This window comes from Cydia amplana, chromosome 9, assembly GCF_948474715.1.
Source record: "Cydia amplana chromosome 9, ilCydAmpl1.1, whole genome shotgun sequence".
Classification (NCBI taxonomy): domain Eukaryota; kingdom Metazoa; phylum Arthropoda; class Insecta; order Lepidoptera; family Tortricidae; genus Cydia; species Cydia amplana.
Window position 1 is genome coordinate 9,522,268 of NC_086077.1, and position 138,704 is coordinate 9,660,971.

At 37.3% G+C, this 138,704-nt stretch overlaps 5 protein-coding genes across 11 annotated transcripts; 3 read left to right on the forward strand and 2 right to left on the reverse strand.

Moving 5' to 3' along the window:
* Positions 1–5,460: 5,460 nt before the first annotated feature.
* LOC134650831 (tissue factor pathway inhibitor-like) lies at positions 5,461–8,440 on the forward strand. Its single transcript, XM_063505764.1, has 5 exons — positions 5,461–5,656; positions 6,531–6,627; positions 6,875–6,990; positions 7,822–7,912; positions 8,206–8,440. Exons 1-5 carry the CDS (start codon positions 5,461–5,463, stop codon positions 8,438–8,440), a joined length of 735 nt encoding a protein of 244 aa, XP_063361834.1.
* Positions 8,441–19,068: 10,628 nt separating this feature from the next.
* On the reverse strand, positions 19,069–26,890 carry LOC134651086 (ubiquitin carboxyl-terminal hydrolase 7-like). 7 transcript variants are annotated; one of them, XM_063506074.1, is made up of 11 exons: positions 26,777–26,890; positions 26,612–26,688; positions 25,563–25,882; positions 25,252–25,415; positions 24,551–24,810; positions 23,764–23,938; positions 22,406–22,598; positions 22,108–22,261; positions 21,670–21,803; positions 19,485–19,591; positions 19,069–19,405 (listed from the first exon to the last, which is right to left on the reverse strand). In XM_063506074.1, the coding sequence occupies exons 2-11, from the start codon at positions 26,675–26,677 to the stop codon at positions 19,266–19,268; spliced, it is 1,713 nt and encodes a 570-aa protein (XP_063362144.1). In that variant the 5' UTR covers positions 26,678–26,688; positions 26,777–26,890; the 3' UTR covers positions 19,069–19,265. The 7 variants fall into 7 exon arrangements, with proteins under 7 accessions (XP_063362144.1, XP_063362145.1, XP_063362141.1 ...); XM_063506075.1 differs by having other exon boundaries at positions 19,069–19,298; positions 19,495–19,591; positions 26,576–26,688; XM_063506071.1 differs by having other exon boundaries at positions 26,576–26,688.
* An 18,567-nt stretch (positions 26,891–45,457) lies between these two features.
* On the forward strand, positions 45,458–96,132 carry LOC134650832 (uncharacterized). Its single transcript, XM_063505765.1, has 48 exons — positions 45,458–45,537; positions 46,265–46,427; positions 47,737–47,986; positions 48,404–48,507; positions 48,797–48,972; positions 49,403–49,472; positions 54,020–54,151; positions 55,398–55,608; positions 56,094–56,272; positions 57,844–57,921; positions 60,976–61,083; positions 61,376–61,517; positions 61,606–61,748; positions 62,043–62,219; positions 62,818–63,045; positions 64,346–64,447; positions 64,803–64,964; positions 65,810–65,911; positions 66,001–66,092; positions 66,519–66,636; positions 67,261–67,380; positions 68,224–68,322; positions 68,901–69,008; positions 70,464–70,559; positions 71,164–71,252; positions 72,338–72,484; positions 74,307–74,313; positions 74,927–75,094; positions 75,763–75,822; positions 75,952–76,180; positions 76,625–76,678; positions 77,172–77,323; positions 77,505–77,624; positions 79,829–80,044; positions 80,150–80,224; positions 80,305–80,497; positions 81,125–81,217; positions 82,026–82,162; positions 83,229–83,381; positions 84,048–84,181; positions 85,344–85,467; positions 86,082–86,206; positions 93,478–93,655; positions 93,861–93,948; positions 94,223–94,287; positions 94,368–94,527; positions 94,927–95,123; positions 96,012–96,132. The coding sequence occupies exons 1-48, from the start codon at positions 45,497–45,499 to the stop codon at positions 96,126–96,128; spliced, it is 6,282 nt and encodes a 2,093-aa protein (XP_063361835.1). The 5' UTR covers positions 45,458–45,496; the 3' UTR covers positions 96,129–96,132.
* On the reverse strand, positions 89,476–90,827 carry LOC134651087 (uncharacterized). The gene has a single exon (XM_063506079.1). It carries the CDS (start codon positions 90,763–90,765, stop codon positions 89,608–89,610), a length of 1,158 nt encoding a protein of 385 aa, XP_063362149.1. The 5' UTR covers positions 90,766–90,827; the 3' UTR covers positions 89,476–89,607.
* An 18,200-nt stretch (positions 96,133–114,332) lies between the features above and the next one.
* On the forward strand, positions 114,333–115,766 carry LOC134650763 (uncharacterized). Its single transcript, XM_063505698.1, has one exon. The coding sequence runs from the start codon at positions 114,558–114,560 to the stop codon at positions 115,764–115,766; it is 1,209 nt and encodes a 402-aa protein (XP_063361768.1). The 5' UTR covers positions 114,333–114,557.
* The last annotated feature ends 22,938 nt before the right edge of the window (positions 115,767–138,704 follow it).

Below are 138,704 nucleotides of genomic sequence, written 5' to 3' on the forward strand. Positions count from 1 at the left end.
AGCGTAGACAGTATCGAACTTGGTAAGTGAATGTCGGTTATGTTCAAAGTATCTCAGTTTGGTATTGCCTTTTAGCATTTCCAGTGTCGAAAATCGTGTTTGGCCTCCCCCAATACTTAGAATGTCGAATAAACTACTTTATTTATACTTAAGCACGGACCGGTCGGTCGGTCGCACGTTGCAGGACGAGCGGGGGCGACAACTGACCGGCCGGTAGCATTTTTGGTGATTCGACTCGAGCTCAGCATTTCTACAGAGTATACAGCATTATTTAGATACGAGTTTGTACTATGGAGATATATTATAACGATGTTTAAGGGTATTATTATATGTATATAGTCAAATGTGCCTGTGTGTGGTCGCTTTTCGGTATACGTGGCCTATAGTCGTCTGCGACAAGCCGGCGACACGCATTTTATTTACGAATTCTCAGTGGTAAGATGTAGATGTTCCTTATCTCTGGGTGACCGTCCACCAAAGCAGAGTATTAAAGATGTAGTGAACAATCCTTTGCCATCGTATATTCTCAGAAACATTCGTATTTGTCATGTTACTTCAGTCAACCGCAGTACTTTTTGTACTGAGACTGACTAAAATAGCATAACACGTTCGTGCGTTTCCGTGAAAATACGATGGTAAAGGATTATTCACTACATCTTTACACAGTACCTATTTGAATTGAATGGGGGAGGCACCTGTCAATTTTAGCGTCTATGGCATTGTCGAATTCCCACATAAAAAGGAACCATCGTCGAGTGCGTATCTACAATTAGCTTTTACCGGCCTCTCCCATTCAACGTGGGTTGTTATTATTATCATTCAATATAAAATGCTTCATATGGCAAGAATAAAATCATGAAATGTATGCAATAATCAATTTTAGTGAAAAAAATAATTCGCAATATCAATGAAATAATAAGAAGTATTAGTATGGAATGTATAATTTTAGTAGGAAATTTGGAAAATATTGCCTAGGCAAGGCAGATATGTGGTCTAGATAAAGGTCTAAAGTATTAAAGTGGCATTAACGGTAGCTTGGGTAAATATTTTATACCATATTTTAGATCCAATTGAGTTTACTAGTGCCAAACTGCATTAGGTAATAAAAGTTCTGTTAAGAATGTAATAAAGATGAATTTGGGATTTGCTTTGTTTGGTAGACGGTCACCCATAGTCGCGCTTGATCCGCATACTTTAATAACATAGACTAAAATAATATTGTTATTTTTTACTGTCTGTAATACTTAGTTATTATATTACGTCATTTTATCATATTGTGTTGAATCTTGACCATTGAATGCTCTTGTTTATAGGTAATCCTAATAAAATTTCACTATAGTTATTTTTTTCTATTAGCATCATCGAATCAAATTTAATCCCCATTGTGATAAAATAGCAACTATTAGTGAGGCTTGTACATAATAGCTCCTGCACATACCTCGAGGACCGGTAGGTTTCAGCTTTTTTCTAACTTAAAAAAACTAACGATATGTGAGTTCTTATGTAACCTGTTTTATAGAAAATATTGAAGTGTGGATAGAATAAAATGTGTTGATTGTCGAATCACCAAAAGGCGGCGCCGGTGCCGGCGCGGCCGCTGCACCTAAGTAACTAGCACCACATTGTTAAGGCTGAAAGCCGCTCAGAACATCCGAACGTGTATAATGTTACTATTTAATTTTTAACTAATTTTTTGCCGGAAATAATAGTGGCAAATGGGATTATAGTTTCATAGTTGATTCACTATTGAGACCCGTCTGTAGGAGTCGGACCTCGAGCAGAGTTCCAAGACAACTTACCTACAAACTATTGGAGGGAGTTCCAATGTTTGTTATGTTGGATGTGAATGTTACACTGAATATAATCCTATATTTGTTTACACTTGTTTGTTTTTAAATTGAATACCTTTTTATAAAGATGTTAACCTTTTGAATGATACTGGATCAATAGTCAATGTTAGTTGATATGCGATTGTGGTTTTGATACAGTATCCGATATATCGAAGGGGCCAAGATGTTCAAAATATCTGTACATACAAAGCCTCTATAGTCTAAACTGAAGTTAAAGTGCATGTTCAGATATTTTTGAACAACTTGGCCGATCCGATATATCAGATGGTGACTGTTCATACAATCATGTTAGCGTCCAAAAGGTTAACAAATAAAATCCTCGCCAGATTAGCACTCCAAAATTGACTGTATAATTTTGTACCTACGAATACGATTCGAAAGGTTAAGTTCTAGTACAGTGGTGGGCAAAGTACGGCCCGCGGGCTAGCTCCGGCCCGCGAATGGATTTTATCCGGCCCGCCGCCGGTCCTATGAAATAATTAATATATGACATTGGCCCACGATTCAAAAATAAATCGCAAATTAAAATAAATTTTGGCTACAATTCTGGCCCTCCACTTAAATTTCCTAAACTTTCTGGCCCCCTATGAAGAAAGTTTGCCCACCACTGTTCTAGTAGTTCGTTTGAGTGTGAGCATTGGGAATACACGGCCTAGTGATCCGTTTTCCACACAAACATACCTACGATTGGCTGGACGACAGATGGGACTAAATATTGTTGGCGGACAGACATACGGGCTCGGGCACAGCACTCCATAGATTACATTTAATTGAACGTGTGCCTTGTGTTCGCGCCAACCAAAGCGATAGAACGCAAAGCATGTAGCAACTGTAGCATTGTGCGCGTAGCTAGGTAGTCAATGCTTTTCATGAGGTAGGTATACCTATACACACAAGAGCAATGGCAAACGGTTTGTATATAAAAATCCATACAAAGATAAGTACCCATCTTTATACTTTTTTGTGAAGTTGAAACGCACACATTTATGATGGACCGATCCATGGCTCTTAAAATGGTGTTCAAGCTGTGATTATTGTCTGAATGGTCTACCTTGATAAGAGCCTTCTTTCACTGCATATTTCAATAGGTACTTATAGCGTTATTGTTATTCATAAACGCGGTACAACCCCTATTAGCAATTAATCGTTTGTCTTACTATGCGATTTTGACTTATCTTTGCATTTGTAAGAAAGGGATAAAACATGTAAAGTTTCATGATAAGGATTCTACGAGCATTTCCTAATTTTATCATACGTAATAAGAGCTACCTACCTACTAACCAAGACGTTTAAGTAATCTACTCTATCTTATTAGCTTATTCATTAGTGTAATGAGAGTAAAAGTAAGACTTGGAAGCAATTTCCGACCATAATTGATCTAATCGCCGGCGGCGGGTAGCTGGTAATTCGTTTTCTGGAGACAGGCGATTTACCAGGCCGATGTAGTAAATAAGGGTATAAGATTTGCAAAAATAACTAAACAACGATTGGAGTGACAATCTGGAAATGATGGACACTGGATTAGATACAGAAATAATATAAACATGGTATACATATAATTTTAAAAACATTTTTTGTAATATTTAGATTTTTTCAGGCGATAACTTTCAAAATGGTGACAGGCCAAGCAATAATAAAGTATAGAGGGATATGCTTGGAACACAATTTTTGACTCCGTAACCACACCTCGGACACTGGCGATCAAATGCCTAAGCTCTTGTAGGTGAACGCGTACCATGCTTGTGTGAGTGAGATAAGACATTGTAGGGTAACTGTGAGGTAACCGAGAGCGGGTGGGCGGCACTTTCAACGGGAGGCAGGGAGTGTCAATACTGTACGCTAGTACTCTTTATTATACTGTGCCGTAACTGAACGCGACCAAAAACGTAGTGACACTATAGAAACATTAGGACCAATAAATAATAGTTATTTTCGCCACACCAGCTCGTAAAGGTACTCTTTATTCTTGAAAAACTGATAAGGATTACATTTTATTCACAATAGTGTAAAGTACCTTATCTGATGCAAATTGAAGATAAAAAATATTTGACGTAAAGGCTTTACGTTTACGTTAAATATTCTTCAATTTACGCGCTTAATTTCCGAATAGCGAGAATACCCGGTTCGTTAATCTATGTTAATCCTTCTGACCGTGCAAAGGATTCACGTGTCTAACTTGATTTGGCCCATCGCAGTCGGCACAGTTTATCAGTGTCGGCGCCCCGAGAATGCGCCGCGGCCGCTCAATGGCGAGTCGTTAGCTATAATCCGATTCGGGCATTCGAGTATTCATCGCACGATCACAAGGAACACAGGTCAGTAGATCAACACCTTCGTAGAAGCGAAATATCGCTATTATCGCTTACTCTTATACCTATCTTGACGCATTTTTTGCATCTAAAAGGTTGGTATTTGCAAATCAAATACTGTATTTTTATTGAGCGCCTAAGTGTCGCTATGTAATCCTAGGAATTTCTGGGTGACTACATTAGTATCCCATCTTCATCAGGGAATTTGTAACCTAATTTTGTACCTAATAAGGTATTCAAAAGTGACGCTGGTAAGTTTTATATTAAGTACCTACTTAATATAAAACTTACCAGCGTCACTTTTTAACTACCTAGTTATAATTGTTATAAATTCAATTTAATAATTTTTAGTCGCCTTACATTTGAATTGTGTTATCAGTACCTATTGGTTTTTGGTGTTAACACTTTAAGTAAATACACGCTGGATACAAACGGACCTTCTGTACCTTTAACACTGCTGTCCGGGCTTTCGGCATTTCCCCATCGCCCTAGTGCTGCAGAGCCCAGGAATTCGAATGCAAATGGAAAATGCCATTAGATCAGCAAACAGTTGCGATCAAACGTTGCATTGTGCACACACAAATCATTATAGCATACCGCCACATTGTCGGTCCGGTGTACAAAGTTTAATCACCATTGTACTACAAACACAGAGGTAAGAGCAATGAAAGCGGGTTAGTTTGTATAGATTTTTTTAAATAGAGTGGTCCGTTTTGCATTGTTCTCAAGAAGATATTGATTGTTAGCGAGAGTGTTAGCGAGCCAATCATATTAGAGCTCGACGTACCTACTGGTTCAGCAATCGATGTGTAGGTACGTATTGTATAGTATGACAAACAAACAAGCAAAAAAGTGAGAGCGATCGGAGAACACTCAGGTGTTCTGAAGATGAGAAGACAAGAAAATAATAACAATTCTTCTTGGAGTTTTTAGAAGTTTCTTGGGGGGTTTCGCGTCGTTCGCTGCGATTGTATGGGGGTGGAGGTAAAGGAACCTCTGTTGGCAGTCGGATACATTTCAGTAGACGCAAAATATCTTAGTTTCTGTATGTAATTTAAAATATCACTCGATGCAGATACTTACCGACGAACATAGCTAAAATCAATTTCAGCATGTAACGCTAACCTTACTAAGTTTTATTTACGTCTTGAGAGAACTATAAAAATGTTATGGGGATATAATTCGGTCCACATTTGATTGTATTCGCCAGTCCAGTATAGATATCGATAAGCATGCATTTTCGCCGTTGTTTCGTCGTATTGGGAATGGTTGTTCGTTTGCTTGACGGGAATATGATCACAATGGTTTCTCAATCAGAGGCAACTTCGGACAACACGACACCATCAGTAGACGTAGAACTGACCATGGCTTCAAAGAGAGAAGCGACTTCGGCGCGGCCTACAACATTGATGAGGAGAATAGATGTACGAAAATCAGATTATAATGTAGAACAGTATACTACGGATATATTTCAAAGAAGTGCACGGAAATCCTTTAGTGAGTATATGGGCTAATATTTAAGATGCTCTCTTAGCAGACGCAGCGAAGAGCAATTGGAAGCCATTGTTATATTTATTATGTGAAAGTACTTAATATCTGGGGGTAAGGCCCGGCCGTGCCCCCGCTAAAAGGCGACACAAAGGCAAAAGGCAGTTAGATTTTCCAGGAGGCGGAACGGAAGGTCCTATGGGTACCTACTTACATAGGTAGGTACAGGTCGATTCACAAGAGCGCACTAATGGAATGAATGAGTGATTGAAAATATCAATGACTGTAGGTATCACATTATCCAATAAAATCGTAGCTCTGACTGTAGGTATACCATTTAGGTATACCTACAGGTACAGGTAGGTGTTATTTAGACAATGAAAGTTTCGTTCATTCCATTCAATTCGTGCCAGCTATCGTGAATCGACCTATAGTTTGTCAAAGGACTGTCCCATTTCAAACGTAGATAGAAAGAATCATACTAGCTTTGTCTTTCACACTAAAAAAAAAGGAAAAAAAAAAGAAAAGGATAAGTATAGTGTTTTGTGTTCTTATTTACTGCCAATTTGGTTTGACCAGCTATACCTACTACACTATACCTAACCACTGACCTAACCGCAGGGACCTAAAAGTAGGGTAGTCCTTATTTCGTCGAAGTTATATTTTTCTACGGGGCACCCGATTAATGTAAAATCTACCACTAAAAAAACAATGTATTTTTTTCAGAATTTGTAAATAGGTACTACACTTTATGCGGGGTGCCCCGTAGAAAAATATAACTTCGACGAAATAAGGACTACCCTACCGTACAGTATAACGTGATGTAGTGCTTACTTGCATACCTATGCATAAATTTCTGTCAGTCTTTATCTGTAAATTTTAGGCCACACAAGAAGCGGACGCTTCGATCAAATGTGGAAATGGGATTATTGGTGTATGCTGCAACCGGAAACTGGAGACTGCGGAAACAACATAACAAAGTAGGTATTAGTTGAGATCAGTGGAGAGGCAGAGAAGTGTTACCTCAGAAAAAAGACAATAAAAAATAGAAACAAAAAAATTTAAGTAGCTTCCTAATGATCCAATTAGGGTTTGCAATCCGGATCCGAAATGTATGAAATTATCCAGATCTGGATCCGGATCCGCGGATCTTCCATACATTTCAGATCCGTCGTGCAAACCCTAGATCCAATAATGGGCAAGCATTACCACGCATTACATTCGCAGACACTATTACAACACGCAACTGGATCAGTGTTTACCGCATGTGTTCTCTGGATGCAGCACTAAGAACAATAAGAACCAATTCGAGTCTATCGAGGAGTGCTCCAACCATTGTAAAGGTAGGCATTAATGGGAATTGATTGCCTCAGTAATCTCGGCCATACAAAAGTTTAGAGGCCTTAGGAATTTTGTGCTTAAAAGAGCCAGAGGAATATTTTGACAAAGACATTTTGTTAAAAAAAATCGACGTGCAGTAGTACTATCAGAATACCACACCTCACCACATACCAGGCGGTCTAGGTACGCACGGTGGGGCAAGGTGGGGCAGCTGCCCCACCCTGCTGTCTGACCCGAAGCTCAAAGTACAGTCAGCAAAAGAGGGAGTTACACGATATATTTACAGCCCTACATACAAAATATCAAGCAGTTTTTCACTAAGTTGACTGTACTACCACCCTTAAAACGATAAAATTTAATAGTAAGCGCGTTGATTGACATCGTGTGAACATGTTCACGCCGCGTGGACACGATTATTGTGCGGATGAGCTGTGATATTGACGGCCACGCCTGCCCATTTTCTGCACTAGAGCATTTTACGTTCCAAGTACGATTTTATGAATTGTTTTACGATAAGCAACTGAAATTTGGGTTGAAATGGATTTATTATACAATTTCCATTCTGATATTTAACTCCCCATTCCATAAATAACGGTACTTTTGACTAAATTGTTAATTGAAAGTACCCTCAAGATTTACTATAGAATTTTATACTTGTTTAAAAAAAACACATGCATTTTACTTTCCTCGTATTCGAAATGAAAAGTAGAGTGTTTAACTCGGGCACCATTTCAGTCTCGGACTATTGGCGCTCTCACTGCGTTCGAGCACCAAACTACCTCGGCAAAGATGAGTGCCTTTCATCCCTTGGTTAACAATCTACTATTCCATAGGAACTGCACTCATGCCGGCGAGCCTCCCGGCTAACATAGATATTTGTAAGCTTCAGCCAGAATCTGGGCGATGTCTGGGTAATTTCACAATGTAAGTAAAATTAAACTTTTCTCTTCCGCATATTTAATATTGATATTAAATTTAATAAGTAGACTTAGACCACATAATAAGAAATGTTAGACTAAGAAAAGAAGTAACGTAAAAAAAATTGTATCCTCTACCTACATATCTACTAAAATTCTTTTGTAGGTATTTTCAAAGTAGAAAATGAATAGGTTCCAAAAACTATTTCAAATAAAAACGAAATGGTTTTTCTTAAAAGGTAGGTACCTATTTAAATACAAAATCGGCAAACACCTTTCTAACCTTGACTAACGTTTCAGGTTCTATTACGATGTAAACGAAAAGCAGTGCAAATCGTTCGTGTATGGGGGTTGTGCCGGCAACAAGAACAAGTTCGTAAGAGAACTGCTGTGTCTTGACCGATGTCGGCAGAAACGGGACGAGCCGAACGGGACACAGGTTCCACAGGACAACGAACAAGAGGAGAACCCACAGGACGACGACGAAGAACAGGTGGATGAAGACACGGACAGGAACACGCGTCCACCATCGTAACTATCTACTCACGTTCAGTGGTAATCAGCGGGCTCAGCACGGTTCCATTTTTATCGACTATCACTATGCCCGTCACTTTCGCACTTACATACTTGTTAGAACGTGACAGGCATGGTGACAAACGATAAAAATGCGACCGTGCTACTAGGGCTGGTCTATTTATTGATGATAGGTAGAGTACCTAGAGTATATAGCACTGAAGTTTGTTCCGCGTATGAGATTACTTTTTATCACGTTACAGTACCTGTAAATGTAGTAGTTTTATATGATCGATATTAAACTTTGGTGACATTTTAAACCTGTTCATCTTAAGCAGTGAATCCTACTCTTCGCTGACGACGTCTTTGTATAACTATAGTACCTATACTTAATTTAATATTATTTATATTCCGTTTTCTAAGTGTAGGTAGTCTGAATGGACGGAAGTCAATCACTAACAACAATACGGGCGAAATCGGAACAATCACAAAGCTATTCAATACCCTTAGCGGGTTTAAATAGCTATAATAGTTGGGTGTTCAGCGGTTCTCGAAGTTTCCATTCAGGGTAATCGTTTCTAATGGAAACATTACTCCTCGGGGAGGCTTCATTAAGTGTAACTCCTAACGGATGGCCCTGATAACATTCAGCACCCTCTTTGCAGAATTTGAATTTATAAAGGACTTAGTCTTTTAAGTCCCAACTAGCCAATCTATGTGCTATAAAAGTTGAAAGGACGATTTTATTTTCGCTTTTGATGCCATAAAAGAGTTCAAAAAATAAATTGTGGTACCTATCAGGTAACACTTTATATTATTATCTAATTCTAATTACATGTTTCTAGCAAGCAAAAACGACTGCTAACTTTTGATTAGTTACTTAACAACTAAAGTTTATACAATTAATCTATATATATAAATGCAAGTGTCCTGACTGACTGACTGATTCATCAACGCACAGCCGAAACTACAAAAGCTAGAAAGTTGAATTTTGCACACCAGGTTGCATTTATAAAGTGTACAAGAGATAAGAAGCGATTTTGAAAAATTCAACCCCTAAGGGGGTTAAAAAGGGGATGAAAGGTTGTATGGGGTACAAGTTTTATTTTGAGCTAGGAATTTAAAAGTTCGTAAAAAGATATATTATTAAAATACAAGAATACTGATTTCAGCGTTTTGGAAAATTCATCCCCTAAGGTGGAGAAAAAGGGGTTGAAAGATTGTATGGAAATTAAAAAAAATTTCGAGCGCAGGACTTGAAACTTTGTATATGGGGATATTATTATAAGACAGGAAAAGTAATTTCAGCGTTTTTGAAAATTCATCCCCTAACAGGGTTAAAAAGGGGTTGAAAGTTTGAATCCATTACAAATGCTTTGAAACTTCTTAGAAAGGCATAATAGCCGATTAGAAAAAAAAAGTTATTGCAAGGTTTTCGGGAATTCAACCCCTAAGGGGGTTAAAAAGGGGATGAAAGTTCGTCTTGGGGTGCAAATTTTATTTTAAGCTAGGAGTTCGAAACTTTGCAAAAAGGTATTAAATTAAAATACAAGAAAACTAATTTCAGCGTTTTTGAAAATTCATCTCCTAAGGTGGTGAAAAAAAGGGTTGAAAGTTTGTATGGATATCAAACATTTTTTCGAGCGCGGGACTTGAATCTTTGTATTTGGGGATATTATTAAAAGACAGGAAAAGTAATTTCAGCGTTTTTAAAAATTCATCCCTTAAATGGGTTAAAAAAGGGTTGAAAATTTGTATGGAGATTTTTGAGTGCGGGACTTGAATCTTTGTATGAAGGCATATTATTAGAATACAAGAAAAGTAATTTCAGCGTTTTTCAAAATTCATCTCTCAAGGTGGTGAAAAAGAGGTTGAAACTTTGTATGGAGAACAAACAGTTTTGTGAGTGCGGGGCTTGAATCTTTGTACAAAAGCATATTATTAAAATACAAGAAAAGCAATTTCAGCCTTTTTGAAAGTTTATCTCACAAGGTGGTGAAAAAGAGGTTGAAACTTTGTATGGAGAACAAACATTTTTGTGAGTGCGGGGCTTGAATCTTTGTACAAAAGCATATTATTAGAATACAAGAAAAGTAATTTCAGCGTTTTATATAAATAATCCTATAAAAGGGTTAAAAAGGGGTTGAAAGTTTGTATGGGGTTCAAATTTTATTTTAAGCTAGGAACTTGAAACTTCGTATTTAATTAAAAGAGAAGAAAACTAATTTCAGCGTTTTTGAAAATTCATCTCTCAAGGTGGTGAAAAAGGGGTTGAAAATTTGTATGGAGATCAAACATTTTTGTGAGTGCGGTGCGGGTCATGAGTTAAAAGGGTTAAAAAGGGGTTGAAAGTTTGTATGGGGTTCAAATTTAGCCAGGAACTTGAAACTTCGTAAAAATGTATTTTATTAAAAGAGAAGAAAACTCATTTCAGCGTTTTTGAAAATTCATCCCTCAATGTGGTGAAAAAGGGTTGAAAGTATGCATCGGGCGCGATTTTTTTTTAATAGTGGAGTTGAAAATCTTCTAAGGGCCACGCAAGAGGGATTCTATCGAGAATTTTTTTTTTCAGTTAGGGAGCTTGAAACTTCATGAGTAGTTTGTGACAGACAAATTTCATGCTTTGTATAATTATTAACAGTCCCTACTGCTATCTTCTTTAGGTGGTCGCCGACATCCGTTAGGGCATGGTAATTAAAGAAGAAGAAGAAGACTACTATATTTTGCCGCATTAATGCTCTATGCTCATGTAGAATATATTACCACCAACATACAAATCCACGCGGACGAAGTCGCTGGCAACAGCTAGTGTAACATAAGTACCTATAAAAACCTGTCTTACCTAGTTGGACTTGGAAGACACAACTTGATTCTTTTGGAATAGAAGTTATTACCTTCCAGGGTCCAATTATCATTATGAAAGGTTCTCATTTCGTGGGAGGGAAGACCGAACTGGGGTCCTATTCGGAATGATTATCTATATATATAAATGCAAGTGTCCTGACTGACTGACTGACTGACTGACTGACTGACTAATTCATCAACGCAGAGCCGAAACTACAAAAGCTAGAAAGTTGAAATTTGCACACTAGGTTGAATTTATAAAGTATACAAGAGATAAGAAGCGATTTTGAAAAATTCAACCCCTAAGGGGGTTAAAAAGGGGATGAAATGTTGTATGGGGTGCAAGTTTTATTTTAAGCTAGGAATTTGAAACTTTGTAAAAATGTACTATATTAAAAAACAAGAAAACTAATTTCTGCGTTTTCGAAAATTCATCCCCCAAGGTGGTGAAAAAGGGGTTGAAAGTTTGTATGGAGATCAAATAATTTTGTGAGTGTTGGACTTGAAACTTTGTATATGGGGATATTATTATAAGACGGGAAAAGTAATTTCAGCGTTTTTGAAAATTCATCCCCTAACAGGGTTAAAAAGGGGTTGAAAGTTTGAATCCATTACAAATGCTTTGAAACTTCTTAGAAAGACATAATAGCCGATGACAAAAAAAAGGAATTGCGACGTTTTAGGTAAGTCAACCCCTAAGGGGGTAAAAAGGGGATGAAACTTTGTCCTGGGGTGCAAATTTTATTTTAAGCTAGGACCTTGAAACTTCGTAAAAAGGTATTAAATTAAAAAACAAGAAAATTAATTTCTGCGTTTTCGAAAATTCATCCCCCAAGGTGGTGAAAAAGGGGTTGAAAGTTTGTATGGAGATCAAATATTTTTGTGAGTGTTGGACTTGAAACTTTGTATATGGGGATATTATTATAAGACAGGAAAAGTAATTTCAGCGTTTTTGAAAATTCATCCCCCAAGGTGGTGAAAAAGGGGTTGAAAGTTTGTATGGAGATCAAATATTTTTATGAGTGTTGGACTTGAAACTTTGTATATGGGGATATTATTATAAGACGGGAAAAGTAATTTCAGCGTTTTTGAAAATTCATCCCCTAACAGGGTTAAAAAGGGGTTGAAAGTTTGAATCCATTACAAATGCTTTGAAACTTCTTAGAAAGACATAATAGCCGATGACAAAAAACAGGAATTGCGACGTTTTAGGTAATTCAACCCCTAAGGGGGTAAAAAAGGGGATGAAACTTTGTCCTGGGGTGCAAATTTTATTTTAAGCTAGGACCTTAAAATTTCGTAAAAAGGTATTAAATTAAAAAAAAACAAGAAAACTAATTTCAGCGTTTTTAAAACTTCATCCCCCGAGGTGGTAAAAATGGGGTTGAAATTTTGTACGGAGATCAGATATTTTTGAGAGTGCGGGACTTGAATCTTTGTATTTGAGGATATTATTTGAAGACAGGAAAGGTTATTTGTTATTTCAGCGTTTTGTAAAATTCATCCCCTCATTTAAAAGGGAGTTGAAAGTTTGTATGGAGTTCAAATTTTATTTTAAGTTAAGAACTTGAAACTTCGTAAAAATATATGTTATTAAAATACAAGAAAACGAATTTCAGCGTTTTTGAATTATCATCTCCTAAGGTGGTAAAAAGGGGGGTTGAAAGTTTGTATGGATATCAAACATTTTTTCGAACGCGGGACTTGAATCTTTGTATTTCGGGATATTATTAAAATACAGGAAAAATAATTTCAGCGTTTTGTAAAATTCATCCCCCAACAGGGTTAAAAAGGGGTTGAAATGCTTTGAAACTTCTTTGAAAGGCATAATAGCCGATTCCAAAAAAAAGTAATTGCTACGTTTTTGGAAATTCAACCCCTAAGGGGGATAAAAAGAGGATGAAACTTCGTCTTAGGGTGCAAATTTTATTTTAAACTAGGAACTTGAAACTTTGCAAAAAGGTATTAAATTAAGATACAAGAAAACTAATTTCAGCGTTTTTGAAAATTCATCCCCTAAGGTGGTGAAAAAGGGGTTGGAAGTTTGTATGGATATCAAACATTTTTTCGAATGCGCGACTTGAATCTTTCTATTTGGGGATATTATTAGAAGACAGGAAAAGTTATTTTAGCGTTTTGTAAAATTCATCCCCTAACAGGGTTAAAACAGGGTGAAAGTTTGTATAGGGTTCAAATTTTATTTAAAGCTACAAACTTGAAACTTCGTAAAAATGTATTTTGTCAAAAGAGAAGAAAACTAATTTCAGAGATTTTGATAATTCATCCCCCGAGGTGGTGAAAAAGGGGTTGAAAATTTGTTTGGAGGCCAAACATTTTTTTGAGTGCGGGACTTGAATCGTTGTATAAAGGCATATTATTAGAATACAAGAAAAATAATTTCAGCTTTTAAAAAATCATCCCCTAAAATGATTAAAAAGGGGTTGAAAGTTTGTATAGGGTTCAAATTTTATTTAAAGCTAGGAACTTCAAACTTCGTAAATAGGTAGTTAGGTAGTAGGTTTTATTAAATAGAGGACATGAAAATCTTCTAAGGGGGTTTAGAGGGATTATAACGAGGACAATTTTATTCAGTTAGGGGCTTGAAACTTCGTAGGTTGTGAAAGTCTCATGCGTTGTATAATATTAATAATTAACAAATGATTAACCGTCCTACCGCAATCTCTTGCTGCACAATGTTCTAAGCTAATGTAGAATATATAACCACCAATATACAAATCCACGCGTACGAAGTCGCGGGCTACAGCTAGTACTGTATAATTATATTGGAACCAGATAATGGTGTCGCTGGAACTTGGTGAACATCCTTTTATAATGATACTAACGGTTGCCCGGGAGTTCGCACGCGTGGATTTGTATGTTGGTTATTGTATATTCTACACGAGTATAAAACATTGTGCAGCAAAATTTCACACCAACCAGGCCAGTGCCAGCCACTTGACTTCTTCACTTCAGCGTAAGTTCGTTTCAAGAAGTAACGTTGGGGACATCTCATTTCCCCGTAGCGGGGTAAAGTTAGGTCAATTAATAATTCTTAAACAAGAAGTGGATAGTAATTACTAATGCAAGTTGGTGCAATGCAATAAAGTTTTGAATTAATCGGGCAACTTTATTTAGCCAAAGACAAAACAGTCTTGCATAGCGGCGTAGCTTGCGTAAAACTTAGATAATTATGCTCGTTCTGAGGCATGAAATCCGTAAAAAGCCGTGCTAAGGCTAGACAGCGTGGAAAGTTTAACTTTTCCGACTACAGCTTTAATGATAGGTTTGTTAGCCGGCTGAATTCAAATAATAAAGAGTGGCTGGAGATCGGCACTAATTAATCCAGAAGCTGTACTATTAATTAGGAAGAGTTTTTCGTCGTCCGCCGGATTACGCCGTCGGGACTCCCGGTAATTGCCGTCCGGAGAGACTTACCGTTTTTTTATATTTCAAAATCCGAGGTCTAGTTTTATTTGCATATTGTTCTAGCTATAACTAACGCTCCAGCTTTGAACTCGAGATCCAACGATATTCGGGAGTTTCGGGACGGATGAGCGGGATGAGTTTGTAGTGGATAGGAAGTACTTTTATGTTTGTGTTATGACTAAATAAAAAGCAAACTAGAATTTTTAATTATGATACCTATACGACTGTGACTGTGTGATAAGTGGCTACGGGTAAATCACCCGCCGAACTATACATTTTTACTATTGAATGTTTAGTAGGAACGAACTAAGTATAGGTAAGTATATTAAAATAAACGCAAGACAGGCCTAATTTACCGAAACGGGAATAAGAACTTAACTACTCTAAGATTTAAATTTAATGTAAGAAATATTCTGAACTAAATAACCTTTGCTTTCTATAGGTACACGATTTGTTGGCTCAGGACCGCTTCGGCCTCAGTTTCATTTCGGCAACTTCTTAAGTAGTTCTCATTCGCATTTGGTCTACTGTTCCGATTCGCCAGCATTCCTATATCGTCACTTTCTTATCTCGCCCGCTTTCTTACGTGGGCCACTGTAGTAACTTGGTTATATTCCTAATTAGACTACAGTGCCGATTCGTCAACACTCCTAATTCGTCCATAGTGCTTACTCGTCAACATTCCTATTTAGACCACAGTGCCAACTCGTCAACTACATAGTGTTTGTGTGCCACGATGTACGTACAGGTCAGGTGTAGAATCGGTTGATCTCAACCTGAAAAACTCTTGTGTTTCAGCTTGATAAGCTTCCTCTACAAATCCAAGTAGTATTGATTGGCTATATTCGTTGTCCATCTCTGAAAAAAAAAACACTTGTAACTACCTATTTATCTGTCTTTCTTAGATACCTATTGAGCTAGAAAAAATATTTTATTTGAATAAAATGTGTGCTGCTTCTGACAGTTTAAGTGACAATCAGTATTAATTCTACATTCTCAATTCAAATAAAAGAACGCGGACGAGTTGGCACTTTGGTCGAAATAGGAACGTAGACAAAAATGGTATATTGACGATATCAGATATTGGACGAGTTGGCACTATGGTCAAAATAGGAATTTAGACAAAATGGGGTATTGACGATATCAGAAAGTAGGCAAGTTAGGAAGGTGACGATTTAGGAATTGTAGGCTGACGACATGGCACTGTGGACGATTTATGGAGATGACGAAATGAAACTGAGGCCGAAGCGGTCCTGAGCCGATTTGTTCAACTGACATTCAACTGGCTTACGAAGAACGTAATAATCCGCGAACTGTCTTCAAATAAGACATAAAAAGTGAAAAGAAATGAAAAATGTCCAACTCACTCAAGTAACGTCGTTATTTTTGATTTGACTCCCCGTGATTGGATTAGCCTGATTGATGCGTCATCCTGGGCTATATCCTTCGCTTTCCATGCGTACCACTACAAGAGAACCAGTATAATTGTGTCGTTGAGGTCCATAACAACTATACACAATCGGAGACCGAGTTTATACTGGTTTTCCTATGATGCATGATGTACTCTGTGGCCGATGGGAACCGCCTAGCCGTTTCATTACTGGGACAAAAAGGCCGAAGACAGAGGCGGCGCATTTGTAACCATCGCCTATGATTTACTTTGTCTATTTGTTTGGAAAAGGGATGGCTGCAAATATCTAACACGTGAGATATTGAGAATTCAATCCATTCATTGAAAATTTATCTGTGGGTAGTAGGTACCTATACATTAGCAAATTAGATACATATAATATGTATGAAAAAGATAGTACCTACAAAATGTATAGGCGCTGGTAGCTAAAAGTGGTTTCAAAAATAGCGCCGGTTGCCGAGTAAGTAAATTACTTTAGTGTTTACGTAACCAGACCAAATTACCATAATGGACCATTTATTGGTACGGAACCGGATTCAAATTCTCGGTCTCCAGTTTGAAACTTTCACGTCCGAGCTCGGCTAATAAAATAATTTAGCTGCCAAGGATAATATACGGCGTGCATCCATTGCACCCAGATTCGCAGTCAATTGCAATCGTCCCGGCCACTGTATTAAATGGTAGCGGTTTGTCGCTGAAATGAACCGACGATAAATAAGCTGGTTTGATATTTTGTGCGCGGACACCGGATAGCGCCTAATTTATCACGTGTCAAGCCGATTTATGGCTCTAGTATGAACGTCGCTGTTTAAAATTCTAGCTTAACTAGCTGAAAACAGTATCGCTGTTCAAGTATAGTTTTTAATTAGCGTTAGGTTGAACGTTACGTAATAGTTAAGTTTAAGATTTAACAATATTAATATATTTTCTCTTAAACGCATGAATAAAAAATCAAAACGGGGTATTACGGCTGGAACTTTATAATAAATTACAAAGAGATGTCATGATGAGCCGAAACTATTAGTTTTTGTAAGCGAAAACTTCGATGATAAAGTACTTACTAATACGAGTAAGTTATTAGTAATTACAATAAATTTACGCCCTCGAACGATAATATCTAATATAGGTATCTATCTTGTTAAAACTAATCAAAGCAAAGCCAGAAATTAGCTGCTGTAAATCTTACTCAAAGGTGATATTAACATGCCTTCTAGTAAAGTAGAGGTATCTACCTAATATTCCAGACGAGACGGTTTAATAATAATACGAATAATTCATCAAAGGACCTCTCAGAAGTTAGGACTTAGGTTGTTATACTAATTAAGCACGACTGGCCTATTGCAACGATTTAGATTATTAATGGTATTATGAATGACCTACCTACCTATGTGAAGTTTGTATATATACACATTTTGTTTTAGATTTAAAGAATACTTCGTCCGGCCAACCTCATATAGGCATATAAAAGGCACCAATAATTTACTAAACCCTTAGTAAGTTTCCGCAGAGAATGCATGCATTGCATGCACGTTATCTTAAATCTTATCTGCAATTATTAGCAAGCTACCTCACCTCACTCTGTTCGTGCCCCATCCAATCTCCGTATGAACTGTTCATAACCTGTCGCCCAGGGAAGCTCTCTGACGTCTGAGCATCACACGTCTTGTTTGTGCGTTTTAAAATTCATAACAAGCGGCGGGTACAATTAAGACTGCTCTAAACAATGCATTCCCACGGGGCCACAGACACTGATGGGTAGCAAGAATGGCGGAGGTTTTACCAGACTCCGAGGTTGCAGTCTGATAATAAGGTTAGATACTGTGATTATGACTCGCGTCAGGTATTTGCAGGGAATATTAGCCTTTATCTACTTAGGTTCAATCTATTATTAACCCTGTACTGACAGAGGTCGTATTATAGCTTTCAATTGTTTTATCTGTATGTTGTAATGTACGTACATAGTTAATAAATATAAATAAATCAGTTGCTGGATTAAATCGACGCATTTCATTACATGTTGGCAGCGGTGCTTACTGTGTACCTGACATATATACTGTGTCTGTCTCTCCGTCTGTGTCCGAAGTAAAATCGCGTGCGACTTACGCATGAATCGCTTCAGTATCACCACAAATACATAAATAGTCTGCTCGTAGGTATAAATATTAGGGACGAACGAAGATATTTAAATGCCGTATAACGTTAGCAAATATGATAGAGTATTAAAGTGGGCTGAATAGGTCGTGTGGAAGGGACAGATGGCTTTTCCATCAAGGGTCTGCCAGCATACGTGACAAGCATTGATGTTTTGTGCCCATTCTATTCACTTTCATGCGTGTGTGTATCCAGCATTAGGTATGCCAAACGACGCTTATGATTGTTTAGGATTCTCGAGATGATCTATTGACAAATGAAAATGTACCCAGCATCTATGACCCAGATGGAGATTTACTAAACCTGGCTTGATCTGATTGAATGTGAGTGATTGATATTGATTGTATAAGAAAACTTAGTAGAAGATAATATTATACCTATCTAAATTAGGTTAGTCTAGTTAGTTTTAAGAACAGATCTGCTACAAGACTGCGTGTCTAATATCAAAAGTGCGATCAAAATCGGAATGATGAACGGTCATAGAAAGTATTGAATTAAGAAATAATTATACAGTGATTGCGTAAATTAGTTGCCTTTATGTTGGTTGTTAGAACGTTGTCGTATTTTACAGTTCGGTGACGTTTTTTCATTTGTAGTTTGTAGTTTGCCTCTTTCGCACTCAAGAAATGTTATATTTTGTGATGGCTTCGCTTTGGCACAAGCACCTCAATTATCTTTAAGCGTGAGTTGGCATGAGCGACATTGTAGATTCTGTGAACCAATCTGATACCTGATACCAACAGAGATGTCATTATCATTAGTTAATTTTATGCGGTAGTGGGTTAGATTTATACCTAAATACTAAAAATACGTAAATAATTGTGCAACAAATTTTATTAACAACAATACAAAAATATGTAGTAACAACAGACACGGTAAATAACAGATACATTTATAATAACCTACATTCAAATTTTACAAGTTTGGTAGACTGCACAGTTTAAGCAAATATTCTGGGTATTGTAAACTTTTATAAAATATAGGTTTGCTATAATTAAAAGACTCGGCGACTCCACTATCTGCCTTTATACTTTGAGCCAGCTAGGGCCTGCAAAGTGAAGAACTGTTTTAGTGCGTTGAAAATCCTCGCGTAGTACTTTGCTGAACTGACTGAGGTGTCAGATTTGATTTTTCTGCATTTTACTTTTCTGCCGCCTGAAAGCGTAAAGCTTAATGCTTATCCGTTCGAAAAAAAAGAAAAATAATGGATTGCAAGCGGTAAATCGATATTTACATGTTCTTACCATCTCGTATCGCATCTCGTCGTTGATTCGCTCGCACAGATCGGCCGGGATGTCGGTCTCGGAGACGTCTTGGAGCACGTATTTCAGCTGGGACGTCCTGAAGACAAGAGATCTACGTGGATTATTGACTCTCGAGACAATCAAGTGGGTGAATTATTGCATTGTTCATATACCTATTGGGATTCAAGTACAAACGTATTGGTTAGCGTTCACGCCAGAGTAAATAAAGAAGGCTGCCAACCCCCATACAACGCCGCGAGAACCGTCAATGACGAGATGACGTTAAATATTTTTTTATTTACGTATAAGTCTATTTATGCTAAAAAATACCCATTTTTTAAAGTTCATTTATAAAAGTTATCAATATAAATGTCACCTATCACAGTGTCGGTAAAAGTTAAAAGCTGTAACGTCGTATGAGCTACTCGAAATGTTATAGCCGTTCTGCTTTGAGCAGTGGACGCTGGGCGTACGCAGCGCATTAGTTAAGTCCACAGATCTCTTACTTTTCAGATGGAGTACGTTTCGGATTTTGAAATAGACATCTATAAGATATCTTTTAGTCATCACTAAGATACGATAACGATATGTTTAAGATCTAACCTGTCAAATTTGACATTTGCGCGATTCTGGAGATACTCTTGAACGATTTCCACAAGATATGGCTTAGAGATCTAATTCACATCTATTAGATATCTAACTCTATCTAACGTAAAAGTGACATTGGTTGCCCGAATTGCGCTGCAAAAGAGAACTAGTTGAAATCTAAACTATAACGTATCTAGAATAGATCTAGTACGTGTCGTCTCTTGTGAATATCTTGAAGTTCGAATACGGCAGTATGACAGCCGAATCTCTCGCACTCTATTGGCCTTGCATATTCGAGTTATAGAAACAACGCAGATAACGAAATTTCTATTTCCGATGTTCGCTGTAGGCTCTCCTGTTTCCTGAACTCAATGAAATAGCACATTATCAATAGGTTAAAGTTGTAAATATAGTCTGTGAGTTAGGATACAACTGAACTGTGTAAGTGTGTAGGGTGGTTAGTTAACGTCGAACTAAGTAGAGTCTGTGCGGAAAGAGAAGAGTCGTGGAATGTATGGGGCCCAATACATTCCACGACTCTTCTCTTTCCGCACAGACTCTAGGGTGGTAAACGGGCGTCCGTTTAGCGCAGTGGTTCCTAACCTGGGCGATTACCCCCACGGGGGTAAAACTGGTATTTTACGGGGGTAATAAGCTAATCTAATATAACAATACAACAAACGTACACGTTTTATTTTTTATTAAGTACCATTGGGAGGAGGGGTAAAATCAGGTTCCCTAGTTAGTCATAGGGGTGACCGGACTGAAAAGGCTAGGAGCCACTGGTTTAGCGTAAATGCTTATATATAAGTAATGCAGTGTGTGAGCGCGGGTAGTCTATGGTTCAATCAGACCGGTCATCAATCATACCCGTTATCACGGTTATATACGATTGCCAATCGACGGACAATTTTTATAAGTAATAAATGGGAATAAAATGAGATGGGCTGTGATTTCAGAGTTTCGTTCAGTGGAAAAATCCAGACAAATACAATATATGTACACCTACTAGTTATTCGCTGGTCAATAGAGTAATTGAATCAACTAAGTACCTTATTGTTTTTTGGTAACGTTTAGATATCTACAGATATAAGTTGTACCTATATAGTCGGTCTCGCCAGCATGGTATTCGATCTGTCATTTTCCTTTCCTTTCTCAAGGCGGTCGATGTCCGAAAAATACTCTATGTTCACCCAGTACTACCCCCCGGGCTAAATGTGGAGTGAGTTCAGGTTCTCTGAACGCAGCTTAATGATCACTGAGCGGACGGCCGTGCGTGTCCGGGATCGCGGATAAAGAAGAAACGCTTTCCTTTCCACATAGATTTTCGTACACCCATACATACATTTTTTTTTTTTCGTATGGCTTTTTGTGTTACTCTACTTCAGAGATTTACAGTTTTTAAGTACTGTACCGCTTCTATTGTTAAGGTGGTCAGATCTTCAACTTGCCCTTGGTATTTGGTTAGAGGACAGTCAAATACCGTGTGGTGTACGGTCTGCTCGGCTGCTCCACACGGACATACATAGGTTTTGAGGATGAACAATGTATGGATTACTCTAACTTGTTGTAGATACTATACTGAACTGTATGTAGATGAGCATGTAGGCGCTGGTAGCGCGGCGAGCGAGATGCGGCGCGTCTTCTTTGCCCCCGAAGTTGTACTCGATGGCTTCCCGCTTGGTACAGCGGGACACCACGTCGTCGTCAAATTTGCACCACTGAAAAACAAAACCATGTTTAGGTACCTAATAGAGTTTCACTATTAATTATGAATACTTACAGCAATCAGCAATAGCAATTTTCTTGATATTTTCAAATTTCTTATAAAAATATTTTTGCGCTGAAATTCAAATTTACTGCGTACGAAAGATGCATTGTGCTCTTTGTTAAGCGGTATAATATGCTTGTTTTTGAAGTTAACTCAGAACGGAAAAATAAATACCTAAACCTAGTCGGCCGGCGTCTCGTTTGTCTATCGACTTCAAACCTTACAGCTATAGACATAAGGTTCAGTTGACGTACCTTGCCGTCGCCCTTAGGGTTGATGAACACGACGTAGTGTCCGCCGTGGTTGTCGCCCGAGTGCACGAGCACGGCGTGCAGCGTGTAATGCGCCGGAGACGGCGGGGTCTCCTGCAGGTACGGGTCCAAGTTGATCTCCTCGTAGAAATCGAACCTGTAAACAAAAGACAAAATGTGGTGACGTTAAAATTACTTTTATTTTTTTTATTATTTGTTCGCTAGGTTGGCAAATCCTCTCCCTCTACGCTCATGCTAGTAACATATTTTTTAGTCTCTGCATAGGTATTGTAGGTAATACCTATCATTGAACTTGACGGAAGCGTCCGTAAGCGGGTCGTACTGGAAGCGCATGAGGTGCAGATGCAGCACGGGGGGAAACACGTCGAAACGCACCCCCTTCTCCGCCTCCTGCAGCCCGTGCTCGCCCGCGTCGTACTTGTTGTCACCCTCGAGGAGTTCCGTGCTGATGTAGTCTTTGAACGACTCGTAGACTGGAAAAAGTCAGCAAATTATAGGTAATCCTGCGTAATTTAGGACATATAGTTTGTCAAAGGACTGTCTCATTTCAAACATATAAGAGAATCATGCCATATTTGTCTTACACTAGTATTAGCACCCAAAAGAAACTATATATTACATTCTACAATATTTACACTTTCAGTGCTCCGTAGCTGGCCAGGGGGCCTAACCAAGATGACAATCGTTTGCGCTACGACAACGAAACGCCATCTGCCTCTCTATTGCACTAATATGGAAGAGTTATAGAGAGACATAAAGCGTTTCGAAGTCGTAGCGTAAACGATTGTCATCTTGGTTAGGCCCCCAGATCACCGATCATCGTTTAGCTACCTTCTATATATATATATTAGAAAAGTAGTGCCGTAGCAATAGGGATAGAGCTACGGATCGAATGTACACCGATAGTGGCGGGAAAGTAGTTTACCCAGGATGTTGTCTAAGACAACAGTCAGTAAGCAAAGTTTGCCTTTGGGACTTGAAAACTTTTAACAAACACGCCCACTCGACTAAGCACTAGCTAAACTATTCTGCTAAGCAGGTCAGTGGCATTTGCTTCTACGAAAAAAATGTCGAAGTTAAAATTTAGGAGTAACAGGACACACCGCGTGACCGGACACAAAAGTGAAATAAAAATCAATCATTTTAGGAATAAATTTCATGTCATAATAACTATGTAATAAAACACTTAAATACTACCTACAAAACTAAACTAACATTAAAATAAACTTTCCTAAAAAATAAACAACAATAGAAATAACAAACATAAAAAAAACATACAACCGAATTGATAACCTTCTCCTTTTAGATTTGGAAGTCGATTAAAAACCCCACCTATGAAAGGTCCCCCAAGTCTGTGCCCTGCGGAAGGGTGCCCATCAGGCTGGCTACATTACCCCGCTGGATGGCTATGCCTATTCGTTGACCTAGGAATGAGCAAGCCCTAGGGTCACGCGAGGTCTCAAGTAATTCACAATCATTTTATTTTACATCAGTTAAATACAATTATATTAATAACATATTAATTATAAATCTAATTCAGTCCACTTGACCGACGGAAACCAATAACATTAAAAGTTCTTAACTTAGGGTAGTTAACATTTATAAACTTTTCTCAAGATTACATTTCATGAAACTTACTGTTGCTCTTCCCCTTAACGCAAAGTTGAATATCGTAGAAACTTTCGACGCGCGTGCTTGTGCAGTTGACGTTTTTGCATTTGATAAAAGACGTCATTTTTCCTTCAAATAATTTCGGTACGGTTCCCTCTACTACTGTCGTTTTCATCTTATTTTCTAACTTATCTAGTAATACCTGAAATTATAAACTGCTTTAACTTGTTACGTTTTTTCGAGTTTATAGTAAATCAAAATTTTGCGAGGTTAGTGTAAGGCCTGAGTGGATGCTCGAAACGGAGCGTTCGGCGGGGCGTGCAGCGTGGCGTAGAGCTCCCAAGGGATTTGAGCAGCGTGCACTAAGGCCGCTCCTATACGTTTGCATTTGTTTAACATGCACGCCGCACGCCGCGCCCCGCTGTACGCCCAACTCGAGCGTCCACTCAGGCCTTACACAGGCATTCACTTCTGGTTGGTAAGAGTAGTGCATATTTTTGTCGGACAAATCGTACCATGTAGATACATAGGTACTACGTTGGGTCTCAAAATGCCGCACTTACTCAATTTCTAGCTTAACCTCGTGCCGCCCAATGTACATTAGGATGTACACTCAGTTTCGATGGAATGTCGACCTTAATTAAAAACAAAGTAGGTAGCATTTCATTTGTCTCGTAAAATTTTCGAACAAATGAAATTCAACTCAACCTAATTGAAAATACAACAAGATTCTAACTTCCTTGGCTATAATTTTATATGGTGAGCGGCACGAGGTTAAAACTGAAACTGGAAATCGGAGGATACATTTACATACCCGAAGAAATTCTTGGACATCATGTTGCATAAATGAGTCTAGCGTTTCCCAACCGAAACTTTTGGTTAGTTTCTTCGTCGCAACAGGTTTATCAGAAAACTGCAGGTCGTAGAACACTCGTTGAAGAGCGAATGCCACAGAACTGGAACTGTCATCTCCCGTCGTCGGGATTTGGTATACGGCCTTACGAAGGACATTCGTGAAGAAAAGGGTTTGCAACAATGAATTCATGTAACAGGTAGCGCCTTGGTTTTTCAGTCCTGGAAAATAATATGTTTCTAGTAAAATGAATGTCCCACAGTTGGTCGCCAATCGTAAATTTAATTTTAACCGGTGTTGAGTATTGAGTACGATTTATTTTATGTTAGATGGTGCAAATTATACGAGCTCTTCTCTTCAGTAGATAACTACATACGAGAAAATACTATATATTATGAAAATATTGCATTAATGCACCTTCTCGCGCAGTGTACTGGGTGGTAGATTCTCTTTCTCAAACTCTTTAAAATCTGCTAATTCTAGAGACACACCGTAGTTTATTCGGCCAAAATTTGGCAAGGAATAATTTTCAAGGTATGTATGATGAATCTCAGAAAGGAGTGAATATTGGGTAAGTGATGTGATAGGGTGCTATGACGATGGCGGCAACAATGGTAGGTTAATATAATATTTACCAAAGTATCCGGCATGTAATTTCTTACCAATGTAGCCGGTATGTTTTTTGGAGTCCCATGACACGCCGTGAGGTGCTTCGGCGATCACGTGGGCTTCTATTGTAATGGAGTCGTCTTTGACGAAGCCGTTGTCGGGGTTCAGTAAATCTTTCCATGAAATGAAATGTCCAAAACCCCAATCATCTTCTTTGCTGTCAAATTTATTTCGATTTGATGTTAAAGTATACGCTTACAATTTATTTAAAATATCGACGATATATCACCCATAGATACAATAGGAGGAAACGGTGAGACACGAGTGTTTTTCATATTTCGTCAGAACTATACAATAATCTTACCAGTGATACATGTGATGCAGTTTTCTACACAGATGTTCCTTGTCAGGCTTGTGTGTAAGCAGCTTCAGCTCTCCGAGTCCATAGCACGACCACCCCGGCGCGTCGCTCTCTCCATTGCACTGGAGAAACACTCCCAGCGCTTTCTGCTGCTGCCGTTCCGGAGTCGTGGTCTGACGCACCATGGCGAGGATCTTCCACGGAAGACATCTCACGATGCATGGTGGGGATAGTACTTGTTCCTTAAGCTGACTGATGTTGTTAATGGTGTAGCGAAATGTGGCTTCTGACCTGGCTACGTCTTCATCTTCTACAGTTATTTTCTGTGAAATATGGATAGTACCTGTGTTATTAATTACATTTTCATCCAAACTTTGATAAAAGATGATGGCGGGTGTGTGAAGATGTGTTCTGCACCCAATATAGAAAATCCGCTAGCGCTGCGTTTTTTTGCATACGTGGTGGTTAAAAAAATATATTTAAAACATATTTAATGTTGTGAATAAAAAGTGATGCAGATATGTATTTGTAGGCTCCTTGGGCGGTCGGTGGTTGGGTCCAACTATATGGCGCTGCACGGTCTTCCTCTGTCTTTGGTACAGTTACTAGAGTTGTGCCGTTGCCGAGAACGTTCTCGGTTCTGTATGGAAGACGTCAATCGACAATTCATCCATAGTCAGTCGTTCTCGAGAACAGTAGGTACAGCTCAATTATTTTTGTTCTAAATATAATCAGGCGTGTCTCACTCCGCGATTTCGTCGCTTTGCTACAGGTAGCTAAAAGTACATCCGTTTGGCCCCAATTTTGGGGAAAGCCACAAGCCGCGCGTGGCGCTATCGCCACCTAGCGGCCATATCTGTGCTGATCGTAACAGACGCGTTTTGTTAGAGAGTGAGTCTTCTGTACTTAGTACTATTATTTATTCTGTGATATAACGTGAATATTTGAAGCGTAATAGAGCACAAACTGCAGTGTAAGTAGTTTGCAGAGATATTGGATTTTAATGAAACTAATACCATGTTGGCCTCTAGATCCGATTCCAGGTCCTGTACTTGCTCGACTGGAGCAGTCGATAATGCTTCGGCCGCAGCATTTTCTGCACTGCCTGTCCCAATCATCTCAGGCACTGCTACAAACAACTCGTCAATTTAACAAATTATGTAATTATATTAAACACATATCTCGACTAAAAGCAAATGCAACGACTAATTAGTTACCTTATTTTAAAGGGTAAAACATGTTTGTGTTATCAAAATATAAATACAAATTTTGTGATTTTTTAACTGATGACAAATGTCACCATATGAAAGTTACGTCAAGTGAACTGTTCCGCATTTAAACCAGTAAAAAACAAATAGTAGCAAAACCTTCATTCAAGGCATTTATAGAGTAGGTAAACCAACCTCAAATCGACTATGCTCGTTCTATTACTTGGAGGATATAATCAAACGGAGACGCCATGTCTGTAATTTTCTGTACAAAACAGTCTGCCGATTTTTGCGGGGGAGGGGAACGTCAAATGTATGCGTAACGTAAAAATAGCCATGTCAGATAAACGTCAGTCCATACATTGTGTATGACCGTTGGCCGCCTATTTTCGACAGAGAGGAAAGCCTGTTAATGGCTACTCCGTTTAGTTGTATCCTCCAAGTTCTATTAAGTACTAGAGTCTGTGCGGAAAGAGAAGAGTCGTGGAATGTATGGGGCCCAAGACATTCCACGACTCTTTTCTTTCCGCACAGACTCTATAATCTGTGGTTCTTTCTTTTCTAAGTTCATGTTCATGACATATAAATTCTCTTCTCTTCTCTATTCTTGCTTTTCTCTTTTCTTACTTCTGTAAATTTCCTTTCCCTTTCGTCCTTGGTGGTGACATGGCCCTTCCGGCCACGTCACCAATCTTCTCCCAACAAAAGCAGTCGCTGGTCACAATGTCGACCAAACTGTGTACTAATTAAAAAAAAAGACATAAATTGTTTATCTGTCACAAGTTTTAGTGTAGGTATCATAAGCAGGCATCGGAGTTTTTGTCGCATGGTAAGACTAATAGCAAGCTATGGAGTCGACATTTGCCATAAATGTAAACTCTTATTCATACTCATACTCATGTTTAACTTTATGTAATATGAGAACAGAATACTAAATAGTTACTACGTATATGAGTTTAATTTATTAAACCTCATTTGTTGCAATAGAGCCGAAAGTGAATGGAACTGTCACCTAAGAAAATAACCTTCCGCAATTAAGAAAGTTATGAATTAATTCTATCACTACTGTCATTGATTAGTTGTTTACTTGAAATATATTTTACGTTTCAACATGTGTCCGTCTATACTTTCATACTTATTTAAACGAGAAATTGGAAAGATTAATCAGATGTGCGATTTGGACGAATCAATTTTATCAGCGGTCAGTACCTACATGACATTAGGTCTTTCGCAGCGATGTAGTTTGTATAGTTGTATGTTAAAATAGTTGAAGTTATGAATTCATAATGTAAGTAAGAAATATTTTTTTATATAATTCGACTAAGATAATATACACGACCGACCGCTCTAAAGGCATTTTAAGATAAATTAAATAAATGAGTATGAGTATGAATAAGAGTTTACATTTATGGCAAATGTCGACTCCATAGCTTGCTATTAGTCTTACCATGCGACAAAAACTCCGATGCCTGATCATAAGTATCAGTATTTAAATAAAATGTTAAGAAATAATAAAATTAACCGCATTAAAAAAAAGCGGCCAAGTGCGAGTCGGACTCGCCCATGAAGGGTTCCGTATTTAGGCGATTTATGACGTATAAAAAAAAACTACTTACTAGATCTCCTTCAAACCAATTTTCGGTGGAAGTTTACATGGTAATGTACATCATATATTTTTTTTAGTTTTATCATTCTCTTATTTTAGAAGTTACAGGGGGGGGACACACATTTTACCACTTTGGAAGTGTCTCTCGCGCAAACTATTCAGTTTAGAAAAAAATGATATTAGAAACCTCAATATCATTTTTGAAGACCTATCCATAGATACCCCACACGTATGGGTTTGATGAAAAAAAAATTTTTGAGTTTCAGTTCGAAGTATGGAGAACCCCAAAAATTTATTGTTTTTTTTCTATTTTTGTGTGAAAATCTTAATGCGGTTCACAGAATACATCTACTTACCAAGTTTCAACAGTATAGTTCTTATAGTTTCGGAGAAAAGTGGCTGTGACATACGGACGGACAGACAGACGGACAGACGGACAGACAGACAGACAGACATGACGAATCTATAAGGGTTCCGTTTTTTGCCATTTGGCTACGGAACCCTAAAAATGGCTATGGGTACATACAGCGGACGAGGCTGCAAGGCCTGCACGGAGTGCACGGTGTCCGAGGATTTTGGACTGTTTGCTCGCCTGACTTCATTCATTAAGTACAATGTTGCAGTTTTGTTGCAATAGTCGATAATATACCTACCAGAAATCCTTTTATGTTTCAAGATTTAAATTAGGTACAATGAGCTTCTCCGGAGATCTTTAGGCTGATCTTGACATACGACTTAATCTAATCAATGTTCTGATGAAGATGATTCTTAGATACAAAATAATCCCTAATATTATCTAACAGAATTTAAACTAGCTTATGACAGTGTGTTTATTTTTCGAAAACTTAGTACTCTTTGTTTTGTAGATTAATTGCGAGCTAAATTTATAATCCAAAAACGATGTTAATTAGAGTGTCTCTATAAAATTTAATTACAGGGATATCCGCGTCAATCTGTCAATCTCGGAATAATGGCGGGCGGGGAAGATTTAATTAAATCTCTCCGGCGCAGCCTAGCCCCAATTATGAAGCAAGGATGTCAGCCCAGTATACGTGAGTACATGCATCACTTGCTAAGTTAATTTAGGTCATCCGTTTTGCAACGTCTTTGCATGCATTTTATTTGCTTCGCGTCAAATTAGTAGGTACGGTTTTACAAACTTTGGAATTTACATACTACATTGGTACATCTTCGTCAGCTTCTATAGCTACATACCTACGCATGGCATTGGCCTCACATTGTATAGGGATTGGGGCTATTTCCCACGCTAGCATAATGTGAATTGTGGGCTTCGCACACACCTTTACAGTTTTTTTTTCACAGATGATTGTAGCTTTCCTATGTATTACTTGCCAAATTTTATAGTTCTAGGTCAACAGAAAGTACCCTACAAATTTTGATTCCCTGAGAGTTATACGTTTTTATGGCATAAACAAACAGCCGTATCTTTTTATTACATTAACTTAGAAGTTTGATTTTTCCTAGCTTCAAGGGAGACACAGACACTGTACGGAGTACATGGTTAATTTCAACTCTATACCTCCACGCGTTCTAGAGATGTGTCTTGACAGTCAAACAGATAGACAACAAAGTGATCTTATGAGGGTTCCGTTTTATAACCGACGAAAAAAACGGAGAAGGTTCTCAAGTCGACGCGTAAAGTAGTTCTTTTTTTTTGTATGACCACGCATAACTTTTTACAGTTGGCCCCGAAGATGGTCTCATATAAATTTGGAAAATAAAATCCAACCTTAAGGGTAGGAAAATAGGGGATGATTGATTTTTCACTCACCGATTGTAACGTATGACGCATAACTTTTTACAGAGTAGTCCGATTTTTTTTCATTCATGTGTCGCGCTCTTAACAATGCGTTAAAACTAAAAATGAAAAATTAAAAACTTTTTACAAAAAAAATAAAACCGACTTTCTTTTTGAAGTCTATGCGTTACCAACTGATATGTTTGAAGTCGGTGCCAAGCCAAGTAGTAACAATACCAGTCAAAAATGGGAGTAGCCATAAAGCTGATTATTTTGACTGGTATTGTTACTACTTGGCTTGGCACCGACTTCAAACATATCAGTTGGTAACGCATAGACTTCAAAAAGGATAATATCTTATTTCATCCTTTTTGAAGTCGGTTTGATTTTTTTTTGTAAAAAGTTTTTATTCCTTTGAAGTACGAAATGCTAAAAAACTATTGGTACAGTCACCTGCAATAATACTTTACACAACGAAAAAATATCTGATCTTATTTGTTACCATACCAGGAACCATATTAGGAGCGTGTCACATATTTTTGCGGCCTTCGAAAAGATTTCAATTTCAAAGGTGAACTGAACTTTTCCGCTATAATTTCTGTGTAGTTAGTAGTTACCTATAGGTTTTCAGAAAGGCCAAAATACTAACCTTACTATCAAGAGTATACCTAAATACATTTGGCAATTTGACTAGGCCCGGAGGCGTTTATTTACTCTAGAAATATTTGTTTTTGCAAGACTAAAAGGAATATTGTGTTTGTATAAGAAAGTGTAGCTGGACCAGCGAATAATCGCTGGATTCGGGAAAGCCGAGGGATCCAATCACCCATTAGAGCCGAGGGATTAAGTCCATTAACCTTAATGGAAACATCCAATACGAGTACCTAACGAATCATTGCCGGTAAATAATTGGTACCTATGCGATTATATAAAAGTAATATGGAATTTTATTTATTTTATGGAGTTCATTTAATCTTTTTTAACTGAGTATATTTTTACATAAGTACATAACAAGAAATCTTTCTGCGTTATAGGTGTTAGTACCAGGAGTCTCATGTAAAAACGTTACTAATATCGAAGCATCGTCGCGCTGCCGCCAGCACTTGCGCTGCGAGAGCACTGCATGTTGGAATCAGATTGGTATTTAACCTTTCTTAATTACACCCTCATTCTTGTGCCGAGATCAGTATCTTTTGGTTTACAACTTAAGAAATGAACATATTTTTTCTCTCTATTCTGTAAAGTCGTATAAGAAAGTTTCATTTTATCCCCAAGAGGGGCAATTCAATTTGATGCCAATTTTGAGTTGCTTCCTTATCTTGGTTGGTAGAATTTACGTTTAAGTGATGTTTTTGAATAATAAGTATTTAATAGCGTTAATTTGGGTTTGATTTGTAATGTTTTACAGTTAATATATTTCCCTCGCGTTGGCGTGGCAATTTTTTTGTATTTCATTCGGCAGCAAAGTTTATTTAACCCTCGTGTCTTGAAACCCTCGCAACGCTTAAGATTTCACTTTTCAAAACACTTGCTACGCTCGTGGTTCAATTTTGGAATCTTTCTCTTGCTCGTGTAGGTATTAATATTAGCACGAGGGGTTAAGCAACAACTTTGGCCCCTTGTAAAACAAGTAACTATTTTTTTAATGTCCTTTTATAGGCACAAACTAAATATAACTTAGGTACGAATACGATACGGTCAGATGTCGCTTTTTTAGATAAATCGATGAATGTTCCTCAAATACTGCTAAAATGTTTTAAATAAAATGTAATGAGAGCAGGTATTTATCTCTGCTATCCGTTCTTAATCTAGTGAACCTGTATCCCCAATATCCTTTAACAAAATCATTCCCATCGTAATTACCGTCCAAACATCGCAATACCTAATGGCTTGTGATAAATGGACCCGAGTACGGAAAATTGCCTCCATTTCTTCGCCCGACGTCTGTCGAGAAAAAATGTACCATCGGATTCCAATCAGACTCACTCATTTATTGCAATTGGCTGATGGAAGATCCCGGAAACGCGGACAATTTCACGACATGCCATTTTTATCATCGGCTAGCGTTCTGCGATTACGGAAACCGTTTGATTTTATTTCGCGTTACGGTTGTTCCGTTCTTTTATTTTTCGAAACGCGGTGATTTTTAGTTCGCCGTGATCGTTTTCGTTATCATAGCATTTTTACTACATGTGTTCAGCTGTTCATGTAGTACCATTAATAAATATAATAGACAGTTTTTCTATGAAATATTTTAAATTTACAAAGGTGCATCCAGTGCTCAACATGTTAATGCCCAATACCTAGTTGACACCAGTGGTTGACACCTTGTTGTTACCTCTTTTGCTAATGGCGTTTAAAGATGACACGTACTGAGTCAGTTACAAGCACTCGGACGTGTCCCTGCACCCCTAGCACATGATTGGCGCGACAGTATCTCGCGGCGAGATGGACTACCCGTTTTTAGGGTTCCGTAGCCAAATGGCAAAAAACGGAACCCTTATAGATTCGTCATGTCTGTCTGTCTGTCCGTCTGTCTGTCCGTCCGTATGTCACAGCCACTTTTCTCCGAAACTATAAGAACTATACTGTTGAAACTTGGTAAGTAGATGTATTCTGTGAACCGCATTAAGATTTTCACACAAAAATAGAAAAAAAACAATAAATTTTGGGGTTCCCCATACTTCGAACTGAAACTCAAAAATTTTTTTTTCATCAAACCCATACGTGTGGGGTATCTATGGATAGGTCTTCAAAAATGATATTGAGGTTTCTAATATAATTTTTTTCTAAACTGAATAGTTTGCGCGAGAGACACTTCCAAAGTGGTAAAATGTGTGCCCCCCCCCCCTGTAACTTCTAAAATAAGAGAATGATAAAACAAAAAAATATATGATGTACATTACCATGTAAACTTCCACCGAAAATTGGTTTGAACGAGATCTAGTAAGTAGTTTTTTTTATACGTCTTAAATCGCCTAAATACGGAACCCTTCATGGGCGAGTCCGACTCGCACTTGGCCGCTTTTTTTTCTAAAGAGGGACGGGAAGTCTATCTCGCCGCGAGATACTGTCGCGCCAATCATGTGCTAGCCCGGCTGAATTAAAAAAAAAGTAATTATATATATTTTATCACAACGACTGTATGACATATACCAACACTTATACAGGTATAAATATACTGATGTATTTAGTTCATTCGTTACGTCTCGTCTTGTAAGTGAAATATGGATGTTTACTTGAAGTAATATTGCAATGAAAGAAATATGTATTTGGATCTATCTATTCAATTTATTCTAGTAAGTAGACAATTACTATAGACTAGAAGGACACGCCTGATTCATTTAATTAGTAATAAAAGTCGTTTTATACTGCATCACACATAGTAGAGTCGTCATAGTATCTAGGTACCTAAATCTTAATGTTACTTTTTATACAAATAAATACATGTACAGTCACTTTAAATGTCATGATTAATGAATATTTTGTCAGTGTTGTTGTTATTTTAATTAGCATCGTGTTTTTTTATCATCCAGCTGAAACAAGCAGCAGTCGGTAACGAGTTCTCTTTGAACATTGTGACTCACAAGCATCTAAAGCGAATGCTTAACTTTTACCTTTTTAGGGTTCCGTAGCCAAATGGCAAAAAACGGAACCCTTATAGATTCGTCATGTCTGTCTGTCTGTCTGTCTGTCCGTCTGTCCGTCTGTCTGTCCGTCCGTATGTCACAGCCACTTTTCTCCGAAACTATAAGAACTATACTGTTGAAACTTGGTAAGTAGATGTATTCTGTGAACCGCATTAAGATTTTCACACAAAAATAGAAAAAAAACAATAAATTTTTGGGGTTCCCCATACTTCGAACTGACACTCAAAAATTTTTTTTTCATCAAACCCATACGTGTGGGGTATCTATGGATAGGTCTTCAAAAATGATATTGAGGTTTCTAATATCATTTTTTTCTAAACTGAATAGTTTGCGCGAGAGACACTTCCAAAGTGGTAAAATGTGTGTCCCCCCCCCCCCCCCCCGTAACTTATAAAATAACAGAATTATAAAACTAAAAAAAATATATGATGTACATTACCATGTAAACTTCCACCGAAAATTGGTTTGAACGAGATCTAGTAAGTAGTTTTTTTTTATACGTCATAAATTGCCTAAATACGGAACCCTTCATGGGCGAGTCCGACTCGTACTTGGCCGCTTTTTTGTTTATAACTTCTTTGTGGGTACTACTAATTAAAGAAGCAAATAATGAATCTCCAAATTTGCAAACTTCGTGTTTTTACTCCCCTGTTTCTTTGTTTTGAGAAAAATGAGGGATAAAGTACAAAATAGGTTTATCGCATTTCTATTTAATAAAGAAATTGGTGTATGCCTCCTCTCGTAGATGTATCAAATTACCTATCTACCTAATTAATTTAATTTCTAGTATAATTACTGCATAATTTTGTGAGTATATGACTCATGAAACAAGTCGATGTACCTTTCTAAATATTTTTAATTAGATATTATGTTGTGTTTATTAATTATATATCGCTTAACCCAGACAATATTAACACAACCCAAATTGTACTTGTGTAAATTGTTCTTATGTCATGATGTAAAAATATGATATTTTCGATTGTATCTATGTAAAGCCGACGGCTGGCAAGAATTTATATAAATAAAAGGTTCACTCAGCGCGGCACAGTTCATTGAAATGCAGGGGCACATCCTTGCATCTAAACCAATATTATAATGTTGAAGCAGACCCTTCCACGGGTCTGGCTGTATGTGCTATTACACCTAAGCCCGGGGGCTTAAGAGGAGTGTCCAGAATTTCCAACTTATTAAATCGACCTTTTGACCCCACTGCTCAGGAGATTTAAATATACATTTTTATTTAGCTATCCATATTCAACATAAGTACGGTAGCGGAGACTTTAAGTGCCTTAGCATTTTTTGAAGAAATTTGTCGATGAAGATTGTTTTGGATACCGTGCCAATACTGATAAACAATTTCGGTTTAAAATTACCACATTAAGATCATAGTCGACGAGCGCTTCTCTATAAAAACCGGCCAAGTGCGAGTCGGACTCGCGCACGGAGGGTTCCGCACCATCAACAAAAAACAGAGCAAAACAAGCAAAAAAAACAAACAAAAAAACGGTCACCCATCCAAGTACTGACCCCGCCCGACGTTGCTTAACTTCGGTCAAAAATCACGTTTCTTGTATGGGAGAGGGAGCCCCACTTAAATCTTTATTTTATTCTGTTTTTAGTACGGAACCCTAAAAAGGAAGTCCCCATTTTCCTCCCTGGATATATATTTTAAAACCTCTTAACTCTGCATATAAAATGCATTCAAAACTATTATTTTCCTAAAACCATTCAAAACTAGGTAAAACCAGTTTTTTAATAAAATGAATAAGTACTTTCTACCTTAACATTATAAACTCAATTTCTTCTACAGTAAAGTGAATGATATGAACTTTACGGCGTACTTATGAAGCCTTTCTAAGTCGAGCGAAGTAAAATGCTACTTTATGTCTAGTTCCGTGGGTCAGGAAGTCGGGTTTAATTTCGCGCCTAAGGGTTGTCCAGACTGTCCTTTTATTGTAGCGGGAAGAGTCTGACACGGCACTAAAGCGATGTGGCGGAAGTTTAATCTTAGCGATAGATGTAGGTATAGCGTTGAAAAATAAACTGAGACTTGCTCTTATAGCGCGAATCATGTGGCATCTGTTAATGATATATTGGAATAAAATTGTAGTGGGAGTCTTGACCATTTTATTAAAAAAGTGCAAAATCGAAATACATAAATATTTATTTTATCAGCTCTCTTCATGCTCTCCTATAATGTCCCAACGATACCTGTTTGGCATGCATGCCAAAAAATAAATGTGTAATGCATTATAAAATACTCCACACTTATTTTGAAAATATGAGTATGTTTCAAGTTCCCCATTTGGGCAAATCGCCCGGATTCCCCTTACCTTTTAAGCGAAGGTTGATATTATCAGGTTCGAATGGTTGAAATGACTAAACATTCTAGTGTTTGACACCGTAATACCAATAGTTAATTAGACCTGTGGTCTAAATAATAAATTTAAATCTTAGATCATATAAATAAATTTTAAATCTTATTAGACCGTCGAACAGAGCTATTTGAAAATACAAGTATTGTAATGTTTTAAAGTTATTGTTATATTTGGAACAAAAAATACCTACTCTCCAAACGTCTACTCAATGGTACTTCTCAAAAATATTCAGCGTTTTATTTCATCTTAATTAACCTCAGCTTAAGCTAGTGCAAACCCCACCCGTGTGTGTGGCCGATAATTGAATCACCTGCTAGTAAGTATTCGCACCGAGGATTTAGGTGGAAAACAAAGTCCTTTCACGTAGCGTCAGATTACTGGGGGCTAATTTTCGTAAATTTAAAGTATCCAAATTATATCGAAAACTTATTGTAGTGTAGGTATGCTCGGTTGATTTAAAGTATAGCTACATGTGTGAGAGTGTATTGTTATGATATTCATTTAAATAATTGGCTTTATCTTATACCTACCTTTCAACGAGCAATTCTTCTATATTTATTTACGTATATATTTCGGGGATCTTGGAAACAGCTCTAACGATTTCGATGACATTTGCTATCGATCTAGCTATAGGTCTTATCTCTGGGAAAACGCGCATTTTTGAGATTTATATGTCTCCCAGATATTATGTATAAGATAAGTTAAAGTCGAGTTTATTGTAATATACCTATTTATTTATGCATACCTAATAAGTACAACTAGTACAAGTGAGGCCTTAATCAACGGTTTAAAAGAAATGTAGTTGTACCTATCTAGTTGACGTTTAGAATCTGTAGCTTTCCGTTTTATATAATTATGTATTATTCTAGATCGTGGTAAATCGTATGGTCTCGAATTTAATTAGCGTCACTCCATTGTAAAAAGTGAGTTACCACTTCCAAGCTATTTAGTTCCTTGTGCCCTTAACTCAATCCCGTACAAATGGCCGCCTCGAGCTCTAGCCGCAGTATTACGTTACAGAGGCGACAGCGGACGTCCATTTCCTAGGGGCGGGCGCTAACTCAATCACCGCTCTACAGGATTTTTCCTCCCGACGAATTCGTCTGTTAACACAGCGAGAAACGTGACCGGAGGAGCGGACTGTCTGATGTCACCCTAACAAAGTTCCCTGGTATTTCCCTTTGCTTTGTCCCTGAGTGGACCTTTCAGCTATTTGCTTTATACGGATTTTGGCAGCATTATTTGTTTTTCCTGCTAAGTGTGTATATTAGGTGCTTTAGGTAATTGTGAGCTTTGCAATGAAAGTTTTTCGTCTTTTATTAAATGTTAACCTTACCTCAGAAACTCTTTTCTTATTGGAACTATTCTCTAGTCTTGTTGACGAATTTCGACTTATGAGATATTGTTAAAATTATGTTAGATTATGAAAGTGTGTTGGGTCGCAGCACACATGAACGGAGTCGTTTTCGCCACGTTTATTCTTTTTCAACCACTTAAGTTATTTCAACGACACGGGCGGATTTGCGTATTCAATTGAACCATTTTAAAAGTAAAATATTGAATTCTATCATTCGTGTACCTACACTAAAAGTAGGTCGCCTTTATCATCGATTCCGTGACAGAGCGCGAATTTCTGGACTTATGAGTTGTACGATCGTCGTCTATTTGATACGGCACAGGGTGAGAGTGACATAAGTATTTATTTACGTTAAAAATTTAACCTATTAAAAATCTCTAGAGTAAGACCAAAGAAAGTCTGCAGCGCTAGATTAAAAGTAGTTTTTAAAAATCAGTATGTGACAACACCACAGAAAATGGATTAAATAGTCTTAATACTTGTGAAATTTCTACCATATTTTACCGTCTATGAAAAAATTAAGCTGTGCATTATCATCATCACTATCACTACATAGTATAAAACAAAGTCGCTTCCCGCTGTCTGTCTGTCTATCTGTATGCTTAGATCTTTAAAACTACGCAACGGCTTTTGATACGGTTTCTTTTAATAGATAGAGTGATTCAAGAGGAAGGTTTATGTATAATTTGTTAACCCGTGCGAAGCCGGGGCGGGTCACTAGTGGTAAAATAAATTTAATTCCAACAATAGATGTCACTATTATTATGTATACATATACTAATATTAATACATAATATTGGGAGAAAGTGACATTTGACTTCATCAAAATTATTGAGCTTTTGTAATATTTGCGACGGCCTAGTGGTAAATGTACAGAGGGCCTACCGCGAACACCGAAGTTCGCAAATTGCGGGCATCTATTTTTCTTCCATTAAGGCGTAATTAGATTGACAGAGAAATTGCCCGCAATTTGCGAACTTCGGTTTTCGGAAAACCTAAATTAACCATTAAAACAACAAGGGACAGGATCCCCGCTCCGAATGCGAGAGGATTCCCGCTCCGAATCGTTTCTGGTGCAAAGGCTGTCCATAGCCATCCAGCGGAGTAATGCCGTGAGCATTATGGGCACTTTTGCACCGGAAGCGATAAGGAACGGGTTTGAATAAAGCCCCCTCCAGACTATGTGCATGCTATATGCCGCGATTCGTGCACGAGTGTGGAGCGGGCTTAATAGTTACGGTATGTAATTATGTAAATATTTGTAATTAACAATAAACATAAATTAAAAATAAATTTTAGCTTTAACTAGTAGGTACCCATGCCGTGAGCATAAGCATGGAAGTTGTGGGTTCGAGGTCGAAACCCGGCTAGTACCAATGAGTTTCTAGAAATGTAAAGGGGCCCACTGATTAACAGTCCGCCGGACGGTATCGGCCTGTCAGTTAGAACAAAATTTTTCCGAACAACTGACAGGCCGATACCGGCCGGCGGACTGTTAATCAGTGGGTCCCTTTAGAGGAAGTTCATAAGGTAAGTATGCCTATACCTATTAGGTGTGTTCAATTAGCTGTGAAACCTTAGTCTAAACCAATATTATATTATCTACATATGGTGCAAGTATTAAGATGTTTCATTCCACTTACCCGTCATCAACTCCAAATTTTGTAAACATTATCGTTTTTGAGCTTGAATCGCCTCGCTCTGATTTTTTACAAGTGTAAAATTATTCGTCATGCGGAAAAGTAACTCCCGCACGCCGGTTTTGTAAGGTTTCACCATGTTTTTTCCGTTCATCACAGAACACAACGAATATTTAAACGATTTTGACAAACACATACCATAGTGAATGACGTTTACTGACTGCTAAAAAACATTGCCATATATAGTTTTTTAATTCGTTGTCAAATTATTGCGCTGCAGACTTTCTTTGGCCTTACTCTAGAACAGTGTCCATAATTATGATGTATGGCTCCCAGGTTTCAAAAAACCTGATTCCTATTGCCAGGCTGAAAAGTGGTGCTGTTTCCCACACCAGCTCTTTCAATTTCCCCCTTACACATTTCAAAAAATTTCGTCGTCGAAAAATTTGAGTTTTGGCACAAATCGGACTAGTGCTTCTATCTCTTAGCCTATGTGTGTCATCTGATTGATATTGGTATGGCAACATCGAATTTCTTGAAGCCTAGGAACACCCGTACAAGGTTTGGAAGTCAAACTGCGGTCTAATAATTATAGGTACGACATATACTTGTTCAAGCCAATCTTGTCAGTAGAAAAAGGCGGCCAATTTAAACAATCGCGGGTTAGAATAGCATTGAAATAGCAGCACCAAAGTGTTATTCTATGGAACTTTCTAACTATGTAAACAAAAGTCACTAGTAAATTGACATTCAGAGACAATTTTAATATGGCGGTTTGTTTACATAGTTAGCAAGCTCAGGTAAATTTAAGAGAATGTGTATAATTATCCCAGTTTTAATCAAATGCTTATTCGAATATTTAATTCAACAAGTTGCTATTTACAAAAAGTAGCAGGCGCCGTTATTGTAAAATAACAATCGCATCTATTTCGGGATATTGTTAGGAAAACATCAAAGAAATGTTTTCGATTAACGCGCCTACTTAATTTGTTTTTGCGCGAAATCCCAAAGCAATAACAGATGTTTTTTCAATCACGCCTGCTGTCGAAATAACATCAATAACATGGACACAAAAGGAACACATATAAGTAACATCATTCAGACGTAGATAAATGAAATTATAAGAATAATAAATGTAATGACACTTTCGAAACGCATGTTCCTGATATATGGGAGAAAACATATAGGTAGTTAGGTAGACTTTGAAACATTGTTAATATTTCGGGTGACGGTATGTAGGCAGTACATAGGCAGACGCATCAAAAACATAACTTAATCTACGCTGGCCACTGTCCGCAAATAGCCAGGTAAAAAAAAACTAAGGCAGAGAACTCTTTCTTCAACCAGTAGTTTAAGTCAAAATAACCACTCTTATGTTTCTCTAAAATATTAAAAAAACGACCAACAAAGTAGTGCTTTTGTAAATACATAATTTAAAAGAGCGCAATTGGTTCCCTACAAAAGATATGAAAAATTCACTAGTTATTACAATAGGGTAGGGAGCGTCGGCACGCACTGCTTTGATGTCGGGCACAAAGCTCGAACATTACTAATTAGAAGTGCAGTTAGTGCAGCAGCGTGGCGGAATGCACAGTTACTGCACAAAGTTACCACCTTTCATATTGCTGCACTTTACCCGGGAATGGCAAGCATTTTTACATGGCGGCGGCGGCGTGCCGGTTTGCACCGGCTTTTGTTGAGCTATTTGAGGCTGGAGACACACGAGTACATTGCGTGGTAAACATATCATACATATGAGGACAAGACACGTCATACATGATTGTGTCGAAAAAGTATCATGGAGATGATGAATTAGCCTAAATTTGACACACGAGTGTCGAGTTGTGATCTTCTAGCTTCATCATCGAATTATTTGCCTAATATCTACTGAACTGGCATTTCCACATAATATTACTAAGCCCGAATTAGTGACGTTACTACACTATAACGTGTTATTCTACGGAACTTGCTAACTATGTAAACAAACCGCCATATTAAAATTGCCTCTGAATGTAAATTTACTAGTGACTTTTGTTTACATAGTTATAGTTCCTTTTTTTAGCATTAGAAAGAACTTGAAAGAAGGTAAGCGATTTTGACATGTATTTTAATTGAAAAACACTTTTTAAAAATCAATAACTATTACTTATGAAAGCAGAAAACTATAAAAGATCGTATTAGATTCATAATTGTTACATATTCACCGTAACTTATTTTTAAAATGTGTTTTTCAATTAAAAGACACATCAAGATTGTTTACCTTATTTCTAATGCTAAAAAAACGAAGTATAGCAAGTTCCATAGAATGACACTTTACCTAAAGTTTGCTAGCTGAACATATTGGCTTCACTTCATGACACCATAAGCGCTCTAAGAATGGTCCAATATTTATTCGACGATTTCAATACACGTATGCCTCTGACGAGTGCTTTGGCATCACACACACATTTGTGGGCAACTCACACACACGCACATGTAACACCTTTTGCCTGAAACTTTTCTCTCTGCATTGATATTGTTCCTGTTTATGTTCCTCGATATTGTATAACATGGATTTTCTGTTGCATACGATGATAACAACTTATATACCCGCATTGTTAGGGCGGTTAATAGTAGATTGTGTAACAAGGGAGCAAAATGATATATTTACGGCGTGGGAATAGGTTCATTGAATGCTGAATGAAGCGAAGGATTCTATAATTGAATCCTGAGCGTAGCGAGCGTAATGATAAGAAACGAACATGGTGAATCAAGAACGAGTGACGAATACAGAATCATACGAAATAAGATAGTTATAAACGAATGAGACGAGCAATGCTTATATCATAGCATATTTAACTTTTTACCCACTGACCGTAATACTTCTGACCGAAAGGTATCGTCTTTCAGAGGTTTCGGGGCAAAATGTCGAATCCGACACAAGACCAGACGATTCAACGAAGCCACGTTGTTTTGTCGCCTAAATTAATGGGTTATTCCCACTAGTTACCACCAAGTTGTTACCAGTGGTAACTACTGGGAATTTTTTTCCCACCTTTTACCACTGGTAACTACTGGGAAAAATTATTCCCAGTAGTTACCACCAAGTTGGTTTAGTGGTAACTACTGGGAATTTTTATTCCCAGTAGTTACCACCAAAATTTTGTTAGAGTTAAATACTAATAAAAACAGTATAAAATAGTTTAGTATAAATATAGAGTGATTTAGTAAACAATTATAAGTCGATTAGTGTTTTAGTAAACTGCCTTAAACGTGACCAAGAATATTGAAACAGTTTAACCGGTACTAGTACAAAAACTATAAAATATGAAAGATAAATTTAATAATCCATTTAGATTATTTTTCAAGTGATTTTATAAGGTAATTCATAATCACTATACTATATATATGTATACTATACTATTTTTATACTGTTTTTATTAGTATTTAACTCTAACAAAATTTTGGTGGTAACTACTGGGAATAAAAATTCCCAGTAGTTACCACTAAACCGAGTTGGTGGTAACTACTGGGAATAATTTTTCCCAGTAGTTACCAGTGGTAAAAGGTGGGAAAAAAATTCCCAGTAGTTACCACTGGTAACAACTTGGTGGTAACTAGTGGGAATAACCCAAATTAATGTTTAACTAGTTTTAAGTTTTAAAATGCTTAAATGTTTGTTGGTCTATAAGGTGTATGAAATATGTTGCCTGCTTGACATTTTAAAATGAACTTACTTAATACAAATCAGTTGAAACACATCATCGTACTCAAACCCTAACAACATCTTACAATCCCCTTATTTAACAAAGAAATCTATAGACTACTTTATAGCTTTATAGATATCGCATACCTAGTATATGCAACCACAAATTAATTACATTCCAAACAACAAATATCAAAACTTCGTTCCTATAATATTCCACTAAATCACTATAACGAGAAAAACTTTGCTCATCGGATACGCATAAATAAACAACTCCAATCAAAACCTCTCTCACTTATAAACTAGAGCAAAACAATTCATGTAAAAAATATGCTTCAACGGTTATGCACGCGATGTTGTTTTTTTTTGTAAAAAGCTGTTCGAGCTCGCTCCGCGTTACCCGCTGATCTTTAATCTCTTAATTACATGAGAGCTGGGTGCACGGGTTTCACCAAAATAACTACCTACCTATGCAAAGTGGATGGCCTCCCTGCACCCTCCTGAATATGAATTATTCTTTCGTTGCTACAGCTTGGACGCATATTTTCATTTTATATGAGTTGCTACAGCGTGAAGCTGCGTAGCCGTTTTGCTAGTGGCTTTATTCGAATTTGACGTAGTTTAGATCGAAAACATTTTTTTTAAAGGCAAAATATAATGTTAATGAATGTATAATGTGTAATGACGACTGGTCTGCTCTAGTGGGGCGCTAACTCTGCCTGTGAAGCCGCGGTCCTGGATTCGAATCCCGGTAAGGGCATTTATTTGTGTGATGAGCACAGATATTTGTTCCTGAGTCTTGGGTGTTTTCTATATATATTTGTATATTATATATATCGTTGTCTGAGTACCCACAACACAAGCATTCTTGAGCTTACTGTGGGACTTAGTCAATCTGTGTAAGAATGTCCTATAATATTAATTGATTTATTTATTATTTAATGTTGCTAACCCAATAAATTGAAGTTACAATTTCCATAAAGTGCGCAAACAGTCCCGACGGAATATATCAGAGTACCATTTTGCGAACCGATCGGAGCGATGACAAGGGGGGTTTATGACGCTCAGTCGCTCACTGCTAGGAGTTTGGGACTTTCACCTCATTGGGGATATTCCAGTTTAGCACCGCGCTCGCCGTCCGTCGCACAAAGTAAAGACGCGTTTACACTGAGCAGTCTTGATAACCGGCATCACAGCAGCACCAAGATTTTAGCAGGCGATTCTCGAGCGTTAAATGCGGCTAACGTGGCTGATTAGTGATTACCCATTATAAACAAACGGAACGAAGCGATAGGGGGGTTTATGGCGCTCACTGCTAGGAGTTTGGCACTTTCACCTCATTGGGGATATTTTTAAAGTTTAGCGACGCGCTCGCCGCCTGTCACACACGCTAAGGGTGCGTTTACACTGGGTGGTCGTATACCTTGAAAAACCGGCAGCCGCAAAGCCAAGATTTTAGCAGGAGACTGTTGAATGTGGCTAATGCGACAGCTAGCCTACTAGTAAAGTACGGATTGAAGCGATGACAAAGTGGGTTTGTGGTGTAAGTGCTGTTACGAGTTTGGCACTTTCACCTCATTGGCGCGATTACACTGGATGGTTTTACAACTTCGACAGCAGGCGGAACAGTAGCTCCAGCGCCACGGGATTTGAACGAGAATATCTGAGATGCTGCTTGTATGACAATTTCATTTAGGTACCATAAACGAACTGATTGTAGCGATGTCAAGGTTTTATTTCATTGGAAATATAGTTCAGTTTAAGTAATATCCATTTCTGCGTCAGGAAAAACTGTAAAACCTTATACGCATCAATAACGGTTGCAATAAAGGAATTGACTTTTCTGTCTAAGAATTATGTAATAAATTTTAGTACAGGAGAAGTTATGTTTTTAATATATTAATTATGATAGGTATCACAGTGTGCCGCGGGGCTGCGCTCTCGTCCGTTTTGCACGCTTTACGACCGCCGCTCTCGTGAGCCGAGCGCAGTAAAGTTTCAATATCCGCCCAAATATGGCATTTCATTTCGGCTGCTTAGTGATACAGTCGAAATGAAACATAAAACTGTATTAGATTTCTCTTATAATGGACCCTGTGGGTGGATGGGTGTCTTTTTGCACGCGAATGTACAGGAGACATTCGAAAAGTTCCTTTCCTATCTTGTCGTATAAACAAAGAACAAATAAGATAGATAATACAAGGTAGATTTCAGGTTTATTTTAATATTTACGTTAGATTCGTGAGAATAACAACTCTAAAACTTTTTGACTTAAATATCACTAGAATAACACCAGATACTAATTCTAAGTATACGGCTGTAACATTCTTTAAATTCTTTTAGGCTATTAATATTTTTACTATTTTCGTTCCCAACGTTTTCTTATAACGGAGAGGCCGTTCGTAAGTGTATCATCAGTAATGCTGTAGGTACATACTTATTGACTTCGTGTACGTATGCTAAGCAATTTTATAGCTTGATATTTTGTGAAATGACTTATTTCAAACTGACTTGTACCTAACAATATACTGCCATAAAATAAATATATTTTATAAGCTTTTACTGAACTAAAGTTTTTGATAAAATACTAGATGGTTATGATACCATCATGTCTGAAATATAACTATTAATGTGAAAAGGAGAATTTAGTAAATATGTTGAGAAGCCTTAGTGAACCTTCCCTGGGGACTATCGGGTTAGTAATTGTATTGAATTTGGAATTTGTGTTAAATATTCAATATTAACAATATTATACAATGCATTTTATACAAAGTCTTATATTAAAATTTATTAAATGATATTGGTCAAATATCGGCAACCTTCAAATCAAGGGTGAACAGGCACCTTCTGGGCAGGCTCGCTCCATCGTAGGCCACGTCTTCGCCTCGGCTAGTCTCTGTGGCCATAAGTAAGCCCATTTATAAAATAAAAATATGCTTCGATTATCAGTTTCAAATTGCAACTTCCATGTATTGATTAAAAAATAATTAAAGCTAAAATAAGGTTGAGACATAAAAAGAGGTTTTTTAGGAGCTTATTAGGAGTTTCGGAGCTTTCAGTCAGGTAGTTCGATATTTATTCTGGCTTTTTTTTGTAATATTGACTTAATTGAGAGTATAGTTGCTGGAAGTTAAGGTGCAGTAGGTTCAGTCAGCAGAGTTTTTGAAAAATCCTAGTACTTGTTTAGTTCCCAATAAATTTTAATAGCAATTTCGAGGCCTTTCTCTAAAAACTTAATCGATTCGAAACCTGATTTATTGACCTGACTGAATAGAAAAAAATAATCACGAACATAGGTCGAAATTAATCTTAAATATAGGTACCTATGCAAAAAAATTTCACAAAAGCTTAAAATATGAATTTTGCTTTTAAAATTGCGCAATTTTATTTTTGATCGAACTTATAGATTACTTTTTTTACAGAACAACCAACACCGAGATAACAATAAGGTCGAGTCGCATCAACATCCACCATGACCAGAGCAAGCTGGACAAGCTGGGGCTCCGAGGACAGAGGTTCTTCGAGGGGCGGCTGTATCGCGTCACCATGGCTGTCATCCTTTTACCCTGGCTTATGTGGTGGCAGGTCAGGAGTTTTACATGCCTTCGAACTTCCCTTGGGGTCCTAACACTGCGTTCGTTTGTTCGTCATTTCACCTGTCTTTCTTTCAGAGAGGTAGATAACAAAATTTCGATTTTCGCGGTAGACACTGTCTTGGCGGAAAGGAATCGGTACAGTAAGTTTCACTGGAACGGGGAGCACACTGCCATCTGTGCTAATCAAACGATCTGACATGACTGGCGTTGTCGCATACGATGGTAGAATCACGCGTGATTACGCAGGTCATGCTAGGGGTGTCAGGTAGGGTAGTTATACCACTGCGTACTAATAGGTAGGTACTCGTTTATCAATGCCATATTCGTATTATGGATCGATTCCACCTCAGATGCCATTACCGCACTAACTAGTGCGGTAAACTAGCACCATATGTGCCGTAAGCAATATTAATATCCAGAGAAGAAAATGAGGACTACGTCTGTATGGAAAGGCAATGTCGCGCGGTGGTCCACTTTCGTCTTAACCCTTATCTTGGCAAGGCTCAAAATATCTTAAATATAATTTTTTTTTTAGTTTTTGGTCACCTATAGAGCATACTAGACTATTAAAAAATAAGGAAAAAAATCCAGGATTTTCCAGTTTCGGAAAATCATATGTATCATATTTGATACAATGCCAATCCCTCTACAAACTAGTTACCTACTTTTTATAAGAAAAATGTGGATTTTAATAAAAATAAAACATGTAATGCAACAGAAACCATCATTTATTGCTAATTAAACGCAATCCAAAGCATCAGATGATTATTACACCTGTAAAAATAAATTATATCTACGAATACCTGATCACAGGAAAGAAAAATTAGAACCCGTAAGGTTTAAAAAAACTCGTCAACAAAAGGTTGTGTAAAATAGGAAAAATAAACAAATTATCAAAAGTTTAAAAATTTACTACTACTATATCTATTAGTGCATACATTTTACATTGCGGTCGAATTTAATAGTTAATGCAGCAAAATGTAAATTATGGAAAAATATATACTAATCTGAGAAATAAGTGCAAACTTCCAGTACGAAACGAAATCTGTTGTTTACTTGGCGCCATTTTGATTATTACTTATTAATTTACAATGACACTTGTGTCTATTATTTTTTTCTATAATTAAGGAGCCTGGCTCGACATATTTATGGCAGAATTATTTTGTTAGGTAATAAAGTGAACCTGCTAGATTTTTTAAAGTGCCATGTATCACGGGTGTTACAATGCCAAGATAAGGGTTAAGGCATACGTAGCGCTATTAAATTTCATTTTAGATAAACCATTTTCATTATTGCAGGTCCTTGTACAAGTTACGAATATATACCAGTACATTAGCCTTCTACTGACGGAATATTATTATGATGAGACCTTCGCCTTGAGATACTTCCTGGATACTACCATTTGCGATTTTATTTTCGCGGGGGATGTTTTTGTATATGTATTGCACGCTTTCTGGACTTTGGCCCGACTTCATATAAGAGTTTACAGGAGAAATACCATATTACTACTCTACGATATGGTCAGTCTTATACCATTGCGCTTGGTATGTAAGTATATTGAACTATGATGGTGTCTGTCTATCCTAAATGTACTTATTGTGTAGTAAATTGTTAACCAAGGAATGAAAGGCACTCATTTCTGCCGAGGTACAATAATCCGAGGCTGAAATGATGCCTTCCACCAGAGGCATCATTTTTTAAACATGACATTTTTTTAAAGCATTTCTTGATGGTACTTTCAACTAATAGGTAAAAGTATGGTTATTTATGGAAAGGGAGTTAATTCATATCAGAATGGAAATTGTATAACAAATCCATTTATGAGTAAAACCAAATTTCAATTGCTTATCGACTTATCGTAAAAAAATCGTATTTTGTGCATATTCAACAAAATTCTTTGCCACTAGTTGACAGGCATTTAGTGTTTATCGATGCATTGAATGGTCACTTATTTGTTTCTTTTAGTTCAAAACAGTGTGGACTACCGCTACTTGGCCACCATGAGCTGTTGGTTTTCTATAGGCCGTATATACAGGCTGATAATTTTCTTTATTCAAGTCAACGAGTATGTAAGTACCTATTCACTTAGTAAGTACATATTTATATCTCAAAAAACACCATTAATAACCGCGGTCAACGCACTCGTCTGTTATCGCATTCCGAGCGATAACTCGTAATAGTCGTAATGTGATTATGGGTGGTGTATAATAAACCCTCGTGAACGTCAGCTGCAACTCCGTTGGTGGGTGGAGAAACGGGAGGCAGACACATGTAAAAAAATTGTCAATGCATAATTGCATTACCCTCTTTCAGAGCATGAGAAATGAAAATACTGTAAACAGGCTCTTACCGTTGCAGATGCACAGGTCAAGGCGACTGATTTTACTCACGCAACATTTCGCATTGATAGTGTTGTTCTTGCACGGTGCGACATGCGTTTGGTACCACATTCATAAAGTGACTTTTGATTCATCTAAACATTACAACCTCGGATATCCTCCGCAAGTCGGAGCTGACCAGCTAAGGTTTAACAAGTGAGTTTAATGTAAATGATATTATCCGTAAGTACGTAATACTAAAAGATCGCAAAATAAGGTTTTTAGCAAACAGATTTTAGAGATGTCAACTGTCTTGGAATCTAACTAAAGTCTGTTACGGGTATATCTCTTTGGATTTACCTGATATGTTTTTTTTTTTAATGAGTGCAGCCATTTCGGTTGTTTAAAGAATAAGCATACTTAGGGCGTCGCCAGCTGAATTCCTTGACTGTACAGTCGCCTGCAATAATATGTTACACAACGAAGGCCGCAAAAATAGGTATCTGATACGATCTATTTTGTAGAGCCATAAGAACGGATCACATAGATATTTTTGCGGCCTTCGAATAATAGCATATTATTGCAGATGACTGTACATGTTGCCATATTAGGTACCACATTGAAATACATATGTTTTGTTTCACAGTTATATGGGTTGCTTCTATTACTGTGCCTGTCGCCTTTTAAATGTCATATTTGGCGATTCTTTTCCTGTTGTAAGTATATTTCAAAGTTCAAACTGTCGTGGCAGACTTAGAATAACTAGGTATAAATGTATACTATACTTTTATACTATACTTGTACTACACTTTTGTACTATACTTTTCTCAATAAATTATTTGTATTTGTATTTGTATAACTGCCTACTGGGCATCCATCGTATGAAAAAGGAACCTCGACACGAAAAGAAGAAGACTAGGGGCCCGTTTCTCAAAAGCTTGTAACTTGTAATACAAGTGGATGTCACTTTTTGACAGCTTTGGTTAGAAAGGGACTTCCACTTGTATTAAAAGTTACAAACTTTTGAGAAACGGGCCCCTGGTATATCCATAGGTCACTAATAGGTGATATAGTGACGGTTCCAGTTTTTTTTGTACCTGCCCGTGAAAGTAACATAATTCATACAAGCTTTATGATATATCTTTCAATCTAAAAACTCATTACAATACATGTGTTGTTAGTGGTTTAGTTTAATTCTTGTCATATCGGTGTATATGTTATCGTAAAAACCCGAACCGACTTTATATTTCACTAAAAACGGGTTTTTAAGGTAATATATCCATTGAAATCATTATGTAACATCTTAAAACAATTTGGATTTAAACAACAGATTAACCAACCAACTAGAATAACGACATCAACAGAAACCTGTATCGACCACATATACACTAACATACCTAGAACTGACATTAAAAATACATACTGTTATCAAATGAATTTATCTGACCACTTGAGTACAAGCATTGTAGTTAATATGTGTAGAAATAATTTAAATACAGGCTATATAGCTAAACGTATTTTTTCAAAGGAGAAAATAAATGGTTTTAAACAAAGCTTAATCTTTTATCAATGGGACGCCTTGTTAGCAAAAAACGTATGTCCTAGTAAACAATGTGAGTCTGTTTTAAATGTTATCAAACACACTTTTGATGTACACTTCCCAGTGAAGAAATGTCCAGTAAATAATAGGTCAAGTGTGTGGGCCAATGACACTTTGCGACAATTACGTAACCAGATTCGTCTTTGTAAACAAAATTTATCTATGGGTAGTGTGGATATTTTTTCGCACTTGTTAGGACTCGAGTCCCGTTATTCCCTCGAACTAAAACAGACTCGAACTAAGTATATTAATAAACAAATAGCATTATGTGACGACATGTGTAGGGGTGTGTGGCGTATTATAGCGTCGGAGACGTGCAATAACAAAAAAAGCGGCCAAGTGCGAGTCGGACTCGCCCATGAAGGGTTCCGTATTTAGGCGATTTATGACGTATAAAAAAAAACTACTTACTAGATCTCGTTCAAACCAATTTTCGGTGGAAGTTTACATGGTAATGTACATCATATATTTTTTTTAGTTTTATCATTCTCATATTTTAGAAGTTACAGGGGGGGGGACACACATTTTACCACTTTGGAAGTGTCTCTCGCGCAAACTATTCAGTTTAGAAAAAAATGATATTAGAAACCTCAATATCATTTTTGAAGACCTATCTATAGATACCCCACACGTATGGGTTTGATGAAAAAAAAATTTTTCAGTTTCAGTTCGAAGTATGGGGAACCCCAAAAATTTATTGTTTTTTTTCTATTTTTGTGTGAAAATCTTAATGCGGTTCACAGAATACATCTACTTACCAAGTTTCAACAGTATAGTTCTTATAGTTTCGGAGAAAAGTGGCTGTGACATACGGACGGACAGACAGACGGACAGACGGACAGACGGACAGACGGACAGACAGACAGACATGACGAATCTATAAGGGTTCCGTTTTTTGCCATTTGGCTACGGAACCCTAAAAACGCGGGAGCGGAGCGCTAGACGTACTCGTGAGCAGGTCGGAGGGCGACTGCGCTGAGGCGCGCGCGACCGCCGCCGCGCAAGCGCTAAACCGGTATTACACTACTGCAAATGCCCACAATCCGAAACCATGTCCTAGGGATGCGCTCGCTTACCTAGAAAAATACTTACCGGCTGAGCTCTTAGAATTTCAATTTAGACCTTTTACCCTGGACGAAATTATTCAGGCATTAAAGCAGATAAAATGTAAACCATCTAAAGATAACAATGATATGACTACTAACATACTCGGATATCTCCCACCTGCCTTAGTATCTTTACTGCTGAAGTTGTTTAATGATTGCGTCTTCGCAGGAGTGTACCCTGATCCACTCAAAATTATTAAAATTCAGCCTATCTACAAGGGAAAAGGCGAGATGCATATTCTCAAGAACTTTAGGCCTGTCGCACTGATACCAATTATCTCCAAAGTCTTCGAGAAATTACTTAGTAAGCGAATCATGAACCACCTTGTAGATAATAACATCCTGAATAAGCACCAATACGCGTACCAAGCGGGAAGATCGACGGTGAGCGCGGCGCGCGATTTGAAAGCGCGGGTGCTTGCCCACCTCGACGGCGGGCGGCAGGTTGCGGCAGTCTTCTGCGATTTGTCGCGCGCCTTCGAGATGGTTGATCACCAGCTCCTCCTACAAAAAATGTGGTGCTACGGAATTGGGGGTCACTTTCACAAATTAATTGAGTCGTTCTTGAAAAACCGAGTGCAGCGGACCCACGTCTTAAACTCCAAGTCCAGTCTGGATCCCACAGGCGAGTGTGCCGTGCCCCAGGGATCCACGATTGGTAATTACCTATTCTTGCTGCTTGTCAACGACATCACGGCTGCTAGCTCCGATGCTGAATACGTAACTTACGCGGATGACACTTGCATCATAGTCAGCGATAGTAGTATTGATAACCTTACGCGGAAACTGACTCATATTATGACCCAGATATCAAAGTGGTTCCGTGCCAACGGTATGTTGTTGAATGTGGAGAAGACCAACTTGATACATTTTCAACTTCGAAAGTCCCATACAGAGTTAAAAATAAGTATTGACAACACCCCAATACCCCAAGTTGGCTCAGGACCGCTTCGGCCTCAGTTTAATTTCGTCATCTCCATAAATCGTCCACAGTGCCATGTCGTCAGCCTACAATTCCTAAATCGTCACCTTCCTAACTTGCCTACTTTCTGATATCGTCAATACCCCATTTTGTCTAAATTCCTATTTTGACCATAGTGCCAACTCGTCCAATATCTGATATCGTCAATATACCATTTTTGTCTACGTTCCTATTTCGACCAAAGTGCCAACTCGTCCGCGTTCTTTTATTTGAATTGAGAATGTAGAATTAATACTGATTGTCACTTAAACTGTCAGAAGCAGCACACATTTTATTCTTCAGTTACAATTAGTATTTGCTGTTGTCACACTTGTCCTTAACCATAAAGATAAGTTTGATGATAATGATGATGTACTATTAGGGCTGCTATGTAGTTGACGAGTTGGCACTGTGGTCTAAATAGGAATGTTGACGAGTAAGCACTATGGACGAATTAGGAGTGTTGACGAATCGGCACTGTAGTCTAATTAGGAATATAACCAAGTTACTACAGTGGCCCACGTAAGAAAGCGGGCGAGATAAGAAAGTGACGATATAGGAATGCTGGCGAATCGGAACAGTAGACCAAATGCGAATGAGAACTACTTAAGAAGTTGCCGAAATGAAACTGAGGCCGAAGCGGTCCTGAGCCCCCAAGTTGACCAAACTAAATACTTAGGCTTTATTATTGATACTGGTCTGACATGGTCAGCTCACATAGACAGTATGTGCGACAAGTTATCTTCAGCAGCCTTTGCAATATCGAGACTGGCCCCGACACTTTCAAACGAAAACATAAAAAAAGCATATTACGGGTATTTTCACTCGATATTGATTTATGGTATCGACCTGTGGGGGACAGCGGCCGATCGCGAGCGAGTGTTCAAGCTACAAAAGCGGGTAATACGAATAATCGCGGGGAAACCTTACGACCACTCAGCACTGGCCTTGTTCATTAAACATAAAATCTTAACATTACCAAGTGTCTACATTTTAGAAGCGTGCAAGTATGTTAGAAGTAATCTCAATTCGTTTAAAACCCGTGAGCAGCAGTCAGGCAGAAGCACGCGCGGGGGAAGTCTGCTTTTGGTCCCGCCCCATACTACCGCTAAAGCTAGGAAATCCGTCGGTGTGTTAGGAGTCAAACTATTCAACTCGTTACCTGCCGACATCAGATGTGCCCCTAGTGACGTCACATTTGCTACTAAAATCAAAAAGATATTAGTAGAAATGGCCTGCTACACCATCGACGAATTTTTCGATAAGGTGTCATCGATCCACGCACACAATGTAAATAAGTAAATAGATCATAAGTTATTATTTATTGCATTTTTCTAATGTCTCCATTGTACCTGTGTACTTGGATTTTAAATTTGTAATAATGAAATTGACATTTGTATTGAAACGATTATATAATTTACATTTAGTTAAATGTAATCCAATTGTATGTAACAAATCTTGACGTGTAATTACTTTTATCAATAAAAATATGAATATGAATGAATATGAAAGACTACGTAGTATGCTATCTCCCTGATTCCCATTTCTTTTATATATTATGTTTTATGTAACTCATGTCGGTATTTATTTTTATAGTTCCCCTTGGAAATGTGGCTGACATCAGCCATGATGATAATGGGACACTGTATCGTGCGATATCGTTTCATTGGAAAGCTCACTTGGGATTTGGTTGTGGTAAATAGCCGCCGTCTGCTGTACGTAGACCAAGTAAGTTATTCTTATAACTAATTTAAACAGAAAATACTATAAGTAGTTCTATCACAGAATAGTATTTCATAAAGAATGGACACGCACCGAATGGAAGTACCTCACTCTACGGTGGCAAATTGTCTACTGCCTGACATAATCTCAGTTCGTTGTTGGTTTAACAACACGATGACGGAAAGATATTGTCCCAAGCTTATTATACTTACTTACTTTACTCTTTGGTCCCAAGTATGGGTGCCTGTCAATTTCAGTAATATCTGGGAGACCGAGCTTTGCTCGGAAAACATACAAAAACCCAAAAATCAGCGTTTTCCCAGAGGAAAAACCTAGCTAGATCGACTATTTCGATCGGCAAATTTCATCGAAATCGTCAGAGCCGTTTCCGAGATCCTCAAAATATAAATAAATATACAAGAATTGCTCGTTTAAAGGTATAAGATAAGATATAATCACTTTTTATTGTACCACGTTGTTATGGTACGCCACGTCAAAATATTTTCAACTTACTCCCATAAGGCACTTGTTACACAGGCACAGACATTGATGCGATAATAGACATGAAGTATGCACTAAACGATTTCCTAACTTTACTATGGCGTGTCCATCCATAGTATACCTACTCCTAAAACTACCCTCCAGAAAAAAAAAACCTTATTTACCTATGTATATTGCATGTTTTAAGTATTTTACAGAAGGCGTACGTGTGTTCGTGGTAGTAACAAAGAATGTTTAAAATTTCGTCTCCCAAGAAAGTTAAAAGAAGTTTAAAATTTTTATAGAAATCTTGTCGGTGTTGAACATTCATTCCGATTGTAACTTTTATTGGATAACTGGGTTTTGTTCGCGTGGCTAGGATATTATGTATTCTTCGTGAGCTGAGCATTTTTTCTGGCAAAAATTTGCTTTTTGTTATGCTTAATTGGAATTCACGAACTGTCTCAAGCAAGTTATAGTAGGTAATACACATAAATATCTCGATTGGTCTTCTTTCTATGCTGACGTTTATGTAAACGAAAATTTATGAGTATGAAAGTCTTACCTACTACTACAAAGCTTCGTTTATTTGATAGTGGCAAAGTATAAATAAATACTTAAAATTTAGAAATAATGAAATAGTGGAAAAACTAACTGTCTCGGGCGAGACTCGAACTCTTACAGTAGCACACACACACACACATACACACATACACAGTACCATACATATTCCGCTTACTACAGTATTAATTTACTTAAAATTTACTTCCAGTTCCACCACATGTTAGACTACCTACAAAAGTCCGGTGCCCCACAAACGCTGGTAGAGCTCGCCTATACATACAAGATGCAGCTTTGGCGCATGAAAGACGGAGTCTTGACGTCTGATCACCTTCAAAAACTACCGCTGCCGCTGCAGATGGAACTAATTTATGACATTAACATAGCCCACTTCCACGATACTCTGATATTTCGAGATTCACGTAAGACTTTATAGCATGTTGTTTTAGCATTAGGCTATCAATTATTTGATTAAAATTGTATTCGTTACCCAACCCAGTATCAGACGCCCTCGCCGAAGACGAAATGCCTACCAATGCTTGCTCTTGGTGATTTTTTATGATTGCATAACACGTTTGCTAGTAATAGTTAAATATCAATAGTTTACCTACTATAAAACGCATGTACTTAATCAGAATGGCTAGGTCGAAACGTATTTAAAAATAAACACTGGCGTTATTCATAAACGTCTGCCAAGTTAATCAGCTGATGATCGTCGTTTGTCCCTCTCTATGGCATAACGACAGATAGGGACAAATGACGATCATCAACTGATTAAGTTAGGAGTCGTTTATGAACAACGCCATTAGAGTGCTAGTTCTGTTTTGGAATATGACATATTCGATATATAGCCGAGGTGACATTCCGCTTACTAATCTTGATAGATTTCAATTTCATTATCTTGTAGCCGAAGCGTTTTTGCGCCAGATTTCTCTGCTCATGCGCCACGAGATCTTCATGGCTGGCCAGCATATCTGGAACCAAGATGTGGTGAAGAACGGCATGATCTGCCTGAAGAAGGGCGTCGTGGAGATGCTGTCTGACGAGGACAATGAGAGCCCGATGATAGCCTTCACGGAAGGAACGGTCAATATAGTTCATACTTAATAATTGCCTCTGAATCTGATCTATTGATAAATTGCGTATCTATACTCTTGTACAGCTACCTTGGGCCCGTTTCCCAAAAGTTTGTAACCTGTAATACAAGTGGGAGTCCCTTTCTAACAAAAGCTGTTAAAAAGTGACATCCGCTTGTATTACAATACAAGTTACAATCTTTTGAGAAATAGGCCCCATGTCAGTGGCAAAGAGAAGAGTATAGGATCCAATACATTCTACGACTCTTCTCTTTCCGCACAGACTAGGTATACTAAGTTGAATCATGATATTATATCCGTTCAACTATAAACATCACCTATTACAAATTATTTCCAAATCGCCATACTTCCGGAGTGTAGGTATTTTAAAATGACTGGAGGAATCGTGTAATGGCAAAAGCTTGTCTAATGTAAATAAATAAACCTTTGGATAGGATCCAATGGTGCCTATTTTTAACTGACATTCCCAACTGCGGGCATTCAGTATTTAAATGTCTGACTTTCTGCTACTGCCTAAAATAACCTGCTTTTATGTAGTTGACGTGATCAAATAATTTATTTATTTATATTGAAATCTCATTTTACGATTTTTTTTCTTATGTATAGCAAAACCTAAGCTTTCTTAGACTTCAGAGACTCAGTAGCAGTTGTTTTGTTTGTAAATAATTTGGAGATTTGGAACCCTAAGCCCTAATATTTAGACGGCTCTCGATGCATGCGATTTTAGTTACATTGCGGACCATTGAGGTTACAACGATTCAGCCGACCGATCAAATAACGCAATGTAATGAAACTCGCACGCGAGATCTCGCACCGTCTAAATGAGCCCGAGTTACTCAATGAAAACTCATAATAGTCATAATTGATTGAACTTTTATTAAACTAGCAACATTTTAAAGAAAAATAAAAATTTTCAAAACATAATAACATTTAAAATAAAAACTTATTTATAAATAAAAAAACCGGCCAAGTGCGAGTCGGACTCGCGCACGGAGGGTTCCGCACCATCAACAAAAAATAGAGCAAAACAAGCAAAAAAACGGTCACCCATCCAAGTACTGACCCGTTGCTTAACTTCGGTCAAAAATCACGTTTGTTGTATGGGAGCCCCACTTAAATCTTTATTTTATTCTGTTTTTAGTATTTGTTGTTATATCGGCAACAGAAATACATCATCTCATCTGTGAAAATTTCAACTGTCTAGCTATCACGGTTCGTGAGATTACAGCCTGGTGACAGACGGACGGACGGACGGACGGACGGACAGCGGAGTCTTAGTAATAGGGTCCCGTTTTTACCCTTTGGGTACGGAACCCTAAAAAACTGGCCTAATTGATTGTGGAATATGTACAACAAATTGTACGCGGAGTCTCAGGGGGTTAAATTTAAAATTACTCTTATTTAGTTAATGTTCTCTCAGTAAAGTGAACAATGGGTAATTTCAGTATTCTCTTGAATAAAACATCCCATTACTTTTCCAACACAATTTTTAAACAAAAAAGTAAGTACTTTAACGCAATCAAAAACGATTTATGATTGAAAAGTTTTTTGATTTCCCAGGTTCTGGGAGAGCTGAGTTTGTTCTACTCGATCCCGGCCAAAGTTACCGTCACAGCTGCTACGTACGTGGAGCTACAGGCAAGTATAAGGCTTTCAACTTTTCGAATGAATTAGCAGAAACGGGTTATTGCTAGAGACTGTCGTCGCACTTAAGCTTAATTATTATACATACCTATAGTGTTCGTTCCTGTACCTATCCTAAAATTAAATAAAATTATTAGTATGACACAAAGTTGTTTGTATACGTGTACGGAATAGTCCCTATGACGGAATTGGCCGCATTGACCTTACATATAATTAATATTATACATTTGTAGGTTTATATACTGTATAGGTTTTAGTTTATGTTATATATGTGTGTATCCTTTAATAGGTACCTTATAACGTTTATTAACTACTAGCTGTTGCCCGCGACTTCGTACGCGTGGATTTGTATATTGTGGTTATAAATTCTACATTAGCTTAGAACATTATGCAGCAAAAGATAGCAGTAGGGACGGTTAATCATTTGTTAATTATTATACAACGCATGAGATTTGTCTTTCACAACCTGGCTACAAAGTTTCGAGCCCCTAACTGAATAAAATTGTTCTCGATAATCTCGATATAATCTCTCTCAAACCCCAGAAGATTTTCAAGTCCACTATTTAATAAAACCTACTACCTAACTACCTATTTACGAAGTTTGAAGTTCCTAGCTTTAAATAAAATTTGAACCCTCTACCAACTCTCAACCCCTGTTTAAACTTTTAGGGGATGAATTTTTAAAAACGCTGAAATTACTTTTCTTGTATTGTAATAATATGCCTTTATACAACGATTCAAGTCCCGCACTCCAATAAATATTTGGGTTCCATACAAATTTTCGACCCCCTTCACCACCTTGGGGGATGAATTATCAAAGACTCTGAAATTAGTTTTCTTTTCTCTTAATAAAATACCTTTTTACGAAGCTTCAAGTTCCTAGCATTAAATAAAATTATTACCTATACAATCTTTCAACCCCTTTTTAACCCTGTTATGGGATGAATTTTTAAAAACGCTGAAATAAGTTTTCTTGTGTTCTAATACTATGGCGTTATACAAAGATTTAAGTCTCGCACTGTCAAAAATATTTGATCTCCATACAAACTTTCAACCACGTTTTCACCTCCTCGGGGGATGAATTTTTAATAACGCTGAATAGGTTTTTTGTTTTTTATTAAAATACCTTTTTACGAAGTTTCAAGTTCCTAGCTTTAAATAAAATTTGAACCCTATACAAACTTTCAACCCCTTTTGGACCCTTATAGGGTATGAATTTTTAAAAACGCTGAAATTACTTTTCTCATATTCTAATAATATGTCATTATACAAAGATTCAAGTCCCGTACTTACAAAAAATATTGACCTCCATACAAATTTTCAACCCCTTTTTCACCACCTTAAATGTTGAATTTTGAAAAACGCTAACATTAGTTTTCTTCTCTTTTAATGAAATAACTTTTAACGAAGTTACAAATTCGTAGCTTAAAATAAAATTTAAACCCTATACAATCTTTCAACCCCTTTTTAACCCTTTTAAAGGATGAATTTTTGAAAACGCTGAAATTACTTTTCTTGAGAATTAATAATATGGCTTTATACAAAGATTCAAGTCCCGCACTCTAAAAAATATTTGATCTCCGTACAAACTTTCAACCCCTTTTTCACCACCTCGGGGGATGAATTTTTAAAAACACTGAAATTTGTTTTGTTGTTTTTTAATTTAATACCTTTTTGCGAAGTTTCAAGGTCCCATCTTAAAATAAAATTTACACCCCAAGACAAAGTTTCATCCCCTTTTTTACCCCCTCAGGGGTTGAATTTCCTAAAACGTCGCAATTCCTTTTTTTGCAATCGGCTATTATGCCTTTCTAAGAAGTTTCAAAGCATTTGTAGTGGATTCAAACTTTCAACCCCTTTTTAACCCTGTTAGGGGATGAATTTTCAAAATCGCTGAAATTACTTTTCCTGTCTTATAATAATATACCCATATACAAAGTTTCAAGTCACACACTCACAAAAATATTTGATCTCCATACAAACTTTCAACCCCTTTTTCACCACCTTGGGGGATGAATTTTCGAAAACGCTGAAATTAGTTTTCTTGTTTTTTAATATAATACATTTTTACAAAGTTTCAAATTCCTAGCTTAAACTAAAACTTGAACCCCATACAACCTTTCATCCCCTTTTTAACCCCCTTAGGGGTTGAATTTTTCAAAATCGCTTCTTATCTCTTGTACACTTTACAAATGCAACCTAGTGTGCAAATTTCAACTTTTTAGCTTTTGTAGTTTCGGCTCTGCGTTGATGAATCAGTCAGTCAGTCAGTCAGTCAGTCAGTCAGTCAGGACACTTGCATTTATATATATAGATAAGTTACCTATAATGTAAAAGACCTTAACTGAAAACCAAATGAAAACACTATTACGTAGTAACATAAATATTTTATGATAATATTTTATGAATAACCATTAAAATGGCTGCTGCACTCAATTTTTAAGCCGTTCTCGGCGTGATGATTAACGGCTTCTGTTAATGATGGCCAATTTCATTTTCTGATTTCATAACGATATAGCGAAAGCACTGAATATTATTTTAGTAAAATAAATTTATGGCACATGGAAAATATTTTACACAAAGCCAAAGATTAATATTTTATGTGTTCAGCTACTTGTGGTTTAATTATATTAACGGATGTTTAATATATATTAAGTTATTTTATTACCTATACTTATTGTGTTAATAATTATGACACTAACGGCGCAAAGAAACAACTTGATAACTATTTGCTAAGTTTACTAGTTTTCGTATCTTGAAAACCAATAATAAAAACTACCTATTTGTACTGTCAAATAAATACAAATATGTTTAAAAGTCAAAATAAGTGAAACCTTAGGGTCGCTTTTTACTGATTCTGTTAACTAATTGTTGAAAATATTCAAAATATGAAAATTTATATTTTCGTTTCTAGAGAGAAAAAAAGAAACGAATCAATTCTGATTTCACAAACACGTTTAGGACGGACATTTGACTATAGCAAAACTCTAAAACTAATATGAAGCATTGCATGTGCATAATTTTTAAGGTTAATTTGTCATTTGTTAGGTGTTGCGGCGAACTGATTTCATGCGCGCAATGTCCGAGCAGCCGGCTTTATTGTACGAAATACGCGACAAGATAAAACTACGGCTCCGTAGTGCTAGGACAAAGCAAGTAAGGCTGTCCTCACATTTGATCTGGTGTGTGAGCGAGACAGTGCTATGCACGTATATATGGTGATGTCTTGCTCATGCATACTGACCCTTTATAGGCATGGAAAATCATATACTCGTACATCGTACTTTGTTATACCGTAAGGTTCTTTCTGAGTATTTAAATATCTATAATTATGTAAACGATATGTATGTTAAATCGGTTTAGTTGATAAATGTCTTAACGAATTAACAAACTACCTACATACTTTTGAAAAACTGCCAAGCTTAATTTTCATACAATATTTCTTCAGGAGGCAATAGAGGTGTATGAAAAAAATGATTCTAGACAAATCAGGACCCGGTACAGACCAATGAAAGTGCTCAAAAATCGTTTAGCGGGTATAGAAGACGAGGATCCCACGTTCGTGGATGATTCACACATGTATTACAGGGGTAAGAGTATGGTTACATAGGTACCTAAGTAAATCAAGGTAGTGTGTCTTCAATAAATAGTTAATATACTTATTACAACCTTCCTTAGATGCTAATAACGTGCGTCGGCCGAAATTTACGGAGGAATTCCTAGAACTGTATCAGATGTCCCCGAAAGTGACAAGTATTAAGGCTCCTAGGATTTGTCTCAGGGCGTCATTCCCTTGGATTCTAGAACCTGACACAGATTTTGTAAGTTACAAGCTATAATTTAAGCACCCATCGAAGAACTATTAATCGTTGATTGTTAACCGATCGCTTTTCGTCGGGAACATATAGCCTTTAAGTGGAAAAGTAAACCCATTTTTTTTTCTTAAGTTTCCTGATTTATTTTCTATTTTATTTTATAAGCTCATGCAGCTATAGTTTACTTAGGTAACACAAATTGTATTGAGTCACAAGAAATAGGAATTATAAGGCGACTATAAAATCGTGATTTTACGTTAAATAGGTAGAATGTAACTAAGCAGGTTCTGGTCATTTCAGAAGCGCATGTTGCATGTCATTCACTTCATTATGATCCTGTACTTATGCATAATGGTGCCGTACTCGAACATCATTCAGCCCCTGCAGTCCGACGTGGAGAAGGTGCTCAACACCGTCATCACCACCGGGCTGGTTCTGCACATCTATATTCAGCTCACTACTGCCATTTATGATAAGGTTTGTCAGATTCATAGACTAGGAATCCTCTAGACTGAGCATAGTAACGCTACCCCCTCTGCCACTTATACGGTAGTTTTACTCCATCTTCGAGTCAATCCCGTGCCGTGATTGGTCCGTGTCTTTCCGTGAACGGACCAATCACGGCACGGGATTCGCTCACCTCGTCCCCCGCACCCCCGTATTTTTGGCAGCATCGGTTTCGTGAAATAATTGCTCTAAACTCAGTCTAGAGGATTCCTAGTCTATGGTCAGATTGTAAAAATTAAGCCTACGTCAGTGTTACGGATCACCGCGACATTAGTATACTGAGCGGTGATTTTCAGTGCTAAACTGCGTCTAATCTAGAAAGACCAATGAAAACGAGACACTGCACGTGTGATCATTTTAATCAGTGTATTTTTTTAGTCAGACTTTGTCTTATTTGTAAATTATAGATTTCATATTGTCTATACAAAAACGGAGACATACCATCGCCCACACTGTTAACTGTCCATCGGTGGACCTTATTACAAAAGCCATAAGAGCCTTAATATATTAAGAAAAAAAAAATTGAGAAAGGCTTGCTGTCTAGTTTTTTCTTGGCTTTTGTTTACAGAATGTGATAAGGAATACAGTAAAGGATATATCTGAGGTAAAAATGGCAACGATTGGTTTCTACTTGGACATACTGTCAGTGTTCCCTTTCTATATTTTCACGGACACGTTGGACCCTCAAGGGAGTTCAGTGGCTAATCAAGTGGCGGCACTTTGTCCCGTGCTGCAAATGTGGCACATTTGGGAATATATGGCCAAACTGGAAAGGAATTTCAAAAGTAACGTCAGGGTATGTCTATGATTTTTTTTTACAACTTTTTAAACGTTTTAAAACAGAATCTATAGTTGGCTTTGTAAGATAAAAGGCCAGCATACAGGGTGCTTCCTGTAACAGGAGCAATAAATTAAACTAAAGGATGTAATCCTCTAACTGACCAACATGTGTTTTGTTTGTTGTGCAAATTAATGACTTCTACGCGGATGAAATTGTGGGCAAAGTATTAGTTTTGTCAGACTTGGACAAACTTTTGGCATTCCAAGCTCCATAAAGTGTATTAAGATAAATTGACAGCATGTCAACGCAATCTAGTGATGCTAATAATTGTGATAAAGGTAGTGGTTATTATATTCTCTTTGATTGTGATCCTCAAACTTTAATTAACATCGGACGTCTTTTACTCAAGTTTTCTGTAATTCTTGTTGTTACTTTCCAACTATAGCAAACTGTTTAAATTTTGTAAAGTTATGCCCATCCAATGTAAAATAAAATTCTTAATTTTAATGGAAAACATTCATAACAAACGAATAATGAAACCTATTCAATCAAAAATGAATATAAGAAAGATTTCTCAAAAGAAAGTTACAACTATCAACAGTAACAATAAATACGGAGAAAGAACAATAGCATATATAGCACCAAGGTTATTTAACGAACTACCCATAAATTGAAAAAACACTATAAACGAGAAAAATAAAAAGAATTTACTAAATAAGTACTATCTTGATGGAGTCTCAACATAAACTTATTTTCATATGTATGTATATGTATATATATATATATATATATATATTTAAAACGTAATAATAATAAAAAAGCTTAATATTAACTACATAATTAATATATCCAACAATAACTGAAATACTCTTACCCGAAGTTTTTAACTGAATAATTTAGATCATCCTGTAACCGCTGCACGCCCCACCCGGTGCATACTCAAACTCGGTACTCAATTAATGGCATACGCCTCAAGGAAAACCTGAGCCCCTTAAGACTTTCTTGACACGTAAACCGCACAGCGATAAGGAATGCACGGCCGATTGTGTACTCGAGTGGGAGCTATTTAGTTATACCCGCTAATTTATCTCTTGTAAAATTTAAGTAATCTCACTTGTAATTTTATATAAATATCGATTATCCCATGTATCACAACAATGCTTAACGTAAAATGTATCCACGAATGTCGTGTCGGTACAAACCCGATAGGGTTTCACGGCACTTTTCTGTTTGATTTATTATAAGATTTTAGTATAGAATAAATAAAAAAAAAAAAAAAAAAACTAGGGTAATTTAAGAATGTTAATGTTTTCAGGTTATTTGCGTTCTGAAGTTCGCTCTGATGTTTTGCATATTCTGTTACTGGTCGGGTTGCTTTCTATACTTGATCTCTTGTCCCAATCAGTTATGCCGACCGGTAGGTGTATACAATTATTAATTTGTAGATTAATATCATGGCAGCGAACGTGGTGGTATTTATAAATCAAGACCTAGTTTTATTATTTATTATGATGAGTATATTCCTTTTCCTAAGTAGGTAAGGGAACTTCATATTTTCTTTTCGAAATCTAAGTAGTTAAAAAAGCTAAGAATATCAGTGTACAAATTATTTTACCACTTTATTAGTTAATTAGTTAGGTACTCGGTTTATTTCCACACCATATACATATGTTTTAAGAAAAAGATTTTTTTTTGTTGCTTGTCAAATATACGCCTGTATTTTAAAACGATCCTTAATGAATTTTTGTTGCTGAATGCGTGAAAATTTATAGAACTCATGGGTAAAGCACCTGATATACTGGGAGACGAAGGTGTTCTCGACTATGAATGCGAAACACGAAAAGCCGATGGTATCGTCGCTCATGTTCGGCGCCGCGGCGTTCACCGGCGCCGGCATAGCCGACATAGCCCCAGGGGTCGCTGACCTATTTGTGGTAAGCTTTCTGGTATAACTATTAACATACAAATGTGACGTTATCTATGAAAGGGACCTTAATGTCGATGGCGCTTACGCCATTATTAACGATGCTCCGATATAAATACAATGCCGCGCGAAGCTGAGCGGCGTAAGCGCCATCCTAAGGTCCTTTTTAGGGTTTTCATAGATAATGCCCCAAATATCAACTATGAAAACGAAGCACGTGAAACCGGTGGTATCGTCGCTTACGTTCGGTGTTGCGGACTTCACCAGCGCCGGCATATCCGATATTCGCTAGGTGCACGACTGGTGCTGCCCTCATTTTGGCAGACTTTCTACGTTAACTCTTACGTTAAATCTTATGGAGTAAAATTAGTTCAAGCGGCTGCCGCTAGTACTAATGGCGGATAAGATTACCTGTGTTTGTGACGATCAGCGCCACTTCCCCCTCCACCGACTTCGCACCTTGCCAATAGTCCCATGGGTCGCTAATCTATAATATTTGTGGTGAGCAGTTCTGGTATCGGGTCGGATATCAATTACCAATACAATTGCAAGTCTTCTACTATCGCGAGTCTCGGGAAACACAATGACATTGCTTTTGCTAACGTTACTAACTATCAGCGCGATGTCGATCTCCTGGTTAAATCAGACATAGTCCAGATTGTCGTTTCCGGATTTATACGAGGAATGTGGCATATTCAAGTTTTAACAGTTATACTAAACAATGAAAACAGACATACATTTTTGGATAGGTAAATTAAAAACTACGCCAAGGATGCCGAACAATTCTTTTCTTTTTACTCATTATTAAAGTGTATTGAAATATAACAATAAAATAACAAAGATTTACTGTTTCAGGTGATAGTAATCTTTGTTCTTGGGTTTTATGTAAGCTGTTTCTATACGGGGACTATGTGCAGTCACTTTATGCTTGCAGCACAGAGAAGATGTAAATTCAAGGTACCTATTAATACTTAGCTGATATGATAACATTATTAAGCCATATAAAAGTTTTCAATTCTGAGATACCTAACATTTATTTTTAACAGGAATCAATGCGGGAACTCTTCTGCTTTCTATCGGTAAATCAGGTTAGCGAGAAAATCAAGGCTCGAGTGAGGAAGTTCTTCTGCGTACAATGGTAAGTGGTTTTTTTCTGTTGGCTAAATATATTTTAAAGTTTGACTTGTGCCATCACGCCGTGTTCAGATTTGGCCATTAGCAGATTAAAAACTCAGCAGGTAAAGAGTGATGTAACGAAATTAGCAGCATTATTCTAAAGTGTACTTTGTTGCAATAAAATAGGACCTAGAACTGAACAAATTTATCAATGTAGTTGGGATATCATTAGCATGGTTAAACTTCGTCGACGGATTTGTTTGTGCTGCGATGAGGGAGTCGTTAAATATTAAAGCTTGTAAACTTTTTTTATTACATATGTGTATACTTAATAATCTTCGTCAGCGAATTCGTCCTGTAGCAGTCGTTATATTTTCGCAATGTTTTTTAAATTTCAAGTTTTTTCCTTCAACGGATAAATTCTTCAATTAAAAAATGATCTAAACAGGTATTACAATAACGCAGTATGTGTCAAGGATCTATTCGAAGACATGTCTGCCAACATTCAACAAGAAGTGCTGTCCATCGAGACCGTGGAGACATTATTATCCTGTCCGCTGTTTCAGGTATTGTCTTCATTACACTTTAAGAAAGTATTGACAAAATAATGTACAGTCAACCAATTTGATTCCTAGGCCAACCCTGCCGCTTTAACTAGGTACATGAATTAGGTACATAACTCAATATGCACTGTCATAGAAGATAAATTGATTCATTATGGCATGGTTCTATAGTGGCCAAGGAATCAAATTGGTTGACTGTACGAAACGGCGGCTGCCGTGTATTTCGAAGTTACACTTTATACTTTATGCCTAGTTGATTCGAACTTTCAAATTATGAAATGCATTTTATATTGATATGAATGATATGACATCATTTTTAGTGCTCCTTACTCGTATCATGTAATTAGGTTACTGTACAGTTAAGTACCACAACAGGTACCTATAGCAAAATGTAACGCTTACCTCCGCCTAATTACTTCATATGTAAAAACCATTCCAAACCATAATCTTTCAACTGTGTAGGTACGTTTGTACTTTCGTACGTTTCGTTTATCAAACTAATTCTCCTCGTTGTCGACATCTTGAATTTTATGACGATTCTTTGGTTCAAGTTCCACCAAGTTTATTTTTTTTAATTTTGTTTCATTAATAAGAAATATTTTCTTGACGGTTTGTGCCTATTTTCAGGATTGTAGCCGAGACCTCCTGCAAACGGTTGCGGCCAACAGCAGGACCATAGTGCTACCCGACGACGAGGTCGTGCAACATGCAGCGGACATAGGCCGCGATATGTATATCGTACAAAAGGTTAGTTTATTTTACAATTTGAAAGGTATATCATATTCTATAGCCTCGTTTTGTGTCGAATTTAGAAAAGTTAAATTAAAGTAGGTATTAATAGCGAAATCAAAGGAAGGGAAAGCATGTCAATTTAATTGTAAATGTCATAACATTGGCACATGTAGGATATGTATATCTAAGAAGTAAATTACTCGTATTGTAGAGACTGTACGGATATGATGGTCGTTCTTGTCTACGTGACAGCGTGATAAAACGGTGTCCGTCACTTTCTTTCCCACGGTGTTAAACAGTGACAGTTATTTTATCACGTGGATAAAGATGGATAAAGCTATCCATAATAGGCTGGCTGGAAGCAGGCATCCTCTGGCTGAGTATTTATTTTAAGTACCTAAACGAGCTAGTGCGCCCGTTTATAATGTCTATGGCATAAAACCCTTTTTCAGGCATAATTAGTCCGATTTATCTACCACAATAGAAATTCAACCTTAGCTGTTTTAAAAAATGATTTGAAATTGATTAAGTTTATACCATAAATAACAGTACCTATTGAATTTATCTTTCATTTATTGTAAAACAGTCTAGATTGGAGCGCCCTAAAAAGGGTTAAGCTATTATTTAAAGAAAACAGGGCTTCGATTAAATTTTTCGGTAGGATACTACTCAAGAGGATATCATGTTTTGAAAGGGACAAAATAAGAATATTAAATTTATCCCAACCTTATCTATTTTCAAGCCTAAGGAAACACCGCAATAAGTGGTTTATTTTAACAATATATTATAATCACCCAGATATACCTGTATAAGCCGTACTCTAAAATTGATTTCTAAGTACATTGTTTATATTTTTAGGGTCACTGCAACATTGTTAATAACCAGGGAAAAGTAGTAACGTGCGTGGGCCCTGGAAGCCAATTTGGAATGATCGAAATGCTTTTTGGATTACCGAAAGTAAGCAACATTATAAAATGTAAGCTAAAATGAGTAAAGAAAGAGTACTATGGTAACTAAGCTAAATACTAACAGCAACATACTTTAACCTGACCATGGGTGGATCTTTACAATATTTTACCACTGGTGTATTATTGAACCTGTTTGATGTCACAATTTAGTTTGATGTCATTGACTAGGTATATTTTCGTCGTCAATAACCGGATTATGGTACACAATAAATACAGTGCACCTATTGGGATATAAATGCCTGGATAGGTACGTAGTATTTTTCCATTCCTAAGAGAGACTTAGTACTTATTACGTAGATACAATACCCAAATTGAGCCCTCTGGACCAGCCAGCCTATTATGGATAGCTTTATCCATCTTTATCCACGTGATAAAATAACTGTCACTGTTTAACACCGTGGGAAAGAAAGTGACGGACACCGTTTTATCACGCTGTCACGTAGACAAGAACGACCATCATATCCGTACAGGACGAATTTACATACTTCCATGTTAACAAAGGACTCTACATATTTTCTCGAATATACCTATACATCTCAATGTAATCCTATTGTTCACTACGGCCAGGTGTACACCGTGTTGACGTCGACTAACTGCATATTGCTGCACATGGAATACAGTGCGTTGGTGCAGTGCTGGGGCACGTTCCCCGACATCAGCGCACCCATTATGAAGGTGATTCATGCGAGATAAGGCTGTAGTCTGTTAGTGAGAGAGCGTGAGACCGACTGCCCTATTCGAACTTCAAGATATTCACAAGAGACGACACGTACTAGATCCATTCTAGATACGTTATAGTTTAGATTTCAACTAGTTCTCTTTTGCAGCGCAATTCGGGCAACCAATGTCATTTTTACGATAGATCGTGTTAGATATCTATTAGATGTGAATTCGATCTCTAAGTAATATCTTGTCGAAATCGTTCAATAGTATCTCCAGAATCGAGGAAATGTCAAATTTGACAGGTTAGATCTTAAACATATCGTTATCGTATCTTGGCGATGTCTAAAAGATATCTAATAGATGTCTATTACAAAATCCGAATCGGGCCCCGAGGTTTGATGAGCGCAGTTTCCCTGACCTGCCCTAGTAGCACGGTCGCATTTTTATCGTTTGTCACCATGCCTGTCACATTCTAACAAGTATGTAAGTGCGAAAGTGACGGGCATAGTGATAGTCGATAAAAATCGAACCGTGCTGAGCCCGCTGACTCATGGTTTCGTCACACACCACAACATATCCGCAAAATAACATATATGTTCTGTGAACATATCTCATACGCGTAATCTTTTTATTATTCATTTATTATTTATTATTCAGACCATGCCTAGTCCGGTTCAATGTAACCTTCCTGCTAAACTTTAATTATGAATAAAAATATTGTTATTGCTATTGTTAATTGTAATAAGTTTTTCGGAAATCCTCTTGCGCTGTCCATACGGGCTATCTCGTCAGTTTTTTTTTAATAATTTTCAAAGACAATCAATTTATTAATGTCAATTAAATATCTTAGCTGATTGTGTCAGGATTTAGGAAAAAATTGTTTCGGACAACGTAATAGATAGACCACGGCCTTAACTATGCCCCGTAACTGTGATGGATTTGCTTTTAACGTGGTTATGACTTTTAGGCACAGGTGTTTTTCGGTGAAGAATTTCAGTATGAGTAGAAAGTAAGTAGGCATTGGCTTATACACAGCCACGAAAAACGTATCCCTGCCTGACACTGTTTGCATAGGCTGTAATTATTAGAGTCCGTTCGGAAAGAAAAGAGTCGTAGAATGTATTGGGCTCCATACTCGTTTGTCCCTTAATAATAGAATGTAGCTAGCGGCGCCTGGCACTCGCAGGTGCTGCTGCAGGGCTTACATTAGTGGTGTCATTGAATAATTGCTTTATTTTTTGAGATTTAAATTTATTTATTTCAGTTGTTTTTGGATATTTTTTTTTATTTCCTCGCTTATTATTATATATTGTAATTATCTTCTACACTTGTATCACAAACAACTATTTTACCCTTGTCAAGGCATGTCTGGGCTGCGTGAGTTTATTTATAGAACAGTTATTAATCTAACCTATTTTGTAAATTTGTGTTGTTGATTAAATTATTTTAAACTTTAATACTTTTCAGGTTTTGGAGGATCCGGAAATCCGAAGTGAAGCGGTTCAATACGAAGTTGCTCAACCCATGTTAGGCCGGATAGAAGTTAAAACAAATCGAATTGCGGTAAGACATCATTTCTGTAGATAATTCAAAATACGATATTATTGTTGTACCTTTGATAAAAAGGAAGAGATTACTTAGCGACTGGCAACTACATTTCTTTGCAAGCTAACACTCAGGACCTTTTCTGACTTGTTGGTTCGGAATTGGTATATTATGCAGTGTTTTCTCAGCACCCTTACATTAATTACATCTACAGAAACTGTCACGACAGTTCCTTACCATCAAGTCAGGGAAAGGCACGTGATAAAATTCACTTCGTAGGTACCAAAGTGAAGATGCTCATTTTAAGAATTTACATGTGTGGTTCTTTTCCGTGCTGTGGATTCAGGCATAACTTTTCACCGTTACGAGTATAAATCAAAGTCAAGAAGTTCTAAAATGTGTTCGGAGATTCTAGTACGCATATTTCAAAATATCAGTGCCTTCAAAGTAGTTATAAAGCATTTGCAGACCGGCGTTCGTCGCGAGCAGTGCGGCGAAGCGTAGGTTAAATCGAACGCCGATTTTTCAAGTCCGATTTGCGGCTTTCGATGATGTAGATGGCTGCTGGCAAAAAACGCTACGCTCTTAAAAACCTCGTACGCAAAGTTTGTAATACTTACAGCAAGAGATAAAAGAAAGTTTCGTCGCCATAAGCGGCCGCGAGGAGAGAGCCTACTACACGAAGGCCTTCGAAACGTTAGGGGTGCTGAGGTAAATATTAAAAGACTGTTTATACATAACTATTACGAACGCAAAAATACTTAAACAATACTGGTCTCTGAAATTATGGTAGAAGTGTGAGTTTAACACTTTCCGGCTTATGTTAATAGAACTTTTTTTTGTCGATTTGAGTACCCTATTGCTGAGCGATGTTCTCCCTTCTTGATTACCACGACTCCTAGTTTAGTGTTTCCTCAGTCCAGTTGTTAAGGAAGGTGTCCACCTGCGGGTCATCCCGCCATAGCACTTAATTTAACTTTTTTTATAATGTGGTCTACTATGGCATTGTTTCTCTACAGTTTAACTCATCCTGTCCTCATCATATCCTGGCACTAATATGGCTGTCTGAAAAAAATCCCATTTTAGCGATTAGAAATGAAAAATATTGATTGTATTTCCCCCGTAGCTTAATAAGTACGTCCGTGACAGCAGTCGTTTCAATACATTTTTGCGAGATTTTGCGTTTTAAGGTTATAAATTGTATAGAAATGACAGACGGCCCCGTCCCCGAGCTATGTGAAAAATATTATACCATTTAGGACATATCTACATTCAACACAGAAACCGAGTATAGTGCAGCTTTTTTCTATTCTTTTTTTTTTTTTTTTTTTTTATACCACATAGGTGGCAAACAAGCATACGGGCCGCCTGATGGTAAGCAGTCACCGTAGCCTATGGACGCCTGCAACTCCAGAGGTGTTACATGCGCGTTGCCGACCTTTTTTTAAAAACCTGTACACTCCTTTTTTGAAGAACCCCATATCGTAGACCCTCGGGAAAACCTCGGAAGGGAGCTCATTCCACAGCCGGAGCGTCCGCGGGAGGAAATTCCTCTTAAACCGCACAGTACGCGACCATTTAGGTTCTAGGGTGTGTGGATGAACACCCTGCCGATGGCGAGCGGTGCGGTGATAGAAAGCTGCCGTTGGCATCATGTCAAACAATTCTTCAGAGCACAGCCCATTGTACAAGCGGTAGAACACACATAAGGAGGCAAGGTCTCTCCTCAGACTTAAAGGTTCAATACCGCTTGTGAGTTTGGGATCATCGACGATTCGATTCGATTCTATTCACAGGTTTTTAAGGTTTATTATAGTACCAGGAAGTATTACACCTTACGGGATGTTCCTGAAGGTCTGGTGCATTGTGAGATGCCTCCTGGCCGTATATTATCTGATTACTGTACCATATTGCATTGCGGTAAGTACAACGTTGCATCGTAAGTTGAAAATGGCGTCGCTGCGCAATTGCGCCAACGTTGCTTAGAGTAGCAGCTAATAGAGTTGACTACATGACTAGCCGTCTCTCTATGTAATAAAACCCAGCACGTATCCGAGCGTTGATTAAGTATTTAGTTAAAATGCGTGCATTTCGAGAATAGTCACGGATCTGATTCAGTCTTGAATGAGATAAAGTTAACTGAGAGCAGCTCAATTTATTATAATTTAACATGGTGCATTGTTCTATAGTCGGTGAAAGTTAAGAAGTAAATTTTGACAGTTATGAACTTATGAATTGACCCGACTATAGTGTACTGTATAGTGTATAAATAAGTAGTCATAAGCACAACTTCTTTATTCAGTGTAATGTTATTTCCTCAAATTAGAATAGTCCCACGGGATACATAAATTCCAGAAAACAGCTATTAGTATTCGTAACAGTGCTCAAATTAAGAAAAAGTTACTCAATGAATTATCTTCAGTTTGGAAACAAACAAAAATGAAAAAAAAAGTCCGTGTATCAGTCTGTACCTACATTCGAACATTTTTATTGCATAGCATCCTCGTGGAGTATGCTAGCGGGTTCCAATCAAATGAAATATGTTAACGAAACTCTACGAGGGGCGTTCAAAATATTCTCGGTATTGATATCTTACGACCTCTTCTAAAATTTCTTTCGTTACTGGCCGCTAAGGTTTATTCATTGACATTAAAAAAAAGTATAATTCGAACCGAGATAGTCTTTTGTTTTTCTGCAATTGCTGAACAAACATGAACATCATGTGCGAATTGACAATGTTAACTAAATTAGAACATCGATGCGTGATAAAATTCTTGACAAAACAGGGTAAAAATCAAAAAACCATAAAAGAGGAAATGGATTGTGTTTACCGTGAGTCTGCTCCTTCTTTATCTACCATTCAAAAGTGGTCAAGCGAGTTTAAACGCGGAAGGGAGAGTATTGAAGATGACCCTAGACCTGGCCGGCCTGTAGTAGCTACTTCACAAGAAAATATTGATAAAGTGGAAAAACTTATATTGGAAGATGGTCGAGTGAAGGTAAAATCTATAGCACAAGTAACCAATCTCTCTATTGGTACCGTACATGATATTATACATGACCATCTTAATATGTCAAAAGTAAGTGCAAGATGGGTTCCGCGAATGCTGACTCGGCTTCAAAAAGACATGCGTGTAGCTTGTTGCTCCGATTTTATTGACCTGTGCGGTGAAAATCCTGATGAGGTGCTGCAAAGAATAGTTACTGGAGATGAAACCTGGGTTCATCATTATGACCCAGAGAGTAAACAAGAGTCCATGCAGTGGCACATTAAGGGTTCAGCTCATCCCAAGAAGTTCAAGGTCATCCCTTCAGCTGGCAAGGTCATGGCCACGATATTTTGGGATTGTGAAGGAGTATTACTAATCGATTATAAAGAAAAAGGTGTATATATCACAGGACAGTACTACGCTAACATTCTACGTCAATTAAAGGATGTAATTAAAGAAAAGAGGCGAGGAAAGTTAACCAAAGGTATTCTGCTTCTGCATGACAACGCCCCCGTCCATACTGCTCATATTGCCAAGGCAGCTATTGTTGAATGTGGGTTTAAAACTGTTACTCACCCACCGTATAGTCCGGACTTAGCCCCCAGCGACTTCTTTTTGCTCCCCAATCTTAAAAAGGATCTGCGTGGAAATAAATTTTCTGACGATGAAGCATTGAAGGCGGCAGTGGAGGAGCATTTTTACACGAAAGATAAAAAATATTTTTACGAGGGATTAAAAAAAATAATTGATCGATCTTTTAAGTGTATGAACATAGGGGGGGAGTATATTGAAAAATAAAAATATCAAACTTTTCGTACTTGTTTGTTTTCATTCTCATACCGAGAATATTTTGAATACCCCTCGTATATGGGTCATTTTATTTAAACTTGTCCCCTTAACTTATTTTTTTAATTTGTGAATTTCTACGTTATTTTTACTCAAAATCACGAGCTTTTTTTATCCTAATAGGAGAAAAAAGTTTCTCAAGGTTTATATCCCATTCGATTCCGTTACCATTTTTAATCGACTTTGTATGGCGGTCACGGAATGGAAAGATAGAAAAATGTATGGAAATTGAGCTTATGATTCTGAGTAGAAGTAACATAAAAAAATCCCAATTAAAAAAAAAAAGTGTAGTGGACAACTTTAAATAAAATGGCCCATATATGTTTGAGGTTTGACGTAAGCTTCTACATTTTCGCATCGCACGTCACGTCGCACGCATCAGACGTACCGCAAGTATCGCGACAGAGTTCGGTACGTCTTGTAGGTATAGAAACTCATCACTCTCAATAGTCAAACAAAGTCTTCAACAGGGCTTAAGAGCATTGTTGAGTAAGGCAATAAAAGTTCCACTTTTTTCAGGTATCTTACAGTAAATTTCGATCCCATAAGTTGTATTACGAGGACCTTTTGCTGTATGCTGACATGGCGATAATGGCATATGTGGCTTATTACGATGAGCGATCTCTTCTAGTCACTCATCCTTTAAATACGATATCACGATACCTAAAACGTGGATTTGTTTTGGATGCTTTCATCTGTTTTCCTTTATCGCGTTTGGTAAGTTAATGTATGTTTTATTTACATAACTAAGGTAAACCTTGTAAATTCACTTACAGTGCGATGTAAAATAATTGTATCATGCTGCCAACTCCGAATCAAGAGTTGGGGTGAATACAGCTCTATAATTTAACTGAGACAATCAGTTTGTTAGTGGAGCAATGGTTTTATAGTTTAGGCTTATAAGAATATATAAGACTAGCTTTTGCCCGCGCGGCTTCGCACACGCAGGAGAATTTATTTCCCCATACAAACTTTGGACGCCCATTTCACCCCTTTAGGGGATGAATTTTGAAAAATCCTTTCTTAGTGGAATCCTAGGCCTTATAAGGAACCTACTTGCCAAATTTGGACTTTCTAGTCCCAGTGGTTTGGGCTGTGCGTTGATTTAAGTCAGTCAGTCTTTCACGTTTATATATATAGACTATTAGTTTGTATATTTTTGTATTGAGCACGCTACCTTAATGAGTTGAACATATTTAGTTCTTAGGTATATCTTCGAAGTTGAAACTGCGTAATAGGTATGTCACGTAACTCGACTCGAACTCGGAACGGTCGGTGTACCGTCCGTTTTAGGAACACTGTATACAATACATATGCTAATCTAATTAATTTTGTAGCTAATATTCAGCATTTACGTGTGTTGTTAATATTGCTTCGTATTCCAGGTATACCTTATAAATGATCAAGCAGATTTAGATAAGTATCGTCTGAACAAATTGTTGCAGGTATGACTACCTTTTTTATTTATATTAAAAGCCCATACATTTTGGGCTTAAATCCTACTAAAACGACGCAGTGAATAGTGCCTTTGCAGACGATTTGCCCGTTTGCTAAACTAATCATTACAATTTCAGCTAACCAGAATAGTGGCCGCAGTGAATTACTGGGAAGAAGATATAATGCAGACTAACCAATTGATATTTTTACTAAAATTTTTACCAGCGGCATTGACTATTGTGAATTTTGCATCTGCATTTTCTTTCATCTCGTTTTGTAGGCCCTACCTTCCGAACGGGACAGATTATATCATGGCTAATTGTTCACGAGTTATTGTTATGCATGGCTCGAGTCATAACATTGGAAGTAAGTGCACACGAATCTCTAAAGACAAATTTAATCTAACGGGGTTTACCCATATCTCTTTGGATTTTACTGAGAGAAATTCCCCTTTGCATTGCTAAGCACCGAGTACCAGGTCATTAGTTTATCTGGCTCATTTTAGCTGTGCTGTAGCTGAATTATGTAGTTAACAACCCGGCATCGGATTCATTGCTGCGTTGCTATTCTCGGATTAGTTCTCGAGGTATTTATTCTACTACCCGACTAACCGTTTTGTCGATAGGTACATCTAAAGAACTACTTTACCCCCCGCAAAATGCGTTTTTAATTTATCCAACTTATCTTCTTGCAATATATCTGTAATTGACCTAAAAAGGTCCTTCCACATAAACACGACAACATATGTGTAGTATGTTATTAATTATATATATCTATTTTTAGTTTCCTAATCTTGTTTTAAACTTTTAGCTGCAATAACGGAGTATGTCAAAGTGTCCTTTCACAGTTTCAAAACCTTTGTCGGTTAGTATGACGAGCTGATGCAAGTTTAACCATAATAAAATAGAAATTTAGATAAATAAGTAATTTAGTAGGAGTAGGTAGGTATATCACTTCAAACTCATGTGCGTTTATTCAAGGCTACGCAATTTTGTATTTAGCTTCACATGGTGCATCGTGCACTAACTACTTCGTGCATAGTATTAAATTTTACCCTCAGTCAATTAAATCCATTTTGAGTCTGAAAATTAGGTTTTTGACAAAAAATGTATTGAAACGAAAGGTCTTAAAATTAATTTCATACTTACATAATATGTGACGAAAATTGGTGTCCAATTTTCGTCACATTGGTATGTTTGATCGATCGATTGAATTCAATGTATCTCAGTAGTCTACTATTTAAACAAAATTTCATATTATATCTCGCACCGTCTAAGTGGGCCTTCCGCGACATCCACTTTTGTATCAACCGCAAGGAACACCCAGTGTACCGTGACTTACAGAGGCTTGGTTTCAGGATGCGGATGCACGCCCACTATGTCTGTTAATACGACTGACGCCCTAATCTCTACAACGCTTGCAATCTTAACTATCTTGTATTTTGCCTTTATGTGCGGATATGTCGCGTCCGCTCGCTCCTCAACGGGCAACGCCTTACTTGATCACACAGTGAGTGTCAAATAGTTGCATTTCACTTCAATAATCTTCCTCAAAAATCCTTAACTTCGCCTTTAAAGGTATTCTGCTCTACGCCTACTAAAAAACTACTATCAAAATTGTAAGTACCTACTGAAACTTTTTCAATATCACATATTGAACAATCAAACACAGGTGACTATTTTTATTTCAGGAAAAAACTTCCGACTTGGCCAACTTCTTATACCAAGAAAACGTCGATCCAATGCTAACAGCAAGAACGTTAAAATACTTCGATTATTTGTGGCGACGCACCAACGGAAGCAATCCTCAGGTTAACTGGTTAATTAATCTATATATATAAATGCAAGTGTCCTGACTGACTGACTGACTGACTGACTGACTGACTGATTCATCAACGCAGAGCCGAAACTACAAAAGCTAAAAAGTTGAAATTTGCACACTAGGTTGCATTTGTAAAGTGTACAAGAGATAAGAAGCGATTTTGAAAAATTCAACCCCTAAGGGGGTTAAAAAGGGGATGAAAGGTTGTATGGGGTTCAAGTTTTAGTTTAAGCTAGGAATTTGAAACTTTGTAAAAATGTATTATATTAAAAAACAAGAAAACTAATTTCAGCGTTTTCGAAAATTCATCCCCCAAGGTGGTGAAAAAGGGGTTGAAAGTTTGTATGGAGATCAAATATTTTTGTGAGTGTGTGACTTGAAACTTTGTATATGGGTATATTATTATAAGACAGGAAAAGTAATTTCAGCGATTTTGAAAATTCATCCCCTAACAGGGTTAAAAAGGGGTTGAAAGTTTGAATCCACTACAAATGCTTTGAAACTTCTTAGAAAGGCATAATAGCCGATTGCAAAAAAAGGAATTGCGACGTTTTAGGAAATTCAACCCCTGAGGGGGTAAAAAAGGGGATGAAACTTTGTCTTGGGGTGTAAATTTTATTTTAAGATGGGACCTTGAAACTTCGCAAAAAGGTATTAAATTAAAAAACAACAAAACAAATTTCAGTGTTTTTAAAAATTCATCCCCCGAGGTGGTGAAAAAGGGGTTGAAAGTTTGTACGGAGATCAAATATTTTTTAGAGTGCGGGACTTGAATCTTTGTATAAAGCCATATTATTAATTCTCAAGAAAAGTAATTTCAGCGTTTTCAAAAATTCATCCTTTAAAAGGGTTAAAAAGGGGTTGAAAGATTGTATAGGGTTTAAATTTTATTTTAAGCTACGAATTTGTAACTTCGTTAAAAGTTATTTCATTAAAAGAGAAGAAAACTAATGTTAGCGTTTTTCAAAATTCAACATTTAAGGTGGTGAAAAAGGGGTTGAAAATTTGTATGGAGGTCAATATTTTTTGTAAGTACGGGACTTGAATCTTTGTATAATGACATATTATTAGAATATGAGAAAAGTAATTTCAGCGTTTTTAAAAATTCATACCCTATAAGGGTCCAAAAGGGGTTGAAAGTTTGTATAGGGTTCAAATTTTATTTAAAGCTAGGAACTTGAAACTTCGTAAAAAGGTATTTTAATAAAAAACAAAAAACCTATTCAGCGTTATTAAAAATTCATCCCCCGAGGAGGTGAAAACGTGGTTGAAAGTTTGTATGGAGATCAAATATTTTTGACAGTGCGAGACTTAAATCTTTGTATAACGCCATAGTATTAGAACACAAGAAAACTTATTTCAGCGTTTTTAAAAATTCATCCCATAACAGGGTTAAAAAGGGGTTGAAAGATTGTATAGGTAATAATTTTATTTAATGCTAGGAACTTGAAGCTTCGTAAAAAGGTATTTTATTAAGAGAAAAGAAAACTAATTTCAGAGTCTTTGATAATTCATCCCCCAAGGTGGTGAAGGGGGTCGAAAATTTGTATGGAACCCAAATATTTATTGGAGTGCGGGACTTGAATCGTTGTATAAAGGCATATTATTACAATACAAGAAAAGTAATTTCAGCGTTTTTAAAAATTCATCCCCTAAAAGTTTAAACAGGGGTTGAGAGTTGGTAGAGGGTTCAAATTTTATTTAAAGCTAGGAACTTCAAACTTCGTAAATAGGTAGTTAGGTAGTAGGTTTTATTAAATAGTGGACTTGAAAATCTTCTGGGGTTTGAGAGAGATTATATCGAGATTATCGAGAACAATTTTATTCAGTTAGGGGCTCGAAACTTTGTAGCCAGGTTGTGAAAGACAAATCTCATGCGTTGTATAATAATTAACAAATGATTAACCGTCCCTACTGCTATCTTTTGCTGCATAATGTTCTAAGCTAATGTAGAATTTATAACCACAATATACAAATCCACGCGTACGAAGTCGCGGGCAACAGCTAGTACTTTATAAAATTCAATGAATGGTACTAATGTGCATCACTTCCACTCTAAACTAAATGACGCTGCTAAGATAGATAAGAACTATAATCGATAACTCTTTTAAATTACTTGGCTATTTAATTTATATTTACCTCGAATAATCTTTTAATCGTTACTGACATAAATTATGGATGTTATTCGTCTAGCAAATATGCCGGCGACTCAACTCTGCATTAATGGAGGACACTCTCGTGTTCATGTACGAGCGGACACTACGCGAGGTCCCACTCTTCAGCAAAGTGGAGCGCTCCTTCATCAGGGTCATCACTCAACACCTCAACGAAATGTACTTCCTAAAGGCCGAAACCGTCATACAATGCAAGGATGTACAACCCTATATTTACATTATTTATCGGGGCAAGGTAAGGAAGCTGGAATTGCGGGTTTGCCATTCATTACATTTTTAGGAACGGTAATACCTACCGCTCCGTAAATACGCCATAATATGTGGATATAATATTTTTCAGGTTGACGTTATGAATTCTTACAATGAAATGATCACTTGTATGGGACCAGGCGGAATGTTTGGCAATTTTACTGGGGTAAGTAATGTCTTAAAAGATAAATTTCATAGGTATTATTACAATGATTGCATGCATAAACAATAATTTTGTGGTAACAGCATCCGATATCGTGTTCCGAAGTGTCAATTTATGCAAGCCGGAGCCTTGATTTGCTCGTCATTCCGAGCCAGACGTTCTTCAACCTGGTGAAGTACTACCCCAAGATACAGGAACCCTTGAACAAAGCGTTCGAAACGTCGCAAGACTACATTCTGCCAATCAATGTGAACATCGTAGATGATTCTGACTCAGGTACAGATTGGGTGAGAGCGTAAGCGAGATGGGTGTGCGTACCCGGGATCGCGGATATCATTATTTTTAATTGTTATTTATTTTTAACATTTATTGATTAATTCGTTTTTAATTCGTTTTAACAAAACCAGTAATTGAAAAGTTCGATCACAAATAAGTGCGTTGTAGACCCATGTTCGACCCTATGCGTGAACTACTATTTAGTTAAAACTTATTTTTCACGGTGTTCTGCCGGAGCCGTTTTGTATCAAATTTAGTTAAAACTAGTTTTCACTGAAATAAATATTTAAAAAATTAGTCAGACTATAGTTTTCACTAAGTCACTTTGAGAAAACTACTTGGTTTTGACTAAAATATCCCAGTTAAAACTAGCTTTCACCGAAGGTTTCGGAAAACCACTTTTAACTAACGCGTTTTTATTGTGGTGAAATGTAAACAAAAACCAAATATACCTACTTACATATAAGATAAATAGGACTGTATTATTAACGAAATTTGCTAGATAAATAATAAATATGTATACTTAAAAGTAATACTTTTTCCGAGAAGTAATAGGTACTACTTACAAGCTATTTCATTTTATTGCGAATTCATCATCATAATAATTATCTCATGTTCTGTTTACAGAAGGGTCAGTATGCGATGTGTTCTCTTTGGACTCTAAATTCAGCTCCATCTGCACGACCGATGACAGTCGTTACGACATGCCTGAATACTCAGGTACTTCAAACACAATAAAATATTAAAATTTAGAAGCGGAACCCGCGGTGCCTTTTTTTCGTGTGTCGCACAGATTCATGTTGGCTCTGATTTTGCGCGCTGTAGAAATCTACACATGAAAAGTGCGAAGATGCCTAAAATAATAAAAATAAGCTTGCTGGATATGATACGTTTTATAAACTACGATTCTCTCATACCGGGCGGAGTCGGAGCATACCTTTCTAGTACCTAGTAGTAGTCACAGAAATTTATAGTTCCCATACATTATTGAAATGTAATTTACGCAACATCCGGTCGGTTCTAATCGGACGTTGCGGATGTGAACTATCTATCCATCATATACGGAAAATAATCACCATATTGAACCTTCAAATCTCGTTACGTGCGCTATACTTCCGGCTCAAGAGAGTCGTGCCCTATAGGTAAGTTTCCTATCTAAATCAATTAATTTTAATCCATTGGTTGCTTTTTTACTTTATCGTGAACGTTCATGGGAACATTACGTTTTGCAGCACGATAAAGTTTTTAATACGGTAACAGTAATTTAAAAAAGACTGCATATAATCTTACACATGTTGGTCTTCTGCTTTACCGTGACAGTAAAACGTGCCATTACTGTGGACGTCCACGGTAAATTAAGTGTAAAAGCGCTCATTCGCTCCCAAATGGCTGTCCAGCCAATTCTTGCATTATTTGACGAGAAATTACTACACTGACGTAGCTCATTTGCTATGATTATGAGTGCAGCCTATACAATCTGGTATAGGTACTTGAAATTTCTTATGAGATAAAGTTTGTTTGTACGCAGCTGTTACAACATTGAGAACCGCCGCATCGCAGTCAAACTTGAGTCAGACGAAGTCGGTGGGCACGATGAGCGCGTTTTCCGTGCAGAGCCAAAGGAACATTTACAATTTGTTCAGGCCGGGCACTTGGATGTATTTGGTGAATAATTCGATTTATATTTACTTACATATAGTTTCGGTTAAGTTCTTTTTCTAACGCAGGCATTTTGCTCGCATGTTTCTTAAACTATGTGTGCTGTACAGACTCTTATATTATTATATTTATCTCTTTGGATTGGATTAATTACATTTTACAGTAGGTCGTTTTATTTTATATAAAGAAAATGATATTTGTGAATAATCAGTTTTTGATCATATTAAATATCCAACTTTACTAATTGTCAGTCAATCTACTGAGTGTAGGTATAAATAGCGCTTGATAAGGTAAACGTCCTGGTGCTTGACAGCCTTGTTCTAGAACTTATTGCTTGTAATTAAAAGTGGCAACTAGTGAGACAGTGTCCAGCACTGCAACATTAACCGTTACTGTGCTTACAGTATCAATGTGTTGGTCATTCACGTTTCGATTAGAGGCTGGCGACGCCATTTAAAGTCCGAAATGGCTCGCGTTCATCAGTGTCAGCAGGCCGATTATCTTTTAAGCCTTTACACTCACCCGGCTACTTTTCCTCTTTTAAATAATTATACGTACCCGAAACGGCTAAAGAAATAAAATATGAGTATTTTGCCGGAGATTTGTAACTTGGCATTAATTCAGGCGGTGATAAAAACGTTAGCTTAGGTACTTATTGTTCTTAATTAGATTTACAATGGGTGTAATTAAATTGCTATTTTAATTACCGATTTTATGAATGATCAACAATATAATATGTATTACATACTAATTAGTTTGTTTACATCCCTTCGACTCTCAATAATAGTCCTTACATCCTATAGACATTTAATGACACTTAATGTCCTGGTCTAAAAATAATATAATGTCTAAAATTAGTACAGGCAGAAGTTCTGAAGTGGCGTTTATCGTGTCCATAACGACGTGGAATGCACGGGGTCAGAAAGTGACTTTAATGCTTTTCTTTTCGAAAAGAATGGGATAGGCGCGACCCACAGAAAAGTGGTTGGTCTGTGTCGCGATCGCGATCATAATATGTATGCGGTTTCAAAAGTAGGTAGTCAGTTTTATAACTTTTGAATTTCTTTTACAGATGGGAGGCTACTTGACAAGTTTCATGGCAACGGCGAATTACGTGATGGTTCTCTACAGCATTACTACGCTAAACGACTGCTACTGTACTATGTGGGCGTTGTCATTTTTCGACATTTATTTCTATCTGACCATGTACTTGACTATGCATGAGGTACATTTTTCAGTTATAAATCTACTTAATATATTATAAGGAGAAATTAAGCGTAATTTGAAAACTTATAAGTCTTAAAAGAGTTAAGAAGCGGTGGTGGCCGAGTGGATATGACGTTCGACTTTCAATCCGGAGGTCGCGGGTTCAAATCCTGGCTCGTACCAATGAGTTTTTCGGAACTTATGTACGAAATATCATTTGATATTTACCACTAGCTTTTCGGTGAAGGAAAACATCGTGAGGAAACCTGCATACATCTGCGAAAAAATTCAAAGGTGTATGTGAAGTCCCCAATCCGCATTGGGCTAGCGTGGGGACTATAGCCCAAGCCCACTCGCGCATGAGAGGAGGCCTGTGCCCAGCAGGGGGACGTATATAGGCTGAAATTATTATTTTATTATTATTATAAGTCTTAACAACATACTTCCAAATACAATATTGTAGAGAATTTTATAGAGAATATACCTCTCCTAGACAGTTTTCATGAAAATGTAAAAGAACTAAAATAACTTCTACTTCTATTTGTTCTTATAAAACTAAAAGCTATGTGCATAGTAGGGTAAATGTAGGGTAGGAGGACTAATGGGTTGGAGGGGAGTTACAAGTTAACTCACAACGTCTGTACGGTGTCTTATAGAAGATTAATTAAACTTGTTACTTTTTCAGGGGTACGCAAGCAAGCGTGGCGAATTGATCATGGACGCTAGCAAATGTCGTAGAAACTACTACAGACATACAGTATTGTTCTACTCAGATCTGTTCGTCAACTTTCCATTCATGCTCTTCGGATTTTGTTTTCCGTAAGTCGACTGGATTTAGTGATATGGCTGGTAGTCGCTAGTCAGATCATGAAATGGCGGCGTTTCATGATGTGCCTATAGGAATATCTCGATATGCGATTATACGATCTGCCGCCGACGGGGTCCCTTTGTTTCCCATAAAGTTAAGTCATAATGTATTCTTTGTCATATTATCATTACTCATAAAACTGAAACCGTTAACTTTTCAGGATTTTCGTAAGGTTATCCTGTAGATTAGGTTAGGTTAGGTTAGGTTTGTTTTATGGCAATCCAGAAAAGTCACACGTTTCTGAACCAAATGAACTATGACTAACGAAAATGCGGGCAAACAATACATTATGACTTAAAACTTTTTGGGAAACAATAGTGACCCGCCGCCGACATGTCTATTAACTAATAGTTTAGGTACTAAACTAGATTTAAAACAGTTTTGTAAGCACAAACAACTGTTCGCTCGCAGGAGTAGTATAGATTTTATCCAAGTACCTATTCCCGTGAAGCGTGCAAGCTATTTTTGAAACGCTACGAGTATATCCTGAATTTTATTTCCTGTAGTTTTTTAACATTGAAGTTTTTCATTCGAGAATTTTTCCCTGAAACATATGCTCGTTATTCCCTTTTGCTTCGACGAGTGTAAACATTTAATAACGTTCATTACGCAGAGTTCATAACATTATTACTAGAGTTTATACTCGTAGCAGATTATAAATAATGTGTAATAAGCTAAAATGAGCTCTAAAATGTTTGTGACAGCTCCAGTTGAGAGAGTCCAATAGGCTAACATACTCGTAGCTTAGCACCAATTAAGCCACTAGAATGGCGATGCGAGCAGGGCATGTGTCGGCGCCGGTTTTGAGCAAACGCTCGCATGCTACTCGCCCGCGCTGACCGAAAACGAAATAAACATGCCTTTTTGCGCCACAATAACCTTCAGATTAAGAAGCCAGACATCAAATCTGTCTAAAGGAGGCGTATCCATTCACCAGGCACACAAGTTTTTACTACCGTTGCGCGAGTGTTAGTAAATGTGGAGAGGAACGAGCGGCGACACCGGTTCCGATACTAACTGCGCGCGATAGCCATTCTAACATCTTTAATAATGTTCTGTGGAAATCCTTTTGTGTATATTATATATATTTTAGTGTTAACTATTAACATTTAGTTACAGCAAAATTATGAAGGCTATGCATTACCTGAGAGCAAACAAGCTGTTCCGAATCAAATACTTGTTTGAGTTTTATAACAAGTCATCGGTTGTTCTTACAAATAACCTAACTACTTTACAGGTTTGTCAGTAACTTGCATACTTGTCTTGATTTTTAAGTTAGTTTTTACAAGATTTTACTCGTAGTCAACATACCCATGTTAGTTAGTATGTTACTAACAATAAGTACAATTATACAACATGTGAGTCAAATATATTAGAACCGTTTCCTGATGTTCGATATATGGGCCCAAAATTGGGACACTTACCTATGTAAGATAGCTGACAGCAGAAAAGTACAGTCAGCGTTAAAGGTTTGTAGGCGGACTCTTTAGTTTAAATTACAACTTCAACCGGAAGAAAGCATACAACTTGACATGCATGTAGCTAGTTGTTAGCACAGAATAAATAATAGTACTAAGTACAGAAGACTCACTCTCTAACAAAACGCGTCTGTTACGATCAGCACAGATATGGCCGTTAGGTGGCGACAGCGCCACGCGCGGCTTATGGCTTTCCCCAAAATTGGGGCCAACGGATGTACTTTTAGCTACCTGTAGCAAAGCGACGAAATCGCGGAGTGAGACACGCCTGGTGTTAGTAAGAAAGTAAAGAACTACTATTGTATCAAAAATATTTTCAAACAGAAAAAATCGATAGATGTTGTTATAGATAAGTGTGTGTGTGTGTGCGCAGGCGGTGATGACAGTGCACGCAGTAGTGTTCTTCGTGCACACCTTCACGTGCCTGTGGCTCATCGTCATCATCGCCGTGCAACCCATCTGCACCGTGCGGACGATCAAGACGCACTTTCTTGAAGAGTAATGTTTTATATTTATTTCATTTTGGTATTTAGAATATGTTCCAAGAGGTCGTAAGTTCGAGTCTTGCCGGAAGTGATGATTTTTTCCCTTTTATATAAAAAAATGTAGTCCGCTTGAATAGATTAAACTAATTTTACGTTTTTTTTAGTCACTGGCTTAAATATATGTCGCAATACTGCCCTGCATATTGTATACGTTCTGCTGTCAAAAGTTGACTTTTTACAATTCAATTACTACTAGTGATCGTTATCAACGTGCTGTATTGGTAGCAAAGTATGGTTGGCAAAAAAACAAATACGCAAGTATTTTAAACATTATATATTTCACAAATTATGAGATTTATATACATATTTATAATCACTTATCGCGCCCCGCGCGGGGGCACAGCTGGGATTGACGCCAGGATGATGATGATTTATAATCACTTATCCAAATTATACCTACTGAATAAACGACTAAAATTTGCTCAACATATTTAGCTGTCAGTTGTTCATGTCGATAGGAAAGAATCCATTTTAAATAGCTAAATGACCTTTCTACGTTAACGGAAGTCACAGGAAGGTTAATTTAAGTCTCTAAAATATTGCACGCAACTATAGTTGTATTTTTATGACATTTAATGTCATCCCAACTAACATGAGGCGCTAAATATAAGAGGTAAAAGAGATCTATAACCGTTAGATCGCTCCTTTGGTTCTATTGATGTTCTAAAAATAGGAGTTATAGCCGGCTATAGCCTCGTAATATCCCCGGATTGGGCACAAATTTTAACACCTGAGGTTGCAAAATGGCGCTACAACGGGGTTACAGGTTGAAATAAGAGGTAGCAGAGCGCTATAGTAGTGCTATAATAGCATTTATTAAGTACTTAGGAGGTAAAGGGGTGCCATATAAGTGACTATTACCTATTTGAGTAGTAGTATGGATCTATATAGATGATACTTTCAGCTTTAGATGGTATATTGGCATTTCTGGTCAACATTTATAAGGGCATTTCTCAGGAGGGCCATTTTTACGTGTCCGGGGCAAAAAGTTATTGAATTTACTGTTCAATAAATCTGAATTAATTCAGGCATGATTTTCAGCATATATTCTGTCTGGGACACTATCAAACTATTTATTTATTATTTATATAATACATTAAAAAAATATCCAAATGCGAAAAATGATGTTCGGTGGGCGTGTCCCGCGCCCAGATTTTTTGAAACAAAAAATTATTACTCAAGATGGGGCATTATATCGGAGTTATTATCGGTGTTCACGCATAAGGTATTAGTTAACTGATCATATTCTTTATATCAAAGTAATGTGTTTGCTCAACATATTGAATAAAATCAAATTTACGATGTGTCCCGGGCTATTGACTGATTTCGGTGTAATTTACAAACCATGTCGGTACTCTTACAAAGTTGTAGACCAGGAACTCAGTGGTTCAAACAAAGTATGCTTTAGTTGTGCCTTAATCGTTGAATAAAGTAGAGGTACAGTCACAGTATACTAAGGTAGTTTTTTAAATGTTTCTCTGTCATTCGGTGGATTTGGTTCTATGTTTTTTTGATATCGGTGGTGCAATTTTCTCCCACAGTTTTAATGCATTTATCGTTATGCAAGTGATTAAGTAATCCTCGAAAGTACCTAAACTCATCATTATTACATCTCCTCTGTATCGTTCATACTATTTCTGTAATTGCCAAAAAGTGATTAATTTTGACATCACTGGTGTTGATTTCCTTGGTTTCGGTGGATTTTTTGACCACCGATATCAAGAAAGTGATCACCGAATTCAAATCCTGCTTTGTAAACTAGTTTGTTGTACTTTATTTTCTAACTTATCACACCTAAAAAGTTCAAGATACGCTTTATAAACGTAAAACTATGCTTGTACGTAAATTAATTCATAGTAAAAGTAAACAAAATCACTAGTTTACAATGAGTAGTGTTTTTTTTTTCACGAGACGTATGTTGAAAATCGTAGACCCAATGTTTCTTTCTCTCTTTTCGCTGTTGTCTTGATTTAATCTTCGAACCAATGGAGTATATTATGTGAATTTGTTCTCTGTATCACTTGAGACCCTACACCACGATACCTTTAAACGTGTCAGCCATATTAAATAAATGCAGTTAATCCCACTTCGTTTAAAATAACTTGTGTTTTTACATACTATGCAAGGTGCACCCACAAAACAAGGGATTACAAAGAAAGTGGCCTTCTATTGTCGAGATCGCTTCAAAGGCACTGAACGTACCTACTGATCAATATTTCTAAAGCATAGCCATGAACACAAATTCAACATAGCCAATGTTTTAACAATCCTCAATGTCTGATGTATTTATGTTTAAATATCGGAGTTATAATTTAGCTCAAGTGTGTGAGGAGGAGATCATAATTAATAGGTGATTTGATCTTTAAGCATTAGTCAACAACTTCAAATAGTTTTAAATTGAGGGAGTTCACGCTTTAAACCTCTCTCATTCAAAAATACTACATATTTATAAGTCTAGCAAAATACTTGTTTTCCGTATTGTTTACATTGTTTTATAAGTGCATTAAATATTTTTGAGCATTGAACACCACTCAAAAGTATCTTGTTTATCGGGTGTAGGTAACATAAGTTTCTTTTTGATGAGTGTGGCGTTGGATTTTGTGAAACAAACATTTTCTTCTTAATAGCACTTATGTGCGAATTTGTGGTCGACATGTCTGAAACTCGTTTCAGGACCATACATCGCCCTATTGTATGAGGATAGTCAATTAGTGTGGGATATCTTCTAGAGATGTTGTTTCATAAGCCACAACTTGGTTATTTTAAAACCTTGAGTAAACAAAGGTACTATTTATTAAATTTATGTAAGCTACGCTATATCACTAGCCTCGCTACATCGCTTATCACTTATCATCAAATAAGAATAAAAAATATTAATAAATTATAATATAATTTAGATATAAAATTGAAGTGTGATTTCTGTGTAAGCATTTTTGAATTCGGTGATACAAATTGATTTCAGTGCCTGCACATGATTTCGGTGTTTTTTAAATCACAAATATCAAAGAAACTATAAGGTTCTAATGGAGGCCTCCACTACCAATATTTTTTATATTAAGGCTAGATTTTAGGAAATAAAGTTGTGTATCAAATAAGTAAAAAATAAAATTCGGCACCGAAGTCAGGCTGAAGAAGCAGGAGCGACTTCTAGTTCCGGGCGGTGGACTTTGGTGGAGAAATAACGCAGGAGTTTTTCAAATTTGAATATTTAATGAGATATAAAACTACATAGTAGATAAGTACTATATGTACGTATGCGTCGCTGGTTAGTCGAAGAGTGGGGCGCGGGCCGCGCCCGCGCTTCTGTTGCTGTCGCCGTGTGAGTATGTGTGTCTCATGCATGGCACACATACGCTAGGCGTTAACATATTGCCCCCCCACAGGAACGAAGCTGTTGTCTTCTACTGGCAGTGGGCATAGGCGATTGAAGGCGCGCCGTACAGTTCCAGACATGGTGAGTACATCGGCCACTCGGGATATTCCATCAGTGCCGGGATAAAGTTGTGTTACTCGACCCAGTAACCATTGGTTTGGAGGCAGTCGGTCGTCCTTGACGAGCACCATTTCTCCTAATTTGAGTTGTCCTCCGTCTTTGGTCCATTTGTGACGTTTTTGAAGCTCTGAAATATATTCATTGTAAAATCGATTCCAGAAATGGGCCTTTAGCCGTTGAATTCGCATGTAGCGTGACAAGGTACACATGGCAGCAGATTCAGGGGCCTGAGGAGATGGGAGCAACGTGTCTGTTCGTCCGATCAAAAAATGTGACGGAGTGAGGGCTGAAAGGTCCGAAGGGTCTGAAGATAAGGGAGTGAGGGGTCTTCCGTTCAAAATTGCCTCGGTCATAGTTAAAACGGTATTCAATTCTTCATAAGTTAAGTTAGTACAAGAAATAATTCGCTTTAAATGATGTTTTACTGACCGAACTGCACTCTCAGCTAAGCCGTTGAAATGGGGACTATAAGCGGGGGAAAAGTGGAAATTTATTGATATTTTTGATGCATTGGAACTTATTTGATTTGAGGTTTGTTTTAAAAATCGAGATAATTCGTTGCAGGCTCCCACAAAACAACGACCGTTATCAGAGTAAATGTGTGCAGGTTTTCCTCTGCGGGCTATGAATCGGTGCAGCGCAGCCATGAATGTTTCACTGGTCAGTTCAGTCACAAGTTCGATGTGAATAGCCTTTACGGCCATACAAACGAAAATACATAAGTAAGCTTTGAGTAGTTTACTACCTCTACCCTTTCGGTTCAATATCATTACTGGGCCGGCATAGTCAACAGCCGTGCTAAAGAAGGGATATTCTGCATGAATCCGAGGTTCAGGAAGATCACCCATCCTTGGCTGTCTAGGTTTACCGGAAAAACGACAACATTTAATACATTTTTGTACAGTTTTTCTAGCCAAATTTCTACCACCAATAACCCATATCTTGTGGCGAGAGTTGGCTAACAGGAGCTGTGGTCCACCGTGCAGTAATAACACGTGGTAATATCTGAAAAGTAACATTGTGACGTGATGTGATGAATGGAGTAGTATGGGGTGTTTTGTGTCAAAATCGTAAAATGAGTTTGATACAAAACAACACAGGCACCGAACGTCATCTCTGAGAATCGCCCATAACACTCAAGAAGGTAAATGCACATTATTTTCCTTTGTCACTATCTTCTTTAGTTGTAGATGTTTACATTTTTGTATTATTGTTCGTAAGCTTACCTTGTGACAGCTTGAAGTGAAATCTAATGGCGGATAAATAAAAGGAAACATTATATAGTACATTGGTACCAGCGCTATCTGCAGATTTATGACGGCGAAATTAATTACACTGTCAATTACTATATGTATTAATAACAAAATTTTAAAGGACCTCTGATCCTTGGCATATTTATCAAAATATTAATTAATTATTCTTTAATTGTGGTCCATCGTATTTAATTTTCGAAAAAAATTACATTATCCGTGATCTCCGGTTTTAAGTATAGTAATACTAAACATTAGGTCAATATTGAGTAAAGCTATGCATTTTTATTCAGTATTTACGTTCTAATTCATAGTTTTTGATTTGCTCATTGATTCATCAGCCATCTTAACATGGCGCTATAGGCTTAGCTTGTAAGTTAGTCTCTTATAACAGTAAAAGAGATATTATGGTACTGGATAACGCTCGTCTGCGACTACATGGTCTATAATAGCGACTAATAACTTCTCTGTTCTACTGTAAGTGATACAAGGGAGTTAACTAACGTTAGCGATACAAGGAGCTATAAGTGACTTTTTATCGCCTGTTTAGAACCTTAAGTTCAAATTGCTGCTGCTTATAACTCATATAGATTCTAAGGTTATAAAATTCACTTTGAGCTATAACACTAGCTGCTTATCATGCATTATAGCGGTTAAAATAGTTACACAAGCTTTCTTGAGCTTACCGTGGGGCTTAGTCAATTTGTGTAATAATGTCCTATAATATTTATTTATTTAATTATTTATTTATTTATTTATTGTGGCTCTTAAAGCTATAGCTAAACCCCTTAAACACTTTTATATCACCTCAGCCTGTAGGCTAAGACTATGCAGCTATTGTACCGCCGTTCTATGTCTTAAGGTTATAAAATAGGTGCTAAGTGTCGCCTAATTATTTGTTGGGATTTGACGTACATTGTTTTAAAAATATATTAGGGCGGAAAAGGTTTTGTACCGTAAAGAGTTATATCTAGAGGTGTAATCCTAAGATAAGTATTTATTTTATAGTTAAGAACAAAAGTGAATATTCAAATGTATTTGTTTTTTCTGCCAACCCTACCCTTTGCTACGAAAACTGCACGTTGATAACGATCACTAAATTTACTACAAACCATATGGCGCCATCTATTTTGGCAGTTAAGCTCGACGATACGATTTTTTGTAGATTTTAGACCTATTCTACAATTAATAACTCTATGTAGCTGAATATACAACGTGTCCCTAAATCTCTGGAGAAACTGTTAACCTTCACCTGTGTGCCTTCAGTATGGATGGAACGCATATCAATTATAGATGACAGTAAGAGCTAATAGGTATCGATTATCGATCGAGCTAATAGGTATGCGGAACCCAAATACAACTTTAGGCACCGCGACGAACTTAAAGTACCTAGTGTAATAAATAATGTACCTAGTGTAATATTGATAATTAAATGTAAATATAGTAATGTAATTTAAATATAGAATAGTAATTATTTATGACGTGTAAAATTGTATTTTATTAATAAATATTTGAATTGAATGAATTTGACCCCCAAATGTGTTTAGTGTATTTATAACCAATAAGCATAAAGCTTATACTCGCACTGAGATACAATAAACATGGTAATAAAATGCGCTGGTCGAGCCGCATTTGTTATTTAAATTGAATTATTCTTTTGACCACTAACAAGCTGCAAACAGAAACTGTATTAAGTATTTAAGCATAATAATTACCTGGGAATTCATAATTAATATAATTGAATGTCCGATAATTTTGCTAATGTACGAGTTTACTGTATACATACCTACCTACACTGATTAATTTTGCTAAAGTATACCATATTAGACCGTGTACAAAAAATGGACCGGAAATAATTATACATTCGCGTTCAGAGGTAATTTTATAGTCAAATTGAATATCGAATCAAATACACAGAGACTGTAAATTGACTGTAAATGTCCGAGGACGGACGAGTCCTCATAAAAAGATTTTGTTTCAAAAATAAAGACAAACCAATAAAATTTTATGGTGTACTGTCTATATCCCGACTATACCTCAAATAAACTTCGTTGAATTTAACATAGTTTGTCACAAGACAATCCAATATTCTCGTTTGTTTGTGTCATTAGTCGGATTTAGATACAGAGACTGATACAGAGAGTCTACGAGCTGTGTTATTGCTTATTGTTATTAAATAAAACTTTGTTGTGTTGGTAGTCAGCATCAAATTCGTGACGGTCAAAGAGGCTAAATATATCGGAACGCATCCTTATTTACCTATACGGTAACAAAGGCGTGCCGATTATTAACACAGATTGTTTGGTAATCTAAATTAATATTTAATAAAAAGAAATAACCTTTTTATTTCGAATATCATTTCGTACATGAGCGAAAGGCGGTAGAAGAGGGAGTGGAATTTTTTGCGCAAAAGTACGAGGATAAAATTCGCGGGCAGTAGCTTTGCCAGTTATGAAAAATAATGCAACTTGTTTTTGATAGAGAAACGCCAACCAAAGTGTGGGACTACACGACGTCTTTCTACGTGATGGCGACCTTGCTGACCGCTACGGGTGGCGACGAGTATCTGGTCAACGACTTGACTCCCGAGATAATTCAGATCATTTGTCTGCTCTCTGGGAAGGTGCTGGCAGCGGTGGTAGTCGCAACTTCTATGCAGGTAAATAGTCGCGACTACTATTCATACGATATTTTACTTTGTAACGACTAACGGTCATCCTGCTGACCACGACAGGTTACCATATTTATAACATTATTTTTACTTACAAAAGCTAGCTTATTTATAGTCCCTACTTAACCATTACGACTAGGCTAAAAGCTTTAACTCTAAAAAATAAACATGTTGACCTACCTTTTTAATCTAGGTTACGTTTTCAAAAGAACATACATTAACTAAATACGAAAAGGCAACGGGAGAACTTATGGACGTACTTAAAAATCAAGGACTTTCAGGTAAACAATTCACTTACCGAGATTAATATTTAGTAGTAGTGTTTAGTTTTAAGAGTAGGTACCTATAGTTGATTTTAATGTAATTTTTTTTTTATTTTTTTTTTTTATTATGAAGTGTAATGGAATGTTGCTTTGTTTGTTATTAAATAAATGCTCTCTCCTTTTTTTACATTCCAATTAAACTTACCGACTTATTATTAATCCAGCTGGTAATCATATCATTTAGTATCTCACAGGTTTTTTAAGCACTAATAAAAATATTATATCGTTTAAGATTACCAGTCCCAAAAATTGTGGAAGTATGTCAAACAACTTTGGGTGACAGAGCGTGGACGACAGGTACTAACCAAGAATATTGTTAATTAAATAATTTCGTTACTTGTCGTGGTAATAATGACAACAAATGTTTGATCACACAGTTGCCAGCTCTCTTAGCTCAGACCCCGTACGTGAGGCGGTGCGACCTTATGTCGGCAATGTTCGGCCAACATTTGAGGAACTGCTACGTTTTCGCCGACACGGGGGAGTCGTTTCTTCGTCAGCTCACTGTGGCCATGGATTACACAATTTTCTTCCCTGGTAAATCCCCAGTTAATTAAGCTTTTGTTTCATTAAAAAGGATTTAAGAGAAAAACGCGAGGAACTTCGTTTTTAATTGTCTTCGTCCTCATTTTAAACGTAAATAGCTCTATAGATTTTAGCTAAAGAAAGTTGGGTAATTTTCATCATTGTTTATTCATTAATTTTAAGGTCAAGGGAATTATGGATTGCGTGGGATTAGATTTGTTTCAACCAAATTTTAAAGTTACGTTGTAAAGTACAAGGCTTTTGTATAATCTAACTCGATATTAATAAATACCTTAAATTAAACGTATAACTATGTAGATGCCTATAGTTACTGCCTTTCAATGTTCAGGTCTAATTAATGACCAGCTTAGCTATATTTCGTAGTACGAGTATATTAAATGTATGTTTTAGGCAACTACATAGTAGTAGCAGGTGACAGCGACGCCCGCATGCACTGGGTGTCCTCCGGCACCGTGTCCGTGGTGTCCGTGCGCCCCGACCTGACAGAAACTACGCATGAACTATTAGGACCCGGAGACGTGTTCGGGATTCTGCAGGGACTACACCGTGGCATCATTCACTGCTTCTCCTACAGAGCTGAAACCAAGGTGAGAGAAGTTTGAACCTTGATCATATAACAATTCTTGTATAATTGAACTTTTTGCTGAGATCGTGTTTTCGGTTGTAATTGTTACATTCGCATCAATCTCATCAATAGTGGGCAATATTTTTTTCTAGACCTTTACCTCTTGTATTGTCTCAAGATAAGCAAGTCGGTGGTAATTGAATAAAAGGAATAACCAATATAATCTTCGTACGTACTAGGTTGAAATCTGTTGATGTCACAGATCTTTAGAACAATAATGAAAAGTGCCTATCGTTTCGTGTTGTCAAACATTCAATAATACAAACAACGATTGCAAAGCGAATGAAGCGAAGCTCTAACCTGGTTTTTGTTGATATAAACTATCAACGGTTATGTTGTTGTAGTAAATTAGTATAATACATACCTAACTGAATTGAAGAGGGTACAATCGGGCCACGAAATTAACAAATCTTTTTATTGATACTCTACGTTACGGAAAACCTACACAAAAGGTTGTCAGATAATGGAACGCAATAATTGTGGATCGAGTACAATCAAGGCACAGAAGTGTGATTTGTGTCGAGGCGAAATTTTTTTTTTCGTTTGGTAGTATACGGATAACAAGTTGCTACTTGATACAATTTCTTTGTATTATATTACATCTATGTACGTTACAAAATTGATACCTATTTGTTTTAAATTATAAAACTCCCGTGAGACTTTGAACATTTTAAAATTCTTTTAAACGCGTTACTCACGTATTATTAAGTCGAATAAACGCTCGATATGTTTAGATCCATCTTCAATACACACTTGACTTGCTTACTTAATACTTTAATTCTGTGAATTAATTGAAAAATATACTTCTTACGAATATGGTACCTATAAATTCTATTACACATCCTTACAGGTAAGCATTTTGACGCTGTCACTGGACTCCTGGGTCCACATATTGCCGTACTTCCCGGATGCTCAAAATAGTATTACAAACAGATCTAACATCCTGTTCGCTCGTATTACTAACTAAAATGTAACAAAATGCGGTAATGTAACCACGTACCGACAAGCTAAATGGCTGTGCGTTTTTGTGGGCACACAGAAAAAGCCGAATTTACTTGATTTTAGATAATAGAAGGTATATAGAAGATATTATTTTCTTCATGGAAACCTTTCAGTATTTATACTAATTTACTATTTTTAGAATGTTGTCATTTGTGCCTAAGCTTTATATTGTAAGGTTATATATATAACCTAGTTGTATAATGTAAAGTCTATTCTTTTATTCGGTAGACTGAAATGACAGTTAATAGTATGGAATGACATTTCATGTTCATACTATTAACTGTCATTTCAGTCTACCGAATAAAAAAATAGACTTTACCTAGATGATGCGGCAATAATTATAGTGTTATAAATAAATACTAAGTACAATTCCTAGTATTTGTGATCTTTGTTGGTGTACCTTACACTTTTGCCTTTACTATAATCGAAGATAAGTTATTCAGATTAGTAACTTGCATAGGTACCACTCTTATACTATTGCTTAGGTACTCTTGATTGCCTTTACAGGTCCTTCCATGATACAATCCTTGATGGCGTGATAAAAATAAAGTCTTTCTTTCAATACAGTCAAAGCGAGACTGAACCAAAACGTAACGTAATACCGGACATTTCTATTTTTCCTTACACTAAAAATTACTAAAGCATCGACCATCAAACTAATGCCACTTCGCTTCGCCATCTTGACTCTTCAAGTCTTCAACAATCTAAAGTCTATTTTTTTATTCGGTAGACTAAAATGACATTTCATAGTATGAACATCATGTGTCATTTCATACTATGAAATGTCATTTTAGTCTACCGAATAAAAAAATAGATTTTACTTATAAGTGGAATTATTCTTATTTGCGTCATTTGACACATTATGACTGACGTACATAAAGATGTAACTAACCCAAATCGATTGTCACAGCAAGCTATTACGATTGGATGGCACCTAGACTGAGGTATCGAATTGTGACGTGAATTTTTATTTGAGATTTTAAAAAAGCTAGAATTATATGGTTAATAAATAATAATAAGAAGATATAATAAATTTAATAATGTTTTGTTATAAATATTTAATAACTATTGTAATATAAATGATTTATAACAAAATTTACCTAAACTTAATAATGTTTAAAAATTTGACGTGTAAAATGTATATTTTATGAAAACATTGAATTGAATTGTTGCGCCCTAAAATGAAAAATACTTATCGATTTACTTAGATGACTACCGATTTATAACGGTGGTGTCCGGCCAACCCTAAATTAAAAAAAAAGACATAGAACGTAAACGGTGGCAGTGCAATTGTCTTCCTTTGTAATTTCGATGTGCAAGATATTTTACGTTCTATTGCTGTTGTCAGTGTCATGTGTCAAATGACGCAAATACGAGTGCACGAAGTATAGGGACGGACTTGATGACGACGTACTATCCAATCCATATTATGTTAGTGACTACTGTAGGTAGAGTCTGTGCGGAAAGAGAAGAGTCGTGGAATGTATGGGGCCCAATACATTCCACGATTTGTTAGCTGGACGTCCAATACGCAGTTCGTCCAAATCGCATTTCGTCCATTCGTCTACTACGCAGTTTGTCCATAAGTGATGCGTCCATTTCGTGATTAGTCAATACGCAGTTCGTCCATTTCGCGATTTGTCACTCTGCATTTCGTCCATTTCGCGATTCATCATTACGGAGTTCGTCCATTTCGTAATTCGTCTATTAAGGGCCTACTGCAGCCGCGTCTGGCGCTTCGTAAACCACGCCCGCTAGTTCTTCCCTCCCCGCTAACACGCACACATGGAAACGCTTCGCGCCGCACGTGAAGTTTGTGTGACCTTTTAGCACCATCTAACGTTACAGAAGTTAACTACCATTATACGCGGTCGCTGCGGTCGGCCAGAAACTTAAATTCGGAAAAAATTGAAACAGATGGCGTTGTTACTTGTTCATAATAGCAAACAATAAAATAATTAATTAATAAACCTGAATATTTATTGTTGTTTTGGAAGATGTTAACAGCATAGAAGCAGCAGCGTATATAGCATATAAGTTAAGAGTATTGATAATAAGAAAATAGCACAAGAACAGAAAAGAGATTATTTTTGATAAAATATGATGAAAACAGATTTACTTGATTACGCTCACCTGACTTTGCGGTCACTAAATGCAAATTTCAACCTTATTGTTATGGAGTTACAATACCCCTGGGGTTGCAGGCGTCCATAGTCGTTATTATTATAAATGCTTTGGTTGAAATGCTTTTTAACCCTCGAATTTTTCATAGGTACAGTCACCTGCAATAATATGTTACTCTTCGACGGCCGCAAAAATATGTGACACGCTCTTATGGCTCTACAAATAAGATCTAACATGATCTACCGCAAAACGGCCTTCGGTGTGTAACATATTATTGCAGCTGACTGTACTCGTATTCATTGTTGTATAGGTAGGTATTAATATCTTTTATCCGATCGATTTGCATTTATTTGAAATAAATCACAGTGTTTAGTAATTATATGTTTTATTGAATAAGAGATTATTTAGGTATGTAAGGAATACAGGGTGCCTTTTTGAAACACTCATTTTTAGGGTTCCGTAGCCAAATGGCAAAAAACGGAACCCTTATAGATTCGTCATGTCTGTCTGTCTGTCCGTCTGTCCGTCCGTATGTCACAGCCACTTTTTTCCGAAACTATAAGAACTATACTGTTGAAACTTGGTAAGTAGATGTATTCTGTGAACCGCTTTAAGATTTTCATACAAAAATAGAAAAAAAAAATTTTTTTTGGGGGTTCCCCATACTTAGAACTGAAACTCAAAAAATTTTTTTTTCATTAAACCCATACGTGTGGGGTATCTATGGATAGGTCTTCAAAAATGATATTGAGGTTTCTAACATCATTTTTTTCTAAACTGAATAGTTTGCGCGAGAGACACTTCCAAACTGGTAAAATGTGTCCCCCCCCCCTGTAACTTCTAAAATAAGAGAATGATAAAACAAAAAAAAAATATATATGATGTACATTACCATGCAAACTTCCACCGAAAATTGGTTTGAACAAGATCTAGTAAGTAGTTTTTTTTTAATACATCATAAATCCCCTAAATACGGAACCCTTCATGGGCGAGTCCGACTCGCACTTGGCCGCTTTTTCTGGATAATTTTGAATTTCAATTGTCAGGGGTGCCTACATTATTTTTTAATACATTTTACAACGACAACAAACAAAAGTTCAAATTCGCCGTATTTTTATTACCCGGGTCGATCGCAACAAAATAGAAAATCATGTTTCTCAAATCTAAGCGTTATTGTAATTTATCTCAAATAACCAAAAAGTCAATCTGACTAGAACTTAAAAACAAACTGAATTATTTTAATATGTCGATTTTTCTTGGTGACCCAGGAGATTTTTTTTGTATCCCATACAAAAAGAGCGTATTCCAATCGCGTATCGGTTTTGGTTTTTACTTATAAGTGTGAAAAATATATTCTACCATATACGAAGGATGTGTGTTTTTTCATGTTTTATATGTCTTTTTGTACAATAAAATGTTTTACTGCTACTAATATATCATATTAACGATTAACTAAAAAGGTATTTACATCTAATTTAACTGGTAAATTATTAAAGTCCGCTAAAATTAATATATACCTATTCAAAAAAATATTTGTTAATATGTCCCAAAATCATTGCTCATTTTATAAGTCTCCTGACTTACCAAACATATCGCAACGAAGGCAAGGGTACAACGCGGCATCGTGAACTTAATAACGTAACGTTTCAGTTACTTTTTTAGTCGCCGACCATTTTATCCGGGGTACGAAAAGAGGTATTAGATCTATCTTGGGTCTAATATGTTATAAAAACATAGTTTTTTGAAAAATGTTCGTAGGTAGTACACAAAATTTACATTTTCTTTTAAATGTGATTTGGGTCATCGTTCTCCCTGGTGACTTTTCTGGTGATCCAAGAGACATCAATTTTATTATGACTCAGGAGACTTTTTTTCTATGCACTTTGATTTTTTTGATGCGCTAATTTTGTAATCTTAAATAACTTTAAACTGCTGATATACTTATATCACTTTGCTGATGAGTGGAAGTGGAATTGAAACTTAATTTATTGTTCTCTCCCTTGACATTTTGGCATACATTTGACATGCTGCAGTGCACTCCTAACGTTAATAAAGACATAATTTTTAGAAAAAGCTTTAGGAAAACTCACTCTTGAGCTTAAAACGATTAAGTCCTTATCATATTATATTAGATTATTAGTACAGACCCCAAATCAGTGAAAATGTCTCTTAGCCAACTAAATTTGTCTCTGGGAAAAGTACGATATCCCTAAAAATTGTACGTACATTTCGCATTTTTCTGAAGGAACGGAATTCATAAATTGGGTTATTATTATTTTTTCAGATTATTTGATTGCATTGACATATTACCAAGATAGATAGAACATTTAAGTTACCAGAAGAAAAGCATTTGTGTTCTTTTATACAGTGTGGAAAAAGTAGGTTCGATTCCCGGGCGCGACTAAGCGAATTTAAAAAAAAACAACGTGTTGCATTCCGGGAGTGCCGACAGAAGTGAAAACTCAATGACTAGTCCAAAATGTCTGCAGCACTATGTATAATTGACCCATCCTCCTTTCTATTGAAAACTTTTGGTTCCGAAATTGCTGGTCAGTGAGCTTGTTTAAAATTCGAAATTCAAATTTATAGCGTTAATTGTTTAAAATTCGAATAGAAATTGTAAAGTTACCTTGCAGACCTCGCATCTAAATATATTTGGTCATGATATTTTGAGTTTTATTCACCAGTACTAGAGTTCACTTTTATTAGCGATTTGATTTCATCAAGATGTAGCTTTATTGAATTATATTTGAGTGATATAAAGTTATAATACTGTGAGATCCTCGTATTTCAGCCCGTACAAGATTATAACCTTTTTCATGTAATGTCATTGAGTTTTTCTTTATTGATTTAAATGCCATCTAAACGATTGGCCATCTAAACCTTACGGTCACATGATCGCCTTACGCTGTCTCGAGTTTATCATTTTTTCCCCACCTCAAAAAGTGCCTAGCGCCGCTAAAGAAGTTTTCACTTCAAAAATCTTTGAATGCAGTTGTTTCTTTAAAAAAACAATAATGTTTCATATAAGTAAAATGAGCAAACGTAAGGTTTTAAGGCACTTTCCCTCCAGGGCCCATAATTTTTTTCCACCCGGTAGTAGACAACTATTTTTTTCGACTAAATGAAGTTTTATTAGATAAATCGTTGATCACATGGTTCGTTTCACACATCACATCAAATCGTTTGTCATCAGCATCACAATCAAAATTTGTCAAAAGTAATGAAATTTATGCCAAAAAAACATAAATAAAACATATAAATTCAACACATTTTTTTAATAAAAATCTTTCTCGATGATATAAAAAAGAACATCGACAAATTATGTTCAAAGAATTAATATCAAAACAGATGTCATAATTAGGATTGGCTACTTTAAGAAAGGGACAGAGAGATTTAATCCTCTCGCTTTGCACGTTTTTCTCATTCCTCCTTGTCAAGCCAAAATAAACTATAAAATGATAGTAACACAGTACATTGTAATATTCACTTTTTCCACGGTATCATGTCATTGTAAATTACTTATGTGAAATTGTAGTGGCGTGCGACTTTCAAACCGGAGGTCACGGGTTCGAACCCCGGCCCGTGCAAGTGAGTTTTTGTAAGTAGGGACCTTTTTTTAGTGGTACTTAAATATAATAACTTTTCGTATTATTGAAATAAAATATTTTATTCAAACAAACTTAATAATATAATAATTAAAACGAATAATATCAATTAGTTTTTAATATTTATTCAATTATTTTAAATGATTTGAGCATGAAACATACTAGATTTATTTTTATCATTACAATAGAAAAAAAGCAAAAAATATATTCTTATAGATATTTTATTTTCAAACAAAAATAAAGCAAAAAGTTACGGTTAGATTCTGATGGCTAAACACCAAACAGCTACCGATACATTTCAATATCTGTCGAAATTTCCTAACCCGTTGTAACTGACAAAGAGTATAGATTTCGACGTAGCATGACGTAGCCTAGCAAACACGCACACATGCGTAACGTATAGGCCTGTAAGAAGGCACCATCATAGGTTTACCTCCGATTTCGTTACTACTCAATGGAGTTACGACTCAACGTTTATTGGATATTAAAATTTTACGTAATTCGGAGCGCTGCGCGAAGTGACATAGGTCTTACCTCTTTGAGGCACGACGGCCACCTAACATTACTGGCATAAAGGATGCATTTATGACTTTGACGCATGACAGAAAGAGAAACCGAACTGCGTAAAATGGGCGTTTGCTGTTGAATTCGTAAAATCAAAAATCGATAATAAATCCATCGGTAAAGGATAATAAGTTAATATTTAGTTCTTTGAAAGTTAAGACGAGATGAAAACCTTTGCTGTAGGGTGGGTTGTGCTGGATATGGATGTGTTTTCTAGTTGCACGAAGCTAAAACCGAAAAATGAACACGTAAGTTTGGATTTATTTTCTATCGAGAAAATTTTAAGCATTCGTGTTTCGACTACTACGAAATCACTTATCATATAGTCAAGAAACATATATCCGAAAATCACTACTGTTTGTTTCCGGGGCTAGCCACTGCCACGTATCTAAGATCCTGTTATTTTTCGATGCACGGCCTTAAAAGGATATGGGAAATGAGAAAATGTCAATAATATCAGCTACGCCGATGATATGGTGCTACTGGGACCCGCGGTCGGAGCCGTTAACGGGTTGTTACTGTTGTTAGGGCCCGGCCACATGTCCACGGTGCGGCGCCGGCCACCGTGTAACGGCACGGCGTCGTGCCGCGGCACGGTGCCGTGTACGGTGCCGCGCACGGTGCGACGGCACGGTGCCGCCACACCGGCGGACGGCGCACCGCTCGGTAGTTATTGTTTTGCTGTTGCATAGTTCTCACGTGCTAATTAATGCACAAAAATGGCTGACAATTTAGATGTCGACTTTTTTATTTCACTAGTGGAAGCTCGTCCCGCTCTCTGGGACAAGACTAAGAAAGACTAGGATAAGAATAAATACCTACACAACACACATTTGAGCATGTGAAATTCCTCATTGACGTTCGTTACGTAATGTTGATTAACAAATATGCGACAGTTCCATCCTGAGGATTTACCGCGAACACCGAAATTCACAAATTGCGGGCATTTTTCTCTGTCACTTTAATTACGTACAATTGGAGTTAAACAGAAAAATGCAGCAATTTGCGGACTTCAGTGTTCGCGGTAGACTCTTTGGTTTGCGAGCGAGCTGACAACTTTGCGCAGGGAATGCTTGGAAATGTCGCGTTCATGTAAATAAGTTGTGTGAACGCGGCATATATCTGTGACAGTGACAGGGAAAGGTACCATTTGAGTAAAATTACCGTTCGAATTAGAACAAATATACTATATTTAGTTATAGCGTAACAAACTATCCTCTGATAGTTCAGTCAAGAAATATCGAAACGCCGGGACGTGCCTCTCTCTAGCCAGCCGTGTGTTCCAAGTTGATTGGTAGAACTTCGCTTCGCTCGCTCGTTCGCTAATCAATGAATCTTTGTTTCCATTCCATTAACCCCTTGACCGCCAAATACGTCAACTGACGCGTGCGGCTACAGCCCAAAGCCCAATGTCCACCTTCGTGTCTTCCTACAAGGTTCACGAAAACGCGCCGCTTACGCACAGGTGTGTCGTACAAAGGCGTACGTTACTCGGACAAACGGTTCGAATTTTCATAAATGACCCGTGGCTGCAGTAATGAGAGACGCATAATTATATTTTTCTTGACAAGACTTCTACATATACGAGTTGGACGGAATGCCTACTGGACAAAATGTGTGTTGGACTAAATCCATGTTGGACGGCATGCGGTTGGACGAAATACGTGTTGACGTAATACGCGTTGGACGAAACGCTGTTGGACGAAATGCATGTTGGACCAAATACGTGTTGGACGAAATGCGAATTGAAATATCATTTGGACGAACTGCGTATTGGACGTACAGCTAACAAACCCATTCCAGACTCTTCTCTTTCCGCACACACTCTAGATAGGTATACGTAAAAGACAAGGTAGAGGCGTGATAATCGTCACCGAGGAGGAGTTTTATTAGAAAACCTTTTTTGAAGGTAATTTATTGGAAATGTGGTTTGAGAATAGGTAATAGTGATTTTGGCTGTTTTTTGCCTATCTGTTAGCAATAAAAGGGGCATCCGATTGTAGATAGTTTCAATTTTCCTTTGCTTCAATCAAAACGATGTTTTACATACGAACAACAATGTTCTTACAGGGAAGTTGATGTAAGTACGTTTCAGGAAACGAGCTCTTGAAACAAATTCAAAATTTAAAAGTGATATGTATCTCGCTCGCACTCATAAATTGGTGCGAACGAAACGCACATAAGTAGACAATTTGAAATCAATATTATTGAAAATGTCAGTAGGTACGCTTCCTTGAATAACAATCAAAATTTTGGTTATTTTGTATAAATTATTAATTCAATTTGAAACGAGATACGAAAATAATACCTATCTCTGAATTAATTTTGTTTTAGAGTAGGTAGGTAACTTAAGTTACCTTGAAATGTAATAATGAAATAGAGTAAGTCGGAATGTATTTTTGATGAGTGTTGCATTGCAACCACCGTAAATGAAAATACAAAAAAAAGCGGCCAAGTGCGAGTCGGACTCGCCCATGAAGGGTTCCGTATTTAGGCGATTTATGACGTATTAAAAAAAAACCACTTACTAGATCTCGTTCAAACCAATTTTCGGTGGAAGTTTACACGGTAATGTACATCATATATTTTTTTTAGTTTTATCATTCTGTTATTTTAGAAGTTACAGGGGGGGGGGGGACACATATTTTACCACTTTGGAAGTGTCTCTCGCGCAAACTATTCAGTTTAGAAAAAAATGATATTAGAAACCTCAATATCATTTTTGAAGACCTATCCATAGATACCCCACACGTATAGGTTTGATGAAAAAAAAAATTTTGAATTTCAGTTCTAAGTATAGGGAACCCCAAAAAATTATTGTTTTTTTCTATTTTTGTGTGAAAATCTTAATGCGGTTCACAGAATACATCTACTTACCAAGTTTCAACAGTATAGTTCTTATAGTTTCGGAGAAAAGTGACTGTGACATACACGGACAGACGGACAGACAGACTGACAGACAGACAGACATGACGAATCTATAAGGGTTCCGTTTTTTGCCATTTGGCTACGGAACCCTAAAAAGTGATGTAAAAATTTGTATATTAAGGAGAAAAGCAAATAAGTACCTAATAGACTTTCATATACCATGGATAATAGGTACTCCTGTAATACAGTACCAATGGGAAAAACAGAGAGAACATTTTGTCTTATCCCTGTTTTCAACTTACCGCATCGCACTTATATAATTAGTAGGTACCATAGCCATTTTCTTTTAGAGACATGTAATGTAAACTTAACAGGTGCCTACCAACTAACGCAAAAATAAGTAACAATTGTAGGTAAAAACATTAAAGTCAACACAGAGTTCTGGGATTAACATACTTAGACGTCACGCCATACAAAACTAAGACTTAGGTCTCCCTTAATAAAAACCACCGACAAAAATGAAGAGGAATATAACCACTCTGTATAAGTACCTATTAAAAAAATATTGTCAGCCTTTATTAAATATATAATCTTAACTGTTAATTTGCTTAAATAAATCCATTTTGTACAAGTTGTTCACCATCTGTCGCGCGTTAGCACAATAATTTGCCGAACCAGAAAAAACCGATACATTTTGAGCATTAAACATTTTCGGTTCACTTAATGCTCGCGGTTTGGCGCGATGAAAAATCCGATTTTCCATAATATTGATTTGGATAGCAAATGGAGGCAATATCGAAGTGCTGATTTGTCGCTCCGCTGAATATTGGTCTGGCGTGGAGTCAAATCGACGCGGGGCCGACCGACGAATACCGAGGACGTGGCGCGACAAAAACAGTGGAGCCGCTCGCTGTTGGAACAATTAACGTATTGTGTTTTTTTTTTGAAGTGAAAACTTCTTTAGCGGCGCTGTGCACTTTTTGTGACGGGGAAAAAATGTTAAACTCGTAACAGGTGTCACGTGACCGTAAGACGTAATACGGACACGTGACCTGATCGAAAAACTGTTACTTCAATGTCATTGAGTTTTTCTTTATTTATTTAAATGCCACCTAGTCAGTTTCCCTCTAAGTGGTATTAATATAACTCGAGTACTAAAAGTGATGTGCTTAGGGGTTTCAAGTAATGCGACGAAATACCGCTAGATGGCGTTAACCTCACTTATACATAGTGCTGCAGACATTTTGTAATAGTGATTGAGTTTTTACTTCTGTCGGCACTCCCTGAGGGCAACCCGTTGTTTTTTTTTATTAGTTATGGCCTCGAAACGTTTTGCGACAGAAGAGGTATTACTAATGACAGCTCTAATGTTGCGATTTTAACAAAATAGGTAGAAGGCATCCACACTACACTTCCTGGGAGTTTTTATTGGATTTCCACTTAATTAAAATTAAGTATTTGCCACTATTATTATTCATTCTGCAATTATGTCTACTACCGGTGTGTTTTTTCTATAACGTTTACACTTTTATTGGATATTTCAGACAAGGGAAAAGCGTGGTTCTAAACATTAAAACATGTTGGCCAATGGTATTTTCGGAAAGTTTCACCGCGGTATTCGGAAAACAAGATCCGTTCTAGAGAAGAGAACGATACGATATGTACTAGATACCTGGTAGTTTAGATTTCAACTAGATATCTTTTGCAGCTCAATTCAGGCAACCAATGTCACTTTTACGTTAAATTATCGTATTAAGATCGTTTCAAAATCGTTTTGAGATCTAAAAATACATAACGAGACGTTTTAGACATTGTGAAAATCGTTCAAAAGTATTTCCAGAATCGCGGGAATGTCAAATTTGACAGGCTATTTTCTTAAAAATATCGTTGTCGTATCTTGGTGATGTCTAATGGATATCTAATAGATATCTAGTTCAAAATCCGAATCGGACCCTCAGAAATAGTTAAACTTACGGCATTGAGTAGGTATCTATTGATTTATAAGAGTTTCGTGGTAGTCCTAAGGTTTACCTATGAGATTTATTCGTGCCCGTATATATAAATTATGCAAATTCAAAATACTTGACCAGTGCTATGATCATTCATGTTTTGATTGCAATTTACTAACGTATACCGCTGGTCTTGCTCTTGGTAGATGTTTGGTGGATGGTAAAATTGATCCTCCACTCCCTCCAGGTATGACCCATTTAGGTACCTACATTACTTTTGAATGTATTTATTTATCTTTCTGACTAAGCTTCAATAAGGGCTTATAAGTAAATAAGAAATGGGTCCGCTGTCCCTTTTCCCCTGCGCCTCCGTCCCGACCTGACACGCAGAACAAAATAGCTAACATTGATTTCGTTTTGCTAACGCTACGCCGATGATATGGTGCTACTGGAACCCACGGTCGGAGCCGTTAACGAGTTGTTAGGGCCCGGCTACATGTCTACGGTGCGGCGCCGGCCACCGTGTAACGGCACGGCGTCGTGCAGTAGCACGGTGCCGTGCACGGTGCGACGGCACGATGCCGTGTACGGTGCGACGGCATGGGGCCGTGCCGCGGCACGGTGCCGCCACACCGGCGGCGGCGGACGGCGCACCGCTCGGTATTTATTGTTTTGCTGTTGCATAGTTCTCACGTGCTAATTAATGCACTAGACGTGTGCGCCGCGCCGGCGCGCCGCCGCCGCCGGCCTTTTTTGCCACACCGCCGCCGCCTATAAATGATCGGCGTGAAATCGGCGTGACCTTGAATGTTGTTAATTAGCAATTCCGAGTTGGTATTTGGATTACAATATGAAGTTTTTGTATATATGTTCCAAGTTGATTGGAATTGGAAGAACTTCGCTTCGCTCGCTCGTTCGACAATCAATAAATCTTTGTTTCCATTCCATCAACCCCTTGACCGCCAAATACGTCAACTAACGCGTGCGGCTACAGCCCAAAGCCCAATGTCAACCTTCGTGCCTTCCTACAAGGTTCACGAAAACGCGCCGCTCCCGCACAGGTGTGTCGTACAAAGGCGTACGTAACTCAGACAAACGGTTCGAATTTTCATACATGAACCGTGGCTGCAGTAATGAGAAACGCATAATTTATTTTACAGTACATATGGGGCATTACATACTTTTCCGCACTAGTGCGTAAAATAGCACTTTTCGTGCGTATGTCGAAACTTTAAAGTGCCATATGTATTGTAAAACGTTGTTCGATATACGTGCGAATAGGTAATTCGCAACTCGTGTCGATTTAAAACACTCCCTTCGGTCGTGTTTTAATTTATCGCCAATTCGCCACTCGTTTCGATTTTCCTCTTATTCGCACTTGTATCGAAAATAACTATTTCTTGACAAGTAGAAGTCTTGTCAAGAAATAGTTATTTTCGATACATGGAGTTGGACGGAATGCCTACTGGACAAAATGTGTGTTGGACTAAATCCATGTTGGACGACATGCTGTTGGACGAAATACGTGTTGACGTAATACGCGTTGGACAAAATGCTGTTGGACGAAATGCATGTTGAACCAAATACGTGTTGGACGAAATGCGAATTGAAATATCATTTGGACGAACTGCGTATTGGACGTACAGCTAACAAATCGTACAAAATGAGTCTGCCTAGCGTGATTATTGTAGCGAAAGTAAATAATGGTTATTTTTTTTTTTTCATTCATTCTTGACTATTATAACTCCCAACAGCAGACAACTATCCCTAGTCAATACTATAGTGTATACGCACTTCAGCTTCAGCACTATTAAAATACGTGCTGAAGCTGAAAGTAAGAATTTGTGGGTTTACTATACTATTCATCTATTTTATAGACGAGACATAAAAGGTACCCGATTGACTTCTTATCTCTCCTAATCGTAAAGTCAGCAAAGTTTCAAACCAATCAGTACAGTTACCACCAGTTTGGCACTGACGTAAACGCTAGCGTGAACTTAACTTACTTTCTATAAGTCTCGCTCGTACTGGCATATTACTTAGCGCGAGCGAGATATATAGAAAGTAAATGAATACGTAGACGTTAGCGTATATCGTCAGTATTTTCAATTGTGATGCTCCATGCATCAATTTGATTATTTGTGATGTACTATCTACCTAGAATAGTTAAATGAAGAGAAGTGAAGGACCGCCAATGCTAACTTTAATTTACCAAGCTAAGGGCCAGTTGCACCAACCACATTTGACAGACTGATCAACGTCAGCCCGCGCGCCCCGGCGCTTTACTATGAAACTTTCCATACATAAAAATTTAGCGAACTCTTTAACGATACGAACAGTTTGGTGCAACCGACCCTAAGTTATGCAAGTCACTAACGAATACCGATAGCTCCGTGTCAGGTCGAGCCTTGATTTAATTCCGCCGAAGTGTGGAACCTCGGCTTGATATAATACTCGACTAAATAATGAGGACCATCTTTCTCGCCTCCACCTCCGTACCCCTTTTCTAGTGTTGACTGTTGCCAGGCTTTTCGCAAAACAGAATATTTATTTATTTGACGAAAGTATTTTTTCTGAAAATATATGAGACCCAGTTTAACTAGAGGATATAATATGTAGAAGAAGATTTTGGTTCATATCGCTACTTGTGTGTCAGATTGCGATTTCTTGGTCATAATTATGCACAGATCTAGAATGACACGCTTGCCGCTTGAATTTATCATAATAAGGTTAGCAGACTGGAAAATACGAAAAGCTGTTCTTTGTTAGGAGACACAAAAGCAAATAAGTTACGCAATCAAATATGTGACCTTATCTATGAAAAGGGACCTTATTGTCGATGGCGCTTACGCCATTATTAACGATGCTCCGATATAAATACGAGGCCGCGCGATGCCGTGCGGCGTAAGCGCCATCGACAATATAAGGTCCCTTTTCATAGATAATGTCCCATATTACGAATTTCTGAATTCAATACTTCCAATGACACTTGACACCATTCCGATTTTTGTCGCATATTTAATATTTGACATCCACAACACAAAAAAACACAACATCGTAGCCACTTTTGTCGACATGTGGTCACTCTCTAGTACACACAATAAATGTATAACAATGGCAGGGGCCCGATTATTCAGGCTACATACTAAAATAATCCTTAGAATGCCATACTTATACAAAAGGTATTCGTAGAAATTAAAATACACTCCAAATCGCGCGTTTCACACGTTATTAGATCCAATTTTTTAAGTCAAATACAAAGTGTATAATTCTACTCATTATTTGGTAAATCTGGCAACCCTGTCCTTTCCCTACTTTGAGATTAATCGGCAACATACCTCAATGTCAACCGCTCTTGTAAATGATGCAAAAAATTGTGACAAATAACCGTAAATATGAAACAGTCCTTTCAAAATCACTGTCATTTTATTACACGGAATTTATTCCTGTAACGATGACATGCAAATGCTTTTGGACCTAAATGGTGATGGCGTTTTGTTGTACTTTGTGGAGCCATTATGTTAAATATGCTCATACAATTTCTTTTAAAGAAACGGGAATTCATGTTGCTGGAAGTAGGTTAGTTTAAAACGTTTTATTAGAGTCTTTTCGGAAAGAGAAGAGTCGTGGAATTTGTGGGGCCCAATACAAACCTGGACTGGATCATAAATCAACGCGCCAAAAGTATCTGGCTGTTCTAAATACTTTTACACATAAATGTGCAGTTTTCGTTCAAAAATATATGCCACGTGTTACATGTATTAACTTATTAAAAAATTATACTTTTGATATTCACTTTATACATTTTGTTTATCCACTATTTACAGCCAATTCTATATAACACCACGATATCCTTAGTTTCATTATTTTTACCTTAAATTCTGACGTTTCAGCTGAGTTGCACCTTGCACCCTGTGGTCACGGAAAGACTGACGTCCCAGCAAATGTCAACGTAAATATAAATAAAAGAACATTGAACTACCCGTAATTAAGCTTCTTACCGTTATTCGAAGCATATTAATTATATATTTGAGAGTGGCAACATTGATTGCTATGACGTTACGGCTGCTGAATAGTTGCAATTCCCACTCCTTTTACCCCCTCCCTAAATTTCCGTTTTTACCTGCTTGCCACCAGGGGCTCTGGCTTGCCTTCATTGGCATCTTGAATGCGAAACGGTACGGTCGTGCTTACAAATTGAAGACATTTGTAAGTCAAGCTGATTTATTTAAATTTAAAAATAACTAACGGTTTTACCGTTCGAAAAAGTGGTGTTTTTAAATACAAGTGTATAATACTAATTTATTTTGCAGAACGATGTCGGACTCTAGTACGTCTAGTACTAGCTCATCTTCCGACTCTGACGAGGTTGCACCCACTCCGGGGCAGTCATTGGAGCCGATTCCGGGGCCATCATCTCAACAGCCGCTTCCTTTAGGACCATCACGTCCTTCTCGTCGGGCTTATAAAAGGAAAGCAAAGAAAACCAAATCAGGACCGAAACGTAAGCGACAGCGAAGTAACGTTGTCATACAGCAATTGGCAAACCAGGTCAGTGACATCCAAAATTGCATCAGCAATATGCTGCAATTTCAATCACCGGGTCCCGCAGACCCATCTTTTATTGAAGGTGATGAAATTGAGGGTAACGTGAGCGGCGAATTATATGAAGCGGAAGAAACCGAAGCCCCGGTTCCTAATAAGGATGTAGCTGCATTAAAGTTAGCATTCAATACGGTTTTAAAAGAACCGCCTGTACCAAAGTCTTTGCCCGCTCACGTTGACCTCTTAACGGCTGTTCAACACTTTGATTCAGAAAACTGGTCAAGCGTTAGATATTCTGAGGTACAGAAACTTTATTGCTCTCAACCAGCCTTTACAGAATTAGAAACAAATGATGAATTGAAGCCTTTTGATAAGTTTTCGAACTTGAGCGTCCTTGAGCGTGGTTTTGCGGCCATCACGCAAGCCTTGATAAAACAAGGCGAAACTGCCGAATCTTGCTTTGATTCCTTAGTTACGTGGGCTAGAACCACTACAGAACTTAATCCCGAGTCTTTGCAAAATAAAATTAAAGAACTGTTTATAGAGGGCTCTTTCCAAAAGATTTCAAACGATGTTTTGCAATTAGCGTGTGGTCACCGTGCTGACCTTATACAGCAAAGACGGGACAGTATTCTCCGATCTGTAAAAGATAAATTTTTCAAAGAATCCTTAAGAAAGATCCCCCCAAGCCCTCAATTCATTTTTCAAAAAGAACCGCTCTCTTCAGCTATTGAAAAACAAGGTGGAGTAGCTAAATGTTTCTGGCCGGTCCGACCGCCAACCCAAAACAAACCTGCTGCGCAAGCAGGCTTAAATCAGGCTAATAACACTCAAAAAGCACCCGCGCAGGGCGCTTACGACCCTTCAGGCTTGCTCATGACCATGCCTAGACCTTTCTTACCTGTGCCTGCGCAAGGCAACTATAATTTTGCACCTATGGCTTGGCGCGGCCCTTTTCGCCAACCAAGACCAGGCACATTTGTGGGAAGTCAAGGGAAGGCCCCGCGCCAACGTGGCAACGGATCGAGGTCACAGGGCCCGTATGCATACCAGCAAGGTGCCCGAAACCAAAAACAAGGGGGCCAGTACGTCCCGCGCAGGGACTATAATTCAAAACGGAAATTCTGACTCGATAAGTTTTCGGGCGGGGCAGTTAAAGGAATTTGTGGAAAACTGGAAGCTATTAAACGCCCCTTCAAAATTAATAAAATTAATACAAGGGTTTCAAATCCCCTTTTACATACCGCCCCCGCTGGCAATGCCCAACCTAAAATTTCAAACCCCTTACTCGCCCCAAATGCAAGAAGCTATACAAAAGCTACTAAAGATGGGAGTGCTAGAACATGCGAGCTCAGGTCTCAGTTTCGTCTCCCCTATGTTCTTGACCCCCAAAAGCGATGGCACATTCCGGCCAATTTTCAATTTAAAAAGGCTGAATCAGTACTTACCACAGCTGAAATTCAAGTTACCAAACATGCATGCAATCCCGGCATTCCTACAGCCTTCAGATTGGCTGATAAAAATAGACCTCTCGGATGCCTATTTCCACCTGCCAGTCGCAACGAACCAAAAACGGTTTCTAAGATTGATTTTCAAAGGTCAATTAATGCAAATGACCTGCCTGCCGTTCGGCATCGCTTGCGCTCCAAAAATGTTTGCCTCCCTGACCAACTGGGTTGCCCAAATCCTACGGGAAAGAGGATTTCGGATTTTAGTCTACTTAGACGATTTCCTTCTTGCGAACCAAAACCCCCGGGTCTTAGCAAATCAGGCTTTAGAAGCGACACAGACCTTAGAACAGTTAGGGTGGAAAATAAATCGAGCCAAATCCATATTAACCCCTCAAAGGGTTTTAGAATATCTCGGAATATGCTGGGACCCACATTCGAACATGAAATTCCTTCCGGCGAAGAAATGCACTGCTCTGAGGCAAAAAGTACTAAAACTACTAAAGCACAGCTCAGCCTGCCTAGAAGAGGTTCAAAGTATAGTAGGCTCCCTCAACTTTGCAAGCTTCCCTGTACCACGAGGCCGCTTGAACCACAGAGCCCTATTAAAGTTTTGTCAAAGCCTTCTTTACCAGCCCTCTTACCGCCGGCTTCCGATTCCTCAAGAAGCCCAGGACGAACTGTATTGGTGGCTAAGCGAGGTCGAAAACAAATCTATGATCCATTATCCCCCGGTTCGTCATTACTTGGTGACAGACGCATCATCGCTAGCATGGGGAGCTCAACTGAACAATATAAAGTTATGGGGTCATTGGACCAGAGCCGAAGCCAGTCTCCATTCAAACCAGAGGGAAATGCTGGCAGTGCTTTACGCGCTAAAACGTTGCGGTTATTACCTAGCAAATTCATCAGTGATGATTCAGAGCGACAACCGATCAGTGGTCGCCTTCCTCAAACACGAAGGAGGAACCCGATCATTACCCCTGATGAATATATGCTACTAGATTTTTCACCTTCTAGACCTATACAATATTCACGTTCAAATTCATTATCTCCCCGGGAAGTACAATTGCGAAGCAGATCGCCTGTCTCGCCTGTCGCTCATTCCAGAGTGGCATCTCCTGCCCATGAAAACGAAGAAGATATTTTCAAAGTGGGGCACCCCGACTATAGACTTATTCGCCTCCGCGACAGCGCATGTGGTCCCCAGCTACGTCTCGATCGACGCGACAGATCTTCTAGCCAAATTCCACAATGCATTCAGCCGAACGTGGTGCTACCAACTAGCATGGGTGTTCCCACCACCACTTCTAATACCCCAGGTGCTAGCCCACCTGAACACGGCCAGAGGTATATACTTAATTGTAGCCCCACGGTGGCCGAAAACATTTTGGAGACCAGATCTCAAAAACCGAGCCCTAGCCCCGCCGTTTACAATACTCGCTCTCGATCAAGTATTAGTAGACACGACCACGGGCCGACCACCGCCCCAGGTCCATTCGATGACCCTGGAAGTATGGAAATGTGGGGGTGGGCGAAAAGTGTGAATAATTGGTCCCAAGAACAAAAGGATTTGTTGCTATCTAGCTGGCGGGAATCCTCCCGAAAAACATATCAACCAGCTTGGAAAAGGTGGTGTTCATGGACCCAGGACAATAAAGTCGATACATTAAAACCATCGGCAGCAGACTTTGCCAGATTCTTGATAGATTTGCATCAAAAAGTCGGTTTATCTTACTCTACGATCTTAGTGCATAAATCAGCAATTGCCACCTTGACTGACCCTGATAACCAGGTAAATTTAAGTTCTCATGCCCTGGTAAGACATGCACTAAAAGCTATTTCCATTAAAGCTCCAAAGGCGGACAAAGTCCCTATTTGGGATACAGAAATTCTTATAAATTGGCTGAAAAACAGTACAATAGATGAAAATAGCTTTTATGAATGTACGAAGCGAGCTGCGATTTTGCTCTTATTGTGCTCAGGACGCAGAGTACATGACCTCACATTATTATCTATAAATAGCGATAATTGTATCGTATCTGAGAATTTAATAACATTTTGGCCGATTTTTGGATCAAAGACAGACTCCGTTTCAAATAGACAATCAGGCTGGCGCTTATTTCAAAACAGTGAATGTAAGAACCTAGACCCAGTGTTTTGGATCAAAAAAGTAATTTCATTGTCAGCCGACAGACGTAACAAATGTAAATCTAATAATCTGTTTATTACAGTTTCTGGGACTCCTAAGTCTGCTTCGCGTACAGTTATCGCGAACTGGATTAAAAAAGTACTGCTAGACGCAGGCATCCAGGCAAGCCCCGGCAGCGTGCGCCCCGCAGTGGCTTCTAAAAATTGGGTACAGGACTTTCCTTTAGACGATATCTTAGCTCGCGGTAACTGGCGCTCACAGAACACATTCCTTAACTTTTACCGTAGAGAGATTAGACCTCTAGCAGCTGCATCGTCGATAACAAATTGTTTTGCCCCTATTTGATAATTAAGAATTATAAAATTTGCTATATACTTAGTGATTGGTGATATTTACCTTATGTACTTGCCTTTGAGATACACGAGAAGTAAATAAAACAAATAAATGTAGGTGTTATTAAATTTTATTTTATTTAAATTACTCATTTGTCACTTGCAGCTGATTACAATACTTACCTGCTAGTAAGAATCAATTATAAGTAAACGTTATGACTAATGTGTTATGTTATTTGTAGTTAAACACTACTACAGTATGTACTATTACAGATGTATTACAGTGTGTCACTTGCAGCTGATTATAACCTAAAATGTTTCATAGGTACTTACCTGCTAGTAAGGATCATTTACAAGTATACTTTATGATGTGTTATGTTAATTGTAGTTGAACACTACTAACAAGGAAATTAGAATAAACCAGTGTAGCATATAGTTAATGAAATGTATGATTTACTTTAGCATCTATAGATTAAGTGAAACTATTATGGTTAAATAAACAATTGTTTATGACGATCGGTATCTTTGTGTTTTCTCACATCACACTATCCAACCCTTTTTCCCATTGGAAATCCTGTTTATAATGTTCACGATTATAGCTGAGGGCACTTTCCCACGAATCGTACACATTATATTACTTATCTGATTCACATTGGCATCTGGCCACCAGGCGGTCACAGACAGATCTCAAATATATAATTAATATGCTTCGAATAACGGTAAGAAGCTTAATAGCAGTGTTTTACCTACCAATAAAACACTTATTAAGCGAAATACCTTATTCGAAGCATATACTTTTAGGCCGGCCTGGCGGTAGATTGCAATGATCCACTGACATCTTAAAATCTTATTTTTATAGTTGAAACACCATTCTATTTTCACTTTCACTTCACTGCAGTCCATAATATAAAAAACATCAGTAAACCTACACAATTACCCGAATTGCTGTTTATGTGGAACATTGCAATAAATAAATTAATCATAATATTAATAAATAATTAAATTTGAGATTCAATGAAGGCAAGCCAGAGCCCCTGGTGGCAAGCAGGTAAAAACGGAAATTTAGGGAGGGGGTAAAAGGAGTGGGAATTGCAACTATTCAGCAGCCGTAACGTCATAGCAATCAATGTTGCCACTCTCAAATATATAATTAATATGCTTCGAATAAGGTATTTCGCTTAATAAGTGTTTTATTGGTAGGTAAAACACTGCTATTAATTTATTAAAATGAATGAAATTTTAATCCCAAATTTGAAAAAAAAAGTGTAGGGGACAACAAAAAAAAAACGCCCATTAACATAGAATATCTTCCTTAAAAAAAAACTTTCTCTAAAATAAATAATAAAACTTAAGTATTCAGTAAGGTGTATTCGGGCGACTATGAATACTTCAGAATGTAGAAAATCACCAGTATGATTAGAGTCAATTTTAAGAATTACCCGAAATTTGCAGTATTCGTAATTACTCGAATAGTTACTTACAAAATATACCTACACTCGAATACATATTTTTTGCAAATTGATTAAACCGTGACGGACACGGTCCGAATAAGCAGATACATTTAACCCGATTTGCAAAACTTACCTAAATCACGTATCGGTCGCACACGCTCCGAGTCACGTACCGTGGTGTCCGTGACGGTTCCCAGTTGAGCTTATTCCTACGCCATTACACACCTACAATACCTCTGATATTTTATACTGTTGGTTTAATTGAAGATCACTTTGATATAACAATTTTAAAATATCATCATCTTGGCCAAATGGTGATGGAATAGTATGTATTTTATATTTCAAAAGGATTACAGTTTTCTGTTTAGAATGTCGGTTTTCAAAAAAATATAGTGAACACGATGACTATGTCTTTCCCATCACGGAACAATGGTGTTCTGGACCTTTGGGAGGCGTGCGCGGAGCCGAAGCCAACACGTAGAGTCCCTTTTGACACTTTAATTAATCGAGCGGATGCTGCCCTTGCCCGTGTTATGTGACGCACGCAGAGGCAGCACCGGCCAGGGCGTAAGGACTATTGAGAGTTGATGGAATCTAAAATAAACTTTCACTCAATAACTAGGTTATTGGGTGAAAGCGATGGACTAAAAAACAATATAGTAAACTATAGGTATACCAGAAATTAATAACATTAGGCGCCAGGTAATATAAATCACTGCACACACCTAAACGTCACAATTTGATGATGAAGCATCACCGCGTCCGCAGGTCGTAGGCTACATCAATCTCTATTAGACAAGGGATTACCTGGAGCCGAAGCCACGTTGTTGCTGCATCAGATGCTAATACGAGACCCAATTCCGACAATATTCAATGGGTATCAATTTCTATTTCATCCATGCAATATATTGTATGTATTTTATATAAATACATAAATACTTATTATAGGACATTTTTACACAAATTGACTAAGCCCCACGGTAAACCCAAGAAAGTTTGTGTGAGTACTACTCAGACAACGATGTATATAACATACAAATACTTAAATACATAGAAAACAACCATGACTCAGGAATAAATATCTGTGCTCATCACACAAATAAATGCCCTTACCGGGATTCGAACCCAGGACCGCGGCTTCACAGGCAGGGTCACTACCTACTAGGCCAGACCGGTCATCAAATAGAAACGTTCGTCGGTGTAGAATAATATACAATACTTTTATTTGTAGATTTTACATCAGTCTTGATATACAAACAGAATTCTGTGCTTTGCCTGTTGGCGTACAAAATTAGTATTGCCTTAATTAACTTAACACTAATTAAGTTTAGTAATAAATGTAATAATAGACGATACAATTATAAACAGTGAAGTGTATTAGAACAAATTAACTTATTTTCAGAAAATATTTTAATTTGTTTTTATTTCAAGTAGACACACTACTATATAAATTATAAACTTTTAAATAAATGTCATATACTAAGAAAAAGTGACCAAGGCCTCCAGTGCCCCAGGCTGGAATCGAACCAGCGTCCTCTGCTATCGCGGCAGGTGCCTGTTTGACATTTATTTAAAAGTTTAACAGTGAAGTGATTAAAATTAAAAATACGGTTATAAAACATTCATTTATCGAAATTAAATAATCATTACATTAAATAAAAGTATAGTTTCAGACCTTTTTTTAATATCTACATATGTAAAGATAAATAAAGATCCTAGAGATAGTTATGACTATGTATTAACAGTATAAGTGTTTTGGCATATCTAGAGCTGTAAAGTTATACCTGTATTTATTTGAAGAATAAAGAATAAATAATCAAATGAATACAAAGATTCGTTGCGCTAGTGCTAGTACACATGAGAATGAATAACGTTTGGAGCATACGAATGCACGCAATGTCGATATCATTTCGATACGTTAAGTGCTCATTCGAGAATAAACTCCCTGTGGCTGATTAAATTGATATTTTACGAAGGTTTCTCAAAGATTTTTCGAAGCTAATAAAATGAATACGGATTTGGAGATGGAAGATTTTCAATGGATTGATAGGGATTTGATTCCGGTCCTTTCGAAATTAATCGGATATGGATTACACACGGTATTTTTGTTGCTTTTTTTACAGTCTCTCGGTAGAAAAGTTTTTTCACCTCTGTGCCTTGAAACACCTCTCGCAACTTAATCTCTTAAATTAGTCTCTAAGATACCTAAGTAATCTAAATCCTAAGTAAGATATTCAACACCACATTGCACACTAAAACTTTTTAATAAAAATAGTTTTCTTGTTAGCAGTTTTGTTTCGTAATTCGTAATGTAATGTTTTATTTAAGATCTTGAAGATTGACTTTTAGTACAGTAAAGCGCTGATATATGTAAGTAAGTACCTATCAGTAAATTATCTCTTGAATATAATTTATTCGATGAGGTATGAATGAACTCGGTCCCTATTATTAAATTTATTCCACGAATACTCATATTAGAGTTTACATGACTGTCTTAAATAAATGTTTCTCTTCCGCAACGTTGGGCAAAGTAGGGGCAAGTTGGCTTTGGTGTGGCAGCGCCAAAGTTTCGCCCTGGATGAGTGTCTCGCTGGCTTAACTCCGCGCGTCCCGATGCCACTTGACAAGCTACTTGCATGCTAGCTTCCTTCACTTGAACAGGTATAGCTTAAGAGCTGCATTTAGCGACAGCAATTTAAACAACTATAAGAGTGTTTCCTCATTTGGTAAAATAATGTGTGCTAACTAGTACGAAATTTTATAATAGAAAGTCCAACTCACACTTGGCCCGTTTTTTATTTCCGATTTTCATTTTTATCCACTGATTACGCCCGCTTAATTTCTTAGGGAGAACATTATTACATTTCCACGTTTCAGCACAATGGGGAAAGTAATGAGATGCCTTTATCTTAATTTATGATAATGACAACAAGCGACGCAGGAATGCTTCGTCAAATAAAATGATGCTAGAATAGGGGCAAGGAAATGAATATTCGAGTAAATACGCCTTAATCACTAAACCTGTCTGAATCACTAATATTAGACGAATTAGGTAGGTAGAATAAGATCACCCGAGTGGTTTAATTGGACGCTAATATGCCTAGGTATTAAGCAGGATAGTACCTATTATTCAGTACCTAAACTAAAGTGGATATTTTTGCCCTCTAAAATTATCTCGGGACCTTGAAATGGCTGCAATCGTATCACCTGCGGATCTCACAAGATATCTATATTCATCTATTGCTTGGGTATGACTTGTGTTGTTCCATTTAGGTGATCTCGATGAATATTGTAAAGTAGGCATTTCAATTGATTATCCTTTCAATCACATAACTAGTTAATTCACAAAACCAGTAGAAATCACTTGCAACATAAGTAGTGTAAACAGACCCTCGCCGTATCAGAAACCGCGTTGTCCATAGGGGACGAAGTTTACGTCACAGGAGTTCGCTTCGCCGACGTATTGAGCTACTAATTTACTTGCAAATTCTCTAAACCCTTCCTAAAGTTAGAAGGTAACCATCGGCATAATTAAGCCCTCTTCATTATTAGTTTAGCCAAAACTAGTATCGGTACTAAAATGTCTTCCATCGTGAAGTGATTTTACTCGGTGCAAACAAGCCGGGTGCAAATAAAACAAACAAAAAAGTTGTAACCGTAGATTTAGTTCCGTATTTGTTTATCTTTGACTCTTGACTCAAGAGCCTTGAGTGCAGTATGGCCATAAGGTATCTACGTATCTGATGATGATGATGTACCTAATAATTACGAAACCCTTAGAGTACGAGTCCGACTCGCACTTGACCGGTTTTTTCATAATTTTCATAAATGTTTTGATAATTTTGAGACTATTATAAGCAATATACCTCGAGTATTATGTTTAAAGATTCATAAATGAATAAAGTGAGACTTCTTGAGCTCGATAGCCAGTAAGATAACCAGTAAGATAATAAAATAAACCATAGGCTAACAAAGAACATCCTACCTTCTGTCAATGGAACTCTTTCCCCAGAGCACCTTTAGTATATCACCTTTAGTAGTTTGTATTTGGTGGTATTTGGTAGTTTTTAATCCCATTGACTTACCCTGCCGTATTTGTTTAAGTGACACGATTCGATGTCGGTGTCAGAGGGCATGCCATGAGAAAAAAAAATTGTTATCTGCCATAGAAAAGCTATCGCTCTTGCATATTCGAGCGACGAAATACTTGTAAAAAAATATGTAAATATTTAGGACAAACCTGCCCGCTTGTTGCCGGTTCGAATATCTACCACGAGCTCCATGGGGGTGATAAGTTTACTTTACGTCGAAATATGAACATTTCTCAAGAATCACAGGTTCTATGTAACAAATGGGGAGACACCCAATCTTTTTACGACGTCCAATAACCGCAATATGTCGTTTATACCGACGCGTTCGACATAAATCAGGCCTCGTTATTTTATAGGTTTTAATTTTGGCGTTTTATGTCGTGATAACATCTGTGCCGTAATGGCGCGCTTTACGAGGTCCGCTTTATGACCGGATGTTTACAATATACGATGTATTTTTTAAAATGTAAGTGCGGCAAAATGTGGTTTAATGTCATTATTTTGAGCATATATGTATTATGTTTTATTACATACATTATACAAATATAACAATGTAGGCATGTAATTAAGTTGAAAGTGGTTGAAAGGTTACATTTTAAGTAACTAAGCTACTTATATGTATATGTAGTGAATAATTCTTTGCCATTGTATTTTCTCAGCTGGTATTTTTTAGACTTTTCTTGGTCTAACTCTAACGTTCATAATTATGACTACTATCAAACTCATGTGAGTACCTATAATAATAAAATAATAATTTGAGCCTAATATATACGTCCCACTGCTGGGTACAGGCCTTCACTCATGCGCGCGTTAGTACCTATATAATTTTATTTTATTTCATAGTATTGGCAGCTAAGATAGATTTTGAACTATTTTAGTTAGTTAAGTAATAATTGAAATATGTAGCTAGGTTATGTTCCTTTCAAATAATGGACCCTGTACAAACTGATTTACGATTTTCTGCAGGTAAACTATACCGCTCGTGTCTGTTCGGTTCACCTGGCATCAATTTGGATACCAAATGTAGTAAATATAGAAATTTTATTTCGGTCAACACACACTAGCTACAATATTTGTCTTTTTCAGCGAAATTGTTCATCAAAATGCAAAATAGCGCAATTTTCCTGCGCTCGCGCGCCAAACGAGAAAGAACTGAATTAACCGGACGTTGAAAAACAGATAACCGGATTTGCATAACCCGTTCACACGGACGCTGCTAACCTAATTTAACTTGACGGGTTAAAATGACACAAATGGGGGAGGAAAGCTTTTGTTGATAACTGATTGGACCATCCAATTTTCAATTATTTATTTATTCCAAAAATATCAACGCGGTAAATTTATTGTTGTTAATAATGTAGGTACCTAAGTAATATTCAATACAGACAGATGTTTCTGGAGCTAACATTGTAGGTATATTAAACACATAGGTACATATTGTCTAAAACTGGAATAGATATGGCTTGTCTTTTACAAATTACTGTATATGCTATGGAATCTACGCAGCTGACGGTTTTGGTACTGATTGACTTTTCAAACGCATTCAATGCAGTCAACCATGACCTCTTGTTAGCCGCATTGAACCACTTAAATATCACGTCATCAACGGCTAAATGGTTCGCCTCATATCTTCGAGATCGACGTCAGATGGTTCGCGTGGACAGTTCCTCTTTTTCCGACTGGTGTGACCTCACGTCCGGTGTTCCGCAGGGCGGCATACTCTCTCCTCTTCTTTTTTCCGTTTTTATTAACTTGATCGCATCTCATATCGCATGCTCTTACCATCTTTACGCCGATGACCTGCAATTGTACACCCACAGTAGCATTAACGATCTGAATTGTGCCATAGCAAAAATCAACGACGATTTGAATCGCATCTCTGTTTGGTCCCGTTGTTTCGGCATTTCTGTAAATCCGTCCAAATGCCAGGCGATTGTACTGGGTAGCCCCCGTTTACTCGCCGTAGCTGACCTCACTCACTTGTCTCCTATCGTGTACGAAGACATACCTGTGCCGCTGTCATCGCAAGTGAGAAACCTGGGGTTGATTCTTGACAGCGGCCTGACTTGGGAACCGCAGGTGTCTGACGTATGTCGTCGGGTCACTAACACTCTTAGAGCCCTATACCGGCTTAAAAATTTCCTTCCGACTGGCACCAAGGTTCTCCTTGTTCAGGCTCTTGTGTTACCTATTGTAGACTATGCTGATGTGTGTTACGCGAATATCACAGAAGTCTCTCTGAGCAAACTAGATCGCCTTCTTAACAACAGCATCAGATTTATTTTCGGACTCCGTAAATATGACCACATATCTGCATATCGCCGTCGACTTAACTGGCTTCCTATTCGTGAACGGAGGTCCTTACGTATTCTGTGCACACTATACACTCTCTTATTTGATCCAAATGCGCCAGACTATCTTAGATCCAAATTTCATTTTATTACCGCCCGAGCAGGTTGCACCCTTCGTGAGTCCCGTAGTCTCAAGCTTTCTTTTCGTTCTCATCGTACCGGTTTTATCTCTAACTCCTTCACCGTTCAGGCGATCCGGCTTTGGAATGATCTCCCACTCAACATCAGACAGGCTCAAACCAAGCTTTCGTTTAAGCGCATGTTACGCAAGCATTTTTTCGACAAACTCACTGGTTAATTGTCCATCGTAGGCATAGTATTCTTTGCACTGGGTACATAAATTAATATATATGTAAGTTTATTTAATTATAGTATGTATATGTAAGTTTATTTTCGTTAGTATGTATTATATATCGCTATATTTTTTTTGTCTTAAGTTACCTATTCTGCGTTTTTTTTTTGTTTAATGCCTGCACCTACTGTTTCTGTTTAGCCTGGTGGTTGACTGGTAGAGAATGCCTTTAGGCATTAAGTCCGCCATTTGTACTTTATTTGTTATATTGTGCAATAAAGTTTAAAATAAATAATAAATAAAATAAATATATGTTTATCCATGGCAAAAAAATGACATGCTAAAAAGTGACAATGGGTACAGATGTACATACATACAGAATACTATTTACATAACAGATGTGTCGAATAGATCTGTCTGGCATATATCCCTAGTTAATGTCAGAGCCAGTATTAGGCACTGCTACCCCTTCCTACTACTCGAAGATTAACATATTTGTAATACTGACCATGAAGCTTTTTTCGCACAAGTTACATGAAAAACACTTATCATATCTTTATGTTACTACAAAAGAAATATTTAGCGAATAGAATCCCCGTCTCATTTCCAGTCGCTGACGGCCGAGAACCTCTGTTATTGTTCATGAGAACAAGCGGGCAGTTACCATTAAAAGGTCCGACGTTTGCCCCGAGAGAGCTCTTTCATCGACCAAGAGTGTATGTGAGCAAGGAGCTATAAAACGTTCAGAGGACGTTATTATTACAAGCCTTCTAAGGGGCATACAATTTAAATATTACAAATATGTATGTGGGGTGCAGGGGTGTTAAGCTAAAAGTTTAGCTGACTGTACAATGTACTCCTCTGATTTATTTGTATATTTATTCGCTCGTATTTAGCACCAATTCCTCAGAAACCGAATATATTTACACCGTTTTCCATACAATTCCCATAGCTTTGTGTAAACTGTACCCGATATTGTGAAGGTTAGGTACTACATTAAAAGGCACGTGTAAGAGATTGTTATAGCGAAAATCTGTCGGTTGTTTATGTTACTTTGAGGTGTTTCAAGTGCTGTTTATAATATAATATTGATTTTGGGTTAAGAACCGTATTGAAAATTCGATGATAAGGTCCATATAAGCTGTATTGTTACATATATGATATAGGTAGATGAACCTACTGCTAATGAGCTTTGAGCATGGGCAATGAGACTAAGAGCGTTTTATTACTACAACTGCATGGACCAATGATGAATGAAATGAATGGGGGTGGAATCGTATAAGGTGAATGGTGAATTTTGGGCGAGCTTGTCCGTTGTTCAAGTAAAATAGTTGCAAATTGTAGCTCTCGGTCTTGCGACGGCCGGCTATGTGTGCGTCGCATAGATATCCTTCAAAACAGACTCCGTTTGATGAAGCGGTACGTAATGACGGTCACAACACGTTCACTCAGTTTATTGAACCATAGCTGATTTTCAGCTCATTTTTGTCCCTATAGAACTTTGATTGTGTTGATGTTTGTAATTTTTATTTATTTCAGGTTCACCAACAATTGCCGACATCAATACATTTCAAAATTATAAGCTAATACATGTTTCTACTGATTAATATTTGTAAATGTATTTTCGGACAAACGTTATAATTTTTTTAGTGGGTCTTAGTTCATATCCGCCTTGTCACAGCAACGAGTAATTTTACATACCTTGCATATTTTAGAGTTGCTTGAAACTGATTCTAAGTGGATAAAATTAGGGGAAATACTTGAAAATAATATGTAAATAATAACTGTCTCTGTTTGGTATCTAGCAGAGAATGTTATTAGGCACTAACTCCGTCATTTGTACATATTGTCTGTATCTCGTGCAATAAAGTTTCAATAAATAATCTTTAATAGAAAAAAACCGACTTCCCTAACTACTAGCCTGTACCCACTTAACGGCGCTTATACTTTATTTGGTAATATGTATACTTTTTATGGTAATCATAGTGGTTTATTTAGTTTAAGTACCATAGTGATTTTCCGGGTCAAGGTCCGGGTCCGTGTCCGGATCCGAGTCCGGGTCCGAGTCCGATTACGGGTCCGAGTCCGGAGTCCGGGGCCCAGTCCAAGTCAAAATCGAAATTCAAAATCACAAAACGTGTACTATGCGTCGTTGAAGAGTTCTGTTCTGATCATCATCAGCAGTTCCACTTCATCAAATGCCACAGTTTGTAATGTAAATGCTTGATTTTCTGATGAAAATATATAAAATTCTATACGTATGCCTTTAAGATTTTAGAAGTTCCCTCTATTCCTCATGGATCCCATGTTCAGGACTTGAGATTGACATAAATGTGCCTAAAAACATAACTTGCTTAACAAACATAACGAAAAGGACAAATCGCCAAATGCGAGCTATGCGTCGTTGAAGAGTTCCGTTATGATCATCGTCAGCAGTTCCACTTCATCAAATGCGACAGTTTTTAATGAAAATGCTCGATTTTCTGATGAAAATACAAAAATCTCTATACGCATGCCTTTAAGATTGGAGGAGTTCCCTCGATTCCTCGTGGATCCCATCATCAGAACTCGAGCTTGACAAAAATGTGGCTTAAAAACTTAACTTGCTTAACAAACATAACGAAGAAGACAAATCGCCAAACGTGAACTATGCGTCGTTGAAGAGTTCTGTTCTGATCATCATCAGCAGTTCCACTGCATCAAATGTGACAGTTTTTAATGAAAATGCTTAATTTTTTGATGAAAATACAAAAATCTCTATATGCAGGCCTTTAAGATTTGAGGAGTTCCCTCGATTCCTCATGGATCCCATCATCAGAACTCGAGCTTGACAAAAATGTGGCTTAAAAACTTAACTTGCTTAACAAACATAACGAAGAGGACAAATCGTCAAACGTGTACTATGCGTCGTTGAAGAGTTCCGTTCTGATCATCATCAGCAGTTCCACTTCATCAAATGTCACTTTTTTGAATGTATATGCTTGATTTGTTGATAAAAACACAAAAATCATTATATGTATGCCTTTAAGATTTGAGGAGTTCCCTCGATTCCTCATGGATCCCATCATCAGAACTGGGTTTTGACAAAAACGGGACCAATCTGTAAGCATATACATACAATTAAAAAAAAATTCAAAATCGGTGCAGTATAATGACGGAGATATGGAGTAACAAACATAAAAAAATAAAAATAAAATAAAAATAAAACATACAACCGAATTGATAACCTCCTCCTTTTAGATTTGGAAGTCGGTTAAAAATAAAAAAAAGCGGCCAAGTGCGAGTCGGACTCGCCCATGAAGGGTTCCGTATTTAGGCGATTTATGACGTATTAAAAAAAAACTACTTACTAGATCTCGTTCAAACCAATTTTCGGTAGAAGTTTACATGGTAATGTACATCATATATTTTTTTTAGTTTTATCATTCTCTTATTTTAGAAGTTACGGGGGGGGGGGGGACACACATTTTACCACTTTGGAAGGGTCTCTCGCGCAAACTATTCAGTTTAGAAAAAAATGATATTAGAAACCTCAATATCATTTTTGAAGACCTATCCATAGATACGCCACACGTATGGGTTTGATGAAAAAAAAATTTTTGAGTTTCAGTTCCAAGTATGGGGAACCCCAAAAATTTATTGTTTTTTTTTCAATTTTTGTGTGAAAATCTTAATGCGGTTCACAGAATACATCTACTTACCAAGTTTCAACAGTATAGTTCTTATAGTTTCGGAGAAAAGTGGCTGTGACATACGGACGGACAGACAGACGGACAGACAGACGGACAGACAGACGGACAGACAGACAGACAGACAGACATGACGAATCTATAAGGGTTCCGTTTTTTGCCATTTGGCTACGGAACCCTAAAAAGCGGCCAAGTGCGAGTCGGACTCGCCCATGAAGGGTTCCGTATTTAGGCGATTAATGACGTATAAAAAAAAAACTACTTACTAGATCTCGTTCAAACCAATTTTCGGTGGAAGTTTACATGGTAATGTACATCATATATTTTTTTTAGTTTTATCATTCTCTTATTTTAGAAGTTACAGGGGGGGGGGGGACACACATTTTACCACTTTGGAAGTGTCTCTCGCGCAAACTATTCAGTTTAGAAAAAAATGATATTAGAAACTTCAATATCATTTTTGAAGACCTATCCATAGATACCCCACACGTATGGGTTTGATGAAAAAAAAATTTTTGAGTTTCAGTTCGAAGCATGGGGAACCCCAAAAATTTATTGTTTTTTTTCTATTTTTGTGTGAAAATCTTAATGCGGTTCACAGAATACATCTACTTACCAAGTTTCAACAGTATAGTTCTTATAGTTTCGGAGAAAAGTGGCTGTGACATACGGACAGACAGACAGACGGACAGACGGACAGACGGACAGACGGACAGACAGACAGACAGACAGACAGACAGACAGACAGACATGACGAATCTATAAGGGTTCCGTTTTTTGCCATTTGGCTACGGAACCCTAAAAAATGATATTAGAAACCTCAATATCATTTTTGAAGACCTATCCATAGATACCCCACACGTATGGGTTTGATGAAAAAAAAATTTTTGAGTTTCAGTTCGAAGTATGGGGAACCCCAAAAATTTATTGTTTTTTTTCTATTTTTGTGTGAAAATCTTAATGCGGTTCACAGAATACATCTACTTACCAAGTTTCAACAGTATAGTTCTTATAGTTTCGGAGAAAAGTGGCTGTGACATACGGACGGACAGACAGACGGACAGACGGACAGACGGACAGACGGACAGACAGACAGACAGACAGACAGACAGACATGACGAATCTATAAGGGTTCCGTTTTTTGCCATTTGGCTACGGAACCCTAAAAATGAACGATTAAGACAAAGTTTTGAAGTTAACAATATTAGCGCGATGCAAAGATAGGTATACATATCAATATCAAAACAATAACAGATTAAAAATATATTTCTATATATTTATTTTGCCAAGTGTATGCTTGCATGCATTTAAAATGAGCGATTGCGCTCAATACTAAATTAGTAGCCTCCCGACTGCCCAATGGTCCCCTACCTCCCCTACCTATGACAGCATTGATAGCGCTAAATGCTGTCCAGACAGGGAGTGCATCTAACCGGCAAGTTATCTGTGGCGCGTCTACACCTGAGTGGTGATATCTCGCGAGCTGTTTGCTCGCACCATTCACCGCAGATGGCATACAGATAGCGTCGTTCCCGAGGAAATTAAGTCGCTCGTCGCGGATACGGTAACTTTAAATAAGTAGTTCTATTACGGGTAACAGGGATAATTTGTGTTTGTTTGATAATATAAGAGTTTTAATAAATGTTTGTGGATATAATAGAAGCATTGCGTGAAAGAAAAACTGATGTAATTATTAACGGCTCGATTGTAATTAAAATAGACGACGCTGCTAATGTAGATATGTATGGGCGTACAGTTTATTAAACAATATTTTAATAAATTTAATGATCCTTCCGGCCGATTTCGGCCATGGCGACCACTACGACTCCTAGTTTGCTCGGCGCTCGTGTGCCCGAAGATGGCTGACGTAGCCGATCTTCGAGGTGAACTCCCGCGCACATTGAGGGCACGTGAGGACACCAGCCACGTAGTGGTAGTTAATGGGAGCAGGCTGGCGCGTTTTCAGCTCGTCGCGATTAGCGTCGAGGTCAACTTTACGTTGCTCCTCGAAATCGCGCACTATGTCCTGCACCAGCCTGCGCCACTCAGGACGCTGTGCTGCCAAACCTTCCCACTGAGAGGGCTCGATGTTGCACCTTTAAATTTAAAATAAATTAACAAAATAGTAGTTAATATTGTCTTCGATTACCGCGATAGTTACTCATGAAATAAAACTATTAAAACGTGAATAGTAGTTTTCAATTCAATACTTAGCATACAGCTACGGTAAATATGAATAAAGAGGGTTCAGATAGGTATATCTACATTTATTTGACACTCAGGCCAAAGGCAAAAACTAAATTTTTTATGTACCTGGTCAGGAAGAAAAAGAATCTGCCACCAAAAAGTCATTTGTGTAAACATATTTTAAAATATTAGTTGAAGTATTTTAATTTAAAATGTTTTGTTGGTAGTTATATTTTATGCTTCGCAACGTGGTAAACAAATACACAAAAAATACAGAAACCTTATTTACTTGAAATTAACTTGCATCGTAAACCGAACTCATAAACTATTCACGTCTACTCTCGAAAGTCTCAAAATATTCAAATGGGTGCTTTTAAATTTCGATTCCACTTTCAGAAGCGACGAGCGAATCATCTAATTAGACATTACGTCTGTTTCATTTCTGAAAATCCTTTGTATTGCAGAATTTTATGCGTTCTTTGTTCCGTCAGCGTTTTTAAAATGTCGCGGGTGTTGTAAACTGGGCGTTTTGGTGTGATTGATAAGGTCGTTTTTTGGTTGGGGTTGGAGGAGTAAATATTGAGCTCGTGACAATCGTAGCGCGCCGCGAGACCGCTCGCTAACGAGCCCCCCGCCCCCTCATTTTCATTTTATCGTCGCCCCGCCCCTTGTCGCCATAGTTTCCCTTTTTCAGAACGGCTAAGTATCCTAATGTTAAACTAATGCGAGCAGAAATATACATTCATGAGTTTTGTTACCACTTTATTTAGTTTTGAGAGTTTAGGGGTTCTCAACTCAAGGGGTTTCTACTTAGGTATTTCTATGTTACTTGTTGAAAGCTCGTGATACCGCTAGTTTTGTGACCAGACCGCCAATTGTTAAATTAAATTTCACGAATGTTTAATATGAATGTTTAATGTTCAAGCGTTCAACTTAGTTTTTACTTTAAAGCCAATATGCGCATGATGCGCATGTCAATTTATGTAGGTATCACAGTTCCAGATACTGTTATTCAGACTGAGATTGTAGTGACCACCATCTTTATCAAACATAACACTATAAAATATTAAGAACTTTATAATCACTAACTTACCTTGACTTCTATTATTTTTCTTACTTTTTGCGTTTTCAATCTGTATTTCAATACTCCTTATCGGCTAATTGCGATATTTAAGTAGTTAAATCCGAATTATCATCGTATTCATTTAGTAATCAGGTTAATCCCATTACTCGATTCGCGTTGATCATCAATCGAATGTGATTGCATTGCAATAAGCAGTTCAGCGCATAACGCATTATGATGATTGCCGGGATTTGATTCACACGTCCGTGGGACGTTGGACTGGGAACTTTGCAAAATACGTGAAACATAATAAATTAGTAGGTATTAAGCAGATCGATCAACGAAAGCTGGCATATATGTATACCTACTCGTACTAGCTTCTGCCTGTGACTTCGTCTGCGTGGAATGATGCTAATGATTGATAAAAAGTATCCCATATCTTTTGCCGGGCCTCAAACTATTTCTATACCTTTTTGGCCTCAAACTATTTAGTAATTTAATTTTCGGTCAGTGATTTAAGCGTGAATAGGTAAGGACAGACAGAATTACTTTCACATTTATAATCAAATATAAGTAGGGCTATTTTATTTTGAGAAGATGGATGCACGTCCTTCTACAGTTTAAAATGGTACATTATCGTATGTTAATATTGTGTAATTTGTGATTAATTGTATACTGTTTTCTTTTTTTCTTATAATATTCTGTGTAAGTTAGCAGTGGTTTGGTATTTATACTGTTATGCTGTATAACTTGTTCTGAAAAAAAAAATGTTACCAGAGCAACATCTGACATTGTGTGTTATGTTATTAACGACGTTAGTCTTTACAATTAATCAATCATTTTAGAGAGCTCTTTCTCACTGACGTCCACTTTTTTGCGGGTACGGTTTTCTACACGATCCCGTTTTTAGTAGTATGTGGTCTGTGAACGCGGTAACACGCAGTCACTGAATAGTATTATACGCAGTCGAGCCGCGACGCTACGCCGCTCCGTGACACCGACACAGCGACATGACTAAAAGTAAAGTTTTGTCGAGTTCGCTGCTTCCCAACTGAACAACTACGTCATGTATCGAAAAAAATGCTAAAACGAAACTGCGCAGTCTGAACACAGCTTTATATTTAAATATATTTGCTTATGTATATAAGGTCTTATGTACGTACGGACTAGGTTAGGTAGGTACATTAAACATAACATAATAAGTCACTGCTATATGTCGATCGCCAGTTACGTAAATATGTATGCCATTATAAGCTAAAAGTCGGCTAAAGTCCACTACTCTGGAAGATTTTAGCCGCCTTTTAGTTTGAGGACGGCAGATGTACGAGAATTAAGGATCAAAATATTCAAAGTAACACTTTTCTGTTCTAGCACACTATTTTTAAATTTTTTTGCACATTATTTTTTTACCTTAAATAATCTGTTTAAGCATCAGATTGTGTCAACACTAAGATTTTTTTATTTTCCTCATAGTTGATGTGAAAAGTAGGTAGTATGTGTCACACGGGGGTCTCTATGGCTTAAGACTATTTGGGAAACAATAGAGACCCCTTATGTACGTACGGACTAGATTAGGTAGGTACATTAAACATAACATAATAAGTCACTGCTAATAACATAATAATATGTCGATCGCCAGTTGGTCGATCGATAGTGTGCTAGAACAGAAAAGTGTTACTTTGAATACTTTGATCCTTAATTCTCGTACATCTGCCGTCCTCAAACTAAAAGGCGGCTAAAATCTTCCAGAGTAGTGGACTTTAGCCGACTTCTAGCTTATAATGGCATACATATTTACGTAACTGGCGATCGACATATAGCAGTGACTTATTATGTTATGTTTAATGTACCTACCTAACCTAGTCCGTACGTGCATAAGGGGTCTCTATTGTTTCCCAAATAGTCTTAAGCCATAATGTATTGTTTGCCCAAATTTTCGTTAGTTATAATTCATTTCGTTCAGAAACGCGTCACTTTTCAGGATTGCCATAAAACAAACCTAACCTAACCTAACCTATCTATAGGATAACCGAACGAAAATCCTGAAATGTTAACGGTTTCAGTTTTATGACTAATGAAAATATGGCAAACAATACATTATGACTTAAAACTTAATGGGAAACAACGGGACCCCGTCACACGGTATCAAAATTATTTCGTCTTGGGCGTTAACACTTGACGCCCAACCTCTCAGCCTCACTACGTTCGGGATTCTATTGTAGAATCCATCGCTTCATTCAGGATTCAATGTGCGCCCTTGACGGAATTGTATCATTTTGATCCCTTGTAACACAAACTATTATTTTGCTTCTAACGTAATACGAATATCAATGACAATTTGTATGAGCCTTATGCAAAACAGTGATTAGCCGCTACCCAACGACTAAGCAAACTGTGCATAAATGTTAATGTACACTTTAAAATTATTCCAACGAGCGGAACGGCGCTCAGCTCAGGCTCAGCACGCCGAGACGGCCTGTGGCTTGAACAAAGTGCGGCGCGTCCTCTCCGCCCGACCGTTGCCGATTCGGGTACACTGCGCGTTGGACTTAAAAAATAAAATTAATAAGTAGCATTCCTAAATAACCGTGAACACTTATATGGTTCCTAACTACATAAGTTACTGAATATAAAAAAAATATTTATTAAAAAACATAGTAGGGCGATTCTCAGAGATGACGTTCGGTGCCTGACTTCGGTGCCAATTATTTTTTTTTACTTATTTGATACGCGACTTTATTTCCTAAAATCTAGCCTTAATATAAAAAATATTGGTAGTGGAGGCCTCCATTAGAACCTTATAGTTTTTATGATATTTAAGATTTAAAAAACACCGAAATCATGTGCAGGCACTGAAGTCAATTTGCGTCACCGAATTCAAAAATGCTTACACATAAATCACACTTCAAATATATATCTAAATTATATTATAATTTATTCATATTTTTCATTCTTATTTGTTGATAAGCGATGTAGCGAGGCTAATGATATCGTAAGCTTAAATAAGTTTAATAAATAGTACCTTTGTTTACTCAAGATTTTAAAATAACCAAGTTACGGCTTATGAAACAACATCTCTAGAAGTTATCCCACAGACCCACACTAATTGACTATCCTCATATCATACAATAGGGCAATGTATGGTCCTGAAACGAGTTTCAGACATGTCGACCACAAATGCGCACATAAGTGCCATGAAGGAGAAAATTTTTGCTTCATACAATCCGACGGCACACTCATCAAAAATAAACTTATATTATCTACACCTGATCAATAGAAACTTTTGAGTGGTGTTCAATGCTCAAAGATATTTAATGCACTTATAAAACAATGTAAACAATACGGAAAACAAGTATTTTTGCTAGACTTATAAATAGTATTTTTGAATGACAGAGTTTTAAAGCGTGAACTCCCTCAATTTCAAACTATTTGAAGTGTAAACAATACGGAAAACAAGTAATTTTACTAGACTTATAAATAGTATTTTTGAATCACAGAGTTTTAAAGCGTGAACTCCCTCAATTTAAAACTATTTGAAGTGGTTGACTAATGCCTAAAGATCTAGTCACCTGTTAATTATGTTCTCCTGCACCCTCAAACACTTCTATGTTCAATTTGTGTTCATGACCATGCTTTAGAAATATTGAGCAGTACGCTCAGTGCCTTTGGAGCGATCTCGACATCAGAAGGCCACTTTATTTTTAATCCCTTGTTCTGTGGGTGCATCTTGCATAGTATATACATACACAAGTTATTTAAAAAGAAGTGGGATCGAATTGACTGCATTTATTTAATATGGCTGACACGTTTAAAGGTATCGAGGTGTAGGGCGTCAAGTGATACAGAGGACAAATTCACATAATTTACTCCATTGGATTGAAGAGAATATCAAGACAACAGCGGAAAGAGAAAAAGAAAAATCGGGTCTACAATTTTCAACATACGTCTGGTGAAAAAAAAACTACTCATTGTAAACTAGTGATTTTGTGTACCTATACTATGACTTAATTTACGTACAAGCATAGTTTTACGTTTATACAACGTATTATGTACTTTTTAGGTGTGCTAAGTTAGAAAATAAAGTACAAGAAACTAGTTTACAAAGCAGGGTTTGAATTCGGTGATCACTTTCTTGATATCGGTGGTCAAAAATTCCACCGAAACCAAGGAAATCAACACCAGTGATATCAAAATTGATCGCTTTTTAGCAATTACAGAATTAGCATGAATGATACAGAGATGATGTACTAATGATGAATTCACGTACTTTTAAGGATTTCTTAATCACTTGCATAATGATAAATGCACTAAAACTGTGGGAGAAAATTGCACCACCGATCTCAAAAAAACATAGGACCAAACCCACCGAATGACAGAGAAACTTTAAAAAAATCACCTTAGTATACTGTGACTGCACCTGTACTTTATTCAACGGTTAAGGCACAACTAAAGCATACTATGTTTGAGCCACTCAGTTCCTGGTCTACAAGTTTGTAAGAGTACAGACATGGTTTACAAATTGCACCGAAATCAGTCACTAGCCCGGGACACATCGCAAATTTGGTTTTATTCAATGTGTCAAGCAAACACATTATTTTGATATAAATAATATGATCAGTTAACTAATACCTTATGCGTGAATACCGATAATAACTCCGATCTAATGCCCCATCTTGAGTAATATTTTTTGTTTCAAACAATCTGGGTGCGGGACACGCCCACCGAACATCATTTTTCGCATTTGAATTTTTTTTCGTGTATTATATAAATAATAAATAAATAGTTTGATAGTGTTCCAGACAGAATATATGCTGGAGATTATGCCTGAATTAATTCAGATTTATTGAACAGTAAATTCAATGTTTTTTTGCCCCGGACACGTAAAAATGGCCCTCCTGAGAAATGCCCAATAATAACAGCATAGGTACCTTCAGATCCACAGCGCAGGCTTCGTCATACAGAAAGCTCATCCACCCCAGGTTTCGTCAAATTAAAATGCATATTTTCGCATAAGTATGTCATCCGCAACACGCATCGTCAAATTATAAAGAAAATTGGTCACTACTGAATTAACTTTTCAATATTAAAATTAAAATATAATGTAAGTAATCTATTAAATACATCTATTTTTCTCAAAAATGGACGGCAAAGTCGACGTTGCCGGTTATAAAAACATTGCAGTCTTGATTTCGGGACTGTTGCATACAAATTCCATTATTTAACGATTTCCAAACTTTTTAAAACTTTTTTTTTTTTTTTTTTTTTTTTTTTTTTATGGCGTTCTATTAATTTGCCAGTGTCATGTCGATTTTCTTATCAATAATCAAAAATTTCGGAACGCGAATTCTTTCTTACCAGAGCCACAGTTGCTGATCCAAATGAATACTCCTGTAAATCAGAAGGGTTAGTATGGGTTAGAGAAGACGATTCACAACTACTAGGTTAGTAATATTAGACATTAAGAAAGATGATAACCAATATATTAGTATTATATAGATAAATAGAGACAATTAAAACATTAAAACTTTAAATTGTTAAGCTTACAATAAGAAATCAGGGCCACCAGGATGTCCCTATTATGAACTTGAATCAACTCCAAAATGTGAGTGGGGAAAGAGACTTTGAGTCTTATAAGATCCGCGTATAAGCCCTCATGATTATATAACGGACACGCAAAGAAAATATGATTTAGGTCTCCTTCGTCCAATCCGCACTCACACAAAGAGGAGTCCCGGATGTGGATTTTCTTTAAGTGGGCAGGGGTGGAGCAGTGGCCCAGCCTCATTCTGATGATAACGGAACAGAACTGTTTTTCAATAAATATTTTTGAGAACCATGGTTTTCTCGATACAGAAGGTTGCACATGGTAATAAGGTTTAGATTTGCCACGGTTGGAGGCAGACCAATCAGCAGCCCAAGTCCGGGTTAGCATCCTGGCTGCAAGAGGGACTAAATCATGACAGTAGTTTCTAAACGGGACCTTGTCACCACAAACAACGGCGTCCTTGGCGACTCGATCGGCCCTCTCGTTTCCTGAGACCCCCGAGTGGCCAGGAACCCAAGCCAAGGCAACCTCAAGTCCTTTTTCCTTGCAGCATAAAAGATTCTTCTTTATTTGGTACACGATTGGGTTGTGGAAACGTACCGAAAATGGATTTGACAATAAGGCTTGTAGGCAACTACGGGAATCCGAAAAAATTATACTTTTCTTTAACTTGAAGAGTAAAATATACTTGACGCTCTCCAATATCCCAATACATTCGCCAGTGAAAACTGATGTTTCAGGAGGGCATTTAATTTTTTGAACAATGTCATACTGAGAATGGTAAAGACCTACTCCCACACATCCTGTCGGGGTCAATTTGGACGCATCGCAATATATTGTGTTCCAACCATGCCATTCACGGGAAAGGATCTGGAGCATGTATTCGTCGGCATGCGGATCGTCGTGACTAATATCGAAATTTAGGATAACACGAGGCTGATATATGATAATCTCATAATCAAATTCAAAAAGAGGAAGCCGAGGGGAATGAAAAACTGGGTCCTTTAAAGTTTGAAATTTTCCTAGACTATTCACAAGACACGGTTTTTCATTATGGCTCAGGGCAGAAGATGATTTTAAGTCATATAAACGATGAATTATGGGGTGATATGAAAATTGTAGGGATCTATAAAGGTAACTGTCAGCTAAAAATTGGCGGCGCAAATTAAGAGGTGGTTCAGCGCATTCTACCTGCATGGCTTTTATAGGACTAGACCTCATTGCACCCAGGATAATTCTTAGAGCTCTTGACTGTATTCGATCTAACTGAGTTAATCCAGGTTTGTACCCTGGCACCAACAAGTGAGTACCGTAATCTAAAATACTGCGAACTGTAGCGTTGTAAACTAATCTAAGGGAAATAGGGTGAGCACCCCACCAAACTCCTGAAAGGCACCTTAGAGTATTAAGCCCGCGTTCACACTTTTTAATTAGGTATTCAAAGTGCAAAGACCCATTCAATTTTGAATCAATAATAACCCCTAAAAATTTAAATGAGGGACGGACTGAAATTCTAGCTTCCTTGATTGCTATGTCAATATTAGGTAAGACTAATTTACGAGTGTAAATCACGGCACAGCTTTTCGAGGGAGAAAGAGACAAGCCATTTGTAGTGAGCCAATTGTTTAAAGACTGAAGGGAGTTATTGACAGACGTACAGGCCGAAATAATGTCCTTATTTGAGGAGTAAACTAATAAGTCATCAGCGTATTGAAGCACCTGGCAATCAGAAACAGACTCCTCTAAATCATGCGTGTATATATTATAAAGCAAGGGGCTCAACACGGAGCCCTGTGGCAGTCCACGCCATATCAATCTTGAAGGGCTAATTTGGGGGTCTTTACCCCGGAAAGAGATTCGCCTTTCAGAAAGGAGGTTACCCACAAGGCAGGCCAGCCTCACCGGTATTCTCAGCTTATGGAATTTTTCCCTGAGAATAGGGAGCTGGACATTATCGTAGGCAGCCTCCACATCCAGGAAAACAGCAACAACCGAAGCCCGTTTTGAAAAAGCAAGCCGGATATCAGAAGTAAAAATGGCTAAACTATCCATTGTACTTTTTCCCTTTCTGAAACCAAATTGAGATCCTCCTAACAAATTATGACTTTCCACATACCACTCAAGTCTGTTTTTAATCAGGTGTTCAAGAATCTTTGTTAAGACTGAGGATAAAGCTATGGGGCGGTAAGATCGAGGGTCATTAGGATCTTTATTTGGCTTCAGAATAGGTATAATTAGTTGAGCTTTCCAGGATGAGGGCGGATGGCCCGAAAGCAAGATGC

Coding starts and splice junctions, on each gene's coding strand:
- LOC134651086 (XM_063506071.1), bottom strand. CDS start 26,677: ATGATTGGGACAGGCAGTGCAGAAAATGCTGCGGCCGAAGCATTATCG. Junction 25,416..25,562: donor CTGCATCACATGTATCACTG/GTAAGATTATTG, acceptor TAAATTTGACAG/CAAAGAAGATGATTGGGGTT. Junction 19,592..21,669: donor TACATGCTCATCTACATACA/GTTCAGTATAGT, acceptor TCTTGTCTTCAG/GACGTCCCAGCTGAAATACG.
- LOC134650832 (XM_063505765.1), top strand. CDS start 45,497: ATGTTGAGAAGCCTTAGTGAACCTTCCCTGGGGACTATCGG. Junction 67,381..68,223: donor ATATGTATATCGTACAAAAG/GTTAGTTTATTT, acceptor TTATATTTTTAG/GGTCACTGCAACATTGTTAA. Junction 71,253..72,337: donor GAAACGTTAGGGGTGCTGAG/GTAAATATTAAA, acceptor TTCTATTCACAG/GTTTTTAAGGTTTATTATAG.
- LOC134650831 (XM_063505764.1), top strand. CDS start 5,461: ATGGTTTCTCAATCAGAGGCAACTTCGGACAACACGACACCATCAGTA. Junction 6,628..6,874: donor TGCGGAAACAACATAACAAA/GTAGGTATTAGT, acceptor TTACATTCGCAG/ACACTATTACAACACGCAAC. Junction 7,913..8,205: donor TGTCTGGGTAATTTCACAAT/GTAAGTAAAATT, acceptor CTAACGTTTCAG/GTTCTATTACGATGTAAACG.
- LOC134651087 (XM_063506079.1), bottom strand. CDS start 90,765: ATGTTACTTTTCAGATATTACCACGTGTTATTACTGCACGGTGGACCA.
- LOC134650763 (XM_063505698.1), top strand. CDS start 114,558: ATGGGTGTTCCCACCACCACTTCTAATACCCCAGGTGCTAGCCCACCT.